Source organism: Eutrigla gurnardus (genome assembly GCF_963514095.1).
Source record: "Eutrigla gurnardus genome assembly, chromosome: 13".
In the NCBI taxonomy this organism is placed as follows: domain Eukaryota; kingdom Metazoa; phylum Chordata; class Actinopteri; order Perciformes; family Triglidae; genus Eutrigla; species Eutrigla gurnardus.
In genome coordinates this window covers 11,883,741-12,027,919 of record NC_139936.1, presented here as the reverse complement: position 1 = coordinate 12,027,919, position 144,179 = coordinate 11,883,741, and the positions used below count along the sequence as shown (strand labels likewise).

Sequence of the window (144,179 nt, the reverse complement as noted above, 5' to 3'; positions counted from 1 at the left end):
GATGATAAAATGATGTAAAACAGAGAATTGTGGTTAGCTACTTATACCAGTACAAGAATATGATATATAGGCAAAAGCATGTGTAAAAAAACCCTCACTGTTAGGTAAGAGAGAATATAGAAGAAGAAAAGAAAAGAATATGATGATAAAGAGTGGATATGATGTTACTGCGGCATTTAATTTGACGCTGGCGGCCACTGTTTTTCAGGTTAAACACTGCTATGTTAAGCAGCTGTGGTTGGTTTACTTTAACCAGCCGGTTCACCTTTCTGTTGAAATGAAAGTGAGGGAGAATGCATAACAGATCCCACATGCCAAAACAACAAATGAAGGGGAATATTTTGCAGAAGATAAGATTCCTAATACGATGGATGATGCATGGAACTGAACAAAGCCACTGCTTATGTTCAAACAAGCGATTACTGGAAGAGACGGTGCCCTTTTATACAACCAGGCAGTGTGCCTTCGTTTTAAAGAGAACTAAATATAACCAGGGAAACATATTGTCTATTGAATTGCACGGAGCTAAAAGAGAGGCCAAGAGTTTGTTTTTCCAACCTCTGGCTTTGCAGAACTTAAGGAAATGTATGCTACGAATCATTTCCCCAAAATCTTGCCATATTTCTGCCTTGAAAGACACTTGGTACTCCTCTCGGCTTGGAAGTTGGAAATATAATCTTTCATCCGTTGCCTGCAAAAACAGTCCCAAGTCTGAAAGTATCTGGATAGACTTTCCCTCTGTTCTCAGCCTCGGTAAGGTTTGGGGAGTTCAGCAGCCGTCTGCTTGTGTTGGTGTGTTATCCTTACATTTACGTGGCCGTGTAATTGTTGAATTTAGCAGTGTGTTCATTCATTAGTGAGTGCTTACCTCCCTGGTCCCTCTCCTCATCTCTCTACATTAGCTCTGACAGTAATGACTCGCCAGGCCTAACCTCTTAACTGGCCTGATGCATGCTTGTGGCAAACCCACTCTAGCTGCCCAGCTAAAATGGAAACATGCCGTTTCAGTGCTTCACTTTTTTTTTTTCCTCCGTCACCCGCCTCCATTTCCTTTGCTCCTAACCATTTCTTCCTTTTATTTTAGAATGTAAAAGCTGGGAATCAATCAATCAATCTAAGGCATCATTTGTTCACCTTTTAGCGACATGTGGCAAAGCATACTAATTAATGTATTACTAAGCCAGCTTCCAATAACCTTTAATAACCTCACTTCTTGTATTTGAAAGTGCTTGTGGTAAACAGAATATTACAGAAAACACATTTATAATAAGCTGTTGATGTAAAAGTGCTGAATTCTCCTTTGATCAGATTGCATTATTCCTAAAAGCCTTAATTATTTTACTCAGCATGTTGTGTAGTTTATGCAAAGAGGACAAAATCCGTTACAAATGAGTTTATCAATATCTAAAAAGTCAAATGGTGTACAGGCAGGGTCAATAAATACAAACAGTGTTCTACTAAACTGGAATAATGAAACATAAGGTGTAAATGTCTGAATGAATTCGGATTTTCACATCTATGTGCTTTAATGCAATAAAGTCCAGCCAAAATCGCTGCCACGTTAATGACAGAGGTCAGGGAAAATAACAGGATGTCTTCTCATCCAAAGCATACAGTATGCACGCTCTTCATCTAATAATGAATCTGATAATAACTATAAATGGAGCACAAACATCTGTGAGTCCCGAGCTCACGGCCCAATTGAGCTCCTATTAGAGGAGGTGGAAAGTGAAATAGGCCGCCGTGTGAAATGACTCCATCAGCATGGATAAAGACATCATACCTCGACAAATGTTTTCATTTCTGGGGATGATCCTATCAGAATCCCACTCAGGCTGGAGCCAATAAAATGATCAATGACTCTGCAGTTTAGTTGAGATTTTCCACCACTTTCATGAATTTCAACCACCAGCACTGAACATAAATATATTTAAGTAAGCATCCCTGACATAAATGTGTTATTTGCTGCTTGCGTTTAGCTTCAGAGTGCAGCAGATTCATTTTTTTTCCGTAATCAGAAATGCAGTACACTTTGGATTCGCAGGAACATATTCATGAGAGACTTTTGGCTCTCAGGGCTCTTTTAGTCTCACTCTATCCAGAGGGCGAAGAAGATACACGAGTTGGGCTATGTGATTCCTGACTGGACTGCAGAGATAAGAGGGCCCAAATAAATCTGCACCCTCCCCAATGGGTTCCAGTGACAGTGGAAATAAAGAGGTTTTGGTCGGCCAGCCAGATGACTGACGTCTTGGTGCCGTTGCCACCTCAGTGACCAGCAGATAAACCCGGGATTAGAGGGAGAGAGCATTAGACTGCTGCACACATCCACTCACACAAAATAGAATAGCATAGTGTGTCCTCACACCAAAAAAAAGACCCACACATATTCATTCACAAACTCGCACACATTTTCACACATTCGTGCCTGTGGCACATTATACTCGATTCCAAATCAATCAGGCTTCAGAATTATGATTCACACTATTTCCCAGAGATCCTTGAGAGCATTGGTTCAGCAGCAGGAATACGATCCTTCGCTGGCTTCTCACCAGGTTTGCTGGAATGCACAGCCAAGCAGGAGCTACCTGGGAATGAACCCAGCTCTTTGTGGTAGCCGGTGACCATTTTATTTTTTTTTACCTCCCCTCGCCACCCGTGCACCCCAGATATCATTATTTATCTGAAATGTTAGGCTGCTACAGACTTGGATGAAGCCAAAGGAGAAGAAGAAGAGAAGGAAGACAGAAGGGAAAGATGAAGGGAACGCCAGAGCAGAAAGTGGAGAGATGCTATCGGTGGATCAGAGATTCAGTTCGAGCGGTGGACCTCTCTGCGTTGTGAACTCCTGGCGGTCTGGCCTGAAAGGATTCCAATCTGTCTGTGGCCTGAGGTAAGACATCCAAAAAGGAGATAAAGCCAGTGGACAACTTTATAATGCATACTCCTGTTTCCTATGTAGACTGAGAAACAGAATGCTGCAGGTTATTCCCAGTGCACTGCCATTTGAAACAGGACAGTCTGACCTTTTGAGCGGGTTATTTATCTGGACACAAACTCAAGATCAAGATTCAGTCTTTTAACTCCTCAATTTGGGTTAATTCTAGCATCCAGAATATTTGTTTTTAAACAGAATACAAAGTGGAACCAGTGTGTTTAAGTGCCATTTAAGCACATTTTGATCATTATGGGGATAATATGAATCAACTATTTTGGCCAGGAGCAGGGTCATTATCTCAAAGACTTTCAGACTTCTTTTTGTAAGCAGAGACGATGCCTCCTGTTGGCCAGAATGCACGTTTGCATGGTCCTGACAAAATCAGCACATTCCTTACAATATCAACCGAGCTAAACCTAACTAGCCATTGACTGAGGCATGCCATTACAGCAGCGTACATAAAACATGAAAACAACCCTATTTCCTCCAATGCATGGTCTCGTTTTGAAGACCTATGAGGTGGCCGTGCACACAAAGCTCTACGGATGTAATGCAAACACCACGCACCCATGAGAGACGCAATCATCATTAATGCGGTTGCTCTAATTAAATCAGCGGTGCATACTGCTGAGCCAGCTGCCGGTTGTATGATAGTTTTCCTGATGGCTTGTCTAGCAGGGTCTCTTAACCATCCGTCACGGCCCAAATGGATCGTGGGTCTGTTAAAGTTGGGTCCTCATAGAACAAGCACTGTATGCTAGGACATTTTTATGGCTCTAGTTTTCCCAGTCTGAAGGAGAGGCAGTTTGTTCGGATACAGACATCCCCTGGATGGGTCAGACGGTGCTGCACTCGTTCACACGTTAGATCAAATGTGATGTGTATGTATTGTTTCGATTTTGGGATATTGTAATGACATGTTAATCCCACGTGGGCACTGTGCCTTAAAAAGTAAAACACAGGCCTGGCTCTAGCACAACTTGGTGATTTAAAGCGTATACCAGTTTGGGGGAGAGCTCATCCTTTCACTCACCATTTGCATGGCGTTGCTGTTGGCTGGCTGATTATCCCTTGAGGATAATGTGGTGCAGTTGTGCGAGAGCTGCACCCTGGAGAATGGCCCTTATCTTCAATGGCTCTGCAAAACTCCAGCTGTTTTTTAATTGGTTGCCGGAGTGGGTGAACAACAAGTACCTCCCAGCAGTGCTCCGTTCGGTGATGGAGAAGCAGTAATGCGTGGCACGTGGCCAGGAACGCCTGGGTCAATAGAAGAAACACTTGCTGCTGTGGTTTTCAAACTTTTTCTCTGGTGAAAGGAGGAGGGGGGAGGGGGGGTTACATAACATTTCTTCTCATTAGCTCCAAACTGATTCCGGGGCTGATTGACTAAAATAATCCAGCATCATTTATTTACTCAGATTTTGGCAATAAACCAACGAGGCATTCAGCTTACTTTTCCTGGTTGGATTTGGAGTTCCTAAGCAACACAGCGTGCACTACGACAAAGAAATACACTATTTTAGACTGTAAATAAAAAGCTGTTAAGTGCAATAATTAAGAGTAGCAGTTACATAAATCAGTAACATAAAAAATAAAATGTTAACTTGTTCTTTTATTCAAGGAATACAAGGAAAAACATTAACAAATTGATCACTAATACGACAAAATAAGTCAATGTAAAAAATCAAGAATAATTATAGTCTAGCTTTTTCTTTAGTTTACATCCACACAATGAAGATGATAAATCATAGTCACTAGAAACATCATCCGTGTTACTACAAAGGAATTCGAGAACCTGCTTCAAAGTGTCTTGTGACATACCTCGGGATGCTCCATATGTCACAATTTGTGGTACACTTGTCTGACGGCAACAAGACAACGGGATCACTGGTCGAATACAAATTGAGTGATAGGCACTCAGTGTTGCCCCTAGCACTCATTCCTGAGTGGCGTTTTCACTCAGGGAGAGACACCGAGTGATTGAATGACATTTATTGTTCGAGACTGCCGGTCTGTGCAAAAACTGTGTGTCCCCGTTCCCATAAACCACTAATAGTATTAGTTCAGTGCAGGAATGGCCGTTGATTTATTACACTTTTTTGCACAGAGGACTTGTTGTGGATGAAATAACCAGCCTTTTTCTCTCTCGTCTGCCTTCCGATGCCCTGGCGGGAGGCACTGATCCACCCTCGCCCCCCGGCACTGTCAAACCACCGAACTGAACTGTCACTTTAACTTTCTGCAAAGCACTCTTCGCTGCGGCGGAAGCTTTGTCCCCGGGCTTCAGCTGAGAGTTTCATACAGTATGGTGTCAGGGAGGCCATTCGCCACCTTGCATTCGAATCTTATTCACCTATTTTCTTTAATGTGTTATTTCTGTGGTTAGGTGGGTGAGAGTCTGCATTCACTCAAGGGATGCCAAAGACGAATTACAATACCGCCCCTAGTCAGTCACATGCACCCATGCAAAAGCTCAGCCAAATGTGTGCCACACACACAAACACACACACGCACACACTCTCTCTGGGAGGGAAGGTAACCAATTTCAAGAGGCTTGACACCTGCAGCCACTTTCCCCTTCTGTCTCTCTCTCCTGTCAAGCCACGGAGAAGAATTCATTCACAGTGAGGAAAGGAACCATTTGCAGGTCTAAAGAGAAGTTCCTGTCCTGGTTACACTCTGCCCTTGAGAGAAATAGTCATCAATTGCCTTGCAAAAGCTGGAAATCAACTATGGGCCTTACTTTAGCCATGCGGCAACCTCCTGAACCATTGTGGAAGTGCCTTTAAACGCCATAATTATTCATAGCCAGCAGGGGGCGACTCCTCTGGTTGCAAAAAGAAATCAGAACGTATAGAAGTCTAGAAGAAAATTACCCTAATTCTCACCTGAGTTATTACCTCAGTAAACAAGAGTTTGTTATCTAAATCATTAGATTCAGGTCTTCTTCAAAAACAGCATTATGTTCATTTGGTCAATGATGGTCCCATTTAGAGTTAAATTGATAATAATGTAGAGTATGCTTTAGGGCAGGGCTACTTTGGGATAGACCATGGGTCTCTACCACGCCGTTGTCAGACTTTTCTTAATGGAATATCAACAAGGGTTTTTTGCCAGCTGTCGGATGAATGGTCACACATTTCAAGCCAACTACTGTCTTACTGTTTTTTTAAATAGCAAGTTTGTTCTCGCCCTATTGATTGACCTGCTCCCAATGAATCAGCCGCGTTGTCGCCAAAACGCATTTTGTGATTAGCTTAACTAGAGAAAATAGCCAACAGCCGAGGGGACAGGCAGCGAGTGTGATAACTGACAGTGGCAGCGAGTGGCCCCGTCACGTAGCTGCTGATCGGACAGTGAGTTGACGGAGCGCCGCTGTGACTCTGGTACCACTCAGCTCTACAGCTAAGTGACGGGTCGGGTGCCTGCTCACCTTCCGCAGGCTGCCAACTCACTGTGCCAAGTGGACCTTTGTTGAATCTTTGGGAATCTGGTCAGACCGTTTTGATGCTCATCTATTCTTGTTACGGTGTGGATGCTTGGATCGCCCATAGAAGAGAACAGTTTTACAAGACACAAAAAAGTAGTAGTAAGTAGTTATTATCAGATTATTCATGAATTATTTTTAACTAGAATATGTTAAGTGGTTTTTAGTGTTTTTTTTCTTCGTGCTAATAACAGTTTGTCCGTCACAGCTCTCAGGAGTTCCTGAAATAAAGCGAAGCTGGTACTATATGAACATATGCTCAATCCCTTTATGAATGTTTCATTTCACCACTCTATGCCCTTAAAAACACTTGCCCTCTCCGCCTCAATCTGTGCGGCATATTGCAACATATGGCGAGTTTACGATGACTGTCCGGTCGCAGTCACCCGCCAATATCAGCCAGTTTAGAAGTGAGGACATGCAATCTGTCAAAGAGCTGATTACACTGCTGCTCAAAGCAGAAGCTTTTGTGCCATAATTGATGAAACGTATACACATGCTGAATGCAAAAAAAAACATGAAATGCACAAGGCAGATGGCAATGGGACTGAATAAAACAGCAGCAACGTAGACGTTGTTTAACTTTGAGTGTTATCATTGAGAAAAATCAATCAATGTTTGAGATGAACATGTGTTGTTTGTGAGATAACCGACGCGTTTGTTTATTGATACAAAATCACCAATTCTGATACTGGAGAAAATGTATTGTTTTTCTTAAAGATTGTACAGATTGAGATTTGTAAAAAAGGAATATTACACTCATGGCTTCCTCGTTCTGTTTCAGTGTTCCGACATCGTGGAACAGCGATGTTATCTTTTTACTGAAATGAAAAGAAAACAGTATTGTGCAAGGATCTGACTACCTAAAATAAAGATTATTCACAATGAAATGTCTTCTATGTCACCCGTGGAGCTGTGAACATCAACCATGGAACAAGATGTGGCCAAAGCACTTTGGCCCTGGCTGCAAACATTTCAGTGGAAGAATTACATCCCATCTGTTCTGGTGCTTATAATTAGTGGAAAATGCTGAGGAGGGAAATCAATCTAATTTGACCAAACAGCAGTAACAAACAGAGTATTACTGACAGGGGTACAACTGAAAGCAATATCCACGGAGTCTATGATAACTAGGAAAATGCAGAGTGCAGATCTCTGCCAGGTGTGTCCGCAACGATCGCTTCAACGTCTGATTGAATAAATAAAAAGCACAATTGTCGAACCCCCAGTTATGCCATATATATCTCTGCACATACACTTGCAATGCGCGCACACACACACACACACACACACACACACACACACACACACACACACACACACACACACACACACACACACACACACACACACACACACACACACACACACACACACACGCGCGCGTTGATGGGAAAATGGATCAGAAATACTCCTGGACTGACATTTGTGGCTTACCTAGGCGTGCAAATCTGACTGAAGTAGCTGTTGATCACTTGCATCCCCTGCCGGCCGGTAAGAGGAGTCAGCAGTGAGTGCTGGTATCAATTAGTTTAGATAACACATGTTTTCAAACAGTGTGGGGGGGGGGGGAAAGCACACTGTCAATCAATTGTGCTCACTTTATTAATGTTTCAGTGCTCAAACATCCATTCTTGAATGTTGCTTGACAAACCTGTCAATGAGATCTGACGCCTTTGCAATGATCTAAACATATAGTTATCGAATCTCATGTATATATTTAAACGTGCCAACATATGCTTTCGCTCCCTCGTGCAGAGGCGGAGGAGGTCTGCGCCTCATGTTTAATGCGTTGAATCGAATGTGTAAATAAAACACCGTCTACCTCAGGTGGTGACTGCTGCAACTTCACAGCTTCATTTTTATCCCTGCGTTCACCTCTCTTCGCTCTTATAGCCTCTTATCAAAGCGGAGAGGGGATACTCCTCTCCCTCATCATCAATCATAGGAGCCCCTGCCCCATCACCCTGCTGGCAGAGGTGTGCTGTGCCGGGTGCCATTATTTTGTTCTGTTTTGTCTGTTGCATTAGACCGGTTCTATTTTTGGTACTGAAGGTCTTGTGGGGTTGGTACGCAGAGCAGCTCCACGGCAATCTAGGTGAATGTTTACTACCAGAGATTCAGGAAAACCTCCCCCTGAACTTTGGTTTTACTGTAACCCTTGAAAAATCTCAAAACAGGGACATTTATCTTCTGGATGTGAGGGCCTATGAATCATGTACAAATATCTGAAATTCAAAAAAAAAAAAGGTAGAGCTATAGTAGCTTCCCAAAAACCTGTGATTAGGTACATTTCAGTATCACAAGAGCAAAAGCAGACTAAGGCGCAGACCTTATGGGAGCTCAGTATCTAAAAACATTGACTTAGTATTTAAAAATAATTAGAAACCTATAGACTAGGTTATTAATTTGATAAAGTATCAAATTTTGAGATATTTTGAGAAAGTTTCTCTTTTTTTGTGACTGGCATGAATGGGCTTCCATACCCACTTTTGAGTTGTAGCTTGAAAACCTAAACATCATCAAACTATCACCATGTGGATATAGGTTTACCTTGGTGATAATAAGTGTGAGCAGGTCAAGAGTTCATGATGAAACGAAGAACTAAAACCAAAGGCTTCACATAAACCTACTGCTTTCATGTGGATTTGCTCATTCTTCTGCCAAATATAAGCATCAACATAAACCTCACCGGTCGAAAACAAAGTGCCCAGGTAATAACGGGAAACATCTCAAAGCAAGCAACGACCAGGAACAACAAGCTCACATTTCCTTACCAGTAAATCATCGGCATGAAAGCAGCTCGGCGGGCAGCAACAAACGCAGCATCGCCACTAGAAGCCATTCAAGGGGGCCCGTGGAGGCGGATACATTACAGCAGCCGGCAGACCACCAGGAGGACGAGCAGATTCCCCGGGGAGGCCTTTGACACACGGACAGCGGCGTCAGCAGCGAACGCAACACACGTAGCCATAAGTTAGCATGAACAGGTACTTAGCTTGTTGGAAGTGGAGCGGCGACCCTTTGAACGTGTCAGTCAAAGAGTGACAGCTGAACTGACGTGTGGTGAATCCTAGCAACAAGAGCGAGGACGGCTTTTTTTTTTTGGAAAGAAGGGGAAAAGCTTCAGTGTGACAGGAGGCTTGTTAGCAGCAGAGTAGGTACATGAGCGGGCCGTTGACAGCCCGGTTGAAGACACCGCGGTGTGGAAAGATGCGCGGGGTGTAGTGTAGCCTAGCCTAGCCTAGCCTAGTTTAGCTTAGCCTAGCCGAGTCTAGCCTGCTGCTGCTGGAGGTAAAGTCATGTGAGCTAACTGACATGTAGCCTGACAGACCATCATGCAACAAGTATTGCATTCAGGCAATCAGATGCACGTAGCCATAGTTTTGTTATTAAGAATTTCATTGATGTGCTGGTTTAGTTATTTATTCAATATTGTAATATTTTATTTCACAGACCTGCTAATGTTTAATGTTATAAGCACAATTACTTTTACTTTTCTGCACACAATATTGTACAAAAACAATTAAAAAATGTATAAATAACGAACGAAAACAACGTAAAAAAAATGTGTGTCTTTGTGTCAAATGTGTTATCCTTTGAAGCATTAGTTATCAGTTATATTGTAATTGAATAGCCATTAAAATGCCTGTATAAATGTTCATGTATATTTTTATATAGTATTATATTAAAAATAGTTTAATAGTATAATGGTTTTGAGCCCAGTTTCTCAATTACAACCCATTACAATTCTAGTTAAATACATCACAATATACAGTTGAATCCCAGATCAGCTTTATAAAAACAAATACCTCGCATTTCGCGTTTCATTTGTTCCTTTTCAGACGATGAGGTGACGCAGTGCAATTGACATGTCATCAGTCCCTTTCACGGCTTCTCAAATTCATGCTTATTGCACAATGCAAAGTCTCCAATTCACCTGACTTACATGTTTGTGGAACGTGGGAGGAAACCAGATCACCCAGAGGAATATACACGTGAACAAGTTCTGCCACATTGTGACCCACATAAACTTTGCATTGACTTGGATATGCTGTATTAACGTCTTCACAGACTATTATTTAATGGTCCTGTGACCTGACCTGGATCAGTTGTCCTATTCTCAGAGGCTTCACACGTAGAAAACCAGAGATGATCTTATAGCTCGCAGCCTTAGGGAAATCAGGTAGTGTTCTGTTCAAAAAGCCAGAACACAGGACGTGCCTGGAAGGAGTCAGAGAGGCATGAAATCCCAATGTTACCCTTCCTGTTACAGTGAGCAGACCAGGTCCAGCGGTCATCTCTGCCTTACTAAGATTAATGGCTCGTCTTGCAGGTTGGGTTCCCATTACGTAGTTTGTCCGTCGCTGCCTCGTTACGGACACATCTTTCACTGTCAGACAGCAGAAGAAGGCAGTCGAACGGTCATACCCCTGCAAAAGTAGCTCGCATAAACCTGATACGGTCTGTGCGGCACATGGCTAAGACCAGTAAATCTTCACCCCTCCCTGTGCACAGTATGCACACAAAAATCTAAGCAAGCGCTGAACCTTTTCATGCCTGTTTTGATTTTTACAATGAAATCAGGCTTGGTGTTAATACATTTACATGTACAACAAGGTCTGGCTCTTACACACTGTAAAAAAACACATCTTCACTGAGCTTTTTGATTTGACTCGTGTAGACTTGCCTCTACTTTTACCGTCTCCTTGCAGGTTAAGCTGTGATACCCAGCACAGTGATCTGAGCTGTTGGCTATCAAAATAGTGTCCCTACCTCTCTGCGTGCACGTATGAAAGTGTGAATTTGTCCTTTTGTGTACGTTAAAAGGCCAGCTGGTTGGCACAATTTTTTGTCGGTACAATATAAAGCAGAGCATTTCTCGAGACCCGCCATCTGATAGCTGGATGAGAGACTGTAACTAATGGCCTGGTGTCAAGCCATGGATAATGTATGGCTCCACAAACAGTTGGATAAATAGGATATGGCCGGCATGTGCTTGCATGTGTGTGTGTGTGCGCGTGTGTTTGTGCACCGGGATGAGCGATATGCTGTGCGCGGTGGTGACATACTGCCGTTTTTTGTGTGCTTATGTGCCTTGGCATGTGCTCGCATGCTTGCTTGGTCATGTGCGCCACCATCATATTTGTGGAAATATCAACGATTCTTTACTCAGGAAGTCGGGCCTCTGCACCTCTATGGCTCTGATGAGTAGCTCTGTTAATAATTCATAGGGAATTCTACATGGTAAGTTATTGTGTTTTCGTTCGCCCATTTATCTTCATAGTGACTAATTTGCCCTGTGGTGTAATGGCACTGAGGGCTTTGTGGGTGTAATGGGAGTCAATTACATTTTTTCTGGAGATTTGTAATTGCCCCGGCTTTTTATTTTCCTCACGTGTGCAAACGCGCACGCATGTAGTGCACTCCCAATCTGTGAGCATATGGAGTTCACGTGCGCCCTAATGTCTCCTAAGCTTGAGTGAATGCAGACGCTCCATCCCTCACATCCATACTCCTATTTATCTAAGTAAGCTACATGTAAGCTGTTATTTATGACGAGACTCTGGAGAATTATGAGATCTAAGTAGCTTCCCTCTTATTATCGCCCTAATGCGTATTAAAGCATTAAACCTAGCTGTGTGTTCTCTCCTGGTGGGTTCGTTCATCCATATTCATGAGGACGGGAGAATCTGAGGTTTACTGGATGTCAGTGCATTAATCTTGGATACCGCTCTCTCTCCTATGAGTGATTATAGAGATCATATGTTAGGTAATGTAGTAAACAGCTGTGATGGGCTGTCATGTCTGTATAATCTCAACGAAAACAACTGGTGATTGTGTGACATACAGACAGCAAAAGTAGTGAATACAACACAATGTTTCGTACTTCATCTCATTTTGTCATCAATAATCTATTTTATTTCATGTTTTTCATAAAGTAAAACATTAAACCCCATCACAGGTCTCAAAAGAACAGTTCTAAACGTTTCACGTTTGATGATCAAAACCCAGTGGATGCAAACTTTGAAATTGACAAACAGGAGAAAGTGAAGGGAGACGAAACCAATTTGGAAAAGTTGTTTGATGTATACATGTGTCAACAGGAACTCTAATAGTTTGCTGCAATCAATGGAACAAGCAAGTTGTGGAAAAACAAACAGAGCATAATTGGAGAATGGCTTTTTATTACAATTTATGACCCTGACTGCAGCCACAGTTAGTGTTCCTGTGAGATGCTGTATCATACAAGCATTGAGGAAAAAGCAGGGGTCTTTAATAGATTAAAGAAATTGTTTCCCGCCAGGAGAAAAAGTGCAAGATACAGATGAGGAGACAAAGAGAGTGAAGGAGAAAGCGAACGGAGGGATTGCTCACCTCTCACCTCCATCCACCCCTTGTTTCTCCCCCTCCATCTCTATAGGTCCCTCCGTCCTGCTGACAGAAATACATTAACTGAGACACGCTCGCCTTGAAGTTCCTCCCTCAGCAGCTGCTGTCTCAAACACTTTATTGAGTTATTGAACAGAGACTATATATGACAAATAGAGTCAACGGGCCGGGCTTTGGTTTACATCCCTATCCAAACGCTCCGTGTTTACTCTCGGAAATCAAAGTATAAATCTGTTCCCGGGGCCACATGTGGATCAATAGTCTGCCCCAGATACCGTCAGGTGTCCGTCAACGAACCATCGAGTCATATCGCCTCGGATACAGAAGCTGTCGCTCTCCTATCAGCGACTTCTTGCAAAGTCAAAGCTTTGTATATTTAACCGAGTGACCCGTTTGTCATTTGCACAGGCAGAGGTTGTGAGAATTAGGAGAATGCAGCAAAAGGCTTAATAATGCATGATGTGAGTCACTCGGGATGTCAGAGAAGGTGGAGTGTGTTTTTTTTTCTTTCGAATCAAATGCTAAATGGGTGTCAGGATATATTTATTGCACTGGCATTTTGTCTGTCTTTTGAGCATTAGGGAAGAAGGGTTAACGCCGAGGTCTGCAACCGTTCACCAGAGGAGGCGGAAAACCTGTGAGACCCGCATACATCTGCCAGACTCGTTCAGAGCCTCATCCTCCCTCAGGCTGTATGGACGTCTGTCGGCACACTCCCCCCGGTCTCCCATCTGTCCAGAGAGAGAAGAGAAAAGCTGAGAGTGGGGGAGATATGGAGGTTGGACCGGAGGGAGAAAGAAAACCGTTTATTTTCATGAACATCTGCTTTGACAGCTACATCATCGTGACTGTCTACAGGTCTAATTGTCCTGCGCGCCATGTATTCACAGTTCATTTGCTGTATGCATGCGATACAATGTGTGCGAATGCAGCTCAAAGGGCGCTAAGAACTCCCTCTCCCTGTCTCTATGTCACCGGATGAGTCAGCATGTTGTTTACTGAAGTTGTTTTTGGAGCAACAACAGAGCCTTGCCCTCTGAGTCCCAGTGTGCCTCATTAGCTGCTGCCATTTCGGCTCTTGTACCCTTGTTAATCACCTCAGTCGATCACCTCTGTGCAATCAGTTGAAATTTAGTGATTAAGGGGAAAGCTGAAAATGCAGCTCGGTGTAGATTTGGGCACATGGCTGCCACCAAAGAGTGCAGGTTATTGTCAAGAGAATAGATCTGGAGCAGAATTTTTAAGTGTGTCTGTCTAAAAAATTTGGGAACTACAGGATGCATACTTACTTTCCACCACCGTTATTCATTCAGTGTATGAGGAAAACACTTCGAAGCATCTCAAAGACAATAGAACTATTGCAGAAGCCAATTATCTACAGTGATGGCAGCACTGGTAATGAGTTACATCAGACCCTGGTTGCAATCAAGCCTCATTCTGTTGTGTATCCTTCCTCGCTCTGGAGGTCACGATCCAAAGTGCTAAACTCAAGAGTAAAAAACAACAGGCGAATTTCACTCCAGCATTTTAAACTCACAACTCCAACGCATCCCTTTCTAAGTTTTCCTTTGCCATTTGTGTGTTGTAATAAACACCTCATTCCAGAAATGCCCGTATTTTGAAGGACGTTCACCGTTACTTGAATAATGTTCAGAGCGTACGTGTGCACAAGCACATGGGTTCATAGATTGTGGCTTTAACGAGCATCAGTCTCAATGGAATATGACCTTGTTGTTTTCCACCTTGTTCCATTTGAAAATGGCGTTATTATTCAATAGTCAGCCAGTCTAATATATGTGAATACACAAATAATGTGTTCAATAAGTACACCAGTTCGGCATAATGATAAAGGAACACTGTAATGAGAGTGGAAAAAAAAAATCTCGAAGTCATTGAAATGCTGTCAGCCTAATGTATCCCCATTTGAGTCCATTACGTGTGACACGACCGTCAGGGATATTTCCAAGCACCTGAAATCTTCTTTTGATTAGAAGAATGTTTGTAACAATTTCCCTCGCGCCCCATCCCTTCATGCCTTCATTTCATCTTCAAAGTGACGTAATATCTAATCATTTGTGCCCACATAGCTTCTTTTATGTTCATTGTGTCATCTCGTTGGAAAGAAGTAAACATTGCTGACACCTGGTAAAAAGGTGAGCCGAATAAGTTCATAGCTTCCAATTCGTTCTGTCAACTTCCATATTATCATCGGGCCAAAGGGTCTCGGACAAGCTATGGCTCTTATGCAATCAGCACCCAAGGATATCATAAGCACTTATTTGTTCAGGCCTTTTCAACCTTTTTATATGCTTTTATTCAACCTTGTATATGCTTCTCAAAGATTTACACTCTTATATCTACAGGTAAACACCGCTCTTTGTAGCTCCACTTTTCAACATCTATCTCTTATGCATGGCCATGTGCCATCTCATTCAGGGGTCACCCGTGCTTCATCCTTGAGCGTGGATCACCCCCGTCGAGTGGAACTGACCTCTGTGCGAATGCAGATGAGCATGTGGCCGGTGCCAACTGGAGATCAAGACCTCTGCTCCCTTCGGTTCAAACACGAAGAGTGATTTCACCACCTACAGTTGTTTTTGTTGTGTGTGTTTTTTTTCTCTCCTCCCCCTCTCTTGAATGAAAATATATGGACACGTCCTCTGCCTCTCATCTGTCTTCCATCAGCACCCTGTCAGTCATCGGATGGACGCAGCAGTTCAGAAGTCACGCTGACCTTGAGGGAAAAGAGAGCTCTCCTCTAGCGACACTCTTGCATAGCAATGCTCCCGTGCATTTGCTTTGAGATGTGAATTAATATATTCAGGGTGTATTCAGATTTTTTTTGCTGGCTTTTTCTATAGAGTCAGTTGCTTTCTAGAGGCAGGGAAAAAGACTTGAATAATGCAGAGACGGATATTTATGCAATCATACCTCCAGGGCATATTGACTAATATAACCAACCCTGTCTCACTCCTAACTTGTCAAATACCCTCAGTGCCCCTCGGCGTCTGATGCAGACGCACCGTGCTTCCCGACTAACTTCCAATCCAATGCAAACTGTCGGTTTTTTACTGCCAGCGTGGTCAAAAATGTGCTCGAGTTAGCAAGCTTTAAAGTGGCAGTCCGTAAAACTTTCATCTATTTAATTGTCTTTTAAGTAACTATCTATCAAAGAGTGAGTTTAAACAATGGTGATTGATCATGTGACCCACTAATGAAAGTACTTGCTGCTTTGCCCAGAAATAGGATCTTCGTGTCTGTGGTGACATAAAAATTCCAAATGAGTGACGTTTTTTTACGTCAGTCAGTCAGCGGTTGGTCTGCCCAGGTGGAGCTACTCACGTGATGCTGCGTTTCATTGTAATCTGAAATCAGTAACTTCCAACTGCTGAGTCAGACTCCCTCTAGTCTAAAGTGTTGGACCGGTGCAGCCAGGTAAATTTCATTACTGCTGACTCACGATGGAGGATCAACAGGCAGAGAAAGAAGACCATTCAATTTCTAGTAGACAAAAAACGAATCGAAGTGATGAAGGGCAAGTAATGAAGAAGCAAAGTGACCCCGAAGGAGGGAAAACGATGGACCTCCTTTCAGTGTGGAGCATTTGAAGTCATTACGCAGATCAGAGACACTGTTTGGTGAGGGAGACGAGGTCCCAGAGGCTCGCCTGCAGTTCCAGCTACCGCCAAAGAGGCCGCTAGAAGCAACGTATCTCAAATCTTACGGACTGCCACTTTAAACATATTTAAATCCGTTAATAGCTTCAAAATGTCTTGTTGTTGCATGTAATCGATCTTGTGTCTGATATGGCAGGTTTCACTTTCTTGCACAAAAGTTGGATAAAGAAGCAACATTTGTGTCATTTTAGGAAATTGGATGTTAAAAGTGGTTAAACTCTACACTGATACAGCCACTGACAGGCCTTGTGAAAAGCAGAGGTTTCTTATGAGCCATTGTTCTCAGCGGTACATATGTCATCCTCTCATTTTGCTCAGAACACTAACCTTTCACACAACAACGTGATAATGGTGGGTTTAACGGCACGTTGTGGCCAGACAGAGCAATCGTGTGGGAATTACACAAGAGATTAAGTGGGATAATCTATCCCGTGTACAGTTATGAGTGACACGAGGCTGATTGGGAAGGTGGACACCTTCCCACGCATGGATGTGTCAGAGGTCCCGTTTTGATTGTAGCGCGAGGGAAAGCCATTCATTCAGGCAGTCCTTTCCCATCATTCTGCCGTTACTGCAAATAAAGATATACTGTCGTGTGTGTGAATTAAAAACATGAACTAGTACCAAAATCTCCAATTAAAAAAAATGTTCAAGCAGCTGAGCTCCTTTGCACATCCCTTCCTGTTATCTCGCCTCAGGAAAAATCAGTGTAATCACTCAGATACACGCTTCCCACCACTACCTAGTTAAATATGCTGCAGGTTTTATTTGAATTACTGCAGCAGAGAAAGAGCGCTTCAAAAAAAGACAGTTAAACGTCTTCACATCATCAAATTGCTTCCACAGGTGAGCAAAATCTCCACTCTCCTCTTCTGAGATTGAATTTAAGAATCATTTTTACTCTGGGAAGCGAGTGAGTCCGTAATATTGTGTGATTTAAATTTGTGATTCAGTAAATTTGTATTTTTGTCAGTTATAGTGACTAAGAGCTCAGATATATTTTCCCAACTTTACCAGTTTGTTAGTCAATCAGTAAGATTAGCGATACAATGGGAACAAAAATCTCAGTAACATGGCAGCAGTTTTCTTTTCTGATCTTACTCTTCATGTGCAAACAGGTGAATACAAGCTCTAAATTGCACCTGAGTGTAAGTGCATGTGTTTATGTGCGAGCCCAGCAGCAGGCTAATGAAGTAGAGAGAGTGGACGAACGGCTACGCAGCTAGATATGGTTACGTGCGAGGAGAGAAGTCAAAAGAGGAGGGAGTCGTTTATGTTTTCCCTGCAGCTTCATCCAATGCGGTTGTTGACTGACACCTCGGCGAGAGAGACGGGTACAAATTGCTCTTACGGCTGGGATATAGTGGGAGATAGAGGAGAGTGTGTGAATAACTTACGCCCGGACTGGTATAGAAAAGAAAGAGAAGTTGAATGAGGGAGAAGACGAGTGGAAAATGTGCCCGCTGAGGCGTAAAATTACCAATTACATTGGGTGTCATCTGTAATGACTATTTCAGTCCAGATATAGGGGGTTAATGTCCAACAGTGAGACTGTAATTCAGCCGTTACACCTGTGTTCAATCCGCCAGGTCAGAGGAGGCTGTGATGGAGCACACGCAACCCCCCGCTCAAAAACTTGCACTTATGCACCGATAAGCCAAGATGGCCGCCGTCTTCTGGGAGAGCTTTGAGAAGTCATTTATTTTAAGACCCGTATGCTGACCTTGGTTGTGGAAGAACAAATTTGTATGAAACCACACCGTTGGTTTTATCCCCCTGTGTGTGTGTGTGTGTGTGTGTGTGTGTGTGTGTGTGTGTGTGTGTGTGTGTGTGTGTGTTTACATGTTGCTGATTTCTTTTCCTTTTCCACTTCACAGGGACAAGTGCAACAGCTGAGTCGGGGAATTTAATTGGAGGTCAGAGATGCAGTCGGACACGACAGACGGAGAAACGGATTAACTTTAACTTGACCTCTAACTCTGGTGGGAACTTTATGGATTTGTGACAACCCATACATAATCAGAATGTTTAATCCATCAATCCCACTTCAGTTTGAGTTGCCACATCAACGTCGGCTTTCTGGAAACTGATCTCTTCACTTCCACCTTCGCGTCTGACAAATCCAAGTCCACCAAAAAACGGTCCAGCTCGTTTGCTTTGATTATTCCGCGGCTCTCGTAAAACATAACCATCTGTCCTTGGTTTCCAGAGGAAGCGCTTTTTAAAAAATCCCTACGCTTTCATTCATCAACATGATGTCACATCTTTCACCGCGGCGACGGGAATACAAATGAGGTGGATGCGCACTCAGTAGGCCCCCCTGTAAATAATTTACTGTTTTCGTTTTATTGGAAACAGAGACACAACATTATTTTCTGCGAGGTTTTCCCCTTGGCCAAGGTCTTCAGACACATTCATCCAGGATGCACCGTGTAGAGGAATCTCATGTTTACGTATCTTTATTATGCATTAAACATCTAGCTGTAAACATTAAGGAGGGCTCTCGCATGGACCGGACTCCTCTAAGCCATATGTTGAAAACCTGATGTATTGTTCTCAGAAGCCAGATTGTGACACATTCCTCGCTCTCTTTTGCTGTAATGATGAATTGCATGTTTTGTTTGCAGCACAGGAACACTGGCACCAAAACACACATCTATAGTTATGCACGGTCACATCTAGGCAAACACCCAGCTTCCGCCCTCTCCATCACCCTTCATCACCCTATCCCCTACACGATAAGTCACTCCGCTTTCCATTCGAGCTGAATTTAAAAACATTCCTTGGCACAGCACGCATTCCAGCAATTTAGCGTGCAACTCTGTGCGTTAATCCTAGCGCACCAGTTCACTGACAGTGCTGATTATAAAAGCTTTAATTGCTGGCTTTAATTACCCAAGCATCGCCGCTGGAGTGACAGTTTTAGAACTCTCCACTTTCCGCACCTTTAAACTTGCCAGCCAGTCGTAATCCTGTTGGAAGGGTGACATAGTGGAATTGGCTGTAGCCATGCTTCACAGTTACTTTCCAATAGTGCACAAACCATCTAATCAAACCTTATGAACTAAAGCACGCTGCGATCTGTGGGACTGGTATCGCACCCCCTGTGGGTACCTTATTTTTCTTATTTCCATAGTCTTTAAAGCACTTTAATGCACTCGTCAATATTTTATATTGAAAATGCGTCAAATGACAAGTGTAATGTGGAAGATGTAACTCCTAGGGATGAATACACACAGAATTATCGCCACTAACCCTGCAATTACCTTAAGTTTTATGGATTATTTTAGCATCTTTCACATTATCCTTTTTTGTCTTTGTTTTACAGCCCGCATCTATGCTCTTTTCATTCTCACAGCACTCGTCAACCACCTTTTTCCAGCTGATAAAAGCTCTGATGAAGCAACTACAGTCTATCAGACACCAAACTGCAGACAGAAAAAGCTAGCAACTAGCTGGTTAACATAGTGGAGTATTTAGCTGCTAAATGCTCAGGTGAGTCCAAAACGGATTTACATGGGTTGAGTGGCCAGAGGCACAAATCATGATGACACGATGATAATGTTGTTTCATGTATGTTGGATGTGTTCAAAGGCACTTTGCACGACGAACAATGTGACCTTACAGAAACACGCACAATGGCCACAACCTCTGAACCACTACCTGTCGTGAACAAGGCTACAGATGGGCTGGACACAAATGCAGGACACAGGACTGGAGACAAGCAGGGTTTATTCCAAAACTAGCAGAGGTCGGTACACATGAGATCAGTCAGCACAGGCAGAGGTATCCAAAAACGTGAGGCAAAAAGACGAGGTCGAAAAAAGACAGACAAGGTTCAAACAACGGCATGACAATGACTATGAGAACAATGATGGGACAAGGACTTGACGTACAACGAACTGGCGAGGAGACAGAGGGAGACATGAGTTTAAATACAAGAGGTAACGAGGGTGATGGGAAACAGGTGGGAATGAACAATCAGGGCGGGGCAGACAATCAGACCAGGGGAAGCACACGAGGAAGGGGGTGTGACCTGAAAGGAGACGATGTAAGTAACACAGTAAAATGACATACAACATTCATAAAATAAAGTAACAGGGGCAGCACACCAGACCGAGACATGACACTACCACAGAAACAATCTAATGTTAGGTTTAGGCTATCACCGTTGTGGAATGGATTACAATAATTGTGTTAACATGTCACAAAAGTCACTTCACAATAAGTCACACACATTGACAACAACACACACCGGTCTCCAACACTGGCCTTCTCTCTGAAAGTCCGATCCATCTTCTCTCCACCAGTGGGGGACTGTTTGGGCAGCTGCATGTGGTGGAACACCAATTTACTCTACTGGAATCTTGGAAACCATCGGCTATCCGTCTGAAGATGTATAAGCCCCAGGGGGCAAGGGCCATATTTCTGGGGTTCCAAATTAGTCAGTATATGTGCCAAGATGTGATTATTGTTTAGCAACTTGAGACGCAAGACTGGAGTTGGCGTTGAGAGACGAAGTGCGCGACTGAAATGTTTCACAAGGCATTTTACAAGCTAATTTCAAACCAATGAAAAGCTAAATCATCCCCACCCGGAGGTCACTAGTTCCACCATAATCACTGATTATACTACGTCACTATCTCAGAGTGGTGCACACATGTGGATGTGTTTGATTCATCTCCACCACAACAAAGGATCCTAATTGACTTTTGATTGGACATTTGATTAGATGGCAGTGTGGAGATGGAATTTTAGAAACATCTATGTCATACAATTTGTGAATCACAAATAACGCGAATGGCGAAACATAAAAGCTTAGTGCTAACTGGGAGAGTCCCCCACAGTACCGGTACCGGTACCAGCGATGTGCCAAACCCTCTTGTTTCCGGGGCCCATTCGGCCGAGTACTTCTGACATATCTCTCGTTCCCTCTCCTGCCCAAAGCAGCCACTATACCAGAACTATCCACCCGAGGAAAATCAATTTGTCTACCTCTGACGCGTGCTGCACATCCGTCACTTCAAGCCTCGGATTGTTCATTTACGGAGAAGGCTTCAGCTGGCCTCCAGCGTCTGAAGGAAGTAGACCGGTGTCAGCAAGCTAAAGAGCAATTTAAGAAAAGAGGACCAGAGCAAACCTCAGCTGGCAGGCGAAACAAGTGAAACAACAATCATACGTAAGTAGTACATTTAAATTGCGGGGAGTGATTCTGTATGTTCAGAAAGGATAAGTCATTTTTATGGTGGACTTTATTTTCTTTATTTGCATCCTTCCAGTCTTTAGAATAACACTTATTTTGCAAGGAGTCCTATTGTGCTGACTGAGCCAAAAGAGTCAGGGAAATCAGAAAAGTTAAAGTGCTTTTTGTGAAGTAATTCTCATAATAAACAATTAGCATGTCACCCGTTGATTGGTGTTGCAGTCGATGCTCGTACATCTTCTTGTTTACTCTGCTGGAGGTTCCGCAGCGGACGTGAAGTGGAACAAAGTTCCACATTCAAAGTGAACTTATTTCATTTAGTCATTTAATCTAATTGCTTAATACCTTGGGTTTGTAGCCATTAATTGAGGCACGTAATTAAAGTTAATTGCAAATGGGGAGATGTATTTGCCGCATAATGATTCAAAGTGAAGTGACAAGTTCTTCTGGGTCATCGTCTTCATCAGTTTGTAATTTGATGTGGACCATAATTTATTCATTTATGGTGTCATTAAAACATTCGACTTTGTTGTGTGCCAATCGCGCCGACGCATTGATTAAAGTTACCACAGTCGTAAACGCACTGTCACTTCATGTTAGCTTTTTTTATGAATGAATTGTGCAAAGTCCTAATTACAGTCTAATCAGTGTCGTTTTGAAAGGCCACAATAAAGCAATCATCATTCCCTAAGATCTGTGTGTATTACGGACCCGAATCTTCCCCGTTAAGAGTCTGGTTCCTGTCTTTCTCCTGGAATCCACGATGACGTTCCAGAGGGGCGATTCCAACCCTACATTTAAGAGAGCATAATGTAGCATCTAATAGTGCTCGTAACCCGGAGCCGCCGAAGCTCCATTTAAGGGGTGGATGATGATGATTATAATGTGGCTGTTTATAGGCGGCCATTGTTACTAAATGACATGCGGAGAATGAAAAGAGCTCTTTTCTTGATGTCGCCCTCCGAAAAAACCCCTTTGTGACATTCTACAGCTATTGTTAACGATGACGAGAAGTGTAATGGGAGAAAAAGTGAGTCATGCGAGGATGCGACACACACGCCTGACTTGCTTTGAATGTGCAAAGGGACATCTTCTTTGCCCTGACACCTGTTGAATATCAATGATGGTTGGCGGAAGTTTTTAAGGAGGCCTATAGATGTGAGCTGCATCGGTAGAACGGTAGAAGAAGGGATTATCAAGTCGACGTTGTGGTCTTGGATAATTTGGTGAAGGCATGTAGTATTATGGTTATGTTTTTTTTTTTTATTTAATCGCAGATAAAATCCTATTTGACAAATGGAGCGTGGCAGTCACAATGTGACATTGGCATCACCACAGTTAAGACACCGTCTCACAGCTTAAGCCACGCTCTAAATATGAAGTCTTAACTAAATCTCACAGCTTATCTGATAGCAGACACTTCAGGGAAAGTGCTGTGGCTATGAGTTTTCATCCCCACTGTCACCAGATTTGTTAAGGCCACCTTCTCTGCTGACACCGACGCTCTCTCAGAGTTGTCTATCTCCCGGGCCCCTCCCTCCTCCATCAGCTTCTCCTCCGCTCCTTCCCTCCACCCACATTACCATGGTCTGCTGCTCCCCATCTTCTGTGGGGATTAGCGGACTAAACACAGGGAGAGGCTCAGTGGCATATGGGAGACGATTCCTCCTCAGATCGTAAATTCGTCCATGATTGAGGGGAGTAACGCCGGGCTCCTACTGGGGCAAGCGGGAGTTCCAAGGCACCACGCCAGGCGAAATGACCTCAGACTGACATTAAAGCGACCTTGAGTGGGACTTAGCGTGTCAGCGCTCTTGCTGGAACATGATGATAAGGCTCCAGATTAACAGTCGAGACTGGGAGGGGGGATCACACCATTTTTCGGCGATACAGGAGATTAAGAAAGAGGATATCCGAGATGCAAAAGGGTTTATACATTCACACACATTCACATAGATGGTACGGGCGAAGACGTTTTAGTCAGCATCTATTTTCTATGTGATTTACTCGGGGTTGAGGTATTTACAATTTGTCACTGGCCATTTTGGCTTGGTGAAGAATGATTAAGAGAACCGTGGTTTAATCTACCTAATGCAAAAACACCATTAAAGCCTTCTCTCAACGCGTCACATGAGGCCAGGAGTTGAACTTCATATTTCTCTCATTAGCGGCCTTTGGAAGATCATCAAAGATGCAAGTCTTGCTCTGGTGTTTTAAAACGTGAGATATCTTGGAGGATTTTGATATTACAATCAAATAAATCTCCTTATTCTGTAACTCAAACCAGACTTTAATGCATGTGACCCCAGGTGTAAAGTGGTGACCCCCTGTCATTGAGTGCATGTTGTAAGTTCTCATGGGAAAGCATATTAATAGCATGACGAACGACAAATGGCATGCAAAAAGCAAGAAAAGTGTTTTTATTACAAATTGTTGGGTCATTCATGTCAATTGGTGAGAGCTCAGTTAATTGTTGTTCTCTTCACAGATTGACTGAAGTTTAATGAGTCCAAATGGGGTAAAATAACACAGTATTTCCTAAGGAAAAGGGCAAAAGATTAGAGAAAAAAACTCCCCTTTATATCCTCCCAGATTGTAAACCACTGATAAATGACCCAAAGATATCAACAGGCTTTGACAAAATATAACAGTTCATAACTCCATCCAGACCAACTTCCAGTGTGAAGTGATGCCAGACACCGTACTAACAAAGAAAAAACGCAGCTCTTTTCGCATCTCTCTTCTGCGAAATTGACCCCATTTTCTTGGCTCCTTTGCTCTCTTTGTCTTTTCTCAGACCAGTGGCTGTGAACCAGCTCCCTATCAGACCTGCTCCTCCGATGGAAATGGACCCGGGCTTATCAGACCTCTGCTCTGTCAACAGAAAAAATCCCCATAAATGTTTCATGTCCTGCACGAGGATAAAACCAGCAGACTGTTAAAGAAAGCTCCATGGCTTAATCAATAGTATAGTTACGCTCGTGGAAAATATTATGTCATGCGTGGTAATAATTGGACTCTGTTGTATTGTAATCAGTGAAAATGGGGCTCAGTGACTCCTCTGGCTAAGGCTGTAGTAAAGAGAAGGACATAGATGATCTCATTAAGGATACATGATGTTTATATTTAGGCTGTGGATTAAATAACAGGCACAGTTCCTAATCCTCTAAAACATTTTCTTAGTTTCTCCCCCCAAACCAAGTTTATTCCCCTGTGAGTGAGTGTGTGTAGATGGATAGATAGATATATTCCCCTTTGTATTATTAATCAGGATATTAAGCATCCATATCGCATATCTGTCTATTCTCCCTTTGTCTAACTCAGCAGTCTCTCTCGTGTTTCCCCAATCGATTCAACTATCTGAGTTGCAGTTGTTGTTTTTTTTTTTTGTTTTTTTTTAATGAAGCTACTGTCTAGACATGGACCTGCTGACCAGATGCCATTTAATGGAGATGAAACCGGCTCTTCATAGAAGCAATGCAATAGGTGCAGTATGGGGGCCAGCTGAGAGCCATCAGCAGCTCCTCTTCATGCGCTCGTAGCATGTTAGGCCATTTCTTTCTTTCATTTCTACAATTTTTCAGTATTCAGTAATGGGATATGATAATAAAAACCCCAAAAGTGATATTCAGCAAATACAGTACAGTGTTATTTTTGAAAGGTGGCACACAATTCCACATCCAGATCCAGGCACATTTCTCAGAGTGTGAGATCTTAAGCTACTGGGCAACAGTTACTGCTTCTCTTTAAAGATAGTTCCTTTTTTCCACATTATATTTGCCTCGTGTTGCCGTAGCCAAGCTGAAAAACCGTGCCCACCGGAGTTCTCATCATTCACATACTAACTGTGGCAGGACTGGCAAGCGACGGCTCCTTCAAGAGCACTCGGCAACAAAACATTTTTATACCATGTTTTCCTCCGCAAACACAAAGGAGTTCCTCTTCAGCCGTCAACATGATTATTCAGTCCAATGTTTCCTGCTGAATGCCGACCGGTGGCCTCACTTTTCCCACATGGAGCTGTGGGAAGTCTTGAGATGCGGGACAAAGGAGGCCCACAATCCTGCCTGGATTACCTCATGCATTTTGGTCCCTGAAGTGGCCGGTCCGTCTCCCTCTCTGCCCTCTTCAAAAACAAGCAAGGAGTAAGCAAGGAAGGAGAGGAGAGGACATCCAAAAGAGGAGGAAGAGCAGAGTGTCGAGTGGGTAAAAGCATTGAAGCTGCTGGTAAGGAACCGGATTGATTGTGTAAGACAGAGAGAGAGAAAAAGAGAGAGAGAGAAGGGGGTCTAATGTTTAGTATTCATCCATGTTTGTATGATTGGGCCAAGTGGGGCAATTAGTCCAGATGGAGAATAGAGATTAGGTTTAAGCACGGGACTACTGATTCACAGGAGGGCTTCCTTCAGGGACGCAGTTCACCCGGTGTGAACCTCCCGTCCGATGCCTCGGGACAGCTCACCTCATGCAGCACTCAGCATGGCAAGTCAGACGAGGTTCCCGCCTCCTGCCAATACATTTAGGTCGGAGAAGTTTTTGCAATCTGATTCTACATTCCTCTCATCATTACTGGCATCTCCTGCTCCTGGGTGGTGGCGGATATTTTCCATTCAATATTCAGCATAAATATAAGAGCTGTTTGCTATGTATGAGCTTCTCTGTGTGTTTTGTTGACACATGCTTTTAGTGCATGTTCGTGCATTGGGAGGACTTTTCCTGTAGTTTGCATTGTACGAGCTGTTGCCACCGTTAGCTGCAAGCCGCTGCTTCAGTCGTCGCCATGTTGAAAGCCTTGAAAGTCAATAGACATGTTCCCAACTTGTGTTTAGTGCCTTTAAACTGACCTGTAATAGTAAATACATCCAATTTCTGCTGATCCTTGTTAGTGTAGGTTATGTGTATGTTATTGTTTAGATTTGTTCGGCCAATTGAAAACAGAATTTCACACAAAAGGCTGAATATCACACACACATACTGTATATTGTGGGTTTTGTCGCAGCGTCTGTGTTTTTACTTACATGCTTATTGTGCTGTTCATGTGCTTTTGTTTATGTTATGTCTGTTTGTTTTCCTTTTAATATCAACCTGCCAGGGACTACAAATGGAAATTAGTCTGAAAGGCTAACTGATACATTTATATGAACCATTGTGCTCATTAATAATGTACCTTTTCAAATACATAAATAAATACAAATGTTTGACATACAAGGCCTTATGAAGCTGATGATGCTGGATGATGATTTAGCAAAAAGTTGCCTGCCTCTCTAGTTGAAGAAGTCTGTTTCACCTCTGCACACGCCCAGTATCATTTTTTTGGGTGTGCAGCTGCAGCTGTGATGTCACTCTAGCAAGTTGACAAGTGAAACCACTGGAGGTCAGCAAAAACAAGATATTTCAGGGTGTCATGAATTGCACTTTAAAGATGCTACAAGTCTCAGTAATGCTGAGAGGAACTGGAGACTTGGGTGATGATTCGCTCAGAGTAACCCCCTTCCATGCTATCACACATAATCCTTTAAACCGGTTATTAAAATACAGACGATGTTTTTCCATCGCGGCAGCACTGAATGAGATGTTCTTTTTTATTATCCCAAAGGCCCACTTCATCTGCAGCAAGGTTTAAAAGATAGAAGATGGAAACCTTGATCAGATGGATACCTGGAACTAAAATTAGGGACTGAATGTAATAAAAGCAATGAGGTGGAGCAAACATGTACCTTTCATTGGGATGAGTCTAAATAAACCCCAAACAGTAAGTTCACAGGCTGCACTTGCAGACACTGTGCTATTGCACTCTGCGGTATCCACCTTTTTCGTTCAGAATAAGTGATGAATTCTATATGGTGAAAATGCAAGATGTGGCAGCTATCGCCTCAACGTCTTCGAGTATCAAGCTGTCTCAAGGCATCAAGTGTTTCAAATCATAAACGAATTGGAAAAACAGCTAATATCTCACCAGACTGAGCCTCATTGATTTTAGCCTCAGAGCATGGAAAAAAAAGAGAAAATCACTTTGCAAGCAGCATGGAGCCTGAGTCTGTGGACTTAGTAACTTAACCTTGAGGCATTGAATAATTTTTCCGTCATTTGATGTGATTCTTGGTGCCTTAGCTGGGGAATGAAGACCACACAAAAGCCTATTGGGTAGTATCAAGCAGGTGATTCAGAGAAAATATAATGGACAAAAAATCCAGATCTTAAATAGGTGCTATAGAATATGGACTGAAATCCAAACGGCTTTCAGCATTTTAGAATGAATAGTGAAAGAAAATATGACATTTTTCCAGTGCAAATGGAACAGACGTTTATTATCTATTCATTTTTCTATTGACTCTTTGAGTTAATATCCATTTAATTGGTGACTTGGTATTGTTTCTACAGGACCGTATGCAAACAGGAAAGGGCAGAACGGATTATTCCAGCGTTAATCTGTCTTTCTAAAGACGACAGGCGACGTCTCAGTCAAGCCTGCATACAGTACTTCTCTATGCTAATGTAGTTCTAGTTCCTTTTCATATTAAACCTTAACATAGAATATGAGACTTTCTAACTTCATCAACAATGTAATATATGTGGTTTAAGTTTGTGGCATTATAATTTTTACATAACTGTACTGTTCCAGGACACTGACTACAATTGTTCTTATATATTATTATATAATAGAGCACCTTCATCCTCCTATAATGCAGTAAAAGTGCTACAGCCAAACTATCCTGGATTATTATTTCTGCAAGCTTGTACTTCAGAACATCGTCTGTTCTGCACATATATCTCTGTGCATTCATCACCACTTTACCCCGAGTCAACATATGAACACATTATGCACATATGATTATTGATTCTCTTCTTATAGATTATAAAAAAACAATTTACCCTTGGGAAGTTTTCCATTTTTCTTCTTCTTCTGTAGTTACAGTATGTGTTAGCAGTGCAGCTGAATGCATTTAATGAGACGAATATATTGATTTAATGTTATTTATTCATCTGCTTATTCACAAATGAATGCGGTCATACATTTATTTATTACACAGCCAAATGCTGACATATCTAATTCCTTGCATATACAACGTTTTGAAGAGCAGATTCTATTACAAGATTGTATTATATATATATGACATGAGATTTAAGTTTCATGTTTTCCACACAACCCTTGTGAGTCCAGTCAGTCTCACTTCCTCCCCTGCATTTTTGTCTGGTTATATACATATTTATTTTTCTGCTGACACAAGTCAGCCTCCACGGTACTCAGAAGCTCACTGAAGCCGGGTCCATCTCGGGTGACATCTGCCACCAGCGGTGCATGACTGTGGAGAAAATGTGTTTAAATCTACAGGGCGCTGTACTGAATGGTTCCCATTGATCTACATTTGCCTGACACTGTGACTGACGGAGCCAATCAGCCTATCGCGGCCCCGGAGACGGACAGACACTCATTTACAGGTGAGACGAGGTGGGATGGGTTTGATTGATTGACGGGCTGTCACCGAGCCACTGGGGCGTTACAAAAACCATCTGCGCACGGCAGGGGAGCAATATTATGTTGGCTTGTGACGGCATGTGTGCACGCGGATGCTGTTGCATGAGTGTGTATGTGTACGGCTGGTCAGCCTTAATACAGATTATATATTGCAACTTGACAGGTAAAAGAATCAGGTTGTCAGGATGGCCTGGCCCACATCCCCCAAAGACTTGGAGAATTAAATAAATTCTCAGGCAGAGTCTGCAGGCCAGAGTCATGTACAGAGACGTTACCTGTGAATGTACACAAATACACACCCCAAGGTCCTTCTCTCCTCTGCAATTTATATAGTCTCTCACTAAAACCAGGGCTCACTCTCTTTCGAGGTCTCTCTTTCCACCTGCTCTCTCTCTCTGTGTGTCTCCATATTTCCCCTCCCCCTCTCCATCCTGTGGTTCAGTGTGGGATTCAGCAATGCCATTACTCAAACACAGCCTGTCAGTGCGGATAACAGTTGTTTGTTGTTTAACACTGTACAGAGAACCGCACGTCGAGCCAAAATCTGGAAACATTTTTCTACTTTGATCCCCCGCTATTTCTTTTTTTTTTAATTCAAATATATTTCTTATGCCGGTAAGAACGCTGGTTCCTCAAATGTAAAGTCGTATCACACCTCGATAATCTCAATCATAATTAATAGAGAGGAAATGTCTCATGTAAAAGAAAAAAAAATGTCCGGTCAGCATATTTAGATAGAGAGAAAAAGGTTTCCTGAGTAACTGGAATTATTTTTTTTCTCAGCTATTAACTAGGTGTTTCACAGCTTCAGTCTATATTTGTTATACAGTATTTCTTTGGTTTGGCACCCTAGATCTTTGCTCTGGTGGGATGTTGATGTGACAGGGATTTAAATTACCTGGTTATCCCTAGACATCTACTGCCCTCGTGTGGCCAAATTACGTATGAACAGAAACAAGTATATGATATCCTGACCAGAGATGGACAGGACAGGGGCATATTCACCACAGGACCCAGAGAGAGGAAGCAAATCATGTAAAAGACATAAATGTTTTGGTTACTGGATAGCCGGGAGTAGAGAGGTGGTGCAACTGATGTAGCAAAGGCCCTTGCTGAATCTGAACCAGGCTAAATGACTATTGTATGATGTCATCAGTGGCTACATTTAAGTTTGTGTTTTGATTTTTCTTTTCTCTTACGTTTGCATGTAATGTAACTTGTGTCTTGTGGCTGGGCACCTTTGGAGTGTATGCCAATTAAAGCTGCTGTAATCAGTATTGTTTGTATAAATAATGGACCACACCATGTGAGAGGGGTCACGTATAATGTTTACCCCAGAGAGAATTTCCAACCAATTTTCTCTCAACTTTATGAAGCTTAAAGTTATATACGGTAAGACACTACCAGCCCAGCAACATACAGCAGACTGGCACAGTTAGTGAACACAGTGGAGCATTTAGCAGCTAAAGAATGCAATGTGTCTCTCAGGAGCTGGTGCAGATGAACTGTTTTAAAAACGATGTTAAACGGAGGAATCAAGCTCATCTTCATCTATTGTTGCTCTGTGTCTGCAGGAGGAGTTAATTCAAATAAAAATGTTTTCTAAGTTCACTATATCAACTTGTGTTCGCAGCATGTTTCTATAGTTATTGCACATCTAAGTGAAAAGCAATAACAATGTAGTCATTAATAGTATAAAGTTATATTTGAGAATAACAAATTATTGTTTATGCACCTTTTTTTTCTCCAGCAACATATACTGCAACATCTTGACACCAGCTTAGACTATTATGTCTGAAACGTCATCTTGTGTCACACAATGACTCCTGCAAAAACATCTCGCTGACAAACGTCCTGGTTTAGGTGCAGCATCGCCAGTATTAATAAACCAAGGCAAGGACACCCGGACTCGCACCAGGGGAGCAACCGGCCAGTTTACTGTTGATGGATGGTCTCAGGGACATGTGAATCAGGGGTTGTTGTTTTTTTTTTGTGTATGCAATGTCTCTCACTGGGTGGTCTGGTTCAGCGACAAGGATTTTTTCGTGGGAGAGGAAGCGTGCGGTATTACAGTTTCCTCTCTGTGGACCCGACAGCGAGGTTCGGCGTGTTATTGATGTGCTGTTGACATGTTTCTGTGAGGGCAGTCACGCTCCGGTTGGAAGCCTGTTCCCGCGAGCGCACCTGTTGCTGACACTGGCAACAAAAAAAAGAAGAAGAAGAAGAGATGATGTCCTCTCTTCCCAGAAAGCAGCAGGGATGCAGCGGAATAAAAGATGATGAGGTTTAACGAGTCTATTTATTTACATACCTTTAAAGCCCCCCTTCTTCCTTTCTGTCTTCCTCCTCTATCGTCTCTGCTGCAGAGAAACACTGAGCAGAAACCAGAAGGCCACCCGGGACATAATTTACTAGTTGTGAAAAGAGGAGAACAGGCCAACGATGCAGATAACACTACACCACATAGACCATTAGGCGACACGTCTACTGACACGTTCTGCCAGCACATAATATTCTCACTCCCGTGTTTTTCCTTATGGCCAGGCATCTGCAGAATACTTGTTTGTTTCGATTATTTTGGAGCCTGAGCTGTTTTATCAAGCACATTCAGTCCCTGAATGAGCCCCCCCCACCTTGGGTTTGGAGGACAACATTTCCCGTGAACTCCCCGTGATAATAACCTCAGCAGCACGCGATGATTTTTGACGTGATGAATGGTGAGTCAGACAGACAAGAACCAGAAGGGGAAGTATGTAAAGAACTACTTTGCCCTTCACGTTTTAAATTCTTGTCTGTCTTGAGTCTTGAAAAGAGAAACAGATGTGATTTTTTTTTTTTTTTTTTTGCTTAAACCAGAGGTTTTCAACGCTTTTCAGGCCAAGGACCCCTTGGCTGATGGTGACATGGTGGAGGGGCCCCAATTACATATTGTATAAAAATGTATTAAACCCGGCCAATTATAATATGTAGTGCAGCCTTGTATAAAAGTAATTTGTAATGATGTACTGTATGTAAACAATGCTAAGTCGTTAAAATGATTGTTGACAGATTCATATGTTTATTGAACATATTTTAAATCTATAGGCTTATTGGTATTTCACATCATAACGTTTAACAAATAGGAATATTTATATGTGATTATTATAGGTTGTTAATGTGTATTTTTGAAAAAAAATAAAAAATAAAAAATAAAAAAGTAATTTCGGGGACCCCCTGCAGTAACTGTGCGGACCCTCTAGGGGTCACGGTCCCCGTGTTGCAGATCTCTGGTTTAAAGTCGATGGACGCAATGTCAATTTAACACCAATAGATGGCAGTAATACACCACTTAGCCGTACATGTGGGACAAGCAGCCACTATACATGTAAATGTTAACACGTGCCACAGAGATTACGAAGCACATTCAATCCGAGGCTGTACTCTACATTGCTCTAACATTTCGAAGATGTGTGCACTGTGATTCCAGTGTTTGAATGGAGAAAATGACTTCAATCTCTACGTCTATTTTAAGAAGTTAATTAACACAGCCCAGCTCTTTGCATACGGCATTACTGTCAATTAGCACATAGGAATCCGAGTGCTGTACACATATTTTTACAGCCATCAGTGGATCATTTGTAATTCCACCTAATACCTTTTGTCAAATATAGTGTTTGCTCTATTCCCAGAACGTAGAGGGGGAGGATTAGAGGGGGGAGAGCAATGCCTCAAACAGATGGCTGTTTCCACTTTGTTGCATTTGGGATGTGCAGCGCTCTTACCTTTCAAGAAAACATATTGCATCACTTTGGAGAGAAAATGTGTGAGAGGCTGTCGGCTAAAGGCTAATGCCAACGCTCAAGGGATGGCGATGTTGGTCGGTCCGCCACTTTGCTCCAGACTGAAATATATCTCAACAACTGCTGGATGGATTACCGTGGCATGTCGTACAAACACTCGTGGTCCTCAGAGGATAGAGCCCGCTGACGTCGGCGGGCCCCCTGACTTTTCATCTAGTGCCGCCATGTGGTCCGCATTTGTGCTTTTAAGTGAGACGTCCCAATAACAACTGGATGGATAGTTCGTCATGTCCTAGTCATGCGCAGAATGTTAGCATGCTAACATGCTAAAGTAACATCAACATGACCCTCGACTCTTAACTGAGCCAAACCTAAAGGTATTTGGAACCGGAATAATTGATGTTTTGTTCCGGTTGAGCTTGCAGACTAAATTAAATGAATCACAAAACATTACAACCCAATGGTTCATCATCCAAGCATCTGTCCTTTTGTACTGTATATGTGATCCGCAGCTGAAATGAGTCATGCAAATGTATTTCAGGGAAGAGTATGACAAAGTTTCTAGAAAGCAAGTCATGCTCAAACACTTCCAAGAGGACACATCACCAGAAGTGGAGCTTATTGATTAATCGGACTAGGAATTCCTTTGTTTGAGTACATTACTTACATCATAAACAGACTTAGACCTGTGACTTTCTTCCTGGCTGAATAAGAGCTGGTCAGCAAAGCATCAGTTTCCTGATAAAATCCTTACTCTTTTCCAATAATGCAAGAGGGAGGAGGGAGGGCAGGAAATATCAGCCGATGCAGAGGAAGATGCTTTGCTGTTCTGTAATTGGCTGCTTCAAAGCGGGCAGTCTGCCATAGATCAACACTTAACGTTCAGGAGGCTGGGGGATTCTGGGAAACCGTGTGACAACGGCAGCCGGCAAAACAGCGTAATCACTCCTAGCTTTTGCTGTGTATATTACTAGAACTGCTGGCCGGACCCCATCACAACAAGATGCTAAATCATTCTTCCAGGAAGAGAGCTGATCAAAAGCCACTTCCGACTGTGGATGGATGTCATTAGATCAATTTCCACATACAATTCATTACTGCTTTATTACAGAATATGGTTCCTGAGACTGCCGTGTTTCTCGTAAGTTGTTTACAGCAATGTTGCATTGAAGACCGGTCAAGACCACGACTGCTGGGATGTCAATAACGTCCTGTGCATTGTGGGATTTGTTTGTATTTACTGTGGTTGCTCATTCTCTGCAATGTCTTTTAATAACAAATGAATGAAGAGGGATGGTTTTTTTCTGTGGGTTTTTTTTATGGATCTTCTTTGGGATCTTGGTCTTGGTCATGACAACACTGTCTAACAGACCTGAGTCCTTACTTTTGAAATGCAAAACTGAAAATATGTTGTTGTTGCTGCTTGGTGTCTTTATGAGCAGTGGAGAAGTACTCCCCTTTGACCAGCAGAGGTCAGCAGATACTCAGTAATCAGACGACTTACCTGAGCTAAATTCCTGGAACATGACTATGTTTGGGAAACCTGATTTCATTTATTTTCCTTGCAACATGTTATGCCTGTTACGATTCCATCCCGAGCACTGAACGCAGATGCCTTCGAGGAAGTCTGGAGTGCTTTGCAAGCCTGGTTTAATGGGCTGATTATGGGTCAGCCGCTAATAGATTTCCCCTCTCTGCTTCCCTCCCATCAAGTGTTACAAACACTTTCCATAACAACTGCATGTTTCACTGTAGATGTTTATCTGGAACTGGATGGAGATGAATCCTGCCAGGAGCAAAACATGATCTGTCACACCGTGTTCGGGGCGCTGCACTCGTGTTACATGGCTGATAGCATGTTGCGACACATCATGCATTTAATACACCGCATCCCTTCACAAGGAACACTGTGTGTTTTTTGACCGAGCTCTCTGCAGCACGCATAAGTCCAGGGGTGAAAGTCAGACCAGAGTGTTGTGTTGTCACATGTTGTCACCTGACCACGAAGCGGAAAGAACACTGGCTTTACAGTGCAGGATCTGGGGTTGTATATGTTGGAGCTGGTTCCTCTCTGCATAAAGGAGGGGGTTGGGGGGGGGGGTCATGTGGTGCTGGTATGCAGCGGAGCGTCCAGCTCTGGAGCTTTGGTATGCCTGTGACATCACTGGCCTGCTGACTGCTTGGTCGCTTATCAGGCTCGCCTATGTTTGGAACATTAGCTGCGTCTGAAACTCAGTAAGGATGCAAAAAGACCGAACGCCAATTAGGGCAAACTGTGGGTGTCGGACCGACATGACTTATAAGTGAGAGACAGGGGATCTTATTATGTCATAGCTCATGTAACCTGTTAGTCTTTCCAGTGACTGTCAGCACAGTTTCACCTCTTCTTGCCTGAAGGTCAACCCCCAAGATTTTACTTCTGCACCTTTCTTGACTGGATTTATGCCAGCTGACCAAAGTTAAATTCTCATGCAAACTCCCTCTATAGGGATGGTGGTTGTTAACTGAGGGCCGTATGAAGCCTGCAGGTAAAACTTGATTCATAATCCACGAGTTAACTGTAATTTCATTTGCACATTTGGGGACCAGGAAGCTAAAACCCAGTAAAACCTTAGAAAGGTCACTGTGAAACAGCACTAGTTGCTCTGGATTCAGTTGATATGGCCTTTATCTCTACTAACATTCAGTGTTTAGTAGAGCAGATATACAGTAGGTCAGGATGTCTGTGTCAAGGACTCATGCACGAGTGTGAAAAACGCCAGAGATACCTCTGTATATTTCCGAGCACCAGAGAGGGACAGAGGGGGAGAAGGGATGTGAGAGCCTGCATGGATTCTTCCCATTTCTTCTGCTGTATGTAAAGCAGTCAGATACAAACCACCTGTTTGTGTGCATGCAAACCAGGAATGTGTTAAAGGGGAGAGTGGGGGTGCTGAGAATTCAGCCTTACAGTAACAACAAACAGCTGTGTCAAATTTCAGTCTGCCAAGGTAGTCGGTGTATTGTCCGACTTGTGTGTCAGAAGTGGAGCTCGGAACGTTTCCCATCGCTGCTTCTCAAAGCTCTCGTCTGAAAAACCTGAGCGCAAGTGAAAGACTGCAGGTGCCCAACATCTGGGGTGCTTTTACTTGGAATTGAGATGAGAGTGATAATATTCTGATGTTGACTTTCAAATATTACTCAGTCCCCAGTGACCTTTTCTTCATAATCTTTGCAATCAGGTTTTTTTTTTTTGTGGCTTGCATTGACTTTTGCCTTTGTATCGATACAAAACGGCCCTTGAGGTCTCACAAGGAAAAGAGCAATTTAATGTAGCAAATACTTTTACCTCCCCCGCACAGAGAGTGGGATGCGTTTACTGACTCAGAGCTGCCATGGGCATTTCTGATTTGCCGTTTACGTGCATGCTTTTTAATCAGCGGTGAGAGATGCACGGATTGAAACATGCTAAGCCCCACAGTAGGGCATGGCTTCAGTGAGAGCCAAAAGGAGGGCATCGTACAGAGTGTAAGAGAGACCCAGGAGAGAAAGAGGCCACTAGAGGTGGAGGGAGGAGAGGAGGTAAATAAACTGGAACAATACAAAAGGTGCAGGACATTCTGACCCAGAGTGAGGAGAATGGAACACAAGACAAGAGTAACACTGCCTGTCTGCTTTGGCTCTGGTGACGCTGCCCCGTGCCAAGACTGTCAAAAGATCACAGGGACACACGTGATTCCAAACACACATACACACCCGTTAATTGTCCCATGCACACACCCACGCAAACCAACCACATACAAGCAAACACACTTGCACACACGCCCGTGTGGTTAATGATGTTCTCAGGAAAGGAGATCAATAGCTATTAGAGTGCACTGTGAGGTTGTGTTTCTCTCTCTTCCCCTCTAACGCTTAATGGCTCTGATTTGTTTCAGTAAAAGTGCACGGCCGTTTCTGTTCATCTGGTCATTCGCTATTACGGTAACAACTATATTACCAGCAGCACATTTCCTAGTCCTCTGTGCCCTAGGAAGCTAAATTTGTTTCATATTCCCGAGCGATGACAAGAAAGACTATATATAGCCGTTTTAACAGCAATAACTCCTGGGAAGTGTTATTGCCATAAACAAGACAACTATTTTGCCGTATTGTGTCGGTTTTAGGAGAGCGTAAACAAGAGAAGATACTAAGTGTCCCTATGAGTCTACATGCCTTTCTTTTATTACTGATTTACAGAGAGCAACTCTCAGAATAGCCAGCCAGTGGAACAGGTTGTCTTAGTGTAGACATGTGGCTGCAACACATGTTCAAGAAAAAAAAGGGAACTTTCAGGAGTGTTGCTTTGAGAATTTGATGGATTCGGGTTGGAAAACATCGTGATGTTGCTCACCCTGGAGAGTTTTCTATAAAACGCAGTCTGCAGCTGACTTTCTCCATTTGGCCGGTCTGTTATTTAGGATGTAGAACAGAGGCCTATTTAAAGGGCTGCCAGATGAAGCACAGCTGATCATAGTGTACTCGCAAGCTGTGCGTGACCTTTATATGGTTGCGCCCCAAGATCAGTGAGACGGTCTCTGGATTCAGCTTTGTAGATATGATATGCAGTTTGGCGTCACCGTGGATGTCTCCTTATTTGCTGTATTATATAAGCTGCTGAAACGTAAGACTTCAGATGAAGAACGGAGCTTCAGGTTCTGTTTGGAGAGAGTGTCCAAAAAGAAAAAAAGATTTCACAAATTGCATGCTGTCTTGGGCGTAAATACTCACTTCCATGTACGGTCATTATAGTAAATATGGAATGTAGTTCATGCAGTGTAATCAAGCAACAGGTTAAAAACGCTGCAGTCCCTGTTCTGTTTGTTCTGAGTCAGCGTTCCTGCCCACGATGCTCTCTCTCTCTCACACACACACACACACACACACACACACATACACACACACACACACACTCACACACACACACACAAACGTGTTTGCCATCTTTAAACCACAGCAGAAAACCAGATAGCTACGGAATAGAGGTGATACGGCTTTGACATCACAGTTTAATGTGGGGGTGGGCTTATCTGTCGTATATTGGTTTCCCCACGCATTTTGACGGAAATGCTAATACCTTCAATTCGAAGTGAAAAGTAGTTGCAGTGGTAGTTGTAATTTGAGATTTTGCTGTGAAAAGTGCTTCCCAGTGCATTTATTCGTCCCATGTTTTCTATATGGAGTAAAACTCCTGCTTCTTTCATTCGTAGCCTGCACTTCAGTTCACTATGTTCACTATGACTTGCATGATGTGTGAATTTCAACAGGATAGTGTCTTGAATCAAACACGGCTGTTGTGCACGTGCCAGGAAATCGCGATTGCAATATTTGGCTGCTTCTTCCTCTTTGCTGAATGGATCATCAGCCGAAATAAATGTCAGCTTGTTTGCTCACGTGACAAATGTTAAAAGCAAATTAAACTGGAATGTTCTGTGTTTGATTATACAGACAGTACAGTACAACGTCCGGGTACTCATTGTGCTCATGCTCTCACAATAGCGTGATTAAGTACGGGAGAACGTGACTCAAGCTTGGATGGCACTTTCTGGACGGCACGGGTAAAAAAAACAATAACAGAATGGCAGGAAAATGGAACATGCATTAAAATAGTGTATAACGGAGACAGAGGAGCTAATTATGGGTGGGGAAAAGTGGAAAAGTTTTCCCACTTATTTATTTATAACTATGATGTCTATACGAATAGGTTATTGCTGCCTGCCTGGAACAAAACTGTACAATCAGGTGTATGTTATGGAGCAGTGCAGACAAAAGGCCTCCGCCTCACTCTTTCCCCTTTAAAAAAAAAAAAGAAATGCCACACGCTGGACCGTCAGCGGGAGGTGAAAGGTCAATCAGTAGCAGGCTGAGGGGTCATCTGGTCAGAGTTAGGTCTCTGTATTGTAATTGTGCCGTCCCCTGGGCTCTGTAAGAGGGGCGAGACAGCTGCCCTGCCCCATAAAGATACATTAACCCTGCCCTGGCTAAGTGCAAGCCAGACCTCTTCCCTGGCTGGATCAGGATGATGAGCAGGTAAAACATAAAAAAAAACTCATCTGACAGCTGTAATAAAGGTGTAACATTTGGTTTTCAGAAACAGTTAGTTCTGCAACGTGCATGTACAACTTGGCCCTGTGGCTCCTTTACTCTGATGTGAGAGTGTTAAGGGTCCTTTAAGGGGGTGGCACTCTGGATCTGGTGCAGCTGTTGTATCTCCTTGAAGGCGAGACAGACAGAAAGGGGACAGAGAAGAGGGTCTCTGCCCTGTACTGTCTTCATTGTGTTGTTGCTGCTCCTTTCTCTCTCTGCCCACTGCTCAGGTTTCACAGCCCACACGCCTGAATCACACATTCACCCATGTGGCTGTCGGTTGTGTGTTTTTCAGACCCCCCGGCATGATTCACAGTCCCCCCCCCTCATTTCCCCGGGGTGCAGTGACTCAGGGTGAGAGGAGCAACAGAGTCGGGAGTCGAGTGGTGGTGTAACGATGAGCAGTTTGGCCTTCAGTGCTTTGAGGAGGCAACAGGCGCTCCGTGCAACAGAACTTCTGCCGAGCATGAGCTTCATGATGCACAATGCCGGTCTTAGTCACCACGGCAACTGCTCTACGGAGCTCCGTCGAGGCACATTTTGTGCAAGTGACAGTCATCATTGTTTCGCTGTTCCACTCCCTGTGTGTGCCTTTTATTGTTACGTGGCTGTTAATAAGGAGAACAGACATTTATGGCTATTGTGGCTTACAGGAATAAAAAAAAGATTAAATGCTGGTCTCCTTTTTTAGAACAAAGGCTGTTTAAATATACATCTCACAAAATGGCATTTTTCTCTGGAGGTTTTTAAATCAGCCTCTTAAAGATGAACTCCTCATACTGCTTTAATAAATGCAATGTTTTAGACTTTACCTTGAAAGTCTTAGACTCAACAGCATTCATAAAAGTAGCCTTGCATTAAAGGACTGCACCATTCAACAACCCATAAAAAGGCAATACTCCTGTAATCATGTTGTCATACTACAGTTGATTTTCTGTCAAACTCATGAAAGGTCAAGGTAAGGATGTTGTGGAGAGATTAAAATCTTGTCATAGTTTTGAAATGTCATAAAAGAGCAGTTAGGATCTTAAGATAAGAGAAAGTCATTTGCTCAAAACATAAAGGGAATTTATTTCATGTACACAACTATGTGTGGCCCTGCGTGGTTAGATTAAAAACAGTGACACAAATGCAGCATCAGAGTGACAATAACAAGATCTGCTACGTGAGACACTGGTGCAAACATCATAAAAGCAAAAAAAACAAACAAAAACCTTGTTAGAGAATAAAAGGCCGGTCTCTTCCGATTCTAGTTAGGAAATCATCCTTAACAGTTCTGTTTGCTCTTCTGTCCTCCCCACATGGCACGTTAATTACTACGAGTCCACTTATGAGAGACGCTACTACAGTTTCGAGTGGTCATAATTGGTGCAGCCATGAGCTGTCAGCGTGACCTTTTAGAGACAGAGAGGCCATGGTGAGTCACAGTGTGCCACATGCAGCATCTTAAAACATGGCAGACCACATGGTGTGGAGCTGAGAGAGTGAGAGAGGGAGAGAAGGGAGAGAACCTCACAGCAGTGAGGCAAATGACTCACTCTCTCTCTCTGTCTCTCTCCCTCTCTCTCTCTCTCCCTGTGGGTGTGTGTATGTGGGCTTGTCAGCCTGCGTGGTAGCATTGTGGTGAGCCCTTTTCTCTGAGAACCTGCGCCATCTAATGCTACACGTTGTCATGCATGTGGATGGACGGACGTTAACGCTTGGTGGTGGAAGGTTCCAGGTTCGTAGGACAGAAATGAAAACAACCTCGACCGTGGAGGCCCATGATGTCTTGTTTTGAGTGCCGACGCCGAGCAAAGTGGAGTTTCCTTCAGTGGAGGAATCCCCCCTCGCAGCGACCTGGTTTCCGTCTTTGTCACACACAAACACACACACACACGCCCACACATACAGTTCTTACAGTGCGGCCTCTAGTCCCCCATGCATGCAGTAATATTTCACTCATTTAGCTTGAATTGGATTGAAATTCTCGATGAATTGTATTAGATCACATCTTTGTATTTCTTTTCTATTTTTGTGTTGATTTGGGAAATTCCCATTAGACCAATTTTTTCATACATTATACTGCCAAACATAGTCGGAAGTATTAACTGTTGCCCAGATCTCGGTGACATATCGGTTTCTACGCAGTGGCAGAGGGCCAAAAACACATAGGTCATCATTGGCTTGACCCCTCTAATGGAGCACGATGATCTTTGACCTCTGACCAGTCTGCTTGCACCAGTCTTATTAAATCAGACTGGAGAATCAGCGCACGCTTAGTCACACCAGCCCCCAAGAACAAGTGAAAACTGTCCCTGGATCAGCTTCTGTGACCGCGTTAGCCTCTTACGCCCGCATTCAGCCTGGCTGGAAAAAGGTGGAGGAAGTGAGTGTGATTATTAGCTATCTGACAGACAGGAAACCCTTTTGTCTCCGGGGTTATCTGGCAGCCTGCACAGGAGATGACGTGAGCATATGAGGACGGAAAAAGAACCATTTCAACAGCACTGTGGACAACTGTTGCTAGTTTCCAGGAGATTGCAGCCAAATAAAGACTCATCCAAAGTGACATTCACCTCCAAGCTGGCACACACACTCTCCTCTTATCTGATTCGGTGTGATAATGTATGCTTGAATAAATATGTCAAGTCTGCATTGGCTTACAAAGACACAACACAACCAGATCCAGTAAAAGTCCCCGCCAGAAAACTGGAAAATATCATTAAAACACACATGAGTTAACCATAACTACAAGAGTAATGAAATAATTCCAACAACTGCTTCAATTGTTGATCATCTCTACTGTACACTTTATTATTAATGTTATTATTTTTCATCGAAATATGAAAAAAAGGCACTTATAATTCATTATAGCATGCACAATACAACTCAGGAGAGACACAGACTCATTTCCTATTTCTGCCAAATCACACAGCTTACACAATCTGCTTTTCTCCTGATATTTTTTCCTTTTCTGCCAACCTCAGTAGCCGGAGGCAGAATATCATTTCTTCATTGTGCAACTGAGAATCTTTGGCATCTGAATAAGCATGTGATTTAGCCTGATACAGTGCACAGAGCATATTCTAGGAGACTCCATTCAGCTTCCATTATAATCTTTTAAGATCAAACTTGTTAAATAATATATGTGGGAGGGGGCGAGGGGGGGGGGGGGGGGGGGGGGGGTTCCATGTACGGTAAACAGACATGTTTGTGTGATATGTCTGTGTGCAGGTGTTTCTGAGAAGGGGCTTATGTGGGCCTGTTTGTGATTTGCAAAGCCACAAGAACCTTTAGTGTGAACATGTGTGTTTGTGGGTGAGACAGAGTGGTCTGTCTGCGTTTGTGTGTCAGGCGGTTCACCTGCAGTAATGTCTCAGCCTCCGGGGGTCGGACTCTCCCAAGATCGCAGGTGGCCCTGATGTCAACCACAGACATTTCATGGCCCAAAAACAGAGTCGGCGCTAGACAACACAAGCTCTTTTGAGCAACAGGGTGGGCTCGCTTTCAGAGAGTCCCTCAACCCGGAGGAGCGGTTCAACCAGCATCTGTCCTGCTGGAGTGTAACGCAGACTCCTTGCCAACATAAGGGAGCTGCCCTGTCCCTGACCCCCCCTCCCCTCTGATGAGACGTGCACAGAGTTTTACCACAAAACATCAATAAAGTATCACATTATATTTAATCCCGTTGCGAATTTCACCCTCTCGTAATCTCTTTGTCACGCACGGGCGAGTAAAAAAAAACTCCCTTCCTTTCTCCGTTGATGTATCTGTCCGACACACGCCGGCCTCAGCTGCTCCTCTAAGCTGATGAAATGGAGGTTTTAGACCACGAGAGGGGATCTTGCTGACTTTGAAGAGATGCTCCTTTCTACCCATAATGCGGTGGGCAGGTGGAAAGGCTAACTAATCCCATTAACAGAAGTTCCTCATCTAATCACACCAGACAGAAGGCGGTGGCGAGAGAAAGAAGCGAGGGACAGAAGAAGCTTTGTAGGGGAGGTGAACGCTGAGCCTCCTTTCAATCAAAGTCATAATTTAAGAAATGAGACGATAGCGACGATCTTTATTTCATTCAGTCTGTCACTTTTAACACTCATCCTGCAGAAAGCTTTATACATGCACTGTTAAAACACAATGTAAATAAGAGTGCAGAGACGTCGGCTGTAAACACGACTGGGTTGTGTAAGGTCTTTCTCAGTCTATTCCAAAAAGGTTGCAGTAGGACATCACCCCGAGTGGCCATGTCCTTAAAATACATGCTGGTGCTGCACAGACAGCTGACGGCACTTAACCACTGCAGCTTGGATCTGCTTTCGTCAGTCAGTCTGCCTCCAGAGCTGCAAGCTGCCATTTCCCCACTGTTTTCATGCTGTCTGCGTGCGCGAATGAAGACATTCAACATGAAACGGTCCTCCGTGTGTTTTGTAGTTTGCATGTGTAATCTGCCGCGGAGCTCTGTGTGACTGCCGTGTGGTCACATGTCTGCATGCATATGCGTGTTTTTGGGGGGATTTTTTTTCAACACTCAATTTAGAACAAAGAAACCTAATTCTATGCTTTTCAGTAAAAAAAACAAACCCATGTTTGCTGGTGTTCTGGCAGTAAAGTGTTTGCATCTGTGCATGCACATGTTCTGTGTGTGTGTGTGTGTGTGTGTGTGTTTTAATTAATTTCTTTTGCTGGTCTGGTCTTGATTTCAGGGACTACGCACTGTACAGGTGTCTTGCACTTAGAGACCCACTGCTGTAACTGACAATTCATTCTTCACACACACCCGCAAACAGACTGTTCACACACACACAATCACACACACACACACACACACACCCTCAGACAGATGGTTCACACACACCCACTACTGAATTTCCACTCACATGCACATGCAGCCCTCGCTCTGCCCAGACGTTATGCTCGTGTTTTCACTACCATTTCATCGTGACACGGCAGGCGTGGCTGGTATCACAAATTGATGGGTTTTAAATACAAAATCATAACAGAGCATAATGCTTCAAAGAAACGACTGTTTGGTTGTTTTTTTTCATTCCCACCAACTTCAAACCTCTTTCTGTCTGAATCAAACTGATCCCCGCCCTTCAAGGACTCCTATACTGTGAGTCAAAGACAGACAAACACTCATAAAGAAGGATCCATAAATGACACGACCATCATGTCTGGATACTGTTGAAGCACTGAAGCAAAACCTTTGCAGACAGACAGTCATACAGTTAAATAGGCGCTAACTGTCACATCCAAAGCCTGTTATTTGCCCCTCCTCGTTAAAAATTACAGCTCTGCAGCACCCACAGTCATAACTTGCAGTTTCTATTAGCATCCAGATTACAAGAAGGGCTGTCCAACGTTAGCAGCTCAGAATGAAATGAAAAACGCATTATTTGACCGACATTAAACACACCGTCTCCTTCATGTCTTGCAGCAAGACTTCGCATGCATCACATGACATCCGTTCAGGAGCAGCACGGAGCCAATCTCACTCCGATAGGTTTAGGCGATGCTCAATTTAGAAACACGGAGCCAGAGATGGAAACCACGAGATAAGGGTTGGCTGGAAATAGGTGGATCAGACGCTTTAAAAAGGAACTGAGGCTCCTGAAATAAACTCGTCCAGGCCTGAATAAAGCTCCCAGGAAAAGTATACAGAGAGACATCTTAGGGGATATTTCCTGCGCCGTCATCCACTTAAAGGGGCACTTATTCCTCCCCTGCTGGCCTACATTCATGCTGTCCTGGCCGTTCCCTTCAGAACAGACAGATAATCCACAGTATTCAGGGATGAAGAGGCAGCTCACGCAGGATCTGGTTCCGTCCGGCTGGTTCTGAGCAAAAGCAGAATCTAATCTTAACATGTTGCTCGAAAAAGAACAGAGGGATGCAGTGGCTGCTAATAGTCCGTGTGCATGTAGTTGAGAGTGCGTGTCGGCGTGGGTGAGAGAGCGTGCTTAGAGACTTTAAATAGTCAATCGCAGTACTAGGCCTGGAGTTGTGAAGCATCAGTGGGGAGCATCTCTAAGACTTTAATAAATACATGTTTATACGATAAAATAGTGCAAATTATACACTTCCGCATGTGAAATGAGAAGATTCTGATAACCTTGCCTAACTGAGACTGTATTTTAAGGCCGCTTCCATGAAGTGACCTATGCTGCAGTCCACTGGATTGAGGAAATAATCTGGATGCGGCAGTTGGAGTGGGTTTAAAGCATTGTTATAGTTTTCTGCAGAACCACTGTTTAAAAATGACAAACCACTGCGACCCAATTCAAAATAGGCCTTATCTATAAATTGCAAGAATTTAAATGAACATCCTTGATAGTTTTTACTGCCATTTTCGCATCACCTTCTAACAGAAAGAGTAAACCAGGCATTTCAAAGAGATGTATGTTCAATAAATAACACATTCATTCTTATTAAAAACCCATAGACGTGCAAAACACTTTATAAATGGGACCGCATGAAAGCATTCTAACTGAGTTCAATATGATGCTCATTGTCAGTAATTGGATTATGTTATCAAGAATCTATAAAGCTCATTTAAATAGACTGGAATTTCTTATGTTTTGACAGTAATGCGTCTAACACTTGGCGGGGGTGCAGTTGATCGATAAACCTATTTATAATCCCATTGCACTTACATTCTCTCTGTGGTTAAAACCAAAAAGTAGCTCTTTTTTTAAATGTTATGGAATATGCAGTAGATGTTACAACGTTGTTTTAATACTTTATTCCTTCTTTTATGAGAACTACTAAAAGGGTTTAAAACTCAACAAATAACGAAGACCCATATTGTGCAACATTATGAATGAAACCGACGTTAAACACAGACAGTGATGATCTTTAGCTTCTCTTTCTTCTTTTCTGTCAGCCTCCATCATCTGCTGCCTCTCTCTCTCCCTCTCTATCTCTCTCTCTCATATGCATGTGTATTGTTCACCTCCAGCCAGGCGTGTGAGACGGCTGTTTAAAATGTCTCTGTTGCATCCTGCTGGTAATCCACTTCCCTTGGAAACACTTCCTTTTCACTTCCCTGATACACTAACTGACATGCCCAGAGCTCCTCTTAACGCACACAAAGATCGCTCACCTCGCAGACCTGAGCAACGTATTATTCAAACTCCCTGCAGATCCAAGTGTGAATGTGTTTGTGCATGCAGAGATGTTTGTATGTGTGGGCGCTTTCATCATTTCTGCCTCTGTGTGGTATTTTCTCTCCCTCTCCTCTTAACCCCCTACTTTTTTCATCAGCCACTGCGTGACTAATAGCTTCACCTGCTAGTTCAAGTATCCATTTAAAAATCTGCTCTCCCAGTGGTTTCGATCCACATGTTCTCACAAAAATCCCCACTACGGTGCTCGAGAATGACTCACCCGCCTGTTGCTCTCGCCTTGCACACTCCGGATGCATACAGATGCGAGCTCTTGCTCGATTTACTAATTAATCAAGCCTGTGTCGCTCCCGTCTATTTTGAGTGGCAGACATGCACACCTTTGTGTACACAGATGTAGGTCAAATCGAGCGCTCGCGTCGCTTCTACGCGAAAGCAGGTCAGTCGAACGGTTATGTGCACGGCCCAGATATCTTTAGCCCACATCTCCTTGTTTTTGTGTTTATGGTAGGGAAAAAGACAAAAGTTTTGAAAACCGGTCGAAGTCCGAATCCTTTTGTCCCCAAAGGTGTCAAAACAATGGAATAGTATGTCAGGGCAGATGGGCAACAGTGATTTTCCACTCTGGCTTTTACTTCTGCAGCATGGTTTCCAGATGAATCCATCGTCTTGCATATTCTTGAGTTTCTCCAAATTGAAGTAGGGTTCAGCTTAAAAAAAAAACAGGCCATGAGTGGTTCTCCATAAGTTATTGTCTTGCATGAGGTAAGAAATGTGATAAAACTTTCACTGGTTCAAAAAGGTGAAGCCTTTCAAGAGGTTTGTTATTATGAATGTTATTCTACACGCCCAACCTCGCCTTCTCCTGCAATTATACTCCCTCAGATGTTGCTGCATATAATAACATCTTGTTGGTCAATTAGCATGCTTAAAAGAGGGTTACAGACAGCAGGGTAGTAGCAGGGTGATCAAGACCAGAAAGAAACAGCTCCTGTTTCAAGGCAGCTCTGATTCTACCATTTTCAAAGCACTGGCAATAGAATAAGAACCCCATGCCTGCCCTATAATACTGCAGTGTAATTAGAGAGAAGACGGGCTTTTAGATGCTGAATTGTCTTTTGAGGTAGTTCAAAGGCACGCTTTGGCAGCTGCACTTAGCATTGCAGGCACTGGGATATTGAGATTTGCCACCTTTTATGTGATGGCCAAACAGCGTTGATACATTCAATTGAAGCAATCGATTGCTCAGGGTTTCCTGTATCAACGCAAAATCTGAGTTTAGATAGGGTGCAAGCTTCCGGTATCTACCAGTTCTGAAAAGTGAAGCCATTGCTGAAGTGCCTTAAACTTGCATTCTTTCTAATGGCCATCAGGGGGCCTCTCAGTGCAAAACCATGTCTGAGAGTATAGAAATCTGTGAGAAAATGATTCTCACTTTATTCCATAAAAAACATTGTAAAAGTTGAGTAAAAGTTAAACGCTACATTTTGGCCGCCTAGCAACGTTGTATTCAGCTTTTGGTTGTACTCGGCTCCATCTTCCCGTGTCACCTGGTTGCAAAAAAAATCCAAGATGGCGACAGTCAAAATAAAACGGCAGTCTACAAACCAATGGGTGTCATCTCAGTCAATGCTCAAACAGCAGCCTCGGCTTTTTTCGCTCTTGGTAAGGTTACCAGTTCGCCATATTATTATTTTTTTTTACACAATGGAACTTTCAACAGGTTTAGGAAGCTCTGTTTTTGAGTGTCATCTAGAACATACATGCCCCCGGAGGCAGGAATCCAAGCTGAAATAGCAGCATGTAGTTCTTCCTGGAATCCAACTGCATCCAAGTGCATCACTGTCACATTGAATAACAGCGCTGTGCACAGGAATCACAGTAAGGTGCGGACATGAGAAAGTATTGCTTCAATGTACCAACCAAACTGGTTGAACATCCACATAAAAAGCTGCAACATTTAATGTGCAGTTGTTGTTTCTAATCGATTGTATTTGACTTTATTTTGTAGTTGTGCATGACAAACCGTGTCATATTTGATGGGGGCAATATGTCTAAACAAAAAAAATTAAAAACTGATTGTTACCACATCGCTTGTTTTTTACTGTAAATGCCGAGGACTGAAGGTTATGAATACACTAAACACTATAAAAAAAATATGCAATTTAGAATCACATTTGTCATTCATCTACATGCTATTGCTGACATAGTACAGCCCAGGAAATCTGCAAAAGCAGCCCGACTCAAATCAGACAGTCATTGTTACACAAATAAAGTTTTGGACTTCCTGTTGAAACCAAATTATTGTTCAGCTGTTACTTGCAGCAAATGCAACTTCAACCTTTCACAAATCCCTGAACGAGCCTCTTGCACAAGTCTGTCCATGCATTCCTTTATGCGGGGCCCAAAGCCCTTCCCCATAGATGTAGAGTACAAACCCACAGCATAGCCTCAGGAAAATTACATATGTAGCTGCAAGTAAAATATGCAAAACAATTGTCAGATGCTGAAATGCATGATAGATGATGCCTATTATTAAGTAAGCACATTCCAGATAGTCATACATTTAGGGATGCTCTGAAGTCTTTGTGCATGAATACATTGCATGCAGTTTAATGCAAATGTTTGCAGTCACACGGTTCAAGCTGAAAAAAAAGACTCATGTTTTACCTCAAAGAGATGTTTCAAAACTCACCACATAAAAAGCTTTATTTTTAACTAAACTCCAGTGCTATCAAGGTCATGCTCAGATAGATGTGTAAGTCATTCCTGACCATTATGTTAATCACACACGTGCAGATGCAACATGTGTGCAACAGTTGCTTGCTGCATGCCCCAAATCTACTGTACGGCCTCTCGGTTTCTCCACACTAACCTCCTGAAAAGAGCCGGAGAGATGTGTCATTGTGAAAGTTCTGCTTCTCAGAGGGGGAAAATCATGTTGCTACATGAGCAGTTCTGAAAGTGCTTTGCGCTCAAAACAGTAGTGCCTTCAAATCCAGGCTGATCAGCTGTTTCTTTATATAGATCTGCCTGCTCTGAATCCGCACTTCAACATGCTGGATTACCACAGAGAGCTGAGAGTGAAATAGCAATTACAGGCAAACAGTGTGGTAACGTGACATTTGTGTGGAGCGGCAGGGCTCAGCCAGCGAGGGTTACGCGAGGTCCTTCTATTTCACAATATTAGTCGTGGTACAAAATGAGACATAGACTCATGACTCCTCATCTATTTCAAGTGAGCAATATTCTTGTCTAAAGCCCTCGAGTGCTATGAATTATGTTGTGTGCAATTGCATTTGTAGGTTTTGCTTTGGAGTAGCTGCGTTGAATTTCAGGTTGAGGACAGTGTAAATAAAGACTTTATATATGTAAATTCAAAAGAACAATGTGACCTTACACACATGTAATAGGCCTACTTTATAATGTAATCAGCTTAGGCTTTACACAACCTACCAACAGATTTACCACATTCTCACCTACAAACATGCACACACACATGATTAAGTATTAAGAATATTTAATAAACTTGTGCATAATCTTTATTATCATGTACGTATGTTGGTCTATGTATGGATGTATCAATTAACAGTAATACAAATAATTGAGTTGTTTTATAGTACTCAACTAATACATTTGGAATTTTTTAGATTTGAAAAGGTGTGTTGTGTATTTCTCTTACCGGTATATATCCCTTTTGTTTATTATGGCAGACATTTTTCAGGCAATGATCAATTTTGAGATTTTGGTCATTTTGCTTCTTTAACTTTCAGACTAAGAAAACTTCTAAAATATACATTTAGGTGTCTTCTGCATATTGAAACACAAAGCTTAAGAACACTTAAAATAATTGTCTCAATGGAAGTAATCAACTGGGAAAGTTTCACTGAAGTGTCTTGCAAAATGTATGGGATTTTACAACACTTATGTTTAAGTTTAAGACAGTTTGTTTCTCACGCTCTGAGCCAGAATCTCCACATCAGTATTACTTTCATATACAAACATTCCAGTTTCATTTCTATTTTTGTTATGAAGTGTTTTACTGAGGGATTCGTTCATATGTTAATAAATGTATTTCTAGAAACATGGTGAAACTGTATTCAGAGTTCAGATTTCTGGAAATATATGCATATTTGATAAGAGAATGTCTTATTAGCTTATTTAAACATAACATTTCAGAAAACTTGTAATGTAAAAAACGTTTCGTAATGTTTCATGGTGTATCTACTTAGTTTTATTAGTTAAACTGTTTTCATCTGTCGTGTCTGAAAAGCAACTTTTTTTTCTTCCCTGTTCCCTGTTTAGAAGGACCTTAAGTGGTGTTGGGTGAAAACATTAGTTCACTGGATTCCCTGATTCCAAAAATAACCTCCATCAGCAGATCTGTTTACCTACTCACTCACAGCCACTCTACCACATCCATGACATCACTAGCCTTTTGCTAAAAAACACAATACTAACTTTGTGATTTACTGGATTTATTTGTGTCTCTGCCGCTCTAAAAATAGAGAGCGTAAACCGTAAACAATAGGGGTAAGTCTCCTGTTATTACAGAGCTCAGTCTCCCTCAGCATTGCTAAGATTACAGGGAGACTGAGAGGCATTATTGTTGCTGACGTGGTCCTGGCTGTCATCGTGACTCTGCAGGAAAAAAAGGACTCAGAAACAATCTACACGTGACCTTTGGTGCAGCAGGAAATCCAGCTACAGATAAAGGTTTAACTTTTGGTTTTGGAAGGGACCCAACTAAGCGGGGAAATCTTTCTAAATATAGTCAAACAGGTCCAACAATACCACACTTGTGCATTTATAACCTGATCTGGGTAAAAATGCAATTCCCAAGAGTTTGGTATTTGTAGACTCGGGGGGGGGGGGTTTCATGGTGAGAGGTCTACCTGTTAAGGTGTTGAATTATTAAAGGCCCTGGGACTTCCTGTTTATTGTAGAATTCTTGCTCTATGACCTTTGCCTCACAACCAAACTCCCCTTCCTCTCTCTCTCTATATCCCTCTCAACAGGCACCCTCAGCTCGTAAACCCCTCCCCCTTTGTTTCCAGCTTTGGGCTATATACCGCTTCTGATCTTTCTGACCAAAAATGATCTCTTGAAAAGGCACTAAATTAATACTTTTTAACAACCGCTCGGGGAATAATCCTGTTCAATCCTGTGTGTTTTGGGTTTTTTTTTTTTTTTTTGGTGCTCCCCCCATTCCAATCCTTGATTAATGAGTTCAAAGGAGCCAGCATATGGGTACTCAGATCTCAGATCAGGGTGTACTGTACACACACACACACACACCGTGCACACACACACACAAGCTGACAAACACACAAGCCAGGATTAGGATACAGAAGGTGGGACTGCCATTGTGGTGGCATTATTACTCATTAAAGCATATTTCTGAAGGGATTCAGGGGTTGGTGCGTGTCCAGGGGGATTACAGGGAGGTGACGCCCACAGAGTGATTAGGGACCTCCAGATGTTCCCAACATTGTCTTTCTGATCACTAACAAAACAACTGCATGGCCTCTTTGTTCAATGAGTGTGTGTATGTCTGTGTGTGTATATGTGTGTGGGTGAACTAGACGGAGGACCTGGGAAACCTTAGGAGACACGTGTGTTATTATCATTATTATGTGTGTGTGTGTAATAATCATATATAATCAGCTCACCTGTGTCCTTAGAAATAAGTTCATGCGCTCTGAGCGGTGAATAGCATATTGCCTCTTTGACGTCTAAGGTGAACTGTACAGCCAAGGTGAAGATGTAGAAGAAAGGTTCTCTGTAATGTTGTTAGACAGCTCGGCGATGGAGGAGTCGAAGGAGAGCTCTGGAGGAAGAGAGGGTAAACGAGATGAGACCTGCTGCAGCAAAGCATCGATCATGGCCTCATTTTACCTGTTCTCTCCCTCTAAGTAATTTAATCCGTAAATGTGTAGGCCTGTAGTTTGCAGTACGGCATTTAGTCGGAGAGAGAAAAACATCACATGCACACAATGTACAGCAGCAGATATGAGCGATCGTCCTCATAACCCAGAGTTCACTGGGTGCAGTGGCATCAGCCGTTAACCGTCTGAACCACATCAAACACTCGTCCTCCGCTGCTCTCTTTTTCATCTCTCACCATCTCACGTTTTTCTTCCCTCTCCTTTTTTTTTTTCTTGAGTTCAAACCGTCCTATATATACCTGCACCTCGTGGGCTTCTTTTCATCCCATTCTTCTCTCCTTTACACTTTCCTTACTTGTGTCTCCCATATGCCGCAGTCATGTAGCCTAGGGGTGTGAACCTGCACTCTAAACACGGAGTGGCTGAAAGAAAAAAATAGAAAAGAACCGACCGAGGCCGAGTTGTTTTGAAGAACAAAGGTTGTCATTAGCTGCTTTGTAACATGCAGGGAAACTCAGCAGCTGTGTGGTAATGGCAATGGCAATTTATTGGAGTTAAACATTAATCCAGGCATAAACAGTAATACCAAAAAAAAAGAAAAATAAGAAACATAAAGGACCCAAAGTTCAGAATTGACCAACCAGTGTGAACAGATGGGCAAAAGACCACAGTTGATGTTGTATAAAAAAATATATATTTATTATAGTTCCCAACCATAAAATTGAGCTAAAACAACGCTGAAGCTGCAGGATAGTCAATTAATCAAAAGAGGCCGAGAGCCATCTGTGTCGAAGACAACAAAATGACGAGCGAGTGTGTGGCTGGTTAAATACTGCAGATTGGAGGTCACAGCCAAGCACACACCCACGAGCTTCACTGATCACTGCACACACAATATTCCACCCAAGTGTTCACATCACCCAAAACCCAGATCGATGCAGGTTTCTCCTGTTACACCTGCACTACACCTGAATGAGGCCCCCTTTTCTGCAGAAGCCTAACAAATCAACATCTTTGCATTAAGTCATGGTACAACACTTGCACGGTTGTGCACATATGAAGAATCTTGGATGCTATATCCTCTAATCATAACGTGTTGCAGGGGTCAAGGGATTACACATCCCTCGAAGTAATATATTGCCAGTGAAACAAGGTCAGTATGTCAAGCATGTATTGCCTCCTTTGTGCCAGAGACTGCACTCTATGAGCCCCCCCCCCCCTCCTTTTTTCCTTTTTTCCTTTTTTTATTTAGCCGGTCGACTGGTGACATCTCACGTCTCACTGACTTTCGCCCCAACAGGTGAGAGCACAGCTGCGACAATCTGCGAGCATCTGTCACAGCGGAGCGGCCCGGTGGAAGAGAGGGAGGGAGGGGAGTCGAAGGCAACACAGCTGTCCTCGCAAACACGCACGGCAGATATATATACAGAGGGCTGGATGTTTGACAAATAGTGTCATTACGGGGAAAAGCGCCGCACACGCATCCGTGTTTACGTCCACAATACACGATGTCGGTGTGATGGTGGTTTTTTTCCCCCTCGGAGTTCAACAAAGGAAATATATATATTTACACTTTGAATTCAACTCGCTGTCTGTGTACAGGCAGAGCCCCCCCCTCGCGTCCTCATCACACTCAACCGACACTGTTTCAGGGGTTCAGTGTTCAGGCTGATAAGGGGAGGCCTAATCGCACCGCTTCCTCCTTCACCTTGATTGATGGTTCTCTGTCGGGCCCCTGTGACCGACCACAGCTGAATGTGCAGGTCAGGGGTCAAACCGAGAGAGATAACCACCTGCCGGAGCCGTTTGGGGGTCTCCGCCGCAGCGCGAGCGCGCCGATGCCTGCGCGTCAGTCGTCAGGAAATTCTCTGAAGGTTGTCTTTGTTTCTAGCGGTGGAAAACAAGCTAGCAGATGTTTCGGTTTAGCGTGGTGACCAGTAACGGCTTGTAAACATCACGAGGAACAAAGGGTCGCTTTGAAAACGTGACGTGAGCTGGAGAGGTAAAAACAGTAGCCGAGTCGATCGAGAGCTTTCGGCCCACTGTGGATTACCAAGGCACAGGAATCAGCCGCTCCTTCATCAGGCTTGCAGGATAATTAGCAGCTACGGCCACTCAGTCAGGGTTACAGCACAAGTGACACCTTTCTAACAATGGTCATGGAACGCCCCCCCCCCCCCGCTCAGGTAAACACAGGAAGTGGGTGTAACCAAGAAGATAGGAGGTTAGGGAATGAAAGGCCATCTCTTAGGAACTCCTGGGGTGAGCTGACAAAGAGGAGGATGGCCTCTTCCTTGTTCATACTAATAGAATAACACAAGCCCGTTTGAACAAACAACCCAGTCGTTAATAGACTTCGCATAATTAAATTGTCACGTCTAGCATAGAGGGATATAACACACCCAGGGCTTTTCTTATCTGCGTCTGCCTCTTGTGATCCTCTGGAGGAATAAATGAATAGCGTTAAAATCATTCAGTGTATCGCCCTCCCCTCCTCTGGGCAGACATTATGCAAATCATCCAGTGTATATAATGGGAGGGCAGGTAATGTCACGGTGATTTAAAAGTTGTCATAAGAAGAAAATATCGCTTTCACTCTTTCGTAATGAGAGCTAAGCCGCAATAACATGAATATAAAAACGCGTGTCGTCTGTAGCTTCATTCCAAAGTTTGAATCAAACAAGTGGCCACACGACACACTGCCCATTAGTAGGAGGGTAAACAATGGTGAAGGCGAGGGGGAGTCGGCTGCCCACTCCCATTCCTGAATGACTACTCTGATGGAGATTCATCCACATGCTTTCTTATGCCACCTCTTAGAACGGCATGCTCTCAGCAAATCTTTTTCCCTTCATTGGACACAACAGCAAGAAAGATGATGTTAAATCAAAAATGAAAACATCGTATCCTGTACAAGTGATCCGAGTTAAGGAGGCTCAAGTTTCTCACTTAAACAGGTACGCCCACGTACCTCCCATTCGCTCCGCTAATCCTCCCGGGTGTGTGTTAACAGAGATAATGAGCTACTTATCAGATGGTTAGTTCTGGGATTAATTGCCTGGTCAGTGTTATTCAAACACGACACCCTGAAGACACCCCGAGGGCTGGCAGGCTGCACAACCAACCCATCTGTAATGCAGAGCAAGCTGTTGGGAAGCTCATTACTCTGAGTGGGAGCGTGGGGGGGGGGGGACGGAGCGCACGATCCGACAGACTGCACACTGAGTCCATAACACACGGAAATGTGTCTGTCCTCGTAGTTGAAGGGGATCCACTTCTGCTGCTCTGACAAACTTACCGGAACGAGCGTATAGCTGGAGTGGCTGTAAACGGTGACACTAACAGAGGTTAGTTAGTGCTGAAGCGGCATTCCCAGCCTCTTCCCTCCTGCATTATTAATAACCACACACACTCACACAGCCATTTCTGTCCCACCGCTTCATGCAGGCCATCACACAGCTGTCACCGCGGTGAGCAGCCAGGGAGCTTTTTAAGAAAGTCGCAATGTCAGTCTGAAAATCGGACCATATCAAACTTATATGTTTCCCCCCTGAGTGTTCATTATACTCTGTTCAGTGCACAAGTGTAGAACACTCTTCCAAGCTCTTGGATTGGAGGAGTCTCCACAGGAATGTTATGCTAAACTCTGCGCTGCATACGTAAGGCCTTTCGGTCGAGGACGCATACCACTGATTCCATTCACTTTACACCACACACATGCCCAGAGAGAGAGAGAGAGAGAGAGAGAGAGAGAGAGGCACCGAGGGAATCCCCATGGGGCCCTCTTCTCTTTTGGTGCGCTCTAAACGCTTACAGCAGCAGCTGCAGACACAAGTGTGTGATGTTGGGAAAACCTGCTGCGGAACATCAAACCACCCAAAAAGCCCATTAGGTCTGCGTTTCAGCGAGCTGCAGTGAATTCCCTCTTGTACTTCAATGGAACTTGAGTTGGCTGTTTGTCACTCGCCCGTTTGAAGAATCAGACTTTTTTTTCTTGAAGCCGTTCAGACCTGCATCAGATGCTGTAGTACATCGGACTGCAGCGATGACCACAGAGACAGTAGTGAAAAGTAATTAAGTACAATAACTTAAGTAAAGTACCTTCCATTTTATGTCACTTTATACTTCTACCTTCACTGCAGTTCAGAGGAACCAAGTATTTGACAGCTACTAGTTATTATTCAAATTGAAAATTGACATATTTATATCAAATATTTGTTATAAACTACTTTTAAACAGAAATGCAGTACTTGTAATGGTGTATTTCTTCCATGTGAAATCCAATACTTTCACCACAGATAATACCTTTCTTTATTTACAGGGAGGGGACTCACTCAGGCTCACCTGCAGGTTTGTGAGTCGGTAGACACCATTCAACCACTGCATGTGCTAATCTCCATACATTCATTATCTCTTCCTCTTTGGTCCAGCGAGAGATTACAACTATAAAAACAATGACTTAGTTGAGCCGGTATTAAATCCCAGCCTCGTTTACAACCCAGGGAAACTCAGGAAGACAAAAGAAAATCCGGGTGGATAAAATACAACATCTCTCTCTAATGCAAAGACATCGGTTCCACTACGGCGCCGATTCCTCACTCAGGCTATTCCCCTGAATGTTATAGCAAAAGTGTAAGGAAGAAAAACGAAACAAAAAAAAAATGAAATCCATGAAATGATCTGTTGCTTCCATATGGTTATCTATAAGTGGTGGCTCCCCCTCAAACAGCAGGCATCGTAATCCCTCAGTGTCAGATTAGCGAATGCTTTAATTCCTTCTGCTATATATTACTACCATATTCCTGGTTTAAGGATGCAGAGATTGGGATCAAATGGAGTGGACGAGGAAGAAAAATGAGAGCGATGAGTAAGAAAAGATGAGAAAGAGAGAGAAATTGAATAAATAATAAAAGATGACTGCAGAGAAAGGCAACCCCCCCCCACTTTCCCCTCCAGGATTGAAAGAAAGCCGAAAACTTGTAACTATGGCACAAAACATTTTCATCCTCTCCCTCATATTCATGCACGCCAACAGCAACCCCTCCAAACACACACTTCTCTGTCTTTCTCCCAACTCTCCCTTACGTATAAACACACATAAATCCTCAGCGGGGCTGCCCGGCCGCCGGCCCCCGCTGTGAAAAACATCCCAGGGGGATTTTAAGAGATCGTGATCCTCTGAGATTGCGTATGTGTCAATATGTAAACATGTGTATCAGGATGCATTGCTCTGTTGTGTTGTTTTCCGGGGACGTGCTGAATTCGAACATGTGGCCTTTGATGTGGCGGCTGTGTTGTTGACATGCACATGGTTACGCTGTGCCCTTTTGGGGTCTGAATTTATTGAAGGATCGTTTGACTATGCAGAGCAGTGCAGGGGGATTATGACTAAATCCAGTGTGTTTAAAAAGAAAAATACAACAATAACCATGTGTGATGTTTACACAATGGTTTCTCTGAAGCGGACAGTGTGCCAAGTGCATTTGGCACCAGGCTCTCAAAATACACTTAAGTTGTTGTTGTTGTTGTTGTTGTATTACGTGTGGCAGTTAATAAATGAAATAAATCAATTTGATGAAATGGTAAAATCATAATCTTGTTGGCACCATGTGACACCATATTAAAACGCTGTATTAAACACTGCATCTGGTTAACTGCGAACACGACTTATGACGACACTGGAATAATAAAAAAAAAACTGTGTTAGATAAGTTAGATGATATTATCACCATCACGGATGTCTGTCTGCCAGAAGTCGGTTATCTTAGCATCAAGAATGGAAGCAGAGGGAAACAGCTTGCGTCATACTGTCAAAAAAAAAAGAATCTGCCTGTGGAACCTCTAAAGCTCACTCATTAAAACAAATGATTTTCTTGTTCAGTATGAACGAACATAAAAAACAGAAGATCACAATTATACTGCATGACAAAAATGACATGGATTTGACAAAACGGTGACGAGCATGTCTGGAAAGGGGAGACTCATGGTTACCCTCCTTCACTAAACCACCATCCAAGGCTCCCCTCGCCAGAATGTTTGCTCTACAGATGCATTCATCCCCTTTTCCCGACCAGCATGATGACACGTGATCGATACCAATGGATTCATTAGCTTGTCTCGTTTCATATGATGCCAGTATCTTCACATATTCACGCTGAACCCACTGCATCTTCTTCAAAAACCTCATGTCATTTGCCTGGTAACTAGAGTTTGGCGGATAGACTCAGATTAGAACAACGCACTGCGGGCCACATCCAGGCAATCTAGGATTATGAGATTAGAGCTACAACATTTGGAGACAAACAAAAGTGTAATATTAAGAAGTATGAAGTTGTAATTTTGAGCAACACAAAAAGAAGAAAAAGAAAAGTAGGGGAAAAATACAGTATTTTTTCAGAATAAAATCGCACATTTCTAAAATGTGCATTCCCCAACCTTTTCACAACACTACTTGGATGTTACTGTTACCGTGAAATATATTTTGACGCCAACATCCACGTGCTCACGAGCAGATGTCATCTCAGGCAGCCTGTCTGCTTTACAAGCATGCAAGTATATCAGTGGTCGCGTCCTGAAGTCACCTACAGTAATCTCCTCGCGTGGCCCAGATTACATGGCCCCGCGTACCCCCGTGGTCAGAGACACTGCTGATCCTCCGGTCCAGACTCTTTGCTGGTTCTATGCAGCATTTGTGCGTCAGGCACACAAAGACAGCATTGTGCTGATGCAACAAAAGGCAATAGAGGACATCAAACACATCTGTAGAAGGATCACCCCCACTGGAGGCCAGAGGCAAATCCCCCTGTGTGTGTGTGTGCGTGTGTGTGTGTGTGTTTGCATGTATTTTTTTCTTATTTTTTTTGCATGTCTGCTAATGATGCATTTGCATTCTCCCTGCAATGCTGGACCCGGTGTCCCTGTGTGGGCCCCACAGAGGGGTTGGCTGTGTGTCCTCTGGATAATCAGCTGGTGAAGGTCTTGATTAGCGGTGGAACAGTGGAAACTCTGCCCCGGCTTCAGCTGCCTGGTTATGGCCCTTTCTACGTCAGAGAACAGATACTCTGGACCCAGAACTGGTCCCACTGCAAGGTTGTCTGGAGGGAGTCCAGGGCGAGGAGTGGACCTTGTGCGGAGTTTAAATGTGTGCAGGGGGAAAGGAGTGACGCCCCCCCAAGAATGAGAAATAATATCCCCCACACATACAGAGTTTGTTTGCTTTCAAGGTTGTCACCATCCTGCCAACTCTTCTCCTCCTCCGCTTCCTCCTCCCTCCGTACTCCCCCACCTCCTCGTTGCTTTTCTGAAGCTTCACAATACACTAAAGGGCCTGTCGACGAGGATTTCATAAGAATAGCCTATTTGCTTCGGCGTTGAGCCAGCGTTGCTGTCATGCGGGACCACAAGACTGAGAAGAACACAGAGAGAGTCATGTTGCTCAGGTGGTGGGAGATATTGATAGTCACAGTGCTGAGAGGCTGAGCCGTGCCGTGGCATCGACTGTGTGGTTCAGTGACGGTAAGATGAGGCAGCGTGGGGTAAAAGACTTGTGGGAGAGTTTATGACCGTCCCTACCAAGAGAAAGGCATACTCACTGATGCATCGGCTTTACATTAGAACGTATGCTAAATGGGGACATTTGATTAACCACTTCCTGTTTAGAAACCGTTACAACCACAGACATATTTACATTGGTAAGAAGAAAACATGTTCAAATGTTTGGCTCAATTAAAGTGAATTACTGTGGTTGGCATGAGTTAATAAGGCAATGCTAAAAACATACACGTTGTGGCTTTAATGACTATGGTTTATAGAAACCCTATGAAACCCCTCAGTGATGCTGAAGATATGTGGATTCGTATGACCTGAGCTGACTTCAAGCCAGTAATTCACGTGTCCTGAAAACCTCCACAAAGAGGCACGAATGCCTCCATGTCACAAGGGGGAAAAAAGCCAGCTATAATTTTATTATACACATTTCCCCCCCTGAGGCAGAATCACAAGAAATATCAAGAAGCAACACACGACCTTTATTCATAGCCAAAGCATCCAGAAATAGACGCAGTATTCCAGGCGCCGATGAGTAACTGGAATCTCACATGTACCTGTTACATGTTCCCTTCAGAGCTCTATTGTTAACAAACCCCATTCACAAATCAGTTGTTGGGTGTTTTTTTTTTTTAAAACAATATTGCTTTTGTCAGCCTCTTAATTGGATTCAGTCATATTGTTCCAGTCAACTCATTTCCTCCTGTGCCTGAAGAAACACAAGAGAGCAACGCAAAATTGTGTAACCAGATTGAATGTGTGTGGGAGGATCACATGACCCTAGGGCATCGACATGAGCAGGTTTTTGTGAAACAAGATTTTTGCTGCCAACAGACGCTCGTCTGCAAAAGAAGATATTTGCATGCAATTGGCATATTTTAATTATTTTTTGGTTTGAAAAGTGACATGATTTGAATGTACCCGACCACCAAATAATTAAATCCTGCAAACACTCATTAATGTTAAATGCTTTGAACAGGAGTTTGTGATTTTCTGTGATTTGTTCGTTTTGCTGAGCCCACTGCTGCAGTTATGTAAATAAAAAGAACTTTGATCCAAACACTAGTACAGCCTGAACATGGTCAGGTCATGTGGGCGCTGTGATCATTTTTCTGTGAATTCTCGCTGCTTACGACAGGACGGGGACAATTGTTGGCCTGGATTCGCAGGAACTATTTGCTCGAAGACAAATTGTTTTGCTCCACATTCTGTTTCCAGGCCTTTTCCGCAAAAAGATGTTACGCACAATTGAGCAAACACATAAACCCACACAGAGTATTTGTCTGTCTGCAAGTGAGGCACATCTAATAAGGGAAACCTGGATCTTTTTTAAAGGCTGTGCGGCACAAAGGTACGACTTTTATGAGAACTGCCACGAAAAAGCCAAGAGGACCATTCGTTGTGAATAAATGTGCGTGACGTGTAACACTCCGGGGCTCAAAAGATCAAAGCATCTCCTCTAAATATATGTATGTATAGTATGAAAGAGTTGAGGTTTGGCCATCCTTTAGATGAAAAACAGCTGATGCACTCGCACATCAGCAGGGGATTTTTGGAGCTGTTGCAGGCAGGAGAGTCAGCAGCAGCACAGGGACTTTTCTTCATTTTCACCATTTAACTTTATGACCCTGTTTCTAGAAAGCTCCAATACCAAATCTGTGAATTTCATGGCTGGTTATTTTTTCTCTCTTGCATGATCATAACGTCTAAATCATCAAAGAATTAGGCCTAAAGACAAACTTAAACATCAGTTATGCCTACACATTTGTGTGTTTCTGCATGTTTCTTCCCATCAGTTGGCGGAGGATGTGCAGAATGTGCACATTGGGGAAGCAGTTACGTGCGACAATGAAGCCCTGTTGCCCAGTGTCGACGCCATGTGACTTTGGAGGTTTCGCCTCGATGGGAGAGCATGCAACAGACGGGAGGCCGCAGCACCCTGCCAAACAGGCAGCATGATGTGTCCCCGTGCTCCCACAACGTTACACAACCCCCCGGATCACACAGTGAAACAAGACGCCATGAGCTGGCGACTAGAAAACATGTGCTCTACATCAGCGCCGTGGTCATCAGATGTGCAGGATCCGTGCCTTCTTATACCAGCGGTTAGTTAATTGCAATCACCTGCCGACCCAGGTGTGAATCAGCACATCGTCAGAGAGATGGAGGACGAGGTAACCGGACTCTGGCGCACACACAAAGCAGCGGTTTGCAGTGTTTCCATGTGACAAGCAGTGGGGAGCTGCTCGTAGGGTTATGTAAGGCTTAATGTGCTTTTACCTGTTATGGAAGCATAACAGGTAAAAGCAAAGCTCACATAAAAAGGCATCCCACACCTACTGGTGTCAGAGCTCATCTCACTCATTCATTGCATCAAATAGTCACATGTGCAACGTCTTTATTTTGACTTAAAAAAACAAATAGTGGGTCTGCAGTTTTCTTGAATTCCAACTTGAACCTCAAAGGCACAATGAGCTGGATTTTCCTATTTAAAAAAAAAGGAATGCATGGACTGACACATATCAATCATCACTAATCAACTCAACTCATCACATTACGGCCCACTAGAAGTGTGTGGTCTCTATCTGCAGAGAGCCAGCCCTCTACCTTTATTTTCCTATTTTGCTTTCAGCATTAATCTCTGTAAAAATGTAGCAACCAGTTCCCAGATCATAAGGAACAACTTTGAATGTTGCGTGGCAACTGCAACCCATGAATCCGATTCACTGGGTCTTTAAAGTGAGACCATGTCACTTTTGAAAGAAGAAATAAAACTAATGTCTTCATTAAAAAATTTAATTTTGCTGTAAAACTCAACTTAAAGGTTGAGTAGGTGATTATATTCAGAAACACTTTCTGTTGTATTACTTGAAATCCTCATCCTCATGAAATGCTCAGACATAATAAATAATACAAAACATGTTTGTGGCTGTGGTAGGAATGTAAAAACTCCATCCAATCAAAAAAGTCGGGCCGGAGAAAATAATTGGACGGCCTGCCTGTCTGTCTTACTCCCCGATTGCATGCACTCTGCCGATCTCGAGCTTGGCGTTCTTGGGGAGCGGCTTTAAATAGAGGTCTGAATGAAAGGGGGCAGGATTGCATTCAAAGTCAAAGCTTCTGTGGTTTTTCAAAATGACGTACTCTGCCTTTAATTCACTGGGTTTTGCTGCAGCCAGGGTTTGCACTGGCCATATGGCCATTACTGTGCCTGTATCTTCAATCCCCGAAATACTGTATGTCTACATCATCTGTTCATTCAGTAAATTGTTAAAGACTATTCTAGCACCAGGTAATACGTTACTTTCTTCACTCCCAATGAAGTCTCGCCTGATTGAAATGCTGCTGTGATTGGTCCAAAGTACTTCTGGCCTGCAGGCCATGACTTACCCCTTATGACAAAGGGGTGTGTCAACACGTCGGTATTTGGCGCCCTACATTACAAGGATAAAGTCAACCTTACATAGATGTTGAGAATCTTCTACGTGTGCAGATACATGGTTCAGCAGTATAAACACTGTGGTGTTTCATGCTTTATCTAAAAAAAACAATTCCAGATACAAGCGTTGCTTTTGAGAACACACGACCCTCATGATACCTCCCGGAGAATAATATCCAATTCATAAAGGGAAACATGACATCATCTTCTTTTGGCAGTATCTCTAATCTCCCCGAACGGTAGACAGGAGACACGGAGCGTATCTTCTTCTTCAGAGATAGGTAGTACAGTACAGCAGTCAGGGACAGCATCAGCGTTCTCCCTACATGAACGCTCACGGCTCGTCATCTCCTTCCCATGAATCAGCCATTATCTCATAACCGCTCGTATTAGACAAGGGCCTATTCTCCATGCGTCTTAGAATTTGCTTGTTGTTAAATAACAAAGCCAGGCACTCACAGTCCGTACAGACACTCAGTCTGTCTTGTGGCGGTGAGGAGATTAGGCTGTGTGTGTGTGTGTATTGTGTTCGTATCAGATAAGTGCCGGCACCGACGGGACCACTCACCTTCCCTGTAGCATATGTAAATGTTAATGTGAAAGACGGGAGGAAAAAGAATAATATAGGTAATATATTTTTCCATCTAAAAGAACGTGCAAACATTTGGCTACCGTATCATTCTCGTGTTGCAGTCCCAGTTTTTTCTCTCTCTCTAAAGAGCATGTTACTGGGTTCATGGAGGTTAGATAATGCTCCTCCTGTCCCTGACAGTCAAACTGTCCTTTTGCTCACTAGGAGGGCCTGCGGAGGGGGTTAACAATCCCTGCCTTTTTGCTGCACATCTATCACCAACTGTACAAAAAAACCCCACCAGAAACCAGATCCCTTTTCAGGCAGCTGTCGCGTGCAGCTGGTAACCCGAGACCTGGCTCACCAAGAGGCTTTTAATTCCGCACATGTGGCACTACCTGTCCAGTGTGGATTTGAAGATTTTATGCGCATGGGGGCAGCTGCCGTGGCTTATGAGACTTGATAAGAAGGGGAAGGAATACCAGAAGGGAGAAACTGTAAAAAAGTGGCCCCTCTCTTAGATCTGCAACTTCTATCTTCATTCATGCACCGCAGCTACTCAGCCATTCAGTTATCCCTCCATCCATTTCTGGTGATTAGCCACATGTGTCTGGACATGTCAGGGAATCCGAGAATGAGGGGAAATGGAAAACGTGTCACCAAGAGTGTGTCTGTGTTTATGAAACTTTACCACTGACTGCTGCCCCACAGTAGGCCCTCTAGAGACGCTTAACAGAGGGTTTGAGCAAGCTGGTGGATGTGGGGGAGGAGGGCCACCGGAGAGACTAATAAGCCGATACCGATAAGGGAATGTATTGTTCAGTCATTTATCTCTGCGAATAAACTGTCCGTGCAGCCTGTATGTGCATGACACGCATTTTTAATGGGTGAAACCCAGATTCATTGAGACCTCTCCGAGGTGCCAGACGCACCGCAGGGCTGTTCTTGCACTTGTGATTCAGAGGTGTTTTCTGAGGCTTCCTGGAAAGAGCTTCACTTCTTGGAGTCAAAACCGAAACTTTGGATATTGAGTTTATTGTTTTTTTCTACTAATTTATGAAAAGAATGTTCATGTGTGTTGTGCTTGTTTACACTGCAGCGTTGACCCGTTGGACATTTGTCAGCAAAATACAGCAGAAAATAATCAAATAAATGAAAATTGTGAGGTTTTTATTTGACATGAACATGTTGTGTCTTTTCTTTCATCTACCACCTTCAGAGGTAAACATGGAATACTACTAACTTAAACCTCTTCGGGGCAGTCATGCGCCCCTCCACTTCTAAAAGGATAATTTGCATATCAATGAATCACCCTGTGTTACCTGGAATTTGTGAAAAAAAACAGAATAATAAAAAAAAACGGAGAAAAGTCATGAATAACAATGACAATCCATTTACAAACAAGTGTGAGACTGTTGAGTGTTTTATGTGTTTATGTGTTTTATAGTGAGGAAGTTTGTTGGGTGAAATATTCCCTTAACGTTGCATTCACTTACCACCACTACTACCTCGATATAACTCCCCTGTGAGGCCGTCCACTGAAGGCTCCTTAGCCTGTTAAGGGGCATGTTAAGTTTATATGAGGGAGATCAGGTTAGATGCAGAGAGAATTTACGACTCCGCCAACCTCTCTCAGATCACTCACTGTGCAGCCGGTTGCAGGCTACGCCGTATGTACTCAGCTGAACTCCACTTCCCCGGTTCTCTCCTCTCCACTTCCTCATCTGGCTCTGGCAGCCACTTCAAACAAACGTGCCTGCCACGCGTGCCAAGTGAGCGGTAAATGCAGGTAACTGAGAAAAAGTGTGTGTGGCGACTTTAACGCAGTTCTCTTCGACAGGCTCTCTGCCCTTCCTGTGTTCGTAAAACTACACTGTGTAACCACTGTTACTCAAGGGGCCCTGCACTCACTGACCTCCTGTCACTTCAACAACCGACCAATATTGAAATGATTTCAGATTCTCCATTTACCCTTGACATCCCTTCATATTTTGTTCCCCATATGAAATCCGAATGTGAAATGCAGGTGAAGTGCACGCCTCACATATCTGCAAAGGTGCCTGTTCCCCTGACAAAAACCTTATCCAAATGTTTTTCTTTGGCAGCGTCTCTGAACAGAAACACTTTTCGTCTTGTTTGACAAGTTTAAGAAGTTAATTACTCAACACCAGTCAGTTAGAATAGAATAAGCCTCTTGGATGTCTTCAAAAACCTAAAAAAAAAATGCTTCCATTTGACCGCGATAAAGCTTTCAAAGATTACAATGACCTGGATGACTGAGAATCACAGACAAGTACCACTTACACGCTCTTTTTGAATAGAAGTTTGTACTGTGAGTTTTATCAGTTGTCATGGAGACAGCTCAGTTGTCAACATGTCATGTAAGTAACCGTTGGGTTGAATGCAAAAAAAACCCTGAAAACAGGCTGTTTTTCTTCCCTCAATAAAGGTTGAGTTTTCAAAGGTAGGCTACAAATTTTTTAGTTTAAGAGACCATTACAACCATGTTTCTGTGCTGTAAATCCATCGTTTTGTTCCCCCTCTCTTCACAGAACCGCTGGAGGAGAACAGGATGTAGGTAGTTTCTGCTCGGCTGAGAAAGGGGGGATGTCTGGCTCACATTAGACGGCGTTCGCCGACGATCACATCAAAGCGGCCTCGCATTAGCCGGAGCAATAAAAATCCCACTTCAGCAAGTTGTCTGGATTTAATGTGTTTATATTAGGACATCGAGTGTTTTAGCTCAAAGCTCGAAGCAACACGTCATGAAATAACATTATGCGGCGGGTTAAACCCCACGCCACTCAAAGGGAGCCCCTAGTGTGTGATGATGTTCCAGCGGCGGTGCCTCAACAAATTTTGCTTTGTGTTGCAAGATTTTTTTTTTTGGGAGGTTAAGCTTATCTGCCCTTTTAATGTGATTAATCCTCCAGTAAATGTATCATTTGATAAAGGCTTACTCTCTAGGTCTTTGTTGTCTTCTCACTCAGGGAAGATCTAATGAGGACCTCAAACACATCAACTAATCTAGACCCAAAAGTGATTCAATGACAGGGCCGAGTTCCGACAAAAAGCACTGTATTCTAGACGTCGGCGGTTCACTGAAGACATTTTAACTCACTCATCTCTTTAACAAAGACCAAAACTCCCTGCCACATGATCAAAGGGCCTGTTCTTCTTGAGATCCTTTTTTCTCCCTCTGTCTTTCAGACTTCAAAGCCCTCAAACATCTTACACTCTTCTACTTAACAAAAAAAAGAAAAGAAGAGCGCTCGCTGTGTGGATGCTCCCAGCAGCAGGCGGGAATAGTGAAAGCCGGCAGCGCGCACGAGCACGACTAATGATACCTCAGCTGGTCGCGTGTTTGCAGCTCGTCTGCTTTCTTCTTCTTTCTTTTTTTCTTCTCTATCGGTCGTTTCTTTCTCTTTCTCTTTCTCTCTCCCTCTCTCTTTACGAAGGTGACAGTGCGGTGAGTCAGCCTGGACTTTCCAGCCTCTCCTCTGATCTCTCTGGAACTCACCTCGCAATGCTTTTTCCTGGCATCTGTGTGCAAACACACACACACACACTCTACAACATTCAAACTTTCTCTATTTTCTGCGAAAGACCACATTTTGCACAGGTATTTAACACCTCAGCTTCTTTCTTCTCTTCAGTACTTGACTTCTTCCCTGAAGCAAGGACTGAAAAGCCCTCCCCCCCTCCCCCGATTTACGGATTATGGCGCCTGCCAGGACGGCCTCATGTCGCAGGGGAATGCGAGTCTGATCTTTCACCCGTTCCCTCCTCAGTCTTCGTTTTCCACCGAGGGGCTCGGCGGTCCAGCGCGGACCGGTTGAGTGTGCTGTTACTTAGGTGTGAGAGTGTGCCAATGAGGGGTCCGCTTTCACACCCCAACCCCAACCGTATCTGAGAAATACTGAGTGGTTCCTAGATATGGCAGAGTAAATAAAACATTCCGTCCCCGAAGCTGCAAGAAGCCAGCTCCTGAGGTCGAGAAGACGGCGTTGAATCCTCCGATGTAGAGCACACATGCTGTAAAAAACAAGTGCACGAGCAGATGAAAGAGGAAGCGTGAATAAAGTTCACATCATACATCGGATTAGCTTAATGACAACTGTGGTAACATTCCATGCAGGAAGTATTTTAATCTTTCTGAACAGACAGATTTTCTTTGATATGCATCCAAGAACCTGAAGGAATGTGTTTCATACTTGCATTCAAGTTATTGCTCACATTTATGAAATATGCATCGATGTGCATCGAAGCAGCGCGCATACAAAAACACACATATTGTATGTACACTCACTTGTTGATGCTGGCCAGAGAACCTGCACTCAGAATGTAGGTGAAGCGCTTCTTGTGGATCAGAGCTTTATGAACAGAGCCACTGCCCGCCCCCTCCTTATTTACACAGCGTGTATAAAATGTAGCTTTGTATTGATTTTGGTGCAGGGTTCAGTATATGCACAGCTGCGAATGCTGTCCAGTGTTTGCACCAAACATTCAAACACACACACACGTGCGCGCGTGTGCACACGCAAACACACACATGCACCTGTTTTTGTTGTGGCAATCCAAAAGCTTATGCGTTTTATTACAAGACAATTACAGCCTTGAGCCACTGCAAAGTTGCTAGCATGTCAGTTTTGGGCATCTTTGCGCTCTCTTGACTCTTAGACTTTTATGAGGCCTGCAAGCTCAACAAAACAGCTGGACTGAGATTCTATATATTTTTTTTACAACCTCAACTTCATGCTGCCTAAAGGAAACGGAGAGGGAACGTTTTGTTGCAGCATAAGTGGGGATTATGACAAAAGGTGCACACAAACACACACAGCGTGAAGACACCCAACGAACAGGGAGATATGACTTCATCTTTTCAAATGTTTATGAGTGCGCTTTAGTAAGTCGGATCACAATGCCAATACCCAAGTGCCATAACAATGCCGTCTGTAAGTGCTCTGATATTTCCACGTGTATGATGGAGGGTGGAAAATTGCTTCCAAGTGTCCTCACGAAGCTTCTTTGTCGACATTCGTAACCTCATAGCATTTTGGAAAGTGCTCTCCCCTCCCATGAGGTCATGGATTGCGTCCTCGGATGTTGAGACAGTTAGATCATGCTGATTAGATCAGCACAGTCGGCTAACAATACACAATGGCCGATTGACGGATTGAGTGTTGCGCAGGAAAGACAGGTTCTCCCTCCAACTGCGATTACAGTGTGTTGCTGTAAATATATGAGGACGGGGGTCTTAATAAGCACGTCTGTGAATCAGTGGGACGACGCTGCAGGGAAGCGAGGCGTCCGACAGGTAGATGCAGGTACGTAGTTAGAAACCCAGATCGTTATCAGCCACGCAGCGACGTGCGTTGTTGTGAGTGCAAACAGTGGAGGGGAGCGAAATGACAATTTTCCTCCCGACAGTACATTCTGTTTGTGTTTACGCACGCGCAAGACTCTGCATCCATATGTGTATGTTTGCATACACAACAGAAGAAGCATGCCTTTATTTGTTGTGGACAGGTGTGTGTGTGTGTGTGTGGGGGGGGGGGGGGGGGGGGGGGGCTGTATTTTCCCCACCCAATCTGTCATCTGAGTCAGATACCAATCTGGCAAGTTGTAGTAGAAACAGACAGTGGAGTGTGTCAGGAAACCAGACCAGGTGCCCAAGTTTCCTCTATGTCAAAGGCCATAATAAGCAATCTGTGGCACATAGGGGCGTTTTTCATCAGTATGCTGATGGAAATGTACTAACACTGGAAGATAGCATTGGTTTGTCAAGGGTTTTATCAACATTTTTTTTTCTCTCAGAACTCGTTGAAATAAAGGAGCACATACTAGTTTCAGGCTGTATTGTTACATTGTCAGATGATGAGCGAGGGTGAAAAGGTGCATGGTAAAAGGCCCAATAATATATTTACGTGCCATGGATGAATCAACCAAAGTACTGTTTGACATACTAAACTTTTTACATTGTTGCTTGCTTCACATAAAATGCACATTTCTAAAACCCGAATGTACCTTTATTGACCAGCAATGAATCCAATCGAAAAAATATTCTGATTTTATTTTACTTGGTATACCTTAGATTTTTTGTTTTAGTGAGATTGCGAAAAAAGTATGGATCAAAGTTTCCATATTTATATAATGAATCATGCAGCCCCAGCAAACAGGTACGCATACTGTACATACCGGTAACTGAAGCTGCCATATCTAAACATATTTTTCTCTAGTTGTTTCCAATATTGCACCTCCTCACTTTTAAAGTGTATAAAAGTACAAATAAACACATTAATACATGCTTCCTCCTGTTTACTTTGTAATTACCTGCGGAATCATTTCCGATTACATCTGCCAAATGCGCAGAAGTCTCCCTGACAGCTGAGGGAGGAATTATCCTCCACTTACTAATGTGTTTTCTGAGATTATGGATGCAGCTGCTCCAATCTTGCCCTCTCTCGTCAAGATTCTCTCCAGGAGACTTTTTTTTTTTTTTAAACTTAAGTGCATGGCAAACTGCTATGTGCAGACTCAGCACCAACGGGCTTGTGACCTGGACTCGGGGCATTTGAGAGAATGTGCATTGTGTTGTGCATCGTATACTGTGCAATATGTTACTTCATAAGAATAATACAACACACACACGAGGTCTGATGCAAGTCATTTCGTTTCCCCACTGCTGGAAGTCTCCTTCCAGCTGATTGGCTCACTGCTTGCATGCAGACCCCAGTTCTGCCCAGACACCCCGGACAGTTGCTGCTGTTGGTATAACTTTGAACACATTCTTTGGCATCCCCTGAATGCGCCATTCACGGGCGGTCATTATCCCGATCCTACTACCCATGTGGGGTCAAATACCCCTCATGAAACATATTTTCAAAAACATTCAAAAAGGAAGCATTGTTCTCTGTTTGCTTTTCCTGGCAGAGTTGTGTTTTGAGACAAACGACTCTTTCGGTCTAATAACAGCGTGTGTGTTAAACAAAGAGCGGACAAAGGCGCAGTAATTGAATCAACCGTCGTTCTAATTTCTGGGGCATCCCTCACCCTAATTAAGCATCGCTCGTCCCTCAATAGAGCTGTCACTCCGGATCAGACTGACGTGTTGCCTTGGCAACGAGGGTCAGTGGGTTTGCAGTGCGTGTGGAGGATGAAAGACGGGATGAGGAGGACGAGGAGGAGGAGGAGGAGGAGGACAGAAGTGTGGAAGGTGTAAAGAGAATCTGCATCCAATAATCAGCTGGGAGTCAGTCTTGCATTAGCGTGTGGAGAAAGAAGTTAAGCAAAGCATGGAGGCGACCAACCGCACAAGTCTCTGTGAAGGTCAGGGCGTCTCCAAAGGCTATTTACAATGTGCCGCATGTTATCTCCCAGGTTTAAATCCACCTCATTTATCCCCTTCCCACCATTTATCTCCATTACCTCCTTTTTGCAAACATATGACTCAAGGCTTTTAACCTTCAGCGCTGTGTACTTTTCGTGACGTTTCAAGGTCCTGGATCACACCAGAATGATTCTCTTGATGAACCGATTTTGCGTGAGTCCCAGAAGCCCCTCGTCGACTGTGTAAATATGGCGTTGTTGTCGATCCCTGAATGACTCCGCTGTGTCAACGAACCGCGGCTCTGTCCCGGGGACGCCATTGTGTCTTAACAAATCAACAAGGGCATAAAAACGGCTATAAACAGCTCTTTCGGTGGTGAAAGTCTGTCTGCCTCCCTCCCTCCTATCAGCGCCGCCAGAATGCTCTTTTATATTTGCGGGGACATTTAGGTGAAGTGTGCCACTCTTTAGATCTTGGCAAGAATCCACAACCATCCATTTCAAAAGCTCTTTTCTCCCCTTCTGCACACACACACACACACACACACACACACACACACACACACACACACACACACACACACACACACACACACACACACACACACTTAGAAAAGTGGAACCCCTATTCTTCATCGCAGCCTTGTATTTTTTGAAAGGGCCTGGCTCAGATATCTTATAGGCAGGAGGAACAGCTGTCGCTAAGCCGCCATAGCTGGCCCCCACTCAGCACCCTGTGTGGACCCAAAACTCTCCGAGTCTGTCGCCGTCTCCATCCTGCTGTCTAGCCTTTCGGACTCACTGGCTACTTTCACTGTCCCCTCTTCCTTCCCTTGTATTACATTACATCCTAAGTTCCCATTTAGGAAAAATGTTTCTTCCTTTTGTTTTGAAGGGTTACAAGAAACAGAAGATGAAAGGTAAAGGGCTACGGAGAAGAAAATGACACGGGTGGGACAAAGAAGGGGAGAGGTCCTCTCCTCTATTCATTGAGCGGGAGGCTGGGGGCGATACATCCCCTTATCCATACACACACACACACACACACACACACACACACACACACACACTCCATCCCAGCCGTCCTCTAATCTGCACTGTTCCACCCTGAGGGCCTGAGGCTGGGGCAGCTGCTACTGATGGAGCCAGAGAGCCAGCTGTCCTCACACACATACACACTCACACACACAAACACACACTCCTCCACGCATTCATTTAGGACAATGGAGCCACGATAGGGGTGTGTATGTGTGTGTGTGTGTGGCTCATGATTTTGGAGTGTGCCATGGTCATGGGGAGGGGTCGGGGGGGGGGCCCTCCCAGTCAGTAAAGTGGTTTTTATGTTCGCTTTGTGTCTCAGCAACAGTTGGCAGCACGTGTGTCAATGACACGCCTCTCCGCTTTATTGTCCGTGAAGTCGGAGAGGTTCGGGTGACCCGGGACAAACACACTGACACACTTACGGAAGCATAAAGAGATGCACACACACAAACAAAGGGGCATGTGGAGAGATGGAGTAAAGGAAGCACAGACCGTCATCAGCAGGAAAAATAAATAAATATTGTCTGTCGATTTCTGTGATTTCATCATCTTGCGACATCTGCAAAGGACCTGTGTGTTTTCAGCTTTTCAGGAGCCTTGAAAAAAAACATGCAAGGATTTGCTTCTTAACACGCTGACCTTGTGCACGTTTTGACGTCCCCGTGTATTAATAGCGATAAAGTTGGGATTACAAAGGAAGGGCTTTAGGATATTGCATGTTTGACTTTAAAGGTAAAGTTCCAACCAGAGCTTCAAAAACAACACATCAATGGATTCAGTCTCCAAGTGTCCTATTGGTGCATCTCTATCTCTAACTGCTTCACTTTCTGGCTCCTGCTGCCATTGGTTATCCCTCTCTCTCCCTCCCCGATTGGCTCAGCCGGTGTTTGCATTCAGCCTCGGCCTGCTCCCGATTGGTTGAGGATCCACCCAGGACTTGCTGTGATTTGCCCCTCGGTTGTGCGCTCACCAGTTGGAGTGCTTTTCTAAATGCTGCAGCTGCTTTGGAGACAGGGTGAAAAGGGAGTGGGTGTCTGTGTGGAGGCTGATGTGCTTGAGTGGGTGCGTGAGGTGGGTTAGGTGTGTAGTTAGCAGCTAAAAGGCCATATGGCTGATGACACATATATACACACACACGCTTGTTCTCGTACATGCACACCTGACGGCTGTTTCCCACCTGCTGAGTAAGATCCCGATCAAAGGAAGCAAGGCCCTCGGGGACTGTGTGTGTGTGTGTGTGTGTGTGTGTGTGTGCGTGTGTGCATGCATTTAAGCCTGTGTTTGAAGAGACATTCACTGTTTCTGAATCAACGCCAACAAAGAGGATTTTTATTTGAATGGGAGACAACTCATGTCTGGCTTTGCAAGGATAGAGAGCTGAGAGAAGTGCAAGGACGTAGTATGTCACGAACGCATAATGGTGCAGCCTGCATGTTTATAGACGGATATAGTACACTCACCTTGGAGGAGGAGGAGGAGGAGGAGGAGGAGGATGGCAGCGTGTGGAGAGGGGGAGTGTGTGGAGCTATTGTGTGTATAGATAGTGTGAAAAGGAGCCATGTGCTGCACTAAAGACAAAGAGAGATAGAATCAGGGTTAATCGCCGTCTAAAATCAGGAAGTGGATTTTAGCATTATGACCTCATTGCTGAGGCCGGAGAGAGACTCCCCTCATACGCACATACGCAACCAAAGCGGGTCGCTCAAAGGCAGGCTTCTTTCGGTTCGCCCACAGAGGTAACAAAGTGTGTCTTTGTCACTTTCCAAGTCAGACGTCAGTGAGAGTTTGACTTGCTCCAGGGCTGTGAATAAAGCTTGCCCACACGGTGCCCCCATGTAGGCTATATCTGCATATCACACACATAAACACACACACACACACACACACACACACGCATAAACACACACAAGCTGCACACAGTAGAAGTTACTGTAAAAGAAATGATTATTTGATAAAGACAAACACATGCAAAACTTCCCAATTCCTCCTCCTTGCATACATTCGGTGAAGTGAATGCAGGCATGCGTGCAGAGGGCAGGCGCACGCTCCAATGCACAAGTCTACACAAACAGCCACATTCACGCAATACGGACAAAACTGTTTGAGATGTTTTGTCTGTGGCACATGCACGCCCGTGTTTGGTTGCAGCAGGAACAGATTGGCTTGGAGTCAGTGTACAGTAGTTGCTGGGTAGAGTTTAGGAGTCTGCGGTGGATGTTGCGGTTGGCTAGCCCCCTTTTTCTTTGTTTCCTAAACGGCCTTCCTGACACTCTGCTGTTAGACCGAGACAAAGGAGCCTGCTCAGTGTTAGAATGTTCTGCTTCATGTTCTCAGACAAATGCAGTGCAACAAACTGGGAGTGGGTCGTTGTCTCTGTCAGCCACCACTCATGTTTCTGACGCGGCCTGGGGGGCGTTCTCATTTATATTTCCAGTGGACGTGGAAAGAAACTTTTCCTACTGGAGATCAGCCCAGTATTACATTTTACTGTCAATACTGCAGCTACGGATGAGCTGTCACTCAACTACTCCATCCCCATTTTCCAGTGATTAAGCAAACGCGGTTGCGCTGAAACGCTCTGTGTGGACAAAAAAAACCAACAACATTACTAATTAGATTACCTCTCTCCTGCCCTAAGGGCACATTCATCTGAAGAGCTGCATGTGGATTTCAGAGAGAAGGAACAAAGGATTGATGGAGATAACAAAGGCTCCCCTGTTTTACGGAAATAAACACATGCTCGCACACTATTATGAAGCAACTGTGTGTTGCTGCAGCTGCATCCTGTGTGGCAGGTTAACACGTGGCTCCTGCTGTGTGTATCGGTTCTCTCACACACACGCACGCAAGAAAAAAACACAGCAAAAACACACTCCTTTTCTACTCCGATCTTTACACCTCTATCAATATATAAAAATGTTTGCTCGATCACTCGTACTGGCAAACTTTGTTTGTGTTGTCGCGTGTGTGTGAGCTCACCACAGTTTATAATTGGGTAGATAGCAGAGCTTCTGCTTTCTGTGTGTTCACAGTGATAAAGGGAGTGTTGACTGGAAGACGGCGAGTTCCTGACGGTAAGGGAACCTAAAACAGACAAAACCTCTGTCACAACAGTTCAGTACAAGGAATACATGCTCATGACCCCTCTCGTGCAGCAACACACAGACTCATGATGCATGAGACGGCCTCCATGCCAGCCTGAGGTCAAGGAATGAAAAATGTTTCCGTCACAACAACAAACGTGAGAGCGATCTTGAGGAGTGTGTTCAGCGTTTATCATCAAACAAACACACAAACACACAGGTAGAATCTTAACTCCTCGTAACCATTCACTGGGCGATTAGACTGTTGATTTTTAATTGGCTTAGCGGCGTGTGTTTGTTTGATCCTGGTATTATTGCCCAGTGTGTTTTCTTCCTAGAGTGAGCTGATTAAAAAAAAAAAAAAATCCCCCCCCCCCCCCTCCCCCTGTCAACACACTGCCAGATAGATACCACTGTTTGATTAATTCACAAACACACACACACACATGTCATAATCCCTGCCCTCCCATTGGCTACCGCGGGAGCCCTGTTTCCAAAGCAACATTGGAATGCCGGGTGCGTGTGGCGCCGCCCCTTTCAGGAAGGAGCCGCATGTAAACAAACGGCATGTGCAGCACTGTGTGTGCTCCATCCGACTGTCTGGTAAACACAGTGACAGACTGAAGCCGGTCTCTAGGATCACATGTTATTCTGCTGCCTTTAAGGACTTTGCTCGCAGTGTTGTTTGCGACTGACTTTATAACATGGAACCATCAAATCTGAGCTTGAATAGAGAAAAACACACAAACAGACTGTGAACAGCGCGTGCATATTTCTATGTATGTTAGGGAACCAATAGCTGTGCTGCCGGTCAACAACTGTCTTACATCAGTGTGGGAAAGACGGGTGTCAGTGACCTGTCTTCCAGTGTTGCATCTTCCCTCCATCCACGTCGCTTTACGGGATTTATGTGTTTACAAATGTAGCCCAGATAACGCAATATGGCCTTTTCTCTGCAGCAGCTAAAGGTAACCAAAGTTCAGATGGGTTGAGCACTCACACACTGGTACATAACAGCTCAGACATTTTACTATGGTATGGCTCATTGGCTGGACCTTCCACCCCATCTCCCTCCCTCCCTCCCTCCCTTCTGTTTCCACTCCTCTGTAAGTGAAAACAGAAGGGGGAGAACAACACGGTTACTAAAGCACATAAACACATTCATAACAGTGATCAAAATACCCACACACTAAGACACCTATTCCATTGAGCAAGAACTCCCCACAGCCAATCGGATTCCTGTTACCAACAGCAACAACTCCTGTTTATGCCTCCCCGCAGCTAATCCTGCCCTCTGATTGGCTGGTAGCCCGGGCCCCAGAGCACAGCCCCCTTCCCCCCACCCGCTCTCCCTGATGCCTGCCCCCCCCCCCCCCCCCCCCCCCCCCCCCCTACAGATTAAGTAACATCGGCAAAACAAAAAGGGCTTATTTTTGTTTTTCACCAATGACGGTGCACCCACACAAACACGGGGCTTGTTTAGATGCATAGGTGTCTGCTTTACAGAGGCACGGGGGAAATGTAGAGGTGCAGAGATAGGAGAGTGGGAGAGGAGGCGGGATACACTGTTGCCATGCACCCTCAGTGTGTTACTAGGTTAAGTATCCTATGTTGCTATGAGGAGTAAAAAAAACACCCAAGTGCAAGGAAGAGGGGCAATTGCATCACTCCCTTGAAAAGTCCTTGAAAAACATGCCCCTCTCTCTCTCTCTCTCTCTCTCTCTCTCTCTCTCTCTCTCTCTCTCTCTCTCGCTCTCCTTTTGTGCCTTTTGCAAAATTATAATTGCACTTTCAAATCATCCTCTGGGAGGAATTTCATTGGAATGCTGTGCACGGAGCCACGCATAAAAAGAAAAAAAAAGACAGACTCAAACACTTATCGGCATTTTGGTCGTGACCCCCATTGTTTTTAACGTATGATCTGTGTTTATCAGCTTGTGCCGAGTTGTTTTGATTTGTCGCTTACAGCAGGAGCAGCATGAGATAAGATATTGCCACGAACATGGTCAGTCCAGGTCTGACACATTATGCAATGCCTTAGTGGGTCAAGGAGCATGTTTTTAGCTTCTTAGAAAACCTGTAAGCCCCACAGGCCCATGTAACTGAAAACATGTTGTGATCAAGTCAGCATTTCAACTCTATCACTGAGGTTATCATGTGCCTTTGTTTGCGCATATATGTGTATGTGTGTGTGTGTGTGTGTGTGTGTGTGTGTGCGCAGTTTGAAAGGATTCTTAATCTACCATTCCACGTTTACATGCACACGGACACACTAACGAAAGTCAACTTGGTTGAGCCCGAGCGGGAAGCCGTCATCCTGCATCATCGCCCCCCCTGATATCCCTGAACCCTGGACCGGAGTGACGACAGCGCAGGCAAACAAGGCCCTTCGTCCGGGATCCTCCTCTCCCCTTTCCTTTACTGCTCTCTCTGCTCTTCTGTTTCCCAAATGTGTTCTGGAAACAACTGGATCTCGGTGCACAGTCCAGTGTTCATACCCGCACTCGAGGCCGCCCGCTTGCATTGTGCAAACGCCGGATCCCAACGCCGCCCTTTTCGCCTCCCTCACATCTTTCCTGCTCCTCGAGCTTCCGCTCTTTCTCTGTTTTTTTTCTGCCCGTGTCAAGGCGGGCCGTGTCCCCGGCTGCTCAGCGAGTTTTCTAATTAGCATGTGCACCGAAAGCAGAGAGCCAGTCTGGCAGCCACACTGTTTACTCTTCTCTCTCTCTCTCTCACTGTCACCCTCTGTAAGAGGAAAAATGTCATGCTGCCTTGACACCTTCCCACCGGCTGTACCCAAGCACCATGCACTTCCTTAAAGTGAGAACATCCAGCTTGTTATTTGAATTTCCAGTTTCTTTTCTCTCTCTTTTTTTTCTCCCTCTCCTTTGTTTCATGCTTGCATGGTTATCCAGATTTGACTGAACAATTCAGTGGACGATGTCTTCCGGTTTCTCTTCTTCTTTTTGAGCGTATATGGTCTGTTGCTCTTGGATTAAACAGTCCCTTCCAGTAAATATGCATGGCGCTATTTCAAACGCTACTTTGTTTAGCCTGACATAGTCTCGCACATCAGCGTGATGGCATTTGGAATTTACACCGTGCATCTTTTTCTTTTTTTCCCCCTCCCTACACTTCTTTTCTCTCTATCCTTGAATCAACCCAGTCATCCAGTCTGCCCTGTGTCTGCATGCCAGGACAGAGCAGAGACTGTATTATCAGATGAGCAAATAGCTTGCAACTGCCCCATATTTATTTGGATGTCTGTCTGTCGGCGGTATTCATTTTCCCCTTCTGCGGGCCGCACTCCTCTGGCCATGCCATTCCAGGCCTGCTGCTCCGTGCTGGAGGATTGCGGGGGCTGTGAGAGAGGGGATTCCTGGCGTGGCTTCGAGTACATGTGCTTCTGGAAGGATAAGCTCAGCTATGTTAGTAATGTGTCAACCCCGCGGAGGTTACAGGCTGCTCCCCATATTTGGCAAATCACTTAGCATTGCCCCACCTCAGCCAGACTGGCAGCCACGGTAAACCGGAAAATATGAATAGAATGCAGAGGCAGGCGGGGGATAAAGGAATCAGCAAGAGTGAGAAATACATGCTTACATTCATTAAATAGCAATGTCTTTAGTGATTAATAGCAAATGCAGAGGTTGTCTTAAGTCACGCAACACTATATTTGGCTAGCCTCGTCTGTTCTCTACTGTACACAGAACAAACCAGGTGAGACTGTAAGACTCTCTAAGCCGTGTCCTGAAATAGCCTTCCCCTTTTACTTGTAACTCGACACAGCTTATAAAGAAGCGAGCCTCATTTGATCAATGCATTTGGCATCAGATTACTCCTTGGGAACACGGGTCTGCATTCTTGATTCGTTCACCGGGGGTTACTTGGTAACTCATCTTTCTTTCTTTTTCAGTGTTCTGCGTGATTGCTGCGAAGATGTTCACTTGATGTGAAATACCACAAGGCGTGATCAAATCAGATCTCTGACACTTGGACCATGTGATCTCAGATTAGCTGTCGTGGGTTCAAGTAAGGTCGATGCTATCGAGGCTCATGTCATTTGATATTTCAACTCTGTGACCGGAGATTTGTGTCAAAAAAAAAAAAAAAAAAAGGCAAGGATAACACACACATAATCTGGATTTGGAGGAATATTATAGACATTGCACTCGGAAAATCGCACATTTCATCCAGTCAATCCATTCGGTTGCTACTGAACAAACACACTGATGCAATCCCAGGGCAATTTTTGCAGATTTTGAAAAAACAACCATCCAAACGATTGGGTCCTTGCACAAATACAGGGATTATTTAAAAAAAAAAAAAAAATCTACCCATTTGGTACATTTATGAGGATCAAGAGTTGTATTTCACATTAACCCCAGCTAAGTGTGTGTCATGACCTAATCTGAATGAGTGTCTGTGTCACCCTACCCCCAAGGGCACGCAGTGGATCAGAGTAGGTCAGGTGTGTGTGTGTGTGTATGTAACCTGGTCACCCTCCCCTTTGGCTTGAACACACAGCTGTTTGCCTCTGATTATAGGTGTTTGAAAAGAAACTTCGAGGTTTGGATCATGTGATGTCATCCCAGGGCCGCGGACGTCCCAGGTGCCCAGGTGTTTGTGCAAGTGTGCTCTTCAGAAATTCACAGCCACCTCGACCTACAACCACAAAAACTCAAAAGCCGCAGGTGATTTTTTTTCTTTAAAGAATGTCAGCCATCAGCGTGTGCACATGTTGTTGAGCTGAAATCCCCTTGAACACCGCAGCAAATGAGCAATTCCCCGCACTGTGACTCTCCTGAAAGTTATTGTGCTGGCTCACCATGAGGCGTGAGCTCACTGTACGGTTGAGCAACAGCGGGAGCAGCGAGGGTGCACCTCATTTCTCCAGTGAGCGACGCATACTTAGATTAGAGAAACTCGACACCAGCCCGTCCATCTATCTCTCTTCCCTTTGCCCACCAGAGCCAGCTGGGCTCATGAGCTCATGGTACCGATCTGGCCACGGCAGAGAGAGAGAGCCAAAGAGCGAGAGAGAGAGAGGGAGAATCAGAACTGGGTGGGGTGAGAGGATATGCTGCCTGCCAGCTCATCGTGTAATCTCATCGCGCTGTGGTTACTGTAAGTGAGAGGGAGAAGGGAATGGGAAGAAGGGACCACAGTTTCCCATGAAAGTAATGACTCTGGGAAGAGCGGAATATCGCTCTACCAGAGTTCCTCTGAAGCTTTTAGCAGTTTACAGTTGAACCAGAAGTGTGGGAATCGTGTCCCGATATGGAAGCCCATACTATAACATGTCGATAGGGTTAGACTTGACTTACAAACATTATGTGATAGTATAATACCATATCTAAAATATTAACGTTGGACAGTTTCTTTCATCTCGCAATACCTTTGTGAACTTTTGAATAAAAAAAACAGTGTACCATAGTGATGTGGAGATCAGTTTTGGGCCTTTTAATTTCATGCTGAAACGAAATACAGCTTGCAAATTGTTAAAAAGAATCGTTAAACTCTTCGCCCTGTAAAACGTCTTTGTTTCTTAGTTTAATAACATAATTGGTGAGCTTTAGATTTGCTGGAAGGTGGATTTTATCTTTGGATAGAGCCAGGCTAGCTGTTTCCCTCTTTTGCTAAGCTAAGCTAAGCTAACCGGCTGCAGGTATGAGTCTGCTATCGATTCTTTCCTTAACTCTCGACAAGAGAGTGAAAGAGCGTATCTATCATGATTCCCCTTTTATATTGTGCCAGTAGTTGTAGATCCATCATGGATAAACTGAATACGTTGCTTGCATGTGAAAGAGAGGAAAAACTGATCATCAGCATTTCATATCAGAAGAAAAGGGAAACATTCTGGATAGCACAAAGGACTCAACTGCTGCTCGATGTTTACCGTTCTTCTGTGCCAGCAGCAAAAAACATTCATGTTCTAAGTCAGTGCACACATGTGTCTGGTCTCGCTCCCTCCCTTTCAGTCTATTGTGGCCCTAGACGAGCTCTGGCTCAGACAGTGAGACTGTTTTCACAGTCTGGACTGTTGCTCCGGGGGAGAAGATGTTTGTTAACTCAGTATAAATAGCAGCAGCAGCAGCAGCAGAGGGAAGGAACGCTTTACAGTAGCCTGAGTTTGTTTTTGTTTTTTTGTTCTCTGCCGGCCCACATACACCTGTTGCCAAAAGGAACATGCCATTTAAAACAGGCATGTTGTTGTTTTTCAGGCTTGCATAGGACTTGCATGAGCTGCTGCTGCAGAAATCAAGGGGGTGGTCGACGTTAGATCGTGTGGAAACAAGGTTTTTAGACGGCACAAAGAAGAATCTAATCCATCACAAAGAACAGTGATGTAACTTCTGACCAAAGTAGGTCAAGAATTTAGTCAAAAACGTAGTCCTTAATTGTAACTATCATAGACTTGGCTAATGCTTTGTTTGCACACAACAGGACCCTTCAACATTTATATTCTTGAGAAAATAGGTCTTACATCTAGGGCATTCAAATGGAGCTTTTTATTTTCTCCCCCAAAACAGGTCAACATCAGACATGATTGCCACTGTTATTGTTGCTGGTAGACTTTATTTTCATGGCAGAAAACAGAGAAAACTTCCTGAAGAACATCCTGCATGGACCAAAAAAAACAAAAAAACAATTTTTACATGTCTCCCAATCTCTGTGAGTTGGCCTTCCAGTTAAAATGACACTATGAATTTCAACTGTCACTCAGATAGAGGCTTCATGTTTGATCACACCAGAGACAAATACTCATCATTGGTCTTCATATCAGTGTCTCACAACGGTTATCCCCAATCCAGATGCAGTTTTGACAGCACGTGTAGTAAGATGACTAGTTTTGTTTCATGGCAATTTACTCGAGTCTCCCATATGCTCACCAGTGCAGATATTAATGCACGTGGAAAGTCCCCTTCATTGTTTCTCTATAACTAGCTTTTTCTGTAATTCTGTCTGGGCAAAGCTTCCTCTGTTCTTAGAACGCTGAGCAGATATCTGAGATCAACCTTAGCACAGAAGGACTGCCTCCTGTGCTTTCTGTGATCTGCGGCTGCGTGTGTGTGCATGTGTGTGTGTGTGTGTGTGTGTGTGTGCACACATGCAGGGTATGACCAGCGGTTGGCCGGAGGCCGAGGGGGGCTGCCAAGAAGAAGAAAAAAAAGGTTGAGACGAGTTCCTCTGAAGTCTGCTCATCTCTTTGATGTGGGCCGTCCTTTTACTGTCAGCCTCGGCTCAGAGACGACCGCAACACTTCCCCTCACCTGCCGATGATGTGCAGGACCCCATTTCTGCTGAAGCCCAGCTCGGAAGCCAGCGTACTTTCTGTTTTGTGAATGCACGTGGCTGTGTGGTGCACGTGTCTAAAGCATTGCAAAAGAAAGCACTATTTTGCTACTAAACGTCCATGCATTTAGGCGGAAGTGAGGACAATGATGCAACTCTGATAAGTAAAGTTTAGGTGGGTTATTAACACCACACAGCTAAGCACACGGCCCTCTGACACACAGATCTCTGCCACGGCTGCCTGTGCACAGAAGACAAAATAAAGCTCCCCAGCCTCGGCCTCCATTCTGGCTGCAGCGATTGTGCAGCCTGTTGTATAAGACAGCTGATCTAAGAGCAGTTTAAGGCCGGGGCACACATCACAAGCATCATTATATTGCAACTCTATCTCTCGCAACCAACTTCCCGCCAGACACCTACGTTTTTACTCTTTTACTTCTTGGTAACTGACGTCGTGAAGCACTTCCTGATGCTATATCTGTGAAATCTGCCGAATCCTCCCACGATCTGCTGCCTTTTTTTTGCAGACCTAAGGTTTGCAGGGTGCCAATGGTCTGTGACGCTTAATGCAAAAAGGAGAAATAACATTTCTGACAAGAGAGGATGAGTTTGATTTCAAATGTTTATTCACAAAACATTAAAAAATGAGTACAATTCAATCAATATTGCATGTTTGAAAGTAAATAAAAATAATAGTCCGCTGAATGTGTCACAGGTTCAGTCACAGCTGAAATCAGGATTTGCAAGCAAAGTCTTTTTGCTTATTCCAAGAAATTCCTGACTGCTGAACTGGCAAAGAAAGGTTAAAGTCCATTTAGACATTTTCAGGCACCCTCTTCTGGACCAGCATCCTCCTTGCTCCCCTCAAATGGGATTCAGGCCAGCCTCTGAACTTTCATACGTCCGTTTCTTGCAAAGTCTCTGTGACCTTCTCCACTCAGTTCCCCCGATGCCTTCCTTATCTAGGGCACCAACTGGGTCGCCACTTATCATCTATTCATGCACTACTGCAGTACATTCCAAATCTTTCTCAGTGTTCATCGGGCTTTCTGTCCAATCCACATCCACCCGTCCAGTCCACACTTGACCTCCGAACTCCAACCCTCCCTGGGTGGGTTAACCCAGAACCAAGAACCAGAATGCACTGGAAGGTTGTGCTCTTTGCAGGGTGGGGGGGTTCCAGCCACCGCCTCTTAATCCAGACATGTGAGGCAGAAAAGGCTCGATGCCTCCCAACTGAGGCTCAGCTCCTTGGACTTTTTTTTTCTTCCATCATCTTCATCATCACGTGAAGCATTGTTAGTGGAGGTTCAACTTCAGCGCTCTGGGAGCGTGATGGTGGGCACCCAGTCGTACACGCTGCGGCTCTCCTCGCAGAACAGACTGAGCTTGTCCAGGGAGGGATCTTTCCACGGGTTTGCACTGGGGCTCTGCAATAATACAACAACAAAAAAGGAGACATTTAGAGTCGGAACACAAATATAGGCTGCACTAAGTTGGCAGCACGTGCAAGAATGTGCAGACAGGGAGCGGTGATGCGTGCGTGATTCACCGGCTGCCCGAGTGGGCGCTCCCGGCGGAAAAAACGTACCGTGACAAGAATGCAATGCGCGTCCTTGGGCTCGCCGGTCTCGCCGGCGGTCACGAGGTCGGCCAGGCGCTCGATGTCGTTGACGCGCACCACGTTGATGTCGTTGTCGAAGCAGAAAGCCTGGATGAGGGTGAAGTGGATCTGGAGCGCGATGTCGCACTCGTACTCCTCGTCGGTGGCGAGGACGCAGAACGCCACGCTGTCTGGGTCACTGTAGGGGGAAGAATGATCGCTGGTCAGATCGGTGCATTCGTATGCTTAACATTTTAAAACAAAAAGGTAGATGAAATGACAATGTTGGTTAATCGTGACATAATACTTACACATTCATGACTTTAGCAGATTCGTAAACTCCGACTGTCAGGTAGTCTTGTTTCTTAGCAGCCGCCAGCAGCTCTTCCAGGGCTGCGCCTGCACTTTGCACCCTTGACAAAGAAAAACACACATCATCAGAACACTGTGTGCACATTTTTATTTTATTTTAAATAAACGGCTATAAAGCGTCCATGCGTATAAAAAAGAAAAAATATTTACCTATCGACGATTTCCATTGTGTTCTCTTGTCCGCGGATCTCTTCCAGAGTCATAGTTATAATCCAAGCGCGATCGGGATCCTGCAGTGAACAGAAACGTTGCTTGTCTGTGTAGTCTAGTCTCCTTTGCGTTATTCTGAGCTCAGACCGGGCTGTGGGTGGATTTATAGTAGAGCAGCGTAGTTTCTCGGCAAGGGGCGGTCTTTTCCGCTCACGCCTCATACCATTGGCTCAGCGCAGCCGGGGAGGAAAGCAAAAGTCCCCGGACACTTTACGGTGCGCGTGTTGACAACCCCACGTGGGTCAAGATGGGAACTTTCAAGAAATTCGCCCCCCCCCTCCCCCCTCCTCACTCCGGCCCACGACCGATTCCTGCTTACCGTGTCAACATCCAGCATCACCACAATGAACAAAAACTTAAAGTCCTGTTTACGGCGGACTTTCACAGTCCCTGCAGATAGCAGTGCTGACACAATACGGCGTGCAGGGCTGAGTGATATTCTGGCATGTTTGTTGACCTACATTTCCAAAGTATGTAGGCTAAATCACACCTTGAGAGAAGAATATGTCTCAGCGTCCACATTAATTGTTTAATGATGCGTTTGTTTGGTGATCACGTGTGCAGATCATGGTTTATTTGTCACGTTGTTTACCACTGACAGCAAAGCTGTCTTGTGCTTGCTGTTGGTTATATAATTGTTCAGCACCAACTGATGTTTTCCCATGGCAGTTACAAAACCGGCGGACACAGCAGACCTGCGTCTGATACGGCGATGCAGATCAGCGGAAGGAAAAGGAAAGTTGTGCGGGAGGGGGAAGATGCGATCTGGAATTGGATGTGAGATGAATATCTCCTATGATGAACTCTGGAACAATCTCACAAGGATTGGACTTCCCCGACGAGGGGGAATCGCTGCTGCGTTCGCCTATAAATAGCCCTAAACTTCCCCCTGGTGTCTCTAGTCTTGCCCTCAATAAACTGCTTGTTGTTATATTAGCGCACCTGCATGGCGCGTGCGTCCCGGACACCGGTTACACAACTGCACCCCAACCGGAAGTTGCAGGACCGTCGTGACCCAAACACCGGCGACATGTCTTGATAGCGATACGAGCGATTGGCCAACAGCTTGTAGCCGGCACGCGCCGCTTTTTGTTCGCCTCGTGAAAAGGAGGCCTTAATTGTCGGCCTCCGACTTGACGCGTGTCGAGAAGAGGGGGGGGGGGGGGGGGCTACTTTTGTGTCACAACAATGCTCACGTCCTCCACCTGTCCCCGGGTCCTTTCATGAGGCTGCCGTGGGGGGTTTGTTAACTCGGGCCTATGTGTGAGTCTCGCGTGCGCCCCGCTTTCTTTTATTGCCCCCCTCGCTCCATTCAGTGCCCCGCGGCAGACGCCAGACAGATGCGCGCGAGCCCCCCCCCCCCCCCCCTGAAAAGCGCCACGTGCCGCGGACAGTAGTCTTTTCAGAGCAGTTTATCTAGTGTTTACATTCTACATCATTCTCTCCAAAGACAGGCGCCGAAGGCTGTGCTCGAGTCATGCACGCCGGCTGGCTGGTCTTAACGTGAAGAGGTTAATTCAGTGCATCTGAGACGTTCACGGCCTTGCACACATACAAGCAGGCCTAATTGCGGCAATGTTTCACTCTGCTGAAGGTTGTTTCCTTCTTAAATGGTGAGTGAAAGAAAAAACCTATCTGACATCTCAGGCTAAAGATGCCTACATGAGAACTGGAGCTACAGCTGCTCATTGTCAGACATCTGGACCGCCACCGCCACCTGCTGGTCATTCAGAGCGTGACCTTTCCCTTACTGGACAACTAGACTCGACATGTTGAATAAAACCCCATGACTCATGATTCCTGATTCCGACCCCACACTCGTGAATCACCACGCAGTAGCCTGTGTCATTTCCCTGCCATCTGTTGTTTGTGCTAAGGTCAGACAAACGTTGCATGTGATTAATGGGGTAATACAAAAATGTGTGAATGATAAAAGCAACCAATCTTTGAACAAACAGTTTGAATGTACAGAAATTAAAGTAGCATAGGCTATATGTTCCATGCATTGAAAACGCCTTCCCTCCTGTTTTGATGTTGGGTCTTTGCAGTTGTTATTGCAGTAAGCAGTTTTGGGGGAGAGGATGGGGGGGAATCCCAGGCTGTGAAAGTCCCAATAGAGGATACATTGGAAACAGCCAACCAACATGAACTTGAGTAAGGCAAATGACTTCCAAGAACTGTGATGGTCAAAAGCTGTGGTAAACAGTTCTAGACTATGGTTTACTTGTCTGTGAAAATGTCAATAAAATGTCTCTGGACTGCTTAAAGAAGACTTTTTGGATAAAGATTGTTGAAGCAGAGAAGAGCATTTTTAACTATCATACATGAGAAAAGTTCCCAGGAAAATCATGAGAAACAGTTCGTCTCCTTCACATTTCACATTTCAATGCAAGTCTTATAGTCAACAGCCTCCTCAAGTTGGACAAGTTGTACAATTTAGGACCGTTATTCTTCTTATAACTTCTTCAATAACACCAGTCAAAGCCAGTTGTTCAGATATATAAAAAGTTTATTATATATTTCCAGACATGTTCCTATACATAAAGTGTTCAAATGTACAGAAGAGCTACAATCATTTAAGCATATTCACATTTCATTCTTGGACTGTGTCAAATGTCAGTGCATTTGTTCAACATGATCAACATTTAAAAATTACAGACTGTCGATTATAACACAGAGCACTTCCAATACCATTAAGATTCCATGTATATTACTGACAAGTTACAAAAGAAATACATCAAAAGATGACAAAAATGCCTCACTGACAGAACAGGTCATTACATTTTTGAGTATATTTTACTGCAACACAGTTTACTGAGCAAATATATCGAACCCGTTACTGGGTGCACAGAGAGTGCGAAAATGTTTCAGACATGTTTAAAAGGTAATATCTGTCCCATAAAGTTGAAAAAACAGGAGATTGTAGGTGTAGACTTGGGGTGGCTGGTCATGACAAATTCGATGGTTGAGCATTATTTCTTACTTTACTGTACAACATAAAAACAAAGCATTCCAAAATTAAAAGGAGCATGGATACCCTTGTTACAAGGGAAATACTAAAAAACTTTACAAGTCTACCTAATGGCCAAATGTCCTGCAATGGCTTAAGCGTTACGGTGGTCAAACAACCACATTAATCAAGCAGCCTATGTTCTACTATGCAATGGGTGTTTCTGGCGAGTTTGGCGTGCAAACTGTTGGACTACTTATTTTCACAATAATTGAATATGGGAGTCATTCATGAGCAGCATACGTTAACGTTTAGATCTGCTGGAGGTGATCAGACAGACTAGAGTCAAACAAAGCTCCCCCGAGAATTTGTCGATAAGTAATAACGCCATCAAGTAATACTTTTCTAGAAGTAATATACTGACAGTTTGATGCAGCGGTGGCAACAAATGTTGGTCATCGGCACCGCTTTGTGCAATAAACATGAAAACCATCTCTGCTACTTGAGCAGAATGTGGCCTCCAGCACCATAAGCTTGTAATTTACCGTGGCAATGTCCTATTCTTCAGGTAGTTTACACTGTGGAAAAATGCTAATCTCTCTCCAGTACTTTTTGTCTACTGGAGCTCAGAACAAAGTGCAAAATATAGTAACAGTAGCAAATCAGAAGGCTGTTAAGAGGGGAAAAAAACTAGGGACAGACAGACAGACTGATCCTACATCTTGATTATTAAGGTTCCCTTCATCCCTTGTGTAAGTAAGCTTCCCTCTGGTACTGAAAACATTAGGAATATGGCTCCCTCTGCTGGTTATTTTGATCCACATACTACATCTCATCTGAGCGGTGCTTCTGGAGTATGACAGACGGTGGGTTCCGGTCTATCCAGTTATCATTGGATCCTGTGACCTCATACGCCACAGCAGATGCGACAGCAGCATCGATGGACCCTTCCTGTAAGGCCCCTCCCCCACCAGCCGGCCCCTGCTTGCTCATCTCTGTAGCCTGAGCAGGGCTGGGGAAGTCTGCAGAGGAGTTGCTGTTGACTCCGGTTTCTGAGTCGGGCTGCTCCACCCTCTGGTAGTCGGGGGTGTGATTATTCTGACCGCCGGCGAAGATGGCTTTAACATTCTCCACCTCTGCTTGGGGCACTAAGAGAAGCTCCTCGTCTTCGGGCTCAAGGTAGGATATGGCATCGGTGCTTTCTGGTGGCAGTGAGCGCAAAGTCCGGGAGATGACTGCAATAATCGACAGGAAAAAAGGGGTTAGCAAAGCTAAGCCAATGAAGGATTTTATGAAATCTCACACACATAATAGCTGAAATAAATAAAACATCTTGATGAAGAATCCAACAGATTCTGGAAATAGACATGGCATGGCAAGCTAAGTTGAAATATATTATATTATTATTATGTTATATTTTATTATTGTGAGATAACTTACTGGAGGAGGGTGTGTAGAGTTCCTTCTGTTCTCTGTTTCCGCCAAATGGATTGACTGATGGGAAGATGATGAGACAAAAGGAGAGCAAGAACACCTGGAGAGCATTCCCAAGGAGAGAGTCAGTAAATAACTTGACACTTCATACGGTAATACTAATCAGGAGAGAAAGAAAGGTCAACACACTTACCATAACACAAGTGCTGGTTGTGCTGACCTTCATAGTCGACGTCTTCACCATGGTCTGTAGCTTCCTCAGTTGCTCTATCAATGATCTGTAAGAAGCAAGACAACACATTTACTTTGAATACTTTGACACGTCATTACATTTTCATGCAGAAGCAATATCTCAAAGAGTTCTTACATGTTCTGTTTCTGAAGCAGCTGCACTTTCTTCTGTAGTTCCAGGTTGTGTGCAGTGCAAATGGCAACCCTGTCGCAGACATTGATTCGGAAATTACAATAATTATCCAAAAGTGCATCGACTTTTTGAACAACCATGAAAATTAAATAAAATATATGAAATATTGCGTTATTAGAAAAACATCTAATGACTGCAGGGCTGCAAAAACTAGTTCAGTCATTAATATGTTAACTAGTAATTTGTTTGTTTTAGTCGTTTTTTGAGCAGAAATACAGTTTAGTTTAGTTCAGAGAGTTCCAAAATTTCTGTATCTATGTTTAATAGAATAAATACATTTTTTCTCTCACCTGTTTTCCAGACCATCAACATACACCTTCTTCTTCTTGCGGCTCTCCTGAGCAGACTGCTTGTTGCGGATCTTCCTCCTGACCCTCTTCAAGGTCCTCTCCTCTGCCTGTTACACAGAGAGAAGGCTTTCACCACAATGTTGACATGACAGATGACAACGCATATCGAAACCGCCTGGAGCAGCTGTGACCAAACAGAAAATCCACTCAATTCATATACCTCTATTATGAATAAAAAAAAAAATGGAATACTAAATAGCTATCATACCAAGATATAAGACAAAAACATTCACATGTGGTCAAAAGGCTATACAGATCAGGATAATTGTACAGTAATTGCAACAGAAATGCTCCTGGAAATACAACAATTTCAGCATAAATTACCTTTGTGAGAGGCATGTGTGTGGGAATAGTTGCTCCCTCTTTCCCCAAAAGCCTCTTCTCCTCCTCAGTGAGCACAATCTCTTTAAACTGGAACTAAAAGGGAGACACAAAGATTTTAATTAATTGTACAAAATGGTACCAGTTGCAAAGAATCAACTCAACAACCATGTGACAAACATAAATTAGGTATATTAAACTGAAATGTTCAGGCTCGTTCGGTCTGACCCAAAAGACCCGCTGAAATGAGGAAAAGTGGGGGAAACTGACCATGTCTGTTGTGTTGGCTTGAGTTGAACCCTGTGTGAAGTCCTCTATGTCCAAAGTGCAGGGCAGCTCGTCTGTGATGTCCTCCTCTATTTCCTCACTCTCCAAGTCATCTGACACAAGACAAATACGTGGTTATGTTTTGTAACTTACCCCATTTGTTGATTACGTATATTATGCATTCAGAATCACTCTCACAGGCTGTGCAATAAATCCATGTAAGTATACAATCAAGGGATTGAGTGGCTAAGTTACAAAATACAAATAAGCCTTTATAACTTATAATTGACATCAGAATCAAAGAGTTCTTGGACTACACATACCCAGATCAATGAAGACATCAGTATCTGGCTTCTCTGCCCTCACACTCTGCAGGACATCCATGTCCATGCTTCCACTCTGCAGCAGAGAGTAGCTGTGATCCGCCTGGACTGTCAAAATCTCCCGGCTCTCTGTCTGCACCTCTCCAGGGGTCAGAGCAGGCTCCGAGTGCACAGGGCTGGGCTGGGAGTAGCTGGGACTAGGCACAACGTCACTATCACTGCCCTGAGGACTTGGGCTTCCCAGAAGGTTGTTGTTTCCAACCCCAGTGCTGCTGTCATCAGAAATTCCACTGTCGCTGCCCAAGGGAGAATGAGAGGGGCCAAGAGGCTCCACGTTGTACTCTCCTTCTAACAAGCTGGACAGAAAGTCTTCAGTATCCATTCCTGTCAGCATCTAAGAGAAAAAATAAGGGTGTTAGCTAACATGTCAAGACTACATAGAGCTTGATACACAACAGCAGCATTTTGCATCATCCAAAAAAAAAGAGGAACAATGTGGGTAAGTATTGTCTTGAACATCTAACCAACTTCATCCAAAGGTTTTATTTTTTTTCTCTGAATAGAGTCTTACATCTTGCTCTGACAGCCAGGACTCAATGAGGCCATTCCCATCAGGAAAGAGAGGCCCAGTGGATCCATCCACTCCATCGTGGAACAGCAGCCCTAGGAGGTCTGTTCCGTCCATGTCTGGAAGTCCCTCAGTGACTGACATCTGCAGCAACACAGCAGCATGTAGCACACAGCATTTGGATTAGCAACTGTATCTATGTTCGTATTATATTGTTATAGTACTACAAGTGTGATGTCAGACTAAATGTCGTCTGGGAATGGGTTTTGCAATTTTGTGGTACAGCTTCAATGGCATGTATTATTCTCTTAGGCTACAAACAGTTGGGTAGTACTGAAAATAAAAACGATTCTTTTAGACGGGTATGTGACAGAAAAATGGTTGTTGATGGTTATAACCACTTTTCTGTTTTCCCGATTTGACCATTGATCAGACAAAACAAACAATTTTCTGAATAAATTCAACAAACTAACAGAATGTTAACTGCCTCTATATTCTTGACTACCAAATAAAAAAAAATCATAACATTTTACAACTCAAATTAAAGTATTGAGACAAATCCCATTAAAATAACCCTGCTATAGAATGTGTGGCAGTATTACAATGACCCTGTTACAAGTCAATGCGTGTCAGAAATGTACAGTAAATAGAGGGATGGTCCCCACGCTTCCGCTCTGAGTGCCTGATCTCCACGTGGACACTGTTTTGACTGTGAGCGGTTCAGCAAACATAATATTTAAGGGTTGGCCCTCAAGTATGACAGCTGTATTTCCACCTCAATGAGTGAACAACACGTCACGGCTAAAGCGCTATGTCAACGGCTCCATATTGCGTCATTGCCACGCTCGCACCATGACCTCATCCTTTATCGTGCCCCGCCCCTACACGCCTTTGTCACGAGATGTGAATACAACAGCAAGTAGTCAAAACAAATAAGACCTAGAGCACATAGTTAACTCCAGGACACGACTATTTCCATACTGCATTGCTTGACGATGCAAAAAAAGAAAATAAAACCGGTCCGGATATAGTGTGTCTTTGTTGTCTCGGGGAAGAAAAAAAACAGCATTGCCTTGCAGCATAGCCATGTAACACAAATCACAAGCGAAACGACCTACTTAACGTATACGCAGTAAACACATACGAGCAATTTGATTCGCGAGCAGAAAACAAGGCATTATACAACTCCAATGGCAGAGATAAGGAAACGTCTTAGGCCACCATCGACGAACCGGCTAGCGCTAGCTTTAGCTCAAAAACCTTGCCATTACGAAGAGGGCGTGGTCCCTCGTGACATTAACAAACTGACAGAAATAAAACACAGTTAACGTCGACATTCTTGTCCTTACCGTTCAATGCCAGGATATAAAACACCATTCGAGTGAGTCTGTCCGTGTGTCTTCCTGTTTTCTCCAATCAGCGTTTCTTCGGTGCTGCTCGTCTAGCGTTTTTTCAGCGCTTCCTCCTGAAACTACCTTCCAACAAGGCAAAAAATGCGTCATCACGTCAAGGCGGATGTTAGTACGTGGCCTTCTCGTGTGATTCTGGGAAGTGTAGTATCCAGTTACTTACCACGTTAAGAGCATGCATTCTGTATAATAAGTGCTAAACACATGGTAAATAAATAACAGTCAATGCACCTAAAGTGTTAGTGTTGAAACGATAAAACACCAAAACATCACAAGCTTCAACAAATATATAATAAAAAGGTCTGATACATTTACATTTTTAATTTATTTTAATCAACACATGAGCATGGACATGGTATCAGACAATAAACCACATTTCTGAAATAAATGAGTTGATACTGCTGAAAATTGATTTTGCCACATGAAAAACGAATAACTTCGGTGGTTGGTATTTGTAGTTTAATGACATCCATGTTGACGTGTAATGATTTTTATCATATCATTATTATTTTTCTTTCTAAAAAATAGAGTGAGGTCGTTCGGGTTGCTCAGTCTAACAGCAGGAACATCTCATAGAGATTTACCACGTAATGCAATATGTGAACCCTCTATTCATGTAATCAAAAACATTAAGGAGTATAATGAAACCAGTCTCACTGATTTCACAACGTGATAGAAAGCTAAGGCATCGAAGAAAATCAAATATTAAAGACACCATATTTCATGTTCGGACTGCATGTTTCACCACTTTGTCACCGCAGCCTGATGTCATGGATTTCTAACTCCTTTCCTTATGTATGCTACATTGATTTCTCATAGGGTTTATTGGTGTTAGAGGAGTGGCTTAACATATCTGGATCCAAATAAAAAGTTGTGTATGCCATCTCATTATATTTACTTAGATCAATTATATTTCATAACATTTCTAATTACAGGTCCCTGTCAAAAAGGGAGACGATAATGATTCCCCGGCAGCAACTTTCTCACAGAGACTAACATGACTGAGAAGCACTTTTTTTCTTTCTAATAAAATACATGCAATGTCATCCCAGGCTATAACCCATTCATTTGTTGAGCATTCAGTCACAGAATCACACAGAGTTTAGACGTGTGCCTTAAACTACGGTACACTTTAAGGCGTTCCTTTTTACTTGTCGGGGTTGGCCCGGCTACCTTCTTGACTGCAGGCACACTGTCAACGGCCCGTTTCTTGTGAACGCGGTGGAGCAGGATCCTATACACTCCTGTGATGGAGCTTCTGCAGTCTTTCCCCTGGTTGTTGAGGATGTGTTCGGCGGTGATTCCTAGTGTCTCTAGTGCTGCTTTTACCTCCATCTCTTCCTCCCCGAGTTCAGACTGATCGCTCTCTGCTAGGCAGGATGGGTCTAGGTTAAAGGGCTCCATGGCACGTGGGAAGTTCACAGGGAGCAGCCACTCGCAGCCCATCATCTGCTCCACTGTACAGCGGTCACATGGTATGGGTTGGAGGATTCCCCTGATCAGCCTCTGGCAAGCCTCTGGCACCCACGAGGGCAAGGTGTAGGCCCCCTCCAGGATACAGCGCTTCAGTTTTGCCACGGTGTCTGCCCTGAATGGCATGGTGCATGTCACCATGAAGAACAGCATCACCCCCAGGGCCCAGATGTCTACAAAAATGCCAACATAGTGCTCATCCCGAAAGAGCTCAGGCGCTGCATAAGGCGGAGAGCCGCAGAACGTGTTGAGAGTCTCGCTGCGGCGGCTCAGTGTGCTAAAGCCAAAGTCCCCCACCTTGACACAAGAGTTGCTGGTGTAGAAGACATTTTCAGCCTTCAGGTCACGGTGGATGATGTTGTTTTCATGCTGTGGGAGAACAAGCAGAGACTGCATCACGTAAGTGACACCTACTTCCACGTAAAGTGTGATGTGGAAATTTCCAAAGATTTACACATAGGATTTTTTAATGGGGTAGAGGGAGTAGATGTAACTTTAAGGGACAGTTCGCCCCAAAATCAAAAATAGTTATCAGAACTAATGTTTAAATAAAATTCCTCCTGCATGACACTGTGGATTATCTTGAGTAACCGGGTCATGATTTCTGGAATGAGACATTGTCAAGTAAAATGACAGAAATTAGGTTTTACAATGGTGTGACCAAATTTCTCTCCCCCATGGTTAAGCCAGGCCATTGCAGCAGCAGATGCTAGATGATACTCAAGCTGAAAACGCGTTCCATTATCAACATATAGCAGACAACGCAGGTTGACGTCTTAATGGTCGCAGTTACTTGACTTTTAAGATTGAAATTACATTTAATAAAAGGTTACATTCAGATTGAGATTTAGTTTCTATTATTTTTACTTGAACATGCCGCCTGAGTATAGACCTATATGTACTAACCATGTGTTTAACAGCTGAGAGGATCTGAGCAAAGACGATCCTGCTGTCTGTGTCAGAAAGTTTCCCCTCTGTAGTGATCTTGGTGTAGAGCTCCCCTCCCCCTGCGTACTCCATCACCAGGTGTAACCGTGACAACGTCTCCACCACCTAAAAAAAGGAAAAAGGATGACCTGAGTGACAGAGGGCATCACTAAGAAGTATATCAGATGTTGGGCTGGATGTAGTGATCATTGAGGAATCCACTTGGGAACGGATGAAGCTCACATGCAAATGGATACGAGAATGTATACGAGTCAAACCTCATAGAGGCGTATGATGTTGGGATGGTGTAGTTTCTCCATGCTTGAGATCTCTCTGGACAACAGCCTCTGGGTCTTCTGATCCAGTTTGGTTTTGTCTAGGATCTTTATGGCCACTTTGTCTGGTGATACCATGGGACAAGATTATGGTCAATGATCACTACAATGCTTTACAACGGCATTTAATTTGCCATGTGATAGGGAAAAATGAAATATTCCCACTTTTCTGATAAAAACGTATATAAATGGCCTGGTTCCAGCCAGCAAGCAAGATCAAAATACTTTCCATGTATCAAAACCAAACAACTGATATCCGTATTGTATTCTGTTAAATGGTTCGCAAAGAGACGTTGACCTCATGTAACTGAATACAGAAAAGTTCTTCGGTGGCAAAATGGTGTTGAGATATCTGATTGTGCATCAGTATGCATTATTCAGGCTGGTATTAAGCTCCCATTCAGGTGTGACATAACCTTCAATAGGAGCATTCAAAATGCATCGCAGCTCATATTGTTTGACCAAGGACCAAATGATACCACACACACACACACACACACACACACAGACACGCACACACACACACGTGGAGAAAGTACATTAACCTGAGAAATAAAAAGCGCACACAAACACAACCACACACTCATCCTCTTCCCTCTCTTTTAGCCTTTGATGAGGCATGCAGCAATTTTAGCCGTCGCTAAGGAAACTGGAGATCTCTAATCAATCCATCTGTTCAAGGGCAGCAGACAGTCTGTCTCTTCGTGGCTGAATCAGCCTTCCTGGCCAGGCACACATCACCTTGTTGGTGAATTGCTACATAAGGACACACTTGTTAGTGTTGCAGGCCCATCGACAGAAACAGCTCATCAGCAAAAATGACTACTCAAATTGAATGCAATCCAGGGCAGAGAGCGAATGGGAGCTTACCCAAGACTCTCATCATTAAAAATGGATGTGTTGAGACTTTTATTGATGGATATTCAGTAGCCAGCCCCCCAAAATAAAGATTTGCGTTATAGTCTAAGAATTGCCATTCTTCAATAGATGTATCCCTGTACTTGAGTGCACTGTGTTTTCACAGCTGCATTCCACTTATGGAACTTTCTTACCTTTGGTGAGGGCATGAATTCCTAGCTTGACATGGGAGAAATTTCCACAGCCAATCTCCCCTCGAATTTTATAGAAGCCAATTCTTCTGCCGACCGTTAGCTCACGGACCACCCTGTGACCACATTACATAACAGACAATGTGACACTAAATATCGTTTATGAACTGTATAATACAGAAGCACCACCATAGTGAAATGTCACAACCTGCTATTTAAAAAAAAAAAGCAAATGGAAAACATTAATTTGTATTTCTAAAATATGGCAACAAATAAAAATAAAAGGACCGATAAAATGACTGCTTCAACTCTTGACTCCAACCTTTCATCCTGACACATGTCCAGGTTGAGCCTCTCCAGCGGAGTGAGGCGGCGGATAGTTGCTCCCTCATCGTCTGTGTTGATGTCGGAGCTGTCCTGGCGGCTCCAGCGTGCGTACCTCTGGCCACCGGTGACCACGGCTGCGCTTCCAACAGAACCTCCGACGGAGCCTCCATTCGACTCCCCGGTCTCTGCCCCAGAGACTGAGATGCTCCCGCCGTTGCCGGCTGCCCCCGGCCCCCTAGAGCCCGCTGTCCCGGCCCCAGCTTCAGCACCTTCTGGGCTACTCTCAAAGGGGCAGACAGCAGTCATCCTGCAAGGGATTCCCAGGGGGGTTTAGCATGGGCTTAGCTCATGGCTGAGAGTGGACGGGGACTGGATGCCCAATAAGAAAGAAAGACATTATTTTTGTAGCTCATTGCACTTTGATCTATGTTATGCCTTTTAAAATCTACCCTTTAAGAATTTAAATTACATTTAAAAATAATGCATGATCACAAGAAGTATCATCATCATATCAGATTTACAATGCATGGATTTGCAAAATAGCTAGCAGACGCATACAATTAATAAGTACTCTACTCTCATAGATCCATCGTAGAAGTTGATATAGAGCAAATTCAACTGGGACAAAGACCATGACTTACCTTCAGATGTGTGAGCCATTTGGAAGGTAAAGACTTTCAGTGTCCTTTGAGAAAATCTCATAGCTATTTAGACAACCGAGTGAATAAACAAATGCTATGATTGCGTGTTCTCCTGTATCTCAAAGAAATAGGAGAGAAACTCCAGTTTGTCGACCCAAACGCATGCTGCATCCACACTTTCCTAAATCTGATGCAGCTGCCAACTGTCCTCTCCACGACGGAATATTAGTTTGATGCAGTTATAGTCTTGTTGGATTTCAAGAATTTGCAGTAGTTGGAGCATTAGTTTTCCTTTTGCGCAGCCGTCAGAGGGAAGGCGCTGAGGTGCTGCAGATCAGATTCATGCTCACTGTTGTCTCTTGCTGAAGAGGTCTGCGGAGCTTTAATGGGCTCCTTTGAGTCTCCAGGGTATAAATAGGCCTCTGGTTGAGGAGGAGGGAAGAGGAGCCGGACTGGGGGGAGGTTGGAGGAAAAGAGGTTGAACAGATGATAGTGTCAGGGTGCAGCCATGGTGTGTTTAGTTAGAGAATCTGGAATGAAGCACAAGACATACAAAAAATAATGTAGATTAACTTTCCTTTTTAAATGGTCTAATAATTCATTTTAAACCATTGTATTGTTTTTTCCTATGAGAATCTTTCTCACAGCATTAACCCTTATTGGCAATTTTATTTTATTGGCTTCTGTGTAAAAACCCTACATGTTAATGAGTTTATGTACACATGTAAACTCACGTGCACGTGCAGTATCTGCTTGAGTAATGTGATGTGTAATTCTTACTTAATTCTGTGCTCGAGTCCCCTTCAAACATGTGTGCATGCGCATACAGCATACGTGCATTCATTTGTAATCAGGTGATAACTGCATGCTGCTCAGAAAACAAAGCTCTAACAATGTCCCAGGGGAGGAAAAAGAAATGTACAATCTACATCCTTCGTAGTATTTAATGTTGCCACAGTCAGAATTTGAACACACTGTCTAAATATGCATTTCAAAAAAATAACAGGCAATATTCCATATTTTTGTCGTCAACAAAACCTAGGAAAAGCCCAACTGTATTAAACTATCTCCGCAAGGAACGATTGGGTTTGGAGCCAGGTGTCATTGACAGGATAGGAAAGTATGAGGCAGGTGCAGAAATGGTTAACTTAGTGTAACACGGTGCTTTGGATGGTGTTCTCTCATCCATCTCTATGTCAAGATGAATGAATCTATATTAAAGCCTCGCTATTAAATCAAAGCAGTTCTCTTTTGTGAAGCCTACGGTCTCCAAGCCTTCAAACACCTTCCTGCCGTCAGTCATGAATATCTAAGCATTGATCTCAGGCAGCTTAAAAGGACTTGCTAAGAGAGGAGAGGTTTCCACTTAGCAGCACAAAGCAACAAGACCCAAATACAGCACCAGTCTTTTATATATGAAAATAAAAAGGACAACAACAATGGGGACAGAGTTTGGGTACAAAACCATCATCACAAATTAGAATTTTTTAATTTCAAGATGTAAATAGTTGATTTTTTAATGCCTGCTTAATATGTCTTGGAATATAATCCGCTACAATGTCAGACATCTTATCAGACCCCCATTTGCTGTTTCACATCAGTCCCTTTCCGTCTTAAGTGCTTACATTTTCTCAAAGACAAAAAATCATCTAAAGCAACATACTAACACCAAACTGAAAAAAAAGGTGGCTGGAGATGAGAAATCACTCACTACTCACTAGTCTTCTATAGTGAGCTTGAATGTTTAGTGAGAATTAATGGTCTCTAATCGAGCATGATGTACAATCATGCATTAGGCGGAAGGAAAAATGACAAACGGACGAGTAGAGAGACATTAGTTCTAATTAATTAAATAATACATTTAATGTGAGTGGAGCTCTCAGAACACAGACGGCCCCAAAGTACTGATTAATTGAGAAAAATATACCAATTGCCACACTGACAACACCAGCATATTTCATTCTTACATTTCACAATAAAAGCCCAAGTCATATACGTGGCATCACTGCTTACTCATAACAAATGAGCTTACAATATGTATTTATGACGGACAAATGTCAATTTTTTCTATGGATGGTCCCCCAGCCACCATTGATCTTGCACATTTTAATTGTCCAACACTACTGATGTAATTAACAGCACAGAGTTTGAAAGTGCTTTTCATTTAACAGCAGAGCTCCCTTTATAGTCCTTAGAGAGTATGGCATAGTGAATGAGTGATCTCGGACACGGCCAGCGAAGGAGACAGCAGGGCAGCCAGGGCTTTATGACTGGGAACTCCAGGCTCAGGTGTTCCCACTTGGCCTTAACGATCCCCTGCCGCTAAGGCTTCCGGAAAACACGGCACACAAACTGACAGGGAAAATATCGCCATCCAATATATCATTCTATCAATCCTCTTACTGAAATCTCTTTAAGAGGAGGCGACACACACTCTTTAGAATAGTCATTTTAAAATCTGGGTCTACTTAATTCCATTAAGTGGACAAGTTTTAGTTAGTGACCCAGATTGGTTTGTGCTTTGTTTCCACTGGATAGCAGAGCAACCATGGTTGCTTGGTGATGGACGCTGGCCGAGTGTGTTTGTGTTTGTCTTTTTTTCATGCTGAGGATTAGGCATTAACCGGCACCGAGAGTCAAGGAAGGGAGCACACGGTGCCATGTTTACGGTTATACAGAGCTGCATTGAGCCTCGGAGTACCCGTGTTAATTATGTGCATGAGCAGACTGATGGATTTATGCTCACGCCAACACACGTATACGGACGGAGCACGAGACGACGCCAGTAGAAGAAAAAGAAACCTTGTGTATCATATCATACTTTTTTTTATCATAGTGTCCATGATTAACTGGCTTCATAAAATAGCTGCTTATTTGTCCCTGTTTATAATACTTAAAACATATTTTAAAAACAAGGAATTTCAAAGGGGTGTTTGTAGAAGAATTCTGCAATTTATGAAAAAGCATCTACGCTCATGAAGTTTGGTTAGTGCCTGACATGCGATTGACTGAATTTCCTGCATAGGATGGCTGGGCTCACCTTGAGGCTTCCTTTGGAGTTTTTTTTTCCAGGCGCGTCCAACTGGTAGGAGACCCCAGGGTATACCCAGAACAGGCTCCAGAGATGATACACCTCATCTGGCCTGGGAACACCCCGGGATCCCCAAAAAGGAGCTGGGAAATTGTTGCCGGGGGTCGAGGGTCCTTGCTTAGCCTGCTGCCACCTGACCCTGGTTAAGTGACGTAAAAGTATAGACGATTCAGTTCGCCAAACACGGACGTTTCAAGTTCGAATTACCATTCAAAACCTCACTCGATTAATACAGTACACTGTCTACAACAAACAGGTTCATGAGTCAGCGAACAGAAAAGCCCTTAGTCAGCAAACGTTATCTATGTTGCCAAGTAAGGTCCCTACTCACCAGACAGTCACAAGCCCCTTACCTTGCTCTGGTTCACTTCACGTCCGCTCTCTCATTCCACCGTGTGCTTGTATCCCATTTCACTGCCGTTATGCATTCAGACACAAAAGACGACGCACGCACACGCACTCACACACACACACACACACACACACACACACACACACACACACACACACACACACACACACACACACACACACACACACACACACACACACACCCTTACTACAAGCACACTCGTGTAAATGCGTATGCACGGAGCTCCCTAGTGTGTTAATTGAGACGCTCGGCTGATGAGAATAAAGAGCTCAAACAGTGAAAGGGCTGTGACAATGAGGACGACGGGCCCTAGGAACAGAGAGGCAGGCCCCTCTGGAATCTATGGGCAAATATGTCACATTTGAAAAAGACAAAGAAAAGCAGACAGACCTCTAAATCCCTTATCCATGACAGACAACCGTGACACTTTAAATCCTGCATCTGACGGTTCAAATCTTTTTGGTCGATTATTTCCCCTTGCTTTAAAGAGCCACCTGAGTTTGCATTTAAGTCTCTGTTTCAAAGAGGTTTGCATCAAAGAAAGGACACATGAAGCACCATGTTTCATGTATTCTGACAGACTGGCCATCAAAAGAATACAAATCAAGAACACGTTTCTTTCAGGCAGAAGTAAACAGACCCCCCAAAAAGTGATATTTTTACTTAAAAATATGGAAACACTGTTTATTTTTTTTAATCCAGGTCTTTGCTGAGGAGAGAGGATCACCTTCGTTTTGAAATAAAGTAAAAGAGACAATATTGAGCATTCTTAAAGCTCAATTTAAAAAGAAGAAGAAGGGGAATGCAATTGTGACATCCGAATCCTGCTGCTGAGTCATTAAAATCTCTGATCAGCCAACACTGACAGTACATGCAAATAAATCAGTCAGTGTGCATAACCCCTATAAAAGGCAGTCAATCTACCCCTAATGGGCTGCTGAGTTATGATGCATACGTCATCATTTAGACGGATAAATCCCCATCAGGGTGCAACAGGTGTCCCAGCTGAGCTCTTCCACTGTTTGTCTGATCCCCGTACAGTGAACCAGATCAGTCACGGTGGTTCCTCACAGCTGTGGGCTCAATTGCCAGGTGATGCGCTGTTTATCCTTTTCAGAAGTGACGCGCCCAATTCAACGACTACGATCTTGACTCGTTGACAATTTAATTTGGGACTACAATCGATAGGACTACAATTTACGACATTATGAAACAAATAAATGATTGTCCATATGATAGAGCTCGACCACCTTCACAGAAATGTCATGCTATACCGCCGAGTCGCCTTATGTTTTGTGTGTGTGACTTTTCTTTGCGAATAACACAAACACAAGCCGGCTTTCGCGTAAATAAACCATGAATTAAGCGATTTGTCTATCGGTGTTCAATGACAGTCAACAGTTAACACCTCTTCTCTGCAGCAGTAAGGCCGTTGTTCCCTACGAGCCGGCGCGTTTCTCTCCATAATCCCGTCAACACAACAACACCAGGCGTGTTACATCTGCGAAAGTCTCTTACTTGGGTGGATCTCTTCGGGTTTCCAGCCGGCTTCTCTCTTTTTGTGCTTTTTTTTTTACCGGCCCTCGCTGTCAAAACGTCGTTCTCCGGGTGTTCCGCAGCAACTGCTTGCCTCGGTTCGGTCTGTTGTGAAGGAAATCCGCTTGTCTGGCAGGCGAGACGACCAATGGGCGGCGGGCGTGGATCTCTCGTCCAATCAGCAGCCAAGAAATTACAGCTTCGGAGCCGCAGGATCGCTTTAGTTCAGTACCACGGGAGCTGTCCACAGCGGGAGGCGGCGAAACCCAACCGGTGCGTGTCACCTGGCGGGCTATTAGCACAGCAGAGGGTCGAGGTGGGGTCAGGGGGCCGCGGCAAGGTCGGGAGGTGTCCATGTCTCACTTTTCCGGATCTTTCCTCAGCACCGCCAGAACGTAAATATCAGAAATGACAACTTTAAACTGGAGGTTATACGAGTATAATAAGCACATGTGCTGTACATATTGCAGTTACACTGTCTAGCCAGGTGGTAGTCCTATAATGTTACTTGGACTGCTTTCTAATCTCTGGGATTTCTCATCAATCCGTAGAGCAGGCGAAACCTCTTGGATGAGTGACCAAAACATCTTTAACTTTACAAGTTCTGAGGTTTTTCTTTTTAAGAACATCTTTTCCCCAATTCCTTTTTATAACTTTATTTTCCGACCAGCATCTCAATTATATTCCTATGAAAAAGCAAACCCCCCAAAAATCTTTCCAAAATGTATGGTTTATGAACCTTAGTCTGGATTACACCATCTTGCTCAATAGAAATGTAATTTATTTTTTATCCACTTGGGGGCAGTGGAAACAAGCTGTAAACATTCATACTGCCATTCACAATGTGAAGTGAAAAGGGTGAAAGCAAGGGCTACACAAAACAGTTGCCCATTTATACATCCAGTGATATGGAGCACTTTAACATAATCAAGATCTCGGTAGATTGATGCAAGACGTGCAGCTCATTCTGGAAACCAATTTTATTCCATAACAGAGTTTTTCCTACAAAAAACACCAAAAGTCAATATGAAAATAAGCTTAAACAAAACTGTAGCATTAGCACTGAGGAAAATCAGCACCATATCTATGCGGCAACAACATTTCATTCATTGTCAAATTGTCTTGGCAAGTGACCCAAACTTAAAGACCATAATATAAAGCTGAGGTAAAATAAAGACACAAATAAAAAAAACACATGAACCTTGATTGATGGTGCAAAGAAGAGTCATTGAGAATTCGGGATATGATGGCAAACGGCTTTAAAATAAATATAGGATCATAAGCAGGAAGTCATCCAACTCTGTAACTCTGTCCGTAACTCAGAGTGAGAGCTGTTGGAAGCGGAGTCATTCAATGTGATGACAGAGAGCAGGACTCATTGAGGTGACATGCCGTATTCCACGTACAGTGTTCTTTTTGGAAAATAAGTCAGCAGTCCCCGGGCTCCTTTATGACACAGTCCTTTTCACATTCTCATACAACTGCAGCTTGTTCTGCCCCATCGACACTCACCATATCACCCTCCAGCTCTACTTCTACCTGAGAGTTCACCACCTGCTGCCCGTCAACTTCAGTTGTGGTCACGTGTACCACCTGGATCTGCACCCCGGCCCGCTTTAATCGTTCCACGTCCTCCTCGCACATCTCCGCCACCCCTCCGTCCTCCACCAGAACTGTGGCGGTCTCCTCCATCTCCATCACGTCCACAGGCTCCACCGTGACGTGTTCCACCTGGATTCCATCGTCCAGCAGAACCGTTTCGGCTCCGTCTATGCTCTGCGTTGCGATGGCGAGGGCGGCGGTGTCAGCGGAGTCGGTGATGACCATTTCTTCAGCCGACTTGTCTTCAAAGGAATGGATGTGTTTGAGGTGGGCCTTGAGGTCTTTTGGGTGAGTGAACCACATGTCACACATGGTGCAGTGGTTGGGCTTGTCACCTGTGTGGCTCACAAGATGGTCTTTGAACTGGTCCCAGCTGTTGAATACACTGCTGCAGACCTGATGGAGGAGGTGGAGGAGAAAATAGTGGGTCACATAGGAAAGGTGGGGTCTATAAAACCTCAGAAAACAGTGACAAATGCCCATCACGCTATCCTGGAGCCCAAGGGGAGGTCATCAATTTTCTGTTGTGTCAGACCAGGAGTCCAAAACGTTCGTTAATTTATTCTATTTATTAATGTATGATCAAAGAAAAACAACATATTCTTTGAGATTGTGGAATTAACCAATTAATTATTTGACATTTTTGCAGGAAAAAGTAATCAATTATTTAAGCAGTTGCCCATTAATTTTCCATCGTTTAAATAACAGAACCCTCGCAGCTCTACTTCATTCCTTTGACTTTAGTTGAAACATTAACAGAAAGCAAATGTAATGAAAACTATATTTTTTATATACAATATAGTATTGGTTAATAATTCAACATCTAAGTCTGCACATTGCATCCGAAGGTCTTGGCATCTGAGATGGACCTGCCAGAATGAGGTAATCCACACATACAATCAACATAATGTCCACTGCTACATTTGGACAAATTCAATCCCTACCACCCCTGTGACTACCTCCATTGCCGTCTCACATTCTGTCACCCCTTTCCGTCTCAGTACCCTTTACAATAACAACGGTGCAGGAAAAAAGGAGCATTACACCCACAACGAAAAGGCACATTGCTCCAAAATATGATACAAATTGAATTCTTGGAGATTTCAGCATCCATGTCTTTCTGCATTAAGTGAATAAATACTTTTACATAATGAGAAAAAATATAATAAAATCTGCAGGGGAGCACTTGATGGCCTTCATTCTGGAGAAGCTGTACCTGGCATTCATAGAGTTTCTTGCGTCCTTTCTTGGCTCCGGCCCCATTCTGACAGGCTGCCATATGGCATTTCAGCGTGCTGTTCCTTGCAAATCGCTCATGGCAATCTGGACACTCGTAGGGTTTTTCACCTACAGATAGACATATAAAGACAAGCATGTGTTTTAATGAAAGATATGTCACAACAAGTCAATGATACATAATTATGACGGTACTAAAATTGGATAATTGGCAAATAAAACGGATCACAAACAGCTTTATTTTTCTTCTCACCAGTGTGCTTCCGCAAGTGCTCCTTAAAGTGGCCGAAGTGGTCAAAGTGCTTTCTACAATATTCACAAACATGCACTTTCTTCTGGGGTTTCTGGTTTCGAGACAGTTCTTCTGCATCAAAATGAAACGTGTTGACGTGCTGCTTCAAGGCGCCCTCCCGCGTGTAGGCTTTCCCGCAGTGGTTGCACACGTGGGGTTTTTCCAGCGAGCCCAGGTGCGTTTTCAAGTGCTGTTTTAGGTGGTAGTACAACTTGAAGCTACGATCACACTTGTTGCAGCGGAACAGGTTGTCCACTTGGGAAATCTGGACCTCTACGACCTCAACATTCTCCAGCACCTTGGAGGCAGTCACTGTTTCCTCCTGATACACCATGTCCTGCCAAGCACAAATATAGGCAAGGCAGGGTTAATCCTTTCACACGTGGAACTCTTCATGCATATGTATATAGATTACTAATTAATAAACCAAAAGAACATCTACAAATACAAGTCAACATACCTCTTCTATTCCTCCCTTTTTAATGACCTGTAGTGTAGGTTCCCCTTGCTGATACTTGCTGGTTATATCAGCAAGAAGAGCCAAAGCAGAGTCATCGGACTCCGCCTGAGTATTCTTTGCCGCATCCACCACTTCCTCCAGTCCAGTGTCCTCCACCTCGATGGCCCCTTCCCCTATCACCTCAATCTCCACCTGGAGAATATGGAAAACATTCAGTCTTGACAATTGAATGTGTGGACAGCGTCAGGGTCATTTGTGTGCACTTCATATAGCAGATAGCTGTAACACCAAGGTTGAATCTTAGGGGTAGAAAATTCTCAAAAAATTCAGACAATCTCAATCAATATTGTCCACCATTTTGCAAGGAACTATAGCTCTATGAGTGTGACCACCATGAATGTGCTCACCTGTTCCGCTTCCACTGAAGGTAGGGTTTCTGTAATCACATTGGACGTCTCAGCAATTTTCCTCTTTTTCCCTTTGCTCTTTGCAGTCAGCGAGGGATTCTCATGTGTCCTACAAGAGAACATAAGATGTTGTTGAGATGGAGCAATATTTATAACAAGGGGTGCTGACTGCTGAGACAAATTATATTTGTAGCTCATAAAACACGTCCCCACTGTAAATGACAAATCAAATTCTGTCAGAGACCATTTTAGCTTCATCAGCAGTGGGAGGTGACAGGTCGACTGCATCAAGACTCACTTAATGTCAAGGGCTTTGATGGCTTCCTGCATTTGGAGGTATTCAGCAGCCTTCCAGACATCACAGGCCTCCTCTTCTCCAGCCACAATTAGTGTTGCTGTGTAGGTGAACTCCATCAGCTGTCGAAAGGCTGTGTTACTCACTCCTGTCGGCATATGACAGAGCACGAGCAGTGAGTAAAAGCTGTTTGGCGTAACATAGTAACAAACACAGGAAAGAATATCTGTATATTCTCAGCTCATGTTTGGAACACGACAATATTTACTAATGAAATCAAATTAAATCATATTAATCCAGGAGTTACCTCTCTAATGGACAGACAGCTTTGGAAATAACCATTCACACTATTTTCACATGCAAATAAGAGGGTTAAAGTCTGTATTTCCTTTGACTGAAGGGCTGTCAAACTACTTTATTTATCCAAATTTAGTAAAACACAGAATACCTTCTATCTCCACCAGCGGCTCCTGGGTAAAATCTTGGAAGAACTTGTGGAAAAACTGACTGCATGCTGCTAACACTGCTTTATGAGCTCTGAACTGGTGTCCTGCAATAGAGAATAGACATGGACATAAGAAGTATTGTTTAGGAATTTGTCTAAGACATTATGAAGATGGCCTATGATATATGCCCACTTACCATCCACAATCAAGGTAATGTCTGTGAATTGGTCCAGCTGACGTTGTTCATTAAGTTTCTCCATCATGACTTTGTAATGTGCCGGGTACTCAGCGCCTCGCTCCAGCTCCAGCTCCAGCTCCACCTCCACCTCAGCCGCCATTATTGACCTTATCCTTCTCTGCACAGATCGGGTAAACATCGACATATACTTCTTAATCATATCAAATCAAACTTTATTTATATGGCACTTTTCATACTTTAAAGTAGCACAAAGTGCCTCACAGAAAATAAAAGCGAACAAAACAAAAACGAAGAACACCATGAAACCCAAGCCTCCCACCCCCACAAATATACACACAGAGATACACAGAGACATACACACTCACGCACACACATAGCCATACACTAGCTGTTGCTGAGCAGACATAATATTCTTTGACTAAAGTAGCATGGCTATCAGCTAAAACAACCACACACACAAATGTGCATGCTTCACAATGTCACTTTGATTGACCTGGATTCCCGGTTACAATTTTCTCAGGTGCCTTGTTGTACAGAATACTAAACACAACTTTATCAAACAGACAAAAAGATACCTAACCTTCTTTTTCTGAGTACACAACTGCAGCCATGTAATGGTGATAAACACAACAGACAATACAATTAACTAAATATATTGGGCATTCTGTTTATATATTGATATTAATTTGCTAAGCTATAGATTTCCATACCTAGAGTGATATTCTCCCTAGTTAAAATAGTTTGGTGCAGCCGTGTCATGGCAGCACGGGCCAAGTCCAGGTCCCCAGTGACTGCAACCTGACATGAACCACCGCACTACGCTTCAACTGAACCTCACATTTTGCAAGACATAGTAAGACAACTGCTGTCCCTTTAAAAGTTTGTAAATACTGTTAACTGCCGAACTATGCAGTCAGTGTCTGCACTTGTGTTAAATGTTCTGCAAACCATCGTTGCTTTCAGCATGATAATTATGTTAAAGAGAATTGTGTGAAGAGAGCCAGACATCACTGCATGTTATGTGAAGGCATTTAATATTTAGGTCACTGCACACACTGAATTTGCAGTTTCAGAGCACAGCTTGAATGCCTGCATATTAGCAACGACGGGAAACTATTTTATAACTAAATTGTCTGAGGTTCGAAGAGTTTTACAGGACAATAACATTGCACAGAACGAGGAAGTCAAGGTGAGGGCTCATGAGAACCATAACACTAGCGTTACTCAACCTCGCTCAACGATACGCTTGTACAAAACTCCAAAATAAAAAAGGTGTAAAAATGGAAATATTACACCCTGCATAATGTTCACAGCGGATACTTGTTTGGCAGACGAGAAGACCGGCATATAATTCGGCCAATGACTTCTCATTTGGCTAACGTTGAAAGCTCGATGTTAGCTTAACTAGCACAACATACTTTCCTGCCCCCAACATAAAAACAAAATAGGTCATTTAAAATAGTCGACATACATGTAAGCAAAGACGAACTTACCAGGTCTAGATATACTAATGTAATCGTATCGATACGGGACCGTGACGGAAATAAACATGTCAAAAACCCAGAGTGAAGAAGGTAACGGGCCTCCTAGCACGTTCGCCATTTCGCGTTGACAATCAACGTTACGTCATCAAACCGCGCATTAAAATACACTTTTCCCAGGCAGGTTTCCTAATTGTAACCGTCTAGGGTCAACATACACGTTACAGACCATTAGTATACATACCTCAAGTTTGATTACGCTCTTCCACAAAGTTGCTTTCCGATAATATTTCTCTCGACGCATGTAGCGCTGTTCTACTCTCGTTGCTCCAAAAGGGCGGTCGTTCAACCATCGGGCCTCAGATTCCCAGAAACCACTGCGAAGTCGAGGACGCCAAGGAGCGTTGCTTAGTTACAGCGGTGAGCGACGCATGTTTACATCTTCTTCTTCTTATCAGCTAACATACAATGAATAGGAAAACTTATAATTGCCAAAACGGGCAAATATCTATTGAGATTTAATTTACATCAAATTACTATCTGTTTATTTAAGACAACGCATCCCCCTATCAAAAACAACTATATGTAATAAGCAACAAGCATTTCCATAATGTCAAAGGATCTTTTTATGAGATTGAAGTCTGTAGATATAAGATAAAACAGAACTGTATTAATCCAAACAAATTATAATCTGCATAGCAAAATCAATGTATAAAGAGACTGTATAAAGGACACAGATGATCAAATTAAATATACAGCCATAAAACACAGGGAGGGGCAAAGTAGACTACAAATGATGCAATTGTGGCACAGACCGGAAATGTGTTACTTAATTTGTGAACTCAGTAAATGCTAAGGTGTCAAACTACAAACTAATTATTTTTATTTACCAGGCCGCTTTGTAAAGTTGAGTAGGATTTCATATTAAGCTAGATGTTGCCAGCAGAGGACGCTGTAAGTCTGCAGTGGTGGATTCAGGCATGGGCGACATAGGCAGACAAGCAGCCCCCGCCACCCCCGCTAATTTCACAGATATGTTGCTGCAATTTTTTCTGGTTTGTGTGAAATTGTGAAAAAAATGAGTATAATTGTGTGATATGGGATTTTTTGCAATTTAGCTTAATGTGTGTTCTTGCAACATTTTATAATTTAATTAGAATATGTAATAATAGCCCTGTGATAGACTGGCGTCCTGTCCAGGGTGTACCCTGCCTTCGCCCAATGACAGCTGGGATCGGCTCCAGCCCCCCCGTGACCCTAAATACAGGATAAGCGGTAGAGAATGGATGGATGGATGGATATGTAATAATTTGATTCCATATTTTATTTGTATATAGCCTATGCTAATTTTTTTTCTGTTCTTTGCCCTTTACTTTTGGTATTTAAGATTGGCAATTCAGGAAGTGTTCGTCCAGGGTGCCATACGTGATGATTGATTCAAGTGTACACACTTGAACATGATTGGTTCAAGTGTACACACCACTCTGTGTATCCTTGTAGATCTTCAATGTAAACTTCTATTATGGGGATTATTTAATGGTCATCCTCTGTAGGCCTACAAAATCTCACCTCCTGCATGTTTGTCACCACCCTCTCATAATCCTCGTTCATCACCGTCTTCATCAGTTGTTTTTTTTCCCACACGCTAGCCCATGCATACCACTTGCATGCACATGAACGATGTGGTAAAAATTAAGGAGAGTGACACATGCACCATGCCCCCCAATATAACAAATCAAATTCCATTGCATCTAGTTCCCCCACTTCATTTAGCACACAGTTAACACAGAAAAAAATGGAGTTAAATATAATTGATTTTATTCAAGATAGAAGGAAGAAGAAGAGTTCAGGAAGATTCTTTTCACCCTACTGACCCACCACCGCTGAAATTGATTCCTCCTCGGCTAGAAACACTACACATTACAGCAGACCTCAAAGTCAATCCTGCTCCTCTGGGTTAAGCAGTACTCATTACTTCATGTTATTTTGTATTGAATTTACATTGTGTTGACAGATTTATTTGACAATAACATCACGGCATGTTAACCGCGTGTTGCAAGCATGCAAAGTCTTCAATTAGCTAGCATTAACCGTACACTCATTTTCTGTTAGCTAGTTTATACCGTAATCTTGTTTTCAGTTAGCAAGCATACCGTACACTTGTTTTTAGCTAGCATATACCGTAATCTTGTTTTTAGTTAGCTAGCATTGCACACTTGTTTACAGTTATTTAGCATACTGTACACTCATTTTAATTTAGCTAGCATACTGTACATTCGTTTTTAGTTAGCTAACATATACAGTACGCTTGTTTTCAGTTAGCGAACACACCGTACTCTAGTTTCAGTTAGTCATTAATTGTATGGATAGTTTTATGAAGGTAAATGTGCCGCAGAATGATTGAGCTGGTTGACTTGACGTGAGAGCACGTACAACAAAAATCAGACCTCATTAGTTTACATTTTCACTTGTATGAAATATTTATACGTACGTGTGACATACTAAATTTGAAGTCGCAGACAAAAAAAACAAGTTGACATTTTCATTCAATTCCACATTCAATGTCCACTTTCCTGTGTTCAATTTAAAGTTACAGAACACATTCTAATTACATAAGAAATACATTAGAAATTAATATGTAGATTTAATTATTTCTTTTAACTCCACTCTATTTTCTAGTACAAGCACAACTTGGTGATTGCACTTTTGTAACAATTCTTGTTTCTGTTCTTCTGCTCTACATTTTGTTGTTGTCTTTTTGACTTCAAATTTAGCTCATTTGATTTTTGTTTATTTTCTACAAGTTATCATATATTCTTAGATAACCTTAGATTTCTACACCTGTAATGATAGGCTGATACAATTTCTTGAGCTCTGAAGTTACAACAATAGGCTTCATTCTCTCAAATTTATGAGACAGAGACATTATTATGAGAAAACATCTAATTTATATTTGAATGCAGTGGTGTTTCACATTAAGTGCTTAATCATCTTTACTCACCACACCGAATATATCTTATATGCTTTCTCTGTTTTTATATTTTTAGGTGTTTCATTGGTCTCAACCCTGAGAGAGGGACAAATTATCTGCTTAAAAGACTGTATAATTTAGTATTAGTCAGTAGTCAAGCAGTCTGGTCAGGTTCAGGTAAAGGGGGGGCACTGATGCCGCGCTGGGAGATGAGTTTTCGACAGTGCAGGAAGACGGAGAGGGGATGGCAGAAGGCGAACAGGCTGAGCACCGTCAGAGCAATGTTCATCTGCAGATAGATGAAGGGAGAGAGAGAAGAGAAAACCGTAAGTGGAGAGTTCATGAATAAAGCTTCTGATAACAGCAGAAAGACCTGAGAAAGAAGGTGGGATGCTGTGCACTCACGTATAAGGGCTCTCCATCGAGAGGTCCGTTCACGATGGCAAAGCAGGCATACTGCAGCAGAGAAAAGACTGCAGACAGAGCCTGGGCCAGACCATACAGCTTCCCAAAGTGGCTCGACGGGAAACTACAAGCACACACACACACACACACACACACACCCAGAAGGTGATGACTTGACAAAGAGAACAAAGTTTATGGATATATTACAGAGATATGTCAACATTTCTCTAGTAAGCATGGCGTCAGAGGAGATCTTGAACTCCACCAATGAGGCAAAAGGTTAACCCCATTACGCACTTTTAATGACACTCTCTCATTTGCATAATGCTATAATGCGATGGTGATGACGATGAAGAAGAAGAGGAAGAAGATGTTGAAAACAACTTGTTCTCTGGAGAGTGTTCTTACAGTTAATTGCCTGGTTAATTATGTGAAAAGCGTCAAAGGAACAAACTGCATACTTGACCGACCTGCCAACTCCAGTTCACCTCGGTGTCCTAGATATGTCAGAATTAAATCCCTGCTCTCTGCAGTATTAATTTTTGGACATTAAACGTGCATTTGATGAACTATGATTAAGTGTGTTGAAGATTAAGGCCAAATCTTTAAAACACAGAGGTAAAAAATGTCAGGACTCACGCTATACTGATGAAGGCGGCGTTGCCACCAGAGATAAAGGCACGGTTGAGCACCTGCAGGATGGAGGTGAAGTACTGAAGCTTTAGGTATGGGAGGGAGGCACAAATTGAGAACAACAGACACTGCAACGGCGTCAGGAAGAGAGAAAGCACAGAAGCCCGCAGGTCTGATTCATGTTCACTCTCTCCTGCAAAAATACACACACACACACAAACGAAAACTCAGAAAAGAGAAATATTGATGACAAAACTGATGATGAAAGAACAAATCCAGGAAATAAATAGCCATGGCTAGATGAGGACTTAATGAGTCCCTGGGTAATGTGAAAATATTGTGTAATATCTAATCACATTAAACACACATTTCTTTTTTTGTCATTCAAGGCTAAAATCGCCTTTCTCTTGTTGGGTTCCATAATGCTTATGTAGAAAACAAAATATTGACTTCACATTTATACTTTCCTTTAATTACATTAAACAATGCAGAATTACATTTGTGCTATGAAAATTACCTTTGAGTGTGGTTAATTTTACTCCACCTATAAACTTGATGGCTTATTATGGGTCAATTAATAAACAATGTATTGACCATAAAGTAAGTCCAAAGATCCCAGAGAAAACCGAACAAACGGCACTTGCGATCCACCAAACTGCCAAACTGACGGTGCGCAAGGCTGCGCGGGTCGAAACTTGCATTGCGCCGGCTGCGCCACCCTGCGCCGCGCCACCCTGCGCCGCGCCACCCTGCGCCGCGCCACGAAACTAGGGCCCATAGTGTCTTATATCTCAAGCTGAGTAAAATCACTCACTTTCACCTTGTTACACTAAGTTGTGGGTTTATAATTCCTAATTGGGTTGTTAATTATCATCATTATTTTTGTTTTAATGAGCTACAAGCTATAACGCTACACAAGAGCCACTGAAATGCTCGGCCCTGAGCAGACCCGGGACGGACTGAGCTTAGGTCTGCCATGACTGACCTGTTGGGTTCATTAGTTCTTATCAACATTAGTATGTTACCTTCAGCGCGAGGTTTGGACTTGTTTCTGTCCATGATGAGGCCATTCATGGGAGCAAAGAACACGCCACAAAGCTGTGTTATAGCAAAGGCATTGGTGTACTCGCTCACTGCAGGGACACACAAGCAAGGACAAGATGGTTAGAGACAAAAGACTCGACAACATGTAGCAGGTTAGCGGTGGATATTGATATTACATAGCAGCTAAGGCTAAACATTTGTTTTTGGCACTCGCTGTGCGTAATTGCAAAAGCGCTATAGGCTCCTCCTCCACCTATGTCATCAGACTGCATGAACGATATGAACGATATGAACGGTATGAACGGTATGTATCTACATCATCGCTAATTCCTTTCCCTCTAAGTTAACATTGTGGTGCAACTTTCTGTTCATTGTGCATCTTGGACTGTGTAGCGTTGGTCTCTGTGTGGTGCGTCTGCAATGATCACGGCTGTATTGCAATTGAATGAACACATGTTAACCACCCATCAAGATACCAATGGCCTGTAAAACATACGTCCTTCAAATTCAGAAAAACAAGCATTATTATATGAATGCAATCGGCGCAAACTCTTTGTGTAGGACTCTTCATGTTTCTTGCCAAGAACAAAGTTAAACTCACCCAGCTGTCCATACAGGTAAATGCATTCAATTTGACTGCAGCAGAATGTGAGATAAGCCGTGGACAGACACAGTTACACACTCACTCATTCCGTCACTCACACATGCACACACGCACGCGCAATAGACATGATCCTCCTGGCAGAGATGATATATGATAACGGAAGGTTTGTATAAACATACATCTTTGCTGAGACAGTCAGAGATTATGTAGTTTGTGTGTGTTTACCAAGGTCATAATCTCCTCCCGTCAGCCGATGCAGCCTGGGGTTGACAGTGCCGATGAAGAGGTAGTTTCTGAGCTGCTGCACTGACAACCAAACTACGTGCAACAAAAAGAACCTGGACTTCAAACACTCCCGGAAAGTCATCTCTGAGGGAACTGAGGGGAGTTCTCACAAATGGATGAAGGAAGAGGAAGAACAAAGATGGAGAGAAATAGGAAATATGATTATTTGATTATTTTATATCTTACTATGTATATCATGCCACAGTGAACAAACCTTGTTTCTCTGGGACGACCTCGACTTCCTCTGTCGCCGTCTCAACACTATCATCTGCTGTTATCTGCTCTACACTCAGAGTCCGTGATTTGCCACAGGTTATCCTGATAATGATCAAAGGTCACGGTGGGTCAGAAACAGCCTGAGGGCATTGTCGGATTTCTGTGATAATGAATTACTTAATTTAACATGCTATGATCAAATAACAAGATACAAAGGCTATTTCCAAGAAATTCGGGATAATGTTGACATAAAAAGAACTGCTGAGTGAGATTGTAAAATGTGTTGTTTTTGCATTACACTTTCATGCATCAATTGTTTGTTTAGTTTAGTTTAGTTTAGTTATTTAGCACACATCATCAAATGGTGTAAGGGAACAAAGCCCAATGGGCTTGTACAAGAGTTCCTCCCCTTTCAATATTCACAATTAAATGTATAAGGCTGACAAATAAACTTTGACAAAAAAGGAGATAAATTACAGAAATAATCAATGTTAAAGCTGTCAAGTCTACGAATTGAAAGTTTTGAGAAAAAAGCATCCCCCCACACACACACACACCCCTCCCCTCTGTGCTCCTCCGAGCTCGTATCGTTCTCCCCTCGCAGCCTCACACCTCCCTCTTATTTTACGAAAATAGTTCACCGAAATGTGTGTCTGAAAACATTTTAGGCGAGAAATAAGCTATGCAGTTACTGAATCTGTCTTTATTTTAGATCGACAATGGTCAGTTTGAAAGATTTTCGAGAGCTTGCGGGCGGCGGCGGCGTCTCTCGAAACACGCTGCTCCGCGATGGCATTACTTACAATGAATGGGAACATTCCCACCGCTTTTGAACTCAGGCAGGACGCCGTTTAGTTTCCCGGTGTGTCCGGGACTTCCACAACATGTACAAAGCAGTAATAATGTTTATTATGGCCACGAATGATGAAACATTATCGCTGGAAATGCAGCGGGTGCCGGTCGGATTTCTTTCGCACCCTGACTGCACCCCTCCAACTGCCCTTTTTGGGGGCCTTAGCAAAATAATTAGCTTACCAAATTTACTGTGCTAATAGAAAACGGCGAAAATTCAATGATTTTAAAGGTTTCGTAGTTGGCCACAAAAAATTGGCTCGCTAGCGCCACCTAACGCAAAGAAGGATGGCCAGCTCACACGTAACTCCAATTGACTTGAAATTTTGCACAGACATGCAGATCCGTGTGCTCTACAAAAAATTACATTATGGCACCAAAGTCCGCCTACCGAAATGTTCCGCCATTTTGAATTTTGTGAAAAACACGTTTTTGCTCATTTTTCCTAAACCGTAAATCCGATTCTCACCAAAATTGCTGTGGATCATCATGAGACCAAGCTGATTAAGTGCTGATATTGTTGCGTTCAGAAGTTATAAGCCAATGAACATTAGAGGGGTGGGGCTCTAGAAATCAATACACCTAACTCCATAATCTTTAACCAAATCATCATGAAACTTGGAGAATATGTTAACATATGTCCCTGGAACATATCCTGAAAGTTTGATTAAAATTGACCACTCGGGGGCGCCACAGTAAATCAGCCATTTTAGGCCATTTTTGGCCATTTTAGCCAATTGTAGGCATGGTATTTTAACGAACTCCTCCTACACCGTTGATCCGATTCATTCCAAACTCGCTGAGACTGTTCTCGAGGCCTCAACGATGCAAAATCATCGAAAGGTCTTACATAAGTCAAAGGGCGTGGCCAGGACGGCGTCCTGAACATGGACGAATTTCATGCTTTGACCACAAAAATCTAAACTGTTATAACTTCAATGTACATTGTCTGATATGATCAAAACTTCACATATTTGTCAAGAGTACCACCCTGAACACATCTGCACTGCAATATTGACTCATATTTAGACCGCTACCTACTGGCAATAGAAGGTGTTATGTTTTATACTTCAGCACACTCTTCCTAGCAGCATTATCAGATTCACCTCAAACTTGGTCACCATGTACTCAAGTCTTCAATGAGGAAAATGTATCAAAAGGTCTGACATAAGTCAAAGGGCGTGGCCAGGGTGTTGCGTTTTGCCAGTGTAAATGAAGTCATTGTAACTTCAGCTTACAATGTCTAATGTACTCGAAACTTGCAGGATGTGTTGACATCTCTCCCGGGAACATATCCTGAAAGTTTTATCAAGATTGACGACTCGGGGGCGCTACAGTTAATCAGCCATTTTAGGCCATTTTTCCCATTTTACCTATTGTAGGGATTGTATTTTAACGGACTCCTCTTACAGCGTTCATCCGATCGCTGCCAAACTCACTGAGACTGTTCTACAGGCCTCAACGATGCAAAATCCTCGAACGGTCTTACATAAGTCAAAGGGCATGGCCAGGGCAGCGCCATGAACACGGACGAATTTCATGCTTCGCCACAATACTCTAAACTGTTATAACTTCAGTGTCCATCATCCAATCTGGTTCAAACTTCTCATGTTTGATGAGAGTCACACCCTGAACACGTGTGCACTGCAATATTGACATGAGTTCAGAGCGCCACCTGATGGTACCTGGAAATATCATGTTTTTACACTTTTACCGCTCCTCTGAAGAGAAAGATCACCTTTAGCTTTGACGTACCTGCATGAAACTTTGTAGGTACGTAGAACATGTAGAGATGTACAAAAAAGCCTCTTGGACCCATACCCTAAAATGTACAGGAAGTCAGCCATTTTGAATTTAATGTGAACTTTTAACTGATTTTTCGCCTTTTGTATGCAGTATTTTAATGAACTCCTCCTAGACCGTTGATCTGATTCCTACCAAACTTTGTGAGACTGTTCTAGATGCCGCAATGATTAAAAATCATCAAAAGGTCTTACATAAGTCAAAGGGCGTGGCCAGGATGGCGCCACGAGTGCGGACGAATGTCATGCTTCACAAAACTCTAAACTGTTATAACTTCAGTGTCCATTGTCTGATCTGGTTCAAACTTCTCATGTTTGATGAGAGTCCCACCCTGAACACGTGTGCACTGCAATATTGACCTGAGGTCAGAGCGCCACCTGATGGTACCTGGAAATATCATGTTTTTACACTTTTACCGCTCCTTCTAAGAGATTGAACACCTTTAACTTTGACGTACCTGCATGAAACTTTCTAGGTACATAGAACATGTAAGGATGTACAAAAAATCCCCGGGACCCATGCCCCAAAAATGTACAGAAAGACAGCCATTTTGCATTTTATGTCAAATTTAACCGAATTTTTCGCCTTTTTCATGCAGTGTATTTCAACGACCTGCTCCTACAGCATTGATCCGATTCCTACCAAACTTTGCAAGCCTGTTCTAGAGTCCTCGACGATGAAAAATCATCAAAAGGTCTTACATAGGTCAAATGGCTAGCCAGGACAGCGCCACGAACGCAGACGAATTTCATGCTTTGCCACAATACTCTAAACTGTTATAACTTCAATGTCCATTGTCTGATCCAGTTCAAACGTCTCATGTTTGATGAGACTCCCACCCTGAACATGTCTGCGCTTCAATATTGACTCACAATCACAGCGCCACCTATTGGCGACATGAAATGTCACGTTTTTACACTCCTATACGATCACAGTGTTGTGGAACTTTGCACCCCAGTCGAGCACGACAACTTCAATCATCTGACACAGTGATGGACGGGACGATTCAGGCAAGGGACGACCGGCGCCGTGGCGGTGGCCAGGGATGACCCGAGCCGTGGCGGTGGCAGGGGACGACCCGAGCCGTGGCGGTGGATGGGGACGACAGGCGGCAGCCGTGGCGGTGGGCGGGGACGACCCGAGCCGTGGCGGTGGCCGGGGACGACAGGCCCCAGCCGTTGCGGTGGCCGGGGACGACCCGCCCCTTGGCGGTGGCCAGGCCAGGCGGTCCGACACGTCAGGCGGTCGTAGCACTAACCGAGTTACGTGCCATGCGAGGGCCCGTTCATCACTGCTCGCAGTTTTAATTTGTTTTGTAATATTTTAACAAACATTTTTATTTATTATTTTATAATCTTTTTGGATGTGTTTGTGCTTTTATGGGGATTTTTACCCGTATGTAAAGTTAGCAGGCGGTGGGTAGGGAATGCGGGTTTTGGGCAGCAGGAAGAGAGTTCTGACGATGTGAAGAACACTGCAGGCGGCTATGAAGAGGAAGGGGTAGAGGAGAGGGATGCCATTCTCATGTAACACCTGCAGAACATCAAGAGCATCATTAAAACATGGGATGGTATAAATAGCCTAATTCATGGGAGCGGTGTGTGCATGTTTCTCACCTTGATCACAAGGAAGACCACCGACGAGGCCCCGACGGCCCCGTTAAGCAGAGTGATTACTGTGGCACGACGTGGCCCAAACAGGTTCGCTACCTTCAGGGGAGAAATTTTAATTTATTAAAATAAATAGTGCATTTAATTGTCTATGTGTCTGTGGGGCTTTATTTCCATTTTGTATTGCTTGCTATTCACAGCCACTCTTCTGTTTCTTAAATCAAGGGCATTGTTTTGCATGTGGACGGACATGTTTTTATGATGTTAAATTCACTTTTTGGGGGGTTTCGGACTCCTTGTATGCAAACGACAGCTTTTCATCATTCAGTTTTCAGATATAAGTAATTTAGTGAAAACATGAGAAAATAAAAAGCAGATTATTGAAACTCACAACAATCTTATGAATCCCTTTTTATCTGAATGACTGCTTCAGTACCTGGAAGTTGGTTATTCGAAACAAGTTGCCACCCACTGCTAGGAGGGGGAGAGCTGGGAACAGGAAGTTGGACAGTGCTAAATGGAAAAGAAAAATGAGCATAGCTTGTTAGAGTCTCTGTTACTCCTTGTGAGTATTTATTTAGACTATGAGGTTCCTGAGAGAGCATAAAAAAAGATTTTCCACCTGCTGTCGAGAAGGCCATCAACAAGGAGCCTGCAGTGAAAAGACCTCTGGTGGGGGAAAAGAAATTCCAGTATTATCACGCTAATTAATTGATATGACAACATGATGAATGGCATGTTTGCCAACAAAAAACAACAACAATTAAAAGGCAAAAGTGATATTTGTTACAATAACATTGAATACACATTCAACTGCATTTTCATCTGCTGCTGTTTTGAGACTTTAACTTCCTTTTTCCGTTCTCCTCTTGCAGTTGTATGTGCTTTGTCAAGGTTGTCCACTCCTCCTTTATTGGCAATTGGCATTGTAGTGAAGGATGAGGGCTGGTTTTCTGTCCTCTCAAGCACTGACCTCTGCATTGTTATGTAATGTGCTCATCAGGATGAAATCCGTGTTCTTCTTTTGTACATGTGAGACAACTGTGGTGTCATGGGTGTCAGTAAGTCTTGGCGCCTTGGTGTTAAGTTAATCACTGAAAAGGCAGGTCAGGTACCCCCCCCATTCAGGGTATTACAAATGTCAAAACGATTGAAATTGGCAATTAAGGTGTTGTTGGACTCACATTCCCACGAATCGAGCCACTGTAGTACCAAACCGGTCAAAGAAGAAACCATTGAGCAGTGTCAGGAAATTTACCATAAAGGAGGAAATGGTGAAAACAAGAGAGAACTGTTCATCTTGTTTACTGCAATCTGTAGACACATAAAACAGAGAAAGAGAGAGTCAGCATTATAAACGTTTCAACAGGTGACAATTAAGATCAGAGAGTCCTGCATAGAAAGTAAGAGTTAAGGTGAGGACATCAAACTGACCTAAGATCTGTGTTTCATTGACTCCTGTGGTGTTGACTCCTGTGGCATTGACGCACAGATAGCCAAAATAGGCATCCTCCTTCAGGACAAAAGCGAGTGAAGCCCATCCGAATACGACTCCAGCGAAACACAGGCACTCCAATAGACTCGAAAAAAAGGTAATCCAGTGTTTTGCTGTCAAGCTTTTCAGAAAACTTGTCATGGTCCCTTACACACGACACACACAAACATGCACACAGGTGTCACTCAACCTACAAAACAAAGAAAACACAAATGAAAAATTTTATTCAGACACATTTAAAGCGAATGCATTTTTGTATGAAAATAACATGACACATAAAACAACAGTCGATCCTCCTGGACCCAACAGCTGCGTTTGACACAGTTGACCACAACATCCTCCTCCACCGCCTACTATACACCATTGGACCCTCAGAAAATGCATACAACTGGTTCACCTCATATCTCACCAAAAGAACCGAGCATGTTGCCCCTGGGCAAAGCAACATCACACACCCACAACATCACCTGCGGTGTCCCTCAGGGCTCGGTGCTGGGCCCTGGGCAATGTCATTAGCAAGCATGGGATACCATTCCATTATTGATGATTGATGACACACAGCTCTGCCTCAGGACAACCCCCACTTTTTCTGCCACACTAACCATCCACACTGACCACTTGCCTGGAGGAGATAGAGGCGTGGATGAAGCTCAACTTCCTACAGCTGAATAGCTCCAAAACAGAAGCCGTCCCAGTCGGCACACCGCCATCAGCGCCGCACTTCCACCATCACCAGTATCACCTTTTCTGGCCAAAACATCTCCTTTTCCACATCCGTCACCAACCTGGGTGTTAGAATGGACCCTCAACTTACCCACGTCAAACACCTCTGTAAAACATCATTCTACCATCTCAGGAACATCAACTCTGTCCAAACTCACCCTTGGACTGCACTGACTGGGATATTTTCAGGGCTGCCAACAACAGTCTTGATGAGTACACAGATGCTGTGACATCTTATATCAGCTTCTGTGAAGACAGCTGTGTACCATCTTGCAGCAGGGTGATCTATAATAACAACAAACCCTGGTTTACAGCAGAACTCGGACAGTTAAGGTTAGCAAAGAAGAAAGTGTTTCGGAATGGAGACAAAGACCGGTTTAAGGGGACCAATACAGGTTTAGCAAGGACCTCAAGTGGGAGCAGAACATCAGCTGCATCACCAAAAAAGCACAGCTCATCTCCTCCATCACCACCTGGTACACGGCTGCTACCGTCTGAGACATGAGCAGACTGCAGCGTATCATCCGCTGTGCTGGAAAGGTGATTGGCTGCAACCTGCCATCCCTCCAGGACCTGTACACCTCCAGAACCCTGAGGTATGCAGGGAAAATCATGTTTGACCCCTCCCACCCCGGACATAAACTCTTAGAAACGCTCCCTTCCGGCAAGAGGTTGAAGTCTGCCAAGACCAAAACCTCATGCCACAAAAACAGTTTCTTCCCGTCTGCAACTGGCCTCATCAACAACGGCCCCGAACCTCCACTGACGCTGACACGCACACTACCCCCCCTTCACCCACCAACACCCACGCCCTCACACACAGTCATCTGCCTATGATGACAACAACTTTTGCACTACTTGCATCATTCTGCACAATTGTACATATCATCTTATTATGGTGCATATGTACTGTATATGTATATAGTGTATATATATGTTTTTTATTTTTGTAAATATCGTGCGCACTGAAGACCAAGACAAATTCCTCATATGTGAAAATGTATTTGGCAATAAACCTTTTCTTATTCTGATTCTGATGCAGAGAGGCTTGTCCACGCCCTTGTCTCCTTCAGGCTGGACTATTGTAATGCACTCCTCATCGGGATCTCTGGCAAGAGCATCCACATACATGGATACAGAACAGCACTGTCAGGATCCTGATGAGGGTGCACAAACATGACCACATCACCCCCATCCTGAAATCCCTTCACTGACTCCCTCTCCCACTCAGAATTGAGTACAAGGTCTCCCTCTTCACCCACCAGTGCATTCACCGACATGTCCCCCTTTACCTCCAGAACCTCCTCACCCCCCAGATCTCCTCACGCACCCTCCGTTCTGCAACCACAAACACACCCTCCAAGCCTCCAAAACCAAGCTCTGGTGATTGGGCCTTTTCCTCTGTTGCTCCGAGGCTGTGGAACGCCCTCCCTAACAACCTGAGGGCCCCACAGTCTACAGATGTTTTTTAAACAAAACCTAAAACCTTACACTATATTGCCAAAAGTATTCGCTCACCTACCTTGACTCGCATATGAACTTAAGTGACATCCCATTCTTAATCCATAGGGTTTCATTTGACGTTGGTCCACCCCTTGCAGCTATAACAGCTTCAACTCTTCTGGGAAGGCTTTCCACAAGGTTTAGGAGTGTGTTTATGGGAATTTTTGACCATTCTTCCAAAAGTGCATTTGTGAGGTTACACACTGATGTTGGACGGGACGGCCTGGCTCTCAGTCTCCACTCTAATTCATCCCAAAGGTGTTCTGTCGGGTTGAGGTCAGGCCAGTCAAGTTCATCCACACCAAACTCTCTCATCCATGTCTTTATGGACCTTGCTTGTCATGTTGGAACAGGAAGGGGCCATCCCCAAACTGTTCCCACAAAGTTGGGAGCATGGAATTGTCCAACATCTCTTGGTATGCTGAAGCATTCAAAGTTCCTTTCACTGGAACTAAGGGGCCACGCCCAGCTCCTTAAAAACAACCCCACACCATAATCCCCCCTCCACCAAACTTTACATGTGGCACAATGCAGTCAAACAAGTACCTTTCCCCTTGCAACCGCCAAACCCAGACCTGTCCATCAGATTGCCAGATGGAGAAGCGTGATTTGTCACTCCAGAGAACATGTCTCCACTGCTCTAGAGTCCAGTGGCGGCGTGCTTTACACCACTGCATCCGAAGCTTTGCATTGCACTTGCTGATGTATGGCTTGGATGCAGCTGCTCGGCCAAGGAAAGCGACCCATTCTTTCGCAAATGTTTGTAGAAACAGTCTGCATGCCTAGGTGCATGCTTTTATACACCTGTGGCCATGGAAGTCATTGGAACACCTGATTTCAATTATTTGGATGGGTGACTGAATACTTTTGGCAATATAATGTATCTTTTTTAAAAATAATTCTGCTTATTCTGCTAATGTCTTTTATAGGTTTTGACCTTGATACTTTTAATACATTTTTTAATTGCATTCATTTTTTACTGCTCCGTAGCACTTTGAAATGGCTGAAATGTAGAGTGCAATCCAAATAAAATATATAATATAACATAATAATAATTATTCTTATTCTTAGTATAAAAACACTTAAATGGACAATCTAAAAGATGCACAAGCAAGACATGAGATGAAAACATTTGGCCTCAAAATGTCCTGCTTGAGTCCAGGCCGTTAGGTCAGTCTTCTTCATATTCTTTGACTTATTCATAAATTCAGACAATGGATAACAGAGAAAAAGTATTTACTGAGAAAATGACATTTTAAACATCAAGCGCAGTATTATACGTGACTGCTCATGTTGGTGTAACCATTCTTAATTTCACAATTCTAACACTAGTTTTGTTTTGGAGGAATTGAAGTAAATCACTAAATGTACAAACGAAACAAAACAACAGCCGGTAATCAAATCAAATTTAGAATTAAAATTTTATGAATGAATCTTACAAGTATTCATTACAGGCCTAGAATTGTCTTATATTGATGACTCTCATATTATTTTTATAGATGAGGAGTTTTGGAGGAAACAGGAGTTACTGCTCGGTAGCAAAACAATGAACTGTATGGGGATGCTAGGACAATATATTTTAGCCGCCTAAAAGTAAGGAGCCTACCAAAGTCATTATCTGCTCATGTGTGTATTACATTCCCCATCAGAAAGGTCTATCTTATGGAAAGATAAAGCGGTAAAAATGTTGTAAATATGGCATGCACTTAAATCCAAACTCAATGCAAATTAGTGAGAGGTGAGTAGATGCACCAATAAAAATAGAGCTATTTTCAGATCAGTCCAAAACATTTTTTTTAAATTACAAATGAAAGAATATTCAACTTTCACATCTATCTGGGTCATTTGCGCTTTTAGCAGTGTAAAAGGCCTTTTTTCTTTTCCTATCTGACATCTCCAGCAAGGAAAGTTTGATGGGTGTGGTCGTATGGAAGGCCAAAGCAGTTTTGATGCTCTTTACAAACTGCTCTCTCTCTTGGCTTGAATTCACATGCATCATATCTCTTTCCTTTTAACTAAGGAACAAAAACCTGCATACACAGGCAAAGTCTTAGTTTATTCCTAATCACATCTGGTAATTTACATTAATAAAGTGAACTCTACTGCTTATTCTCAAAACCATATATCAAGAACATACAGCTGTTACATTCTATGATTGAATTCAGAACGTGTCAATTCTTACATTTCAATGCTCAAATCACTTCCTTTACATTTCCCATTTGCAGCCATATGCCAATGACTTTAGCTAACACATCTTGTTCCGCTAGCAACAAGGAAAATAACTCACCAGATAATCTTCACAACAACTAAAGACAATCCTGCAGGTCTTCTCGTGGAATGAGACTTATTTACTTATTATTATGTGAAACAAATTGCATTCAAATGGCTTGTTTTCAATATATTCTACTTTCTTCGTTGCTCCCGCAGTTCCTACTCCCTCGTCCTACTCCCGTCTCTCGTCTGGTACCATTCCTCTGTGTAACTATTTGAAGCACTTCTAAAAATGCGCATACTGCACCTTTCTGTGGAATTTACATACAATAGTAATTTATCCCTTTCAATGCTTTGTTAATTCTATCAGGGCTACACTGGTTGCACATCTTAAGTGATTGATACCACAAACTTGTCACAGTGGCACAGAGTGGTAGGACTGAATACAAGCAAGCAGATACCAGGCCTGATTGGAGCTATCTAGTTGCGTTATTGGGCTCAAAGTAAGTACAAGATTCCCAATTAATAATATTTTTGTTCTTGTTTTTTTAAACCAATGGGAGAGTCATCTGCCATTCCCTTTAACCCTTATACTCTCCTAAAAAAAGTTGCACAAAGACCCCTTGTGGACAAAAGTGTCCACATGAAATATAACCATAAAATCCTTGTATATTGATATACATCTTTTCACTTATTTTTCGCTAAATCGTTTAACCAACTTCAGTCCTGATTATAACTACCAAATATGCATACATTTATAGAATGTTTACCCTTTAAATGCCATTTTTTTGTGAGTACTACTGTGTATGACTGAGAGGGGCTTTTCTTCAGACACATGAATGAGGTGAATCAGAGGCCATTGGAATCACTAGTCTTTTATTTTCTCTCTCTCACACACACACATGCACACAGTAATTTATCAATACACAGATACACCCCACACTCTACATCCACGACAACAAGCCAACACCATTTTAGTTGAATACATGTAGGCTATTCCATTTGCCTGCAGTGCTCCATAACACAGCGGAAAGAGAAAAAAATGAATGGAATTGCTCCATATGAAAAAAAGAAGAAAGACACAGCCCAATCAGCTGGGAAATAATAAAATCATATTTTTTGAAGGCTCATCTTCAGTTTGAAAGCTTTAAAAAAAGAAGCCATGGGATGAAAAAACGTGATAATGGAAGTCAATGACAAAAACATCCAGAGGAGCCTGCATGTAACACTTTTGATTATACAGTAGATTATTGGCCTTAATATAGAATCAGTGGTTGAATTTCCAAAGTTTTTCCAAAAATACAGACCTTGACCAAATATCATGGCTAAAGCATAATCACAGATCAAATGATCAAAACAAATAAAACCCAAATTGACCCAAGGAGAGTAAAAGGGCGCTGCATTGCTATTTAAATGAGAAAATGTTGTTTTTGAAAGGCTAAACACCAACAAATATGAATTGAAGCAGAATAGTTTATGAGCTAAAAACATGTTTTGGATTTTGTGAATGATTCTATCTACTTTTGTTCGATAAATTGTGACTTTTGGACTTCACAACATTCTGGAGTTACTGAAAATGCTTGGCTCACATGAGTCAGAAACCATTGGAATTCTATAAATAACATAATGCTAATGATACCAGCCTGATCTTTACCTGCAACTGTGTAGATATATTGAGTTCACAACACAATGGGTAGATGTACAAAAAAAATGCTGTCCCGCATTTAAATCTAGATTTAGAATTTGAATGTCAATGTTAACAATGAAGCTTCCAAGTATTTAAAGTAACTTACCTCAACCGTGGAGATGCGACTGTGCTGAAAGGATGCAATGCCTATAATGTGTGCTACAGTAGATGGCATAATTAGGGCCCGAGCGCCGACAACGTCGGGCAGCGAAGCCCTATTGAAACTGCATTGATTATTAGGGCCCGAGCGCCGACAACGTCGGGCTGCGAAGCCCTATTGAAATGCTGTCGTTTATTATTATTTTTCCCACATAACTGCCTTTTTGGGGGCCTTAACATATTCAGAAGTTGAAAAAAAATTGCATACTAATAGAAAACGGCGAAAATTCAATGATTTTAAAGGTTTAATAGTTGGCCACAAAAAAGTGGCTCGCTAGCGCCCCCTAACGCAAAGAAGGATGGCCAGCTCACACCGTAACTCCAATTAACTTGAAATTTTACAGAGACATGCAAAACCGTGTGCTCTACAAAAAATTACATTATGACACCAAAGTCCGCCTACCGAAATTTTCCGCCATTTTGAATTTTGTGAAAAACACGTTTTTGCGCATTTTTCCTAAACCGTAGATCCGATTCTCACCAAAATTGCTCTGGATCATCAATAGACCAAGTTGACCAAGTGCTATCAAAAGCTTTGAAAAATATTGTTGCGTTCAGAAGTTATAAGCCAATGAACATTAGAGGGGCGGGGCTCTAGAAATCAATACACATAACTCCATAATCTTTAACCCAATCATCATGAAACGTGGAGAATATGTTGACATATGTCCCTGGAACATATCCTGAAAGTTTGATTAAAATTGACCCCTTGGGGGCGCTACAGTAAATCAGCCATTTTTGGCCATTTTAGCCAATTGTAGGCTTTGTATTTTAACGAACTCCTCATACACCGTTGATCTGATTCATGCCAAACTCGCTGAGACTGTTCTAGAGGCCTCAAGGATGCAAAATCATCGAAAGGTCTTACAAAAGTCCTACAGGAGCGTAATTACGGCGCCCTGAACATGGACGAATTTCATGCTTCGCCACAATACTCTAAACTGTTATAACTTCAGTGTCCATTGTCCGATCCGGTTCAAAATTCTCATGTTTGATGAGAGTCCCACCCTGAACACGTCTGCACTGCAATATTGATCCACAATTACAGCGCCACCTATTGGCAACATGAAATATCATGTTTTTACACACATATAAGGACATAATTCCACAATATTTAACCCAATCATCACGAAACTTGCAGGATATGTTGACATATGTCCCTGGAACATATCCTGAAAGTTTTATTAAAATTGACCACTCAGGGGCGCTACAGTAAATCAGCCATTTTTTAATTGTAAGCTTTGTATTTTAACAAACTCCTCCTACACCGTTGATCTGATTCCTACCAAACTTTCTGAGCCTGTTCTAGAGGCCGCGATGATTAAAAATCATCAAAAGGTCTTACATAAGTCAAAGGGCGTGGCCGGGAGGGCGTCCTGAACATGGACGAAATTCATGCTTCGCCACAATACTCTAAACTGTTATAACTTCGGTGTCCATCGTCCGATCTGGTTCAAACTTCTCAAGTTTGATGAGAGTCCCATCCTGAACACGTCTGCACTGCAATATTGACTCACAATCAGAGCGCCACCTATTGGCAACATAAAATGTCATGTTTTTACACCCGTATAAGGTCCTAGTGTCGTGGAACTTTGCACCCCAGTTGAGCATGAAAACTTCACTCATCTGACACAGTGATGGACGGGACGATTCAGGCAAGGGACGACCAGTGGCGTGGCGATGGCCCGGGACAACCCGCGCCGTGGCGGAGGCCGGGGACGACCCGCGCCGTGGCGGTGGCCGGGGACGACAGACGCCAGCCGTGGCGGTGGCCGGGGACGACCCGCACCGTGGCGGTGGCCGGGGACGACGGGGGACGACTGGCCACGTGGCGGTGGCCGGGGACGACCCGCGCCGTGGCGGTGGCCAGGCCAGGCGGTCCGACACGTCAGGCGGCCGTAGCACTAACCGAGTTACGTGCCATGCGAGGGCCCATTATCACTGCTCGCAGTTTTAATTAGGGCCCGAGCGCCGACAACGTCGGGCTGCGAAGCCCTATTGAAACTGTATTGTTTTTTATTATTTCACGACTTCTGCTGCCATTTTGGAGGCCTTAGCATCAAAATTAGCTTAAAAGAATTGGTGTGCACATGGGGACTGGTGAAAAATTTGATATTTTAAAGGTTTCATAGTCGGCCACAAAAATGTGGCTCTCTAGCGCCACCTAACGCGTCTTAGGTCGGCCCCCGCACACCGTAACTCCAATTGACACAAAATTTGGGACACATGTGCAGGCAAGTTTGCTCTACAAAAAAGCCTCTTGGAGTACTAAAGTCCGCCTACCGACATTTTCCGCCATTTTGAATTTTGTGAAAAACACGTTTTTGCTAATTCCTCCTAAACCGTGAATCCGATTCTCACCAAATTTGCTGTGCGTCATCATTAGAACACGTTGGGCAAGTTTCACCAAAAGCTTTGTAAAATGTCGTTGCGTTCTGAAGTTATTAGCCAATGATCATCAGAGGGGCGGGGCTCTAGAAATCAATACACATAACTCCACAATATTTAACCCAATTGTCACGAAACTTGCAGGATATGTTGAGATATGTCCCTGGAACATATCCTGAAAGTTTTATTAAAATTGACCACTCGGGGGCGCTACAGTAAATCAGCTATTTTAGGCCATTTTAGGCCATTTTAGCTAATTGTAGGCTTTATATTTTAACGAACTCCTCCTACACCGTTGATCCGATTCATGCCAAACTCGCTGAGACTGTTCTAGAGGCCTCAACAATGCAAAATCATCGAAAGGTCTTACAAAAGTCTAAGGGCGTGGCCAGGACGGCGTCCTGAACTTGGACAAATTTCATGCTTCGACAACAAAAATCTAAACTATTATAACTTCAATGTGCATTGTCTGATATGATCAAAACTTCACATGTTTGTCAAGAGTACCACCCTGAACACATGAGCACTGCAATATTGACTCATATTCAGAGCGCCACCTACTGGCGATAGAAAGTGTTAAATATTATACTTCAGCGAACTCTTCCTAGCAGCTTTATCAGATTAACGTCAAACTTGGTCATCATGTACTCAAGACTTCAATGATGAAAAATCATCGAAAGGTCTTATATAAGTCAAAGGGCGTGGCCAGGGCTTGCGTTTTGGCCAGTGTACAGGAAGTTGTTGTAACTTCAGGATACAATGTCCAATCTGCTCAAAACTTGACATATTTGATTAGAGTCTCACCCTGAACACGTATGCACTGTGATATTGACCTTAGGTCAGAGCGCCACCTGATGGTACCTGGAAATATCATGTTTTTACACTTTTACGGCTCCTTTTTGGATATTGAACACCTTTAACTTTCACGTACCTGCATGAAACTTTGTAGGTACATAGAACATGTAGAGATGTACAAAAAAGCCTCTTGGACCCATGTCCTAAACCCAACAGGAAGTCAGCCATGTTGCATTTAATGTGAAATTTTAAGCGATTTTTCGCCTCTTTCATGCAGTATATTTTAACGAACTCCTCCTAGACCGCTGATCTGATTCCTACCAAACTTTATGAGCCTGTTCTAGAGGCCTCAACGATGCAAAATCATCGAACGGTCTTACAAAAGTCGAAGGGCGTGGCCAGGGCAGCGCCATGAACATGGACGAATTTCATGCTTCGCCACAATACTCTAAACTGTTATAACTTCAGTGTCCATAATCCAATCTGGTTCAAACTTCTCACGGTTGATGAGAGTCCCACCCTGAACACGTGTGCACTGCAATATTGACATGAGTTCAGAGCGCCACCTGATGGTACCTGGAACTATCATGTTTTTACACTTTTACCGCTCCTCTGAAGAGAAAGATCACCTTTAGCTTTGACGTACCCGCATGAAACTTTGTAGGTACATAGAACATGTAGAGATGTACAAAAAGGCCTCTTGGACCCATAGCCTAAAATGTACAGGAAGCCAGCCATTTTGAATTTAATGTGAAATTTTAACCGATCTTTCGCCTTTTGTATGCAGTATTTCAACGAACTCCTCCTAGACCGTTGATCTGATTCCTACCAAACTTTGTGAGACTGTTCTTGATGCCGCAATGATTAAAAATCATCAAAAGGTCTTACATAAGTCAAAGGGCGTGGCCAGGACGGCGCCACGAGTGCGGACGAATGTCATGCTTCACAAAACTCTAAACTGTTATAACTTCAGTGTCCATTGTCTGATCTGGTTCAAACTTCTCAAGTTTGATAAGAGTCCCACCCTGAACGTATCAGTTATAGGCCAATGAACATTAGAGGGGCGGGGCTCTAGAAATCAATAGACATAACTCCACAATATTTAACCCAATCATCACGAAACTTGCAGTGTATGTTGACATATGTCCCTGGAACATATCCTGAAAGTTTTATTAAAATTGACCACTCGGGGGCGCTACAGTAAATCAGCCATTTTAGGCCATTTTAGCCAATTGAAGGCTTTGTATTTTAACGAACTCCTCCTACACCGTTGATCCGATTCCTGCCAAACTCGCTGAGACTGTTCTAGAGGCCTCAACGATGCAAAATCATCGAAAGGTTTACCAAAAGTCCTACGGTAGCGCAATTACGGCGCCCTGAACATGGACGAATTTCATGCTTCGCCACAATACTCTAAACTGTTATAACTTCGGTGTCCATCGTCCGATCTGGTTCAAACTTCTCAAGTTTGATGAGAGTCCCATCCTGAACATGTCTGCACTGCAATATTGACTCACAATCAGAGCGCCACCTATTGGCGACATAAAATGTCATGTTTTTACACCCGTATAAGGTCCCAGTGTCGTGGAACTTTGCACCCCAGTCGAGTATGAAAACTTCACTCATCTGACACAGTGATGGACGGGACGATTCAGGCAAGGGACGACCAGTGGCGTGCCGATGGCCGGGGACAACCCGCGCCGTGGCGGTGGCCGGGGACGACCCGTGCCGTGGCGGTGGCCGGGGACGCCAGACGCCAGCCGTGGCGGTGGCCGGTGACGACCCGCGCCGTGGCGGTGGCCGGGAACGACCGGGGACGACTGGCAACGTGGCGGTGGCCGGGGACGACCCGCCCTGTGGCGGTGGCCAGGCCAGGCGGTCCGACACGTCAGGCGGCCGTAGCACTAACCGAATTACGTGCCATGCGAGGGCCCGTTATCACTGCTCGCAGTTTTAATTTTTCTTCTTCCGCAACTTCCGTTGCCATTTTGGAGGCCTTATCATATTCAGAAGTTGAAAAAAATTTCTGAGCCTATGGGGACTGGCGAAAATTGCAACATTTTAGAGGTCTTGTAAAAAAAATTGCTCTCTAGCGCCACCTAGCGACATTTCGTCCACACAACGCACACCGTAACTCCAATTGACACAAAATTTGGTACACATGTGCAGACAAGTGTCCTCTACAAAACTGCCATAGGGACTACAAAAGTCCGCCTACCGAAATTTTCCGCCATTTTGAATTTTGTGAAAAACACGTTTTTGCTCACTTCTCCTAAACCGTAGATCCGATTCTCACCCAATTTGCTGTGCGTCATCATTAGACCAAGTTGGGCAAGTACCATCAAAAGCTTTGTAAAATGTCTTTGCGTTCAGAAGTTATAAGCCAATGAACATTAGAGGGGAGGGGCTCTAGAAATCAATACACATAACTCCACAATATTTAACCCAATCGTCACGAAACTTGCAGGATATGTTGAGATATGGCCCTGGAACATATCCTGAAAGTTTTATTAAAATTGACCACTCGGGGGCGCTACAGTAAATCAGCTATTTTAGGCCATTTTAGGCCATTTTAGCTAATTGTAGGCTTTATATTTTAACGAACTCCTCCTACACCGTTGATCCGATTCATGCCAAACTCGCTGAGACTGTTCTAGAGGCCTCAACGATGCAAAATCATCGAAAGGTCTTACAAAAGTCTAAGTACGTGGCCAGGACGGCGTCCTGAACTTGGACAAATTTCATGCTTCGACCACAAAAATCTAAACTGTTATAACTTCAATGTACATTGTCTGATATGATCAAAACTTCACATGTTTGTCAAGAGTACCACCCTGAACACATGAGCACTGCAATATTGACTCATATTTAGAGCGCCACCTACTGGCGATAGAAAGTGTTAAATATTATACTTCAGCGAACTCTTCCTAGCAGCTTTATCAGATTAACGTCAAACTTGGTCATCATGTACTCAAGACTTCAATGATGAAAAATCATCGAAAGGTCTTATATAAGTCAAAGGGCATGGCCAGGGCTTGCGTTTTGGCCAGTGTACAGGAAGTTGTTGTAACTTCAGGATACAATGTCCAATCTGCTCAAAACTTGACATGTTTGATTAGAGTCTCACCCTGAACACGTATGCACTGTGATATTGACCTTAGGTCAGAGCGCCACCTGATGGTACCTGGAAATATCATGTTTTTACACTTTTACGGCTCCTTTTTAGATATTGAATACCTTTAACTTTCACATACCTGCATGAAACTTTGTAGGTACATAGAACATGTAGAGGTGTACAAAAAAGCCTCTTGGACCCATGTCCTAAACCCAACAGGAAGTCAGCCGTGTTGCATTTAATGTGAAATTTTAAGCGATTTTTCGCCTCTTTCATGCAGTATATTTTAACGAACTCCTCCTAAACGGTTGTTCCGATTCCTGCCAAACTCGCTGAGACTGTTCTAGAGGCTTCAACGATGCAAAATCATCGAAAGGTCTTACATAAGTCCAAGGGCGTGGCCAGGACAACGCCACAAACATGGACGAATTTCATGCTTCACAACACTCTAAACTGTTATAAGTTCAGTGTCCATTGTCCGATCCGGTTCAAAATTCTCACGTTTGATGAGAGTCCCACCCTGAACACGTCTGCACTGCAATATTGACTGACAATCAGAGCGCCACCTATTGGCGACATAAAATGTCATGTTTTTACACCCGTATAAGGTCCCAGTGTCGTGGAACTTTGCACCCCAGTCTAGCAGGACAACTTCACTCATCTGACACAGTGATGGACGGGACGATTCAGGCAAGGGACGACCAGTGGCGTGGCGATGGCCGGGGACAACCCGCGCCGTGGCGGTGGCCGGGGACGACCCGCGCTGTGGCGGTGGCCGGGGACGACAAACGCCAGCCGTGGCGGTGGCCGGGGACGACCCGCGCCATGGCGGTGGCCGGGAACGACCGGGGACGACTGGCAACGTGGCGGTGGCCGGGGACGACCCGCCCCGTGGCGGTGGCAAGGCCAGGCGGTCCGACACGTCAGGCGGTCGTAGCACTAACCGAGTTACGTGCCACGCGAGGGCCCGTTATCACTGCTCGCAGTTTTAATTATGATATGTTCCTCTGCCAATTCTTGGATAAGAATGAGATCAGGTGTAACAGCCCAAACCTGTACCCATCTGGGTTAGGGTGGACGCAGTGATTAGTGAAGATTGAGGTGTGGGGTTTACACATTTTTTAAAACAAAGCACTTTGTTCAAATGCTCAACACACCGCTGCCAAAATTGTAAACCACACATTCAACACACATGATTTCAGCCTGGTGACTTTCAAACACTGATGATTGCAATTCTAGCTGGAAGCCTAAGCAGGTGTCTTGTTTTAGAGGGGGGTTTAGGGTTGGTAGAGGGAGAAGAGTGGCAGGGAGACAGGTTGGTAGAGGGAGAAGAGTGGCAGGGAGACAGGTTGGTGGAGGAAGACCTAAAAGAAGACGCAGAGCTGTAACTGCCGATGAATAAGGGCCACACTTCTAGGCCATGTTGTGGATCCTGGTCTCTTATTGAGACAGGGGGGGTTGAGGGTGCATCCCAAACTCAATATATTTTTTAATAAAAAAAAACAGAATGCATGGAGTGCTACTTGGGTGTGGAAAAAGGTGTCTCCCTTTTTTTTTTTTTTTCTTCAAAGTTCAATATATTTTTTGTTTAACCTAAACAATTGGTACGCTATAAAATCAAATGTTCAAGTGAAAGAATTTCTCTGTTATTATGTATTGATTGTGTTATATGTTGGGACCCCCCTCAAAAACGCAGCGATACATCTTTGTTGATTTACTCTTTTATTTTGTAGTTTCCGTCTCTTCTGTCGTGTTTTGGCTTCATGATGGGTATCACCTGTGTAAAGTGTTCTTTGTTTGACCAACCAGTGAAAGTGGACAAGGCAACACAAGACAAAAGGTCCGGTTTAAAGGAGTCCTTTTTATTTATAGAAATATATAAAAAAACTAATCAAGTCTATGGGGGAAGTAATTAAAAGAGTCTGGAGGAGGTGGCTGAGAGTGTGGCTCCGTGTGGCCTGGTGAGTGGCCGGGCTTCACTCACACAGGCTGGCAGGCTGGCTGGATCTGCTGGTCAGTTGGTGTACTGGTTCGGTGTCAAGGCTGTATCATCATTGCTGGCGCTATGTGCTGTGCTGCTTATGACTGCTGCAGGCTGCTACACTCCACTTCGTGGCTGTAAAGCGCTTCTGTTCAGCCCTTGAGGTTCCAACCTGACCCAGCGTCCAAAGTGACTCCAGCCTACGCCACACGCCACCTGTCACAGGGAAGATCAGAGGGAGACTCAACACCAGATACATTCACTTACAATTTCTTAAGACCTCAGACCACATCCACACAGGTACCTGTCACAGGGAAGATCAGAGGGAGACTGAAGGAGAGAGTGTGTGTGGGTAATTAAGCTGGTTGCAGACCTATCCAGCACACCTGTTTCCAGTTAGCCCGTCACCATGCAATCACTGCAGACACACTCACTCTGTTAAAACCACACCCACAGCAAAATCCACCACAGTGTCACACTGTACTCTGTACAGACAGTTCATTAAATCTAGGACGGCTCAGTCAGAAGTGAGATACAAACGGTATAGAAACAAGTTAAACACTATCCTAAATGAACGCAAGAAAGAATATTACAGCAATTTACTTGCAGAAAACATGCAGTACACAAAAAAATTATGGGATATTTTAAACAATGTGACTAATAATAAAAGTAAAAAACCAAACTACCCTCCCTACTTCAAGATAAACAGCACACAGGAGGATAACCCGGAGGTCATTGCAAATAGTTTCAACCATTTCTTTGTAAACATCGGGCCGGAACTAGCGAATAACATCCCTGATTCATCCTTGCCTTGGAGTCATTTTGATAAGGATGGAGACAGAAATCCTAGCTCAATGTTGCTCACATCAGTGAAGGACACAGAGATAAGACACCTGGTCAAATTATTCGTTGCCAAAACCTCTACTGACGCTGACGACTTAGACATGAGATTAATCAAGGAGGTATTAGACGGAATCATTTCACCCCTGACCTACATTTTCAATCTGTCATTTCAAACTGGGACTTTTCCTAATAAAATGAAAGTTGCCAAGGTTGTGCCACTGTTTAAGAACGGTGACACACACGAGTTTACAAATTACAGACCAATATCTATACTGCCACAATTGTCAAAAATCCTAGAGAAGCTATTCAACAATAGGCTCGATAACTTCATCAACAAACATAAACTGTTATATGACAGCCAGTATGGCTTCAGAAGGAACCATTCGACTGCTCAAGCTTTAGCAGAGTCTGTGGAAATCATCACTGACGCTATTGACCAAAAACAATATTCCATAGGAATTTTCATAGACCTGAAAAAAGCATTTGACACTGTTGACCATGATATTTTAATGGCTAAACTGGAGAGATATGGCCTTAGGGGTGTAACATTACAGTGGGTCAAGAGTTATCTACACAAGAGATCCCAATATGTTAAAATTGGAGATAACACATCAATGAACTTGGACATAGTCTGTGGGGTCCCTCAGGGTTCAGTTCTGGGTCCAAAGCTGTTTATCTTATACATAAATGATATATGTAAAGTGTCAGATACTTTGAAATTAATATTCGCGGACGACACAAATATTTTCTGCTCGGGAAGTGACTTGAACCAACTGGTGGGAACAGTAAATCAGGAAATGGCCAAACTTCAAGTGTGGTTTAATACAAATAAATTATCTCTAAATCTCGGTAAAACTAAATACATGCTATACGGTAAGAGAGGCAGCAATAACAATCCCAACATTCATGTAAACGGAGTTAATATTGAGAGGGTCCGTGAAAATAAAGTTCTGGGAGTGATTATCGATGACATGTTAAGTTGGAAGCCACACATAGCACAATTAAAAAGGAAGCTGGCTAGGAGTGTGTCTATACTTTGGAAAGTACAAAAAATCCTAAATCAAAAAGCACTTCATCTGTTATACTGCACACTAGTCTCTCCGCACCTGCAATACTGTGCAGAGGTGTGGGGACACACATATAAAGGCTCCACACAGCCCTTGTTAATTCTCCAAAAAAGAGCCTTGAGAATCTTACACTATGCCAACTACAGGGCACACACCAACCACTTATTTATCGAATCTAAAATACTCAAACTATATGATTTAATAAACTATCGCACAGCACAAATGATGTACAAAGCTTATAACAGAACTCTCCCTCAGAACCTACAAAATCTCTTCATACACAGAGAGAGACACAATCTTAGAGGGAACATGATTTTCAGGCAAAGGAAGGTACGAACTACGTTAAAATCATTTTCCTTATCGGTCACATGGGTTAGACAATGGAATGTGTTAGAAGAAGAAGTCAAAAAAACATCAACACTAAGTGGCTTTAAGAAGAAGTATGTATATTTAACCGTTGACCGGTATAGATTACTGCATGAGAGTTGATAAGTGTCTGAGACACGAATCATGTTGAGACTGTTGCTCTATTGTGATGAACAATATGGACATGTGTGCAGACACACACGTAATCTCTATGCACTGGACTTCAGCTCTCTGTACCACCTACTGCTGTAACATGTTATGTCAAATGTCACTAGGAAAAGGAAAAGTTATGTCAAATGAAAAATGCAATGAAAAGAAAAGATTCTGATTCTGATTCTATCCTGTGTGTAATGGGGGCGGGACTAGATAAGCCTTGGCTTCTCCCGCTTTCCCTTTCGGCCATGTGTATTTTTTGTTACTATGTGAAAATGATGTGTGATGATGATTTAACTGACATGCCCGAAATAAACAAATAAATAAATAAACACCAAATACAAAGATTAGGCTACTAGCCGATACAGCTTTACCCTGTTACACCTGTGATATTAGTTTGACAGCCTTGCCATGTTCCCTGGTGTCTTCCTTCAATCAGACTTCAGCATGCCCTCCCTTGTGTATTCAGTCCGTGTTGTTTCCCTGTGTCTTTATCAGTACGTCCTGTTGAATCATCAAACCTGTTTCACTGTGCCGTTCTGGCTTTTCTCATGCATACTGTTTTCTGGTGATGTCATCGTCCAGTTTGTTCTCTCTGTAATCCTGTGCTGTGGTGGATTTTCTTTAGTTGCCTGCCTATTTTTGTGGACTGCCTTCTGGAAATTTTTTCCTTAAATCTTTGTTCCTGCTACCTCTTCGCCCGTGTCTGCATTTTTGGTCCCAACCTGTATTCTGAACTGTGTGATACTAATACATAATTATTGATTATTATAGAATAATCTTAGCCAGCTATTTATGATCAAAATATGCTTCACCTTTACCAGCTTTATATAGTTTTACAATATAATTTTTTAAAGGACTAATATGGTTTTTACTTGTTTTAGTCTATTTGGTCTATTCTGCATAATGAGTGCTTTTGGTACTTGTGATGTTAATACTTCTGAACTTTGAGTAATATTTGAGTGCAGGACATTTACGTACAACGGAGTATTTTTACTTTGTAGTGTTGTTACTTTTACTCAAATTGAAACTGATCTAAAACAGTAGCATGCATGTTGACCTATTCTGAACCCATGAAAAATAATTTACAATATTAACACCAGCAGTGAAATGTTTTCACTGCAACAAAAACATTAACATGCTTAACAGGGGTTTGGCAAACATAATTAACTATAGGTATGAGGAAATATAGAGGATTGGCCTGCAAATCCATGTGCACACACACACAAACACACACACATACACACACACACTGTGTTATCCAGAGAGTTTATCTTACCCTTAAAAACGCATGTCTTATTGTCTTTCAATGACATGACTGCATTAAATATCTCATGTGGAGAGACAATAACATCCTCATTATCCTGTAATTCGCCCACTACAAAGGCGTTACTCTTAACACAGTTAAACAGCTCACTGTAGTGCTCCTGCCGTAGCTTGGCGATTTCATTGACACCACTGACACCATTAATATTAGTTGGTAATGATGTTTTGCATGTATTTAATGTCTTGATTTCTTTCCAAAATTCCTTGTGATTATTATCATGCAGCTCCCCTGAGTCTTGCAATGGGGTCCTGGGTGACCACAGACCGCGATGTCACCACGCGGACTGATACAGTGCTGCTGCCAACTGTCAGACTTGGGCATGGAGGGAGGACTAAGATGCAGGGCAATACACAGAGGGATAACGAGCAACAGGTGACAACAATCAGGGACCAGGGATGACATAAGACCAGGGAACACATGAGGAAGGGCAAGTGACCTGAAACGAGAAGGGAGTTATTTTCAAAATAAGACAGGAAATGACAAGACAAAAACCCAAGACGAGACATTACCTCACCGGCGTGACAGTACCCCCCCCCTTAAGGGACGGATCCCAGATGTCCCTATGGTCCATGATACGTAGGGCGGGTGGAGGGGGCCAGGAGGAGGGGCTCAGGAGGCCGGGCATGAGGGCGACCCAGCAGACGGGGTCGCTCAGGAGGCCAGGCATGAGGGCGACCTAGCGGGCGGGACCGCTCAGGAGGCCGGGCATGAGGGCGACCTAGCGGGAGGGACCGCTCAGGAGGCCGGGCATGAGGGCAACCTAGCGGGCGGGACCGCTCAGGAGGCCGGGCATGAGGGCAACCTAGCGGGCGGGACCGCTCAGGAGGCCGGGCATGAGGGCGACCTGGCGGGCGGGACCGCTCAGGAGGCCGGGCATGAGGGCGACCTAGCGGGCGGGACCGCTCAGGAGGGCGACCTAGCGGGCGGGACCGCTCAGGAGGCCGGGCATGAGGGCGACCTAGCGGGCGGGACCGCTCAGGAGGCCGGGCCTGAGGACGACCTAGCTGACGTGGCCGCCCAGGAAGGCGACGTGGAGCAGGCATAGGACGACCACCGGTCGGAACAGGAACGGGTGACGAGCGGACCTCCCGAAGGCTGCGTGGAGCAGGCACGGGACGGCCCCCCGTCGGAACAGGAACTGGTGACGAGCGGACCTCCCGAAGGCTGCGTGGAGCAGGCGCGGGACGGTCCCGCGAAAGAGAAAAAAATGAATGGAATTGCTCCATATGAAAAAAAGAAGAAAGACACAGCCCAATCAGCTGGGAAATAATAAAATCATATTTTTTGAAGGCTCAACTTCAGTTTGAAAGCTTTAAAAAAAGAAGCCATGGGATGAAAAAACGTGATAATGGAAGTCAATGACAAAAACATCCAGAGGAGCCTGCATGTAACACTTTTGATTATACAGTAGATTATTGGCCTTAATATAGAATCAGTGGTTGAATTTCCAAAGTTTTTCCAAAAATACAGACCTTGACCAAATATCATGGCTAAAGCATAATCACAGATCAAATGATCAAAACAAATAAAACCCAAATTGACCCGAGGAGAGTAAAAGGGCGCTGCATTGCTATTTAAATGAGAAAATGTTGTTTTTGAAAGGCTAAACACCAACAAATATGAATTGAAGCAGAATAGTTTGTGAGCTAAAAACATGTTTTGGATTTTGTGAATGATTCTATCTACTTTTGTTCGATAAATTGTGACTTTTGGACTTCACAACATTCTGGAGTTACTGAAAATGCTTGGCTCACATGAGTCAGAAACCATTGGAATTCTATAAATAACATAATGCTAATGATACCAGCCTGATCTTTACCTGCAACTGTGTAGATATATTGAGTTCACAACACAATGGGTAGATGTACAAAAAAAATGCTGTCCCGCATTTAAATCTAGATTTAGAATTTGAATGTCAATGTTAACAATGAAGCTTCCAAGTATTTAAAGTAACTTACCTCAACCGTGGAGATGCGACTGTGCTGAAAGGATGCAATGCCTATAATGTGTGCTACAGTAGATGGCATAATTATGATATGTTCCTCTGCCAATTCTTGGAGAAGAATGAGATCAGGTGTAACAGCCCAAACCTGTACCCATCTGGGTTAGGGTGGACGCAGTGATTAGTGAAGATTGAGGTGTGGGGTTTACACATTTTTTAAAACAAAGCACTTTGTTCAAATGCTCAACACACCGCTGCCAAAATTGTAAACCACACATTCAACACACATGATTTCAGCCTGGTGACTTTCAAACACTGATGATTGCAATTCTAGCTGGAAGCCTAAGCAGGTGTCTTGTTTTAGAGGGGGGTTTAGGGTTGGTAGAGGGAGAAGAGTGGCAGGGAGACAGGTTGGTAGAGGGAGAAGAGTGGCAGGGAGACAGGTTGGTGGAGGAAGACCTAAAAGAAGACGCAGAGCTGTAACTGCCGATGAATAAGGGCCACACTTCTAGGCCATGTTGTGGATCCTGGTCTCTTATTGAGACAGGGGGGGTTGAGGGTGCATCCCAAACTCAATATATTTTTTAATAAAAAAAACAGAATGCATGGAGTGCTACTTGGGTGTGGAAAAAGGTGTCTCCCTTTTCTTTTCTTTTTTCTTCAAAGTTCAATATATTTTTTGTTTAACCTAAACAATTGGTACGCTATAAAATCAAATGTTCATGTGAAAGAATTTCTCTGTTATTATGTATTGATTGTGTTATATGTTGGGACCCCCCTCAAAAACGCAGCGATACATCTTTGTTGATTTACTCTTTTATTTTGTAGTTTCCGTCTCTTCTGTCGTGTTTTGGCTTCATGATGGGTATCACCTGTGATATTAGTTTGACAGCCTTGCCATGTTCCCTGGTGTCTTCCTTCAATCAGACTTCAGCATGCCCTCCCTTGTGTATTTAGTCCGTGTTGTTTCCCTGTGTCTTTATCAGTACGTCCTGTTGAATCATCAAACCTGTTTCACTGTGCCGTTCTGGCTTTTCTCATGCATACTGTTTTCTGGTGATGTCATCGTCCAGTTTGTTCTCTCTGTAATCCTGTGCTGTGGTGGATTTTCTTTAGTTGCCTGCCTATTTTTGTGGACTGCCTTCTGGAAATAATTGTTTCCTTAAATCTTTGTTCCTGCTACCTCTTCGCCCGTGTCTGCATTTTTGGTCCCAACCTGTATTCTGAACTGTAAGATACTAATACATAATTATTGATTATTATAGAATAATCTTAGCGAGCTATTTATGATCAAAATATGCTTCACCTTTACCAGTTTTATATCGTTTTACAATATTATTTTTTAAATGACTAATATGGTTTTTACTTGTTTTAGTCTATTTGGTCTATTCTGCATAATGAATGCTTTTGGTACTTCTGATGTTAATACTTCTGAACTTTGAGTAATATTTGAGTGCAGGACATTTACGTACAACGGAGTATTTTTACTTAACAGTGTTGTTACTTTTACTCAAATTGAAACTGATCTAAAACAGTAGCATGCATGTTGACCTATTCTGAACCCATGAAAAATGATTTACAATATAAACACCAGCAGTGAAATGTTGTCACTGCAACACAAACATTAACATGCTAAACAGGGGTTTGGCAAACATAATTAACATGCTGCAACTATAGGTATGAGGACACATAGAGGATGGGCCTGCAAATCCATTTGCACACACACACAAACACACACACATACACACACACACACACACACACATACAGCTCACTGTAGTGCTCCTGCCATAGCTTGGTGATTTCATTGACACCACTGACACCATTAATATTAGTTGGTAATGATGTTTTGTATGTATTTAATGTCTTGATTTCTTTCCAAAATTCCTTGTGATTATTATCATGCAGCTCCCCTGAGTCTTGCAATGGGGTCCTGGGTGACCACAGACCGCAATGTCACCACGCGGACTGATACAGTGCTGCTGCCAACAATGTTAGGGAGAGCTGACAGTGACGCTCGCCCCCTGTTGACTGAGCTGAGCATGAGAGCAGCTGTGAACTGCTTCTGATACTGCATTGCATCTCGTCCTTTCCTTAGGTTGTCTTAGGGCGTCATGTTCATAAATGGCCTACTTTTTTAGATCTCTTGAAAGTTACTGATATGCCTTCTCCTCTGCGGGTCAAGCCCGATAAAGAGCATAATGTCATAGTGCCAGACACGAGATAACACTAGTCCTGGCAGGTTGAATGTAATGCTCTACTGTATCAGCTGACACTACACCAGAGTCTTTGCATCTCACTGCTCTGGTCAGGTGGTGTTTGTAGACACTGATACTTAAATGTTGCCTACTATGTTCACTGACGCATGGTTTCTGCTGCACCACGGCCGCCATGTGTTTTGTTCTACTCCGTTTCTGTGTTCTAGAAGAACCTCAATTTTAACTTCTATTTTGGGGGATTAACCCTAACCCACCCTCCATACAGTATATGTAATGCTGCTTGTGTTTTTTTTTCAGCAGCAAGGTGCATTGCCAAATACTTTGCAAGAGTGTTCCTGTCAGAACTCCTTAAGTTAGCACAAGCAGGAAATTAACTTGTCTTGTCTTGTCGCTACTATCTCAAATTGTTCAGGCAGGAATTGTTACGACAGCATATGTTGGCTGCTGTGGTCCCTTTGTCCCCCTCTTCTACCACGGGTATATATAGAAATCACTGCAGGGCTCGTCTGGTGTTGTGCATGTGTTACTTTTATTGTATTGCTCACCATAGTTTCAGATAAGAGCTTATAATTGCACTGTGTTTAGATGTTTTATATTCTTGGTTAAACCAAATTGTCACTTACTTTCACTGGCCTAGTAAATCTCTCTTACTGCCCCAAACTGGATCTGCTATCTAGACAGACAGATGATACCACTTGTCTGCTTGGACTTTGAGGCAGTCTTGTGCAATAAATTCTCCATTGCCTAAATCTGAGTATTAAGTTATTTCTGTTTTTTTAAGTTAATGTTAATTAGCTTCAGCAGATGAATTTTAAAGGTATTTTTCTTTTAATGAAGCTACTTTTTGTGGTTCTTCTTCCCCTCTAAATCTCCAAATATAATGTTCAGAATTCCTATTATGCTTGGTGAGCTAAATGTCTCTTGCATGTTGTTTGTGTGGATTCTGCAGAAACACTCTGGAAACTGACCAAAATCCCACCCTCTGTCTTCTTTCACTTCCCCTCTCTGCACTGAAAGCACAAAA

General features: G+C 43.5%; 5 protein-coding genes and 1 long non-coding RNA gene across 7 annotated transcripts; all 6 read right to left on the bottom strand.

Moving 5' to 3' along the window:
* Window positions 1-82,961: 82,961 nt before the first annotated feature.
* gadd45ga (growth arrest and DNA-damage-inducible, gamma a) lies at window positions 82,962-84,617 on the bottom strand. The gene is made up of 4 exons (XM_084024940.1): window positions 84,483-84,617; window positions 84,272-84,373; window positions 83,949-84,159; window positions 82,962-83,787 (listed from the first exon to the last, which is right to left on the bottom strand). Exons 1-4 carry the CDS (start codon window positions 84,533-84,535, stop codon window positions 83,674-83,676), a joined length of 480 nt encoding a protein of 159 aa, XP_083881066.1. The 5' UTR covers window positions 84,536-84,617; the 3' UTR covers window positions 82,962-83,673.
* A 2,413-nt stretch (window positions 84,618-87,030) lies between these two features.
* Window positions 87,031-92,656, bottom strand: creb3l3l (cAMP responsive element binding protein 3-like 3 like). Its single transcript, XM_084025363.1, has 10 exons — window positions 92,529-92,656; window positions 91,183-91,323; window positions 90,612-91,005; window positions 90,292-90,401; window positions 90,025-90,117; window positions 89,641-89,747; window positions 89,294-89,362; window positions 89,120-89,204; window positions 88,933-89,026; window positions 87,031-88,727 (listed from the first exon to the last, which is right to left on the bottom strand). Exons 2-10 carry the CDS (start codon window positions 91,321-91,323, stop codon window positions 88,318-88,320), a joined length of 1,503 nt encoding a protein of 500 aa, XP_083881489.1. The 5' UTR covers window positions 92,529-92,656; the 3' UTR covers window positions 87,031-88,317.
* A 278-nt stretch (window positions 92,657-92,934) lies between these two features.
* Window positions 92,935-97,012, bottom strand: nim1ka (NIM1 serine/threonine protein kinase a). The gene is made up of 5 exons (XM_084024422.1): window positions 96,695-97,012; window positions 96,376-96,488; window positions 95,267-95,388; window positions 94,968-95,114; window positions 92,935-94,430 (listed from the first exon to the last, which is right to left on the bottom strand). The coding sequence occupies exons 1-5, from the start codon at window positions 97,003-97,005 to the stop codon at window positions 93,672-93,674; spliced, it is 1,452 nt and encodes a 483-aa protein (XP_083880548.1). The 5' UTR covers window positions 97,006-97,012; the 3' UTR covers window positions 92,935-93,671.
* Window positions 97,013-97,036: 24 nt separating this feature from the next.
* LOC311022851 lies at window positions 97,037-102,435 on the bottom strand. Its single transcript, XR_014598149.1, has 4 exons — window positions 102,323-102,435; window positions 100,381-100,570; window positions 97,341-97,870; window positions 97,037-97,068 (listed from the first exon to the last, which is right to left on the bottom strand). It is a non-coding gene; the product is annotated as an uncharacterized lncRNA (long non-coding RNA).
* Window positions 102,436-103,137: 702 nt separating this feature from the next.
* Window positions 103,138-109,107, bottom strand: znf131 (zinc finger protein 131). Of its 2 annotated transcripts, none has more exons than XM_084025575.1 (9): window positions 109,003-109,107; window positions 107,275-107,434; window positions 107,081-107,182; window positions 106,636-106,780; window positions 106,338-106,446; window positions 105,931-106,122; window positions 105,432-105,807; window positions 105,159-105,289; window positions 103,138-104,338 (listed from the first exon to the last, which is right to left on the bottom strand). In XM_084025575.1, exons 1-9 carry the CDS (start codon window positions 109,060-109,062, stop codon window positions 103,814-103,816), a joined length of 1,800 nt encoding a protein of 599 aa, XP_083881701.1. In that variant the 5' UTR covers window positions 109,063-109,107; the 3' UTR covers window positions 103,138-103,813. The 2 variants fall into 2 exon arrangements, with proteins under 2 accessions (XP_083881701.1, XP_083881702.1); XM_084025576.1 differs by lacking the exon at window positions 109,003-109,107 and adding an exon at window positions 108,771-108,885 and having other exon boundaries at window positions 103,139-104,338.
* Window positions 109,108-111,883: 2,776 nt separating this feature from the next.
* LOC311023678 (equilibrative nucleobase transporter 1-like) lies at window positions 111,884-122,013 on the bottom strand (the record flags this gene model as incomplete). Its single annotated transcript, XM_084025670.1, has 13 exons — window positions 111,884-112,018; window positions 112,135-112,258; window positions 112,774-112,960; window positions 113,793-113,900; window positions 114,641-114,793; window positions 114,915-115,018; window positions 118,965-119,104; window positions 119,188-119,280; window positions 119,618-119,694; window positions 120,490-120,495; window positions 120,616-120,694; window positions 120,845-120,866; window positions 121,808-122,013. The coding sequence occupies 13 exons, from the start codon at window positions 122,011-122,013 to the stop codon at window positions 111,884-111,886; spliced, it is 1,434 nt and encodes a 477-aa protein (XP_083881796.1).
* Between the last annotated feature and the right edge of the window lie 22,166 nt (window positions 122,014-144,179).

Excerpts from the sequence above, each read along its gene's own strand:
- gadd45ga (XM_084024940.1), bottom strand. The coding sequence starts at position 84,535 with ATGACTCTGGAAGAGATCCGCGGACAAGAGAACACAATGGAAATCGTC. Across the intron at positions 84,374-84,482 it reads ACAATGGAAATCGTCGATAG|GGTGCAAAGTGCAGGCGCAG; the intron begins GTAAATATTTTT and ends TTCTTTGTCAAG. Across the intron at positions 84,160-84,271 it reads TCTGCTAAAGTCATGAATGT|TGACCCAGACAGCGTGGCGT; the intron begins GTAAGTATTATG and ends TTCCCCCTACAG.
- creb3l3l (XM_084025363.1), bottom strand. The coding sequence starts at position 91,323 with ATGTCAGTCACTGAGGGACTTCCAGACATGGACGGAACAGACCTCCTA. Across the intron at positions 90,402-90,611 it reads TGATGTCTTCATTGATCTGG|ATGACTTGGAGAGTGAGGAA; the intron begins GTATGTGTAGTC and ends GTCTTGTGTCAG. Across the intron at positions 89,205-89,293 it reads CTGCTTCAGAAACAGAACAT|ATCATTGATAGAGCAACTGA; the intron begins GTAAGAACTCTT and ends TGCTTCTTACAG.
- nim1ka (XM_084024422.1), bottom strand. The coding sequence starts at position 97,005 with ATGACTGCTGTCTGCCCCTTTGAGAGTAGCCCAGAAGGTGCTGAAGCT. Across the intron at positions 95,115-95,266 it reads ACATCATACGCCTCTATGAG|GTGGTGGAGACGTTGTCACG; the intron begins GTTTGACTCGTA and ends TCCTTTTTTTAG. Across the intron at positions 94,431-94,967 it reads TCTCAGCTGTTAAACACATG|CATGAAAACAACATCATCCA; the intron begins GTTAGTACATAT and ends GTTCTCCCACAG.
- znf131 (XM_084025575.1), bottom strand. The coding sequence starts at position 109,062 with ATGCGTCGAGAGAAATATTATCGGAAAGCAACTTTGTGGAAGAGCGTA. Across the intron at positions 106,781-107,080 it reads GCCGCTGGTGGAGATAGAAG|GAGTGAGTAACACAGCCTTT; the intron begins GTATTCTGTGTT and ends ATATGCCGACAG. Across the intron at positions 106,447-106,635 it reads ATCAAAGCCCTTGACATTAA|GACACATGAGAATCCCTCGC; the intron begins GTGAGTCTTGAT and ends GTTCTCTTGTAG.